Source organism: Lemur catta, chromosome 12 (assembly GCF_020740605.2).
Source record: "Lemur catta isolate mLemCat1 chromosome 12, mLemCat1.pri, whole genome shotgun sequence".
NCBI lineage: Eukaryota > Metazoa > Chordata > Mammalia > Primates > Lemuridae > Lemur > Lemur catta.
The window spans coordinates 66,747,735-66,891,913 of NC_059139.1; the positions used below are offsets into that span (position 1 = coordinate 66,747,735).

A 144,179-nucleotide genomic window follows, 5' to 3' on the forward strand; every position below is an offset into this window, starting at 1 on the left:
GGAAAATTATCAATGACATCAAATATTTTCCAGCCCAACATTTTTTCTTAAACATGGCACACATATAAAAACCCTCCTAGGTTTTGCATGAAATTGTTCAGAAAGAAAGGTACTCTAAATGAACATGCCTTTTTTTTTCTCCTCCACAAAAGGGGGAGAGCCCCAGAGTTCTTCGTAGTTTTATGTAACCAGTGGACAGTTTACCTCCCTGCCTGGACAGAGCAGCTCAGCTCTGGCTAAGATCCATACTTCAGGGTTACCCTGATAAGTAGGGAAGGGTGGAACCAGGCAAGACATTCACGGAAAGGTCCCCCTTCAAAGGCTTCTACTTCCTTTTGGTGCTTCAGAGTGCCCTAGGCTCTGACTTCCAACATTTAGGAAAAAATGACCCTCAAAAGTAAAATTTGGGTGTTTTAGGGATAGAGATGGAGCATGCATATGTTTTCTTCTTTGAAGCTTGTGCTTTTGTTGGAATGGTTTCTTTTTGTTCACTGGGGAAGAAAGTGATTACAGAGGCTGCATGCCACCTACGTGTGTAAGAGTTTTACTGCAGCCATGAGCACGGTGTTCTTATTCTCCCATGCAGTCGGCTGTTTTTCAACCTATCATTATACCCAGAGGATATGAGGTAGACTTGGTCAGCTAACTATATTAAATAAAATTTATTTTAACTTCCTTTGACACAAGTAGAATTTTAACCAGGCACATATCAAAATCGTGTTTCCATGTGTTCCAAGCTAATGTCCGTGACTACTACAGTTTAATTTACTCACCCATCTTAAAACAAGAGACGTGAGTTCTTCAGATCTAAAAGTCCAGCTCTGGTATTTGAGGATTCCAGAAAAGTCCTCTACTTGAAGTACCAAATTGCCTGATTTAACACAGATAAATGTTTCTTCAAAATACAATATGCACAAATAGTTAAGTACACTGCTGCTGGGGAATTCTGTTTGAAAGCCTGTGTGTAGCATTTTGCAAGCTGTTGTGCCTTGGGAAGATAACTCTGTCTCTTGGCGAGGCATTGCCTATGTTTTCCTCTCTGTTGGCCACTTTGTTTTTATTTAATATATTTTCTTTTTTTCCTGATGGGAAGGAGAGGCAGGTGCCTCTTAATTTTGATATTTCACAGCACATCTTAAGCTCTTACTGCCTTTCCTATGTGGTAAGGTTGATTTGCATCTGCTGTCTTTCTCTTCCTAATAGACCTTGTGGGTGGTAAAGATCTCAGGGAGGGAAACATTAAAAATGAATGATGAGAACTAGAGTAGTTTGTCTAAGGTAGAGTTGAGAGGGACTGGGTGGGGGAGGTTTAACAAAAGGCATTGATGTTTTAAATGCACAGAAATGCCATCCATTAATAATAAATGGGGTGGCATAGAACAGATGTGCCAAATTGAGTTATGACCGCGTATGGATCAGTCCATAGAAGGGAAAAGGAAGTAACATACCTGGTGTTTTTAAATTATCTGTGTGAGAGCTTTTGAATACAATTTAGAATATTCTGTGTTTATGCTCTCATCGGTACTAGTTGGAAATATAAAAAGTTTGGAATTTCCAGAGCTTCACATTAAATTTTGAATGTTTTTAAAGTAAGAATTATTAAGAATGAATAAATGTTGCTTTTCTGAAGAGGAAGACAGTTTGAAAATTAATTTCTTGCTTTTCATGGCTGAGTGCTTGCTTTTAAAGAGCTCATGTTGTAATTTTTATGAGGAATGAAATTGCATTACAAAACTTAAGTCAAGTGAAACTATTACCCAGTGTTTTTTACATTTACATTGATTATATCTCTAGATAACCTGTTCAGTACATACTTAAACTACAGGGGACCACTCAGGAAACCCGCTCTGTGATCGAATTCATCATCCTCAGCGTTATGATTCAAGGGATAGTTCTATACATATACTCTGTGTGAGAATTACTTTGCCCAACAGGGAAACAAGAGAAATACCAGCTTAATTATCTCAGAGAAAATCACTACTAGCAAATTGGAAAGACAGACAAATCTATAGGTTAACTGGAATATTTTGTGGTTGTAGCTACTAGAGCAGAAGTAGAGCTTTTACTTGATCTTCTAATTATGTGGGCGTTATTGTTAGTGTCTCAGGCATAGCAGAGGACAATAACCTGTGAGGTGTTGGAAATGACTCCTGAGTTCCTGAGTTGGAATTGGAGCGCTTAATGAAAACAGGCTCGGGAAGACATGTGGAACTATACCACTCATCTTAATATTGACTCTTGCTTGCTTTGTGGAAACTTATTTGGAATTGGATATCTCTGCTTTGTTGTCCCAACAGAAGTAATTCCTCTTTGTTTTTTTCTAAGGTGAACAAAACGTACTTAGTTCTTACAAATAATACCAAGTTGGTTTAAATTTGAGGTTTGTTAGCCTAGAAAGAGAAATTACTTAGCTGTTTTAGAAGAGCTTATTTAATCTTTGAGTTGTGATTGAAAATGAGGATAGTGATTATCTATTAATAAGTCTATTACTAACTCTTATTTTAGCCATCTGTGTTGTTAACTTTCAACATTTTCAGGTGCAGAATGTTGTTGAATTAATCTTTTCACCTCCAAGGGATGCCAGCTTACCTTAAAAAAGCACTTGTCAAACGGATTTTAGAGCCACCAAATAAATCTATTTTATAGTCCTGTTAGATATCTAGCTCAAAACCCCCTTCACTCTGAAAGGTCCTATGGTTGGATGCACAACAAATTTCCTGAAATCATCTCTGGTACACCTCCTTAGGGTTGTTAAGGAGGTGTTGAAATGTGAGAAGGCTGGTAGTGAAATCAAGTTGTGGCTCAGGGTGATTAGGAAGGGAGAAAAGCAGCATTTTCATAGTACATTGTCTGGCTTTTAGTTGCAGCTGCAAACAACGGATATGAATTCAACCAGTTGCTTACAGTGCAGCTGGTTCAGATCGGGCTTTATAACTGGCTGAAGTAAAATGAAATGGCTGGAAAATTCCAGTCAAGCAACACCAGTGGGAACATGTGGAATTAAATAGTGTGAGCAAATGCTGGCTGACTTGGGGAAAAATTTCAGACATAAACTTGAGTGAGGGTGGTGGTGAGGACTTGGGTGGTGGGGGGGGCCGCATTTTCTGGCCTTTTTAAAAAGGGACTGTTGTTTTGATTAGTTCCCTTGCAGGAGGTGGAAGGTTTCCTCCATCCAGAGTAATTCGTAGAGTGTTTGGGTTGTCTACCTTCCTCCTTGACTGAAGTCACCTGATACTTTTTGCTTTCTCCAGAAGGAAAAAAGAAATCTGTTCCCTCAGTTGCTAGCAATGACCCAGATCTCAAAATGCAGTCTTTTTGTCTTTGGAATAGTTCCTGTATCTTGTGTGACACAAGAGCCCCTGTCTCTTCATAGTTATCTTCCTTCCCCCACCTGTGGCAGAGACATTGGGCATGTGGGAGGTGAAGGTGCTTTTCAGGTTTTTTATAACTGTTCTAGTTAAAGGATTCTGCAGGAAAGAAAATGGGTTTGCTAAAGGGATGCCTTTTGTATTATCAGTAGATTTGTTTCTCCATGAATTGTGTGCTTAATTTGGAGACTTGAGAGTTGGCTGGGAAAAGATTTCTGAGAAGTTAAAGGACCATAGTGCTGTTTGGGGAAAACATTTGCTGTAACTAGGTTTAGGGTATTTAGTCTCTGCCAATGCTTGGGAGCTGTATTTGCCAAGTGATTTCCCCGTCACAGGGATTAGCCAGTGAAGTGAAACATTTGATGAAGGGAGTTAGAGAAAGCTTTCCTGAGGCATAGGGCTGGTGGCTACGGTGGGGGTACCCCCTCCTCACAGCTCCCTGCTTGTCTCTCAGTGTTTGTATTGAGTAAGTTTGTAGTGATGAGTCATGGGGCATGGTTCTGTAGTCCAGTGAAGACTCTTTTTAGAAAGCAACATAGACTGTTAATTAAGCTCCTTGACATTTCTGTATAACTTAGGAAACTTTTTTTTTTTCTCTCTCAGAGCTATACCATGGCTTGTCTATTTTTAGAAGGAGACAAGATTTCAATTATCAATAAAATTGCCTAGATCCCAACAGTAACACCGTTCTCTGTCTTAGGAAAGTAAAGAAAGTTTTTCCTTGATGCACATTCCCCAGATTTATGTTAAATTTTAATTCATTAAATACATGGGACTTTTAAAAATTTTTCCTAAAAGTGAGACCATTAATTTGGGAGGCAAGAGCAACTGAGTTGAGTGTGGAGATTCTGTCGTAAGCTGTTCAGCTCCACAGTGGAGGGGAGCGCTTGCTGCAGAGGGTTGCACCATCCCGCTTCCCTCTTCCCATGTTAACCTTTGTGCGTGTGCCTTCCCGCAGATCACTATCATCTTCAAAGCCCACCATGAATGTACAGATCAGAAAGTCTACCAAGCTGTGACAGACGACCTGCCCGCTGCCTTTGTGGATGGCACCACCAGCGGCGGGGACGGCGATGCCAAGAGTCTGCGGATCGTGGAGAGGGAGAGTGGCCGCTACGTGGAGATGCACGCCCGCTACATAGGGACCACCGTGTTCGTGCGGCAGCTGGGTCGCTACCTGACCCTGGCCATCCGCATGCCCGAGGACCTGGCCATGTCCTACGAGGAAAGCCAGGACCTGCAGTTGTGTGTGAACGGCTGCCCCCTGAGTGAACGCATCGATGATGGGCAGGGCCAGGTGTCCGCCATCCTGGGGCACAGCCTGCCTCACACCTCCTTGGCGCAGGCCTGGCCCGGCTACACACTGGAGACTGCCAGCACTCAATGCCACGAGAAGATGCCAGTGAAGGACATCTATTTCCAGTCCTGTGTCTTCGACCTGCTCACCACCGGCGATGCCAACTTTACCGCTGCAGCCCACAGTGCCTTGGAGGATGTGGAGGCGCTGCACCCGAGGAGGGAGCGCTGGCACATTTTCCCCAGCAGCGGCAGCAGCGGGACCCCCTGTGGAGGCAGCACTGTGTCTATCGGTCTCGGACTCACATGCTTGATCCTTATTGTGTTTTTGTAGGGGTTGTCTTTGTGTTTTTTTTTATTTTTTTGTCTATAACAAAATTTTAAAATATATATTGTCATAATATATTGAGTAAAAGAGTATATATGTATATACCATGTATATGACAGGATGTTTGTCCTGGGACACCCACCAGATTGTACATATTGTGTTTGGCTGTTTTCACATATGTTGGATGTAGTGTTCTTTGATTGTATCAATTTTTGTTTTGCAGTTTTGTGAAATGTTTTATAATGTCCCTGCGTGGGGACTTGTTAGAAAGCACTTTATTTTTTATATATTAAATATTTATGTGTGTACCTGGTTAATATGTATAGTACAGATACACAGACACCATACACAGCAGCGTTCCCTTTGAAGGTGACCAGTTGTTCGAGGCTATTCTTGGCTGTTCCCTCCTGCCCTTTCCCATTGCTACTGATGTGAATTGGTGTGCAGATGTCACTCGCCACCCCTGGTGGAGCTGCCTCTTCCTTTGAACTGTGTCATCACCCTTCTGCCCTCACTTGGTTTGAAAGGACAGTTAACTCCCAGCTTTACAGGTGCTTTTGACTCTGTTAAACACTGACCTTGAGAAGCCCTCTTCCTCTCTAACAGCTGTTACTTTTTCAAAAGGGGAGGTATTACTACAATTCTTGTTAACACTCAATTCTAATTATATATTTGAACACATACAGTGTATTAGGTTGAACCCTACGAAATTGCTGTTTTATAGGGTCTAGTGATAGTGGTTTAGCATCTTGCTAGACCCCAGTAGCTCCCAGACTTTTTCTCATCTCGTGAGCCTTTTTACATTGTAGTTTTTTCCTCTTTTAACCTGTGTAAGCAAAACATGAAACTACAAATTTAGTAATTATCATGCCTTGCTCTTTTTTTCTCTGTGTGACTTGTGCAAACCCGTGTTCTTAACCCTTCCTTCCTTAGCTGCTTGGGCCCAGAAACACGGCACTCCCTGTCTCCACCCCCAGTAATCCCTCCTCAACCTCACCTTATGAATCCAAGGCTTGGGGGTAACAGATTCTTTTTCTAATGTAGAAACCCAGATCCCATCACAAAGTTTCCCATTCTTCTTGTCCTCCACACCGTGGTCTTCGTCATAGTCTTTGACGTGTGTGTATGCATAATGGAACAGAGTAGGGTGATGATGACGGAACAGCTTCCTTGGCCTGACTCAGTGTGTGGTCAACTCTGGGTGCTGGTTAATCTGGACATTCTCAATGACTAAGGCATTGTGCTCCCCAGATAGACCAGGTACTCTCTATCTTAACACCTGTAGTTGAATATTATTTAGTCAGTTGCTCATGTAACTTGGTGAAATCTCTATAAAGTAAAATAATAATCTTACCTCTTCCATTCCATTGTGGATACCTCCTTGTAAAGGAAGAGGAGAACAAAAGGCAGAAACAGTAACTGAAAAAGTTAACTCCAAGATAGGTAGGTTTATATCGTTACATCTCAATGTAAATGTTTGGTTCCAGGAAGAAGTGCTACATGTATGTAATTCAAGTTTACATAAATGCAAACAAATGATATGAATTTTAAATACTGCAGTGATTTAGGCCAACCTTATGCTGAGTTTTAGTTGGCCAGGTCATGTCTTTTGCCGTGTCCTGTTGATCAGTGGTACTGCCAGAGGCCCAGACTGGCAGAAAAAGGATGTCGGTTTCTGAAGTTCCGTTCTTAGCTGAAGTGCCATCCAGTCACAGGATGGATTTGTGAGTTCATCTAGAGGGCAAACCTCTCTACCTTCTGGTGTGTGAGAGAATAATCTTGAGCAGTCGGGGAAAATAATGAAGGCACATTCTGCTTCTTACTCTTAAAACCTATCATTCTTTTATAGAAGCTGGACAAGGGACTTACCAATCAGCAGCTCTAAACTGTGGCTGCTTTTCTTCGCTATGGAGATGTGTACCAAATTGAGTAGGATGAGGGAAGAAAAATATTGAGGATACTTTTAACCACTATTTTTGTGCAAATAGTATAAAAGTGAAGTAAAAGCAATAGTACAAATTTCTGTAGTATCTGGGTTTAGAGTATGTATGATTAATATACTTTTGTTCTTTTCAGGGAAAATAAAAATCACCTCTACTAATAGTTGGGAAAATAAAATTGTTATTTTTATGGCGAAAAGTTACTTTGCCATAGCATTTAGTTGAAAGGGATGCTTATCCTGCATCACTGTTAGTTGCAGTGTATTTTTAGCTGTTCTCCCTTTAATCAGTTTCCTTGTAAAACAGTCCCCACAGATAACTTGCAGAAATACAAGTATTTCTCTAGATAAGGGCCAGGTTTATTTTATTCTGTTCTTTTCTAGGATTTCAAGAGAAAATGCTGCTTGCACATGTTGGTTCTTGAAATCCTTTGCCAGAAGAGTTTCGGGTCATACCAACACGTGGATAGGCTGTAGCTGTTCAAAGGTCTCCTGGGGGAGCTTAAAACTTGGGGGAAAACACTGGTTTTCACAGATGCTCCACATGGCTGTCTTTAAAAAACTCAAAACTTTTTTTGTCCTCTTTGTTATGCTTGGAAACCCCACAGTGTGTTAAGTTTTTGCAAAGAACTCTTTAGATGTGGTTCATAGGTATATGAATACGTATCTGTGTAAAACAGTGAGTGTGCAGTGTGTAAATACTTTAAATTATTATGCTAGAAAAATAAAGTTACATACCATGGTGTGGAATGTTTGTTCTTGATTACAGGGACACCTGCTGGAAGAACTGAGAAACAGCTGCGGAGGAAGAGGGGCGGGGTGCATGTACAAAATCCCTAAAAGTTGTCCCACCTGCCCACACATACTTATTTTGTAAACTATACCACCTCTGTAGTTTTTTCTTTTTAAATTTTAAGCAGTTATAAATAAGCTAGTATCTGTGATGCTGGTCTGCTGGTATTGTCCCACAATTCTGACTTTGGTAATAGTTTTGGTCCCTTGAAGACTATTCAGCCTGCACTCTGGTTCTTTTTAAGGCAATGTGGACTGCAACCACTTACTCCTGTTGGGAAGGATCTTGGGAGGAGGATTTTCTGGCTTTCAAAACTTGTAAATCCTCACTTCTTGGATGTTCTAAATAGACGCATCAAGAGATCACATGTTGGTCTTTGTTCAAGAAACATGCCAAACGATAGAAAAGTTTGGAAAAGAATTAAACCAAAAGCATAGGGAAATAAGGAAAGCACTGTTACTAGGTAGAATACCAAATGGATCAAGTTCTGATTGGGGGAAAACATACATGTAAATTTTTCTTAAATAGCTTAACCATTGCACTTAGTGTTTACGTGTAGCAGCTCAGAGTGAAAATAAAAAGAAAATCATGTATATTGGCTGAAGCACACATAATAGGATGATATCACAATGAGGTTTATGCTTAAAAGTAAAAAATAATTCATCATAACTCTATTCATGCCCAGACCCCTAGCTTGTCAGAGACTGAAACTTGAACTCCAAAGACCTAAAGGGGAGACCTTCATATTCTTAAATAGCAAATGGAGACATAAACCCTAAGAATTCTGTTATCTGATTTATTTTGTCTAAATTTTGTAGCCACAGCATTGGCAGCATTCTGTTGTCTGGAATCAGCTAGGATAACACAGTCTTGGATTGCTTCTGTCCTTTCTGAGCAAAGGTACCTTGCTGCAGATTTTCCTCCTATTTGTACGTGAACGAAGGAACATCTCCCTTCCCCTCAGAGAATATAATCAAGACATTCAAGAGGGAGCAATTTGAAGTTCTTTATTATTTCACTACCCAACTCACCCTATTCTTTGTGCTCCCATCCATTTTCTGTGTGTCTTCCAAATGGTCAGGTCACATGTTGCCCCATAGATACGTTGCTCCGTAGATTAATATTTATTGCTATATAGATGTTGCCCCATAGAAATATTGCTCCATAGAGATACTGCTATATAGAGACAGAAATGATCTCAGGAATTTTGCAGGGCTTTGCCCTGAAGGAATATGTGGACGTGTTAGTTCCCATATCAAAAGCTGCCTCGCCTCTGGAGCGCATCTCAAAGGTCAGTGGCAGCTGCTTGCCAAGGTGACGCTGCAGTCTCAAACCTGTGGCTTTGGCCTGCTTTGTATGACAAAGCAGGTGTGCATGGAGCCACAGGATGAGAGCTGATCAAAGAGTGCCCTCCCAACAGACAGACACCTGCGGCTAAAAGCAATTAGCCCAAGGGACAGTTCCTGCTTGACTCCTGACTACCTGTCTCCATCCATGATAACTAGATAAAGAAATATGGAGCCACTATATCTCTGTTTAACCCTTCTGTTAAATGATAGCTTTATCTTAGAGGTATGTCTTTGAAAGATTTTGAAACCGTTTGCTCACATAGAGTTAATTAAGGGATCTATAGAAGCCTTTTGGGAGACTTTTAACCTAAAATGAACTACCTGTTATGTAAATCTGTTACCCTGGCAACCGATCACTGTACCCATAAATACTGATGTGAAACTTCACTCGTGGCCTCACAGCTCACAGGAATGCTGTGGGGTCTCCCAAGATCCCCCCTTTTCATAAATCTATTCTTTATAAAACTGTACTTTCGTCTCTGTATATTCCTTTATTTCTATATTCTATTATTTTCTATTTGCTGTTATTTCCTTATCCTTTTCGACAACCCCTGCCTAAGGGACCCGATTTTTTGCTGGGAGTGTGGCTAACTCCCCAGTCACATTCACACCATTGTTATTATTTAGGTTGTATTTCCCTTTGGATTTGCTGCTCCTCTTCCCCTAAGTACCTCTAAGTAGCATGATGTTTGACACTGTCAGTAATAGAATACGTACTGTTCTTTTCACCTCAGATATGATGTCATGGCTGCCTGCCAGTGAGGTGTGGGCTTGGAGCAGTGATGTCTTTGCATCTCACCTCTCAAGCAGAGTCCACATTACAAGAAGACTGGAGCATCCAGGGCCCAGGAGGTTATGCTAATATTCTGCAGAGCTGGAATGTGTGCCCTCAACCTCGTTAAAATGATGTTCAGGCCAATTGAACAAACCAGGCCTGTCAACAATAGAATAAAGTAGGCCCATCAAACTCCAGCAGGAAGAAAGAAACAGGGCAGTGTTTTCTAATCGACATTTCTTCATGTGTGATATCTCTGTGGCCCGTTTTTTTTACTTCAATAATGAAAACTCCAAATGCAGAAGAAAAAACAAGCATTCTGCTACCAGATTGAAAACAAGACAAACCACAGGTGAATTAACCAAGTAGGAATTGCACCTGCCATAAAAGGACATTTTCAGAAAATAGGATTATCTCAATCAATAAGGTAACACTGCCAGGGGAAAATGGTGCTATTTGACAACTCAAAGGGCTTCCAAAGCCTTCCAACAGGAAGCAGTGAGGTAGGATTCACTGGAGGGGGAGGATGAGGGAGACAATTTATTTTCTAGCAAGACCTTTTGAGCTACTAAATAGCAATGCCATTAATGCACTGTTGGTCACAGTGCAGTAAGGACTACGGGAAAGCTATTGATTGGCTCACTCTTGAGTGCAAAGGCAAGTCGGCCTGAGTCACCTTACAAATGTTCATCTTTCTTCTTGGGAAGGAAAAGGAAACAGTCATGAAACAACTTGGGATGGCATAAAACATAAGATCCTCAGCATCCTGTCAAATAGGCAATTTAAGTGACATTTTCAGGTTAGGAAAGAGGTGAAAATGTATCTGAGGAAGGTGTATGACAAAATCTGGAGGGCATTCTGGTTACATTTCAAGCCACGGGGCCATTATGAAGGGTTCGTTTGTATGTAGATAATTATTTTATGTATTCTACCTTAGGGGAGGCAGCATACTGGAGTGGTCAAGATTATGGTCAAGATTATAGACTGTAGAATAGCACAGTTTTGAGTTTGAGTCCACCTGCTTCACTAGTTGTGCAAGCTTAGACATACCAAGCTGTACAGAAGCTTTGGTTTCCTTATCTTTACAATGAGAATCCTAATAGAACTTCACATACCTCAAACATTAGTTGTGAGGTTTAAATTTGTTATCGCATCTAAAGTTTTTAGCCTAGTGCTTGGTACAGACCTAGTGCTCAACATACATTAATCAAAAATGGACTTGAGATGGATAGTTGATAGTTGTATGTACACCTTTGGGAACTGGCAAAACCCTGAGCTATTCCTGGAACTAAATTTACATTTATGCCCCTGTGAACATTGAAGAATTTAGGGCTGGGTCAAAGTTCTGCAGAGAGTTTAGATACATCCAGGAGGCAGATGAATGCAGCATGGCTCCTAGAAGAGCGTATGAGACCAAATGCAAAAGCTGTGCATATCAGTTGCCTACTGCTCACCTCCTCGCTGCAGCCACCCCCAAAATCTCAGGATAAACCCATTAAAGCCCCTTATACTAAAAGAATAACCCTGATTTGTATGCAACCGTTTGTCCTTCAGGGATTAGGGGTAGCCTTGGGACAGAAAGAATTCTGAGGAAAAGATGCTACTAGAGAAATTATCACTAGAGATTTCTGGCCATGTATTACACACCTTGGCAAATCGAAGTTCCAGTGGTGAGTATCTAACTTTGGGGAAGGACACTCTGAAGTGTTTTCAGAGATGGGGTTACATATAAAAGGTGTGGAAACAGGACTTCCTGTGCTCACATCATCACCTTAACTCTTATCCACAGATCCCTTCTCATCGTTCAGACTAGGCCAAGGACAGCATCCTTATACTCTTAGAATTAGGATAGAAGTAGAAAATGGAGAAAGAAAAAAGAAAAGATCACCTCCAGTGGAGGCTGACAGATTTAGATTGGCCTGATTGAGCAAAGCCTGCCCCTCTCTGAGCTTAAGATTGTTTTCAGATGTGAAGGGTGAGAGATGCGGAGTTGTGACAAACGGAACACACATGCTCAATAAAAAGGCATTGTGGGGCCGGGCGCGGTGGCTCACGCCTGTAATCCTAGCACTCTGGGAGGCCGAGGCAGGAGGATCACTTGAGCTCAGGAGTTTGAGACCGGCCTGAGCAAGAGCGAGACCCGGTCTCTACTAAAAATAGAAAGAAATTAGCTGGACAACTAAAAAAATATATAGAAAAAAATTAGCCAGGCATGGTGGCACATGCCTGTAGTCCCAGCTACTTGGGAGGCTGAGGCAGGAGGATCACTTGAGCCCAGGAGTTGGAGGTTGCTGTGAGCTGGGCTGACGCCACAGCACTCTAGCCCAGGCAACAGAGTGAGACTCTGTCTCAAAAAAAAAAAAAAAAAAAAAAAGCAATGTGGGAAGAAGTTAATGAAAAGATGTTGAAAAAGGCTAAAAAATAACAGAAATAGGAAAGAGAAAGCGAAGCTAGTGACAGAGGAGGGTGAAAGAAGATGACTGACAAAAGTTGTACACAATTAATGAAAACACCAGAGGTACAAAAACTCAGGCAATGCTTGAGATATTCATGGAGAAGAGCAGTGATGTGGAGCAATCAGATATCCTCCTTTTACATGTTCACTTTTGAAATTTACTATATATCCTTAAGGAAGTGAAGAGCATAATAACTGGCCAATACTCTTTGGTTTCCTCAAGAAAATCCAATTTGAACTATCTCCAGTGTAAGAGAGAAAGGGGAGATTTATTGTGAGGTAACAGAAGTACCTTGTGGAACCCAAGGGCAGGAGTGGAGCCAGAGCCCACAAGGCTGTGGAGCCTGGGCAGCTGTTAGGGTCTCATCTCTGCTTCTGATGCACCAGTACGTTCTTCTCTCTCACTCTCCACCTTGCATGTGCTGTTGGTGAAACAGTGTGCAATTAGTGCTGATCTGCCAGTATTTGTTGAGGTCTGAGGATATCATATACATACAGCACCTGCCAAAATACCTAGCACATCAGAGGTGCTTAATAAAGGCAGCTATCCCTAGTATGAGTAGGAAGATTTAGATATTTTGGTTTTCCAGCTTCAATCTCTCACCTGAATTCCAGACTCATATTTCCATCTGCCTATTTATCACCTAAAGGCTGACATCTGATAGCCATGTCAAACGTAACAAATCTAAAGGCCAGCACTGGACTCCTTCCACCCCGCCCCCCCCCCACTCTCCACTCATCCCACGGTCCCCTGTGTCAGGAGACGGCACCTTCCTTCCCACGGGGCTCAGGCTCAAACAGTGGCCTTGAAGAGTCAGCCTGGATTCTCCTTTTCCTTTCATCTCATGCCCTACATCAAATTCATCAGAAAACCCTGTTAGATATTCCAAATCTGACCACCTGTCAGCGTCTCAAGGCTGACCCTGTCTCCTGCCCACGCCTGTGTGTGCTCTGACCTGGACAACAGCGACGTTCTTTACCAGCTTCTCTGCCTCCACGCTTGCTCTTCCAGGAGCTTCTCCGACTCCCATGTGGCAGCCAGATGGAGCCCGAGACATAAGTAAAATCACTCTCTGCTCAAACCTCCCCACTGGTTTCCATCACATTTAGAATAAAATTCAAAGCCCTCAGACAAACAAATTGATAGACATTCCACAAAACTACTGACTTGTACTCTTCAAAAACATCAGTGCCATAAAAGACAAAGAAAAGCTAAGAATCTGTTTCAGACTAAAGGAGACTAAAGAGACAGGGCAGTTAGACACAGTGTAGGACCCTGGATTGGACTCTGATGAAGGAAAAAACCATGCTCCTTAACGGACATTACTGGGACAACTGATAAAATTTGAATATGGACTCTGTATTAGATAATAGTGTTATGCAATATTAAATCTGTATGAGTTGTAAAAGAGACTATCCTTGGTCTTAGGAGAAACACATTGAGATATTTTGGGGTAAAAGGTCATCATGTATACAAATTATTCTCAAATAGTTCAGCAAAAAATAATAATAGTTATGTGTATGTGTGTATATAGATAGGTAGCCTGAATGTGGCAGAAATTTAATAATTAATTTAGATAAAACATACACAAAAGTCCATTGCACTATTTTCAAGTCCAAATTTTTTTTTTCAAAAAAAGTTAAAAATAAATTAAGAGTAATCCTTAGCCCTAACTCTGGCTAACATGGCATAGGCCTGGCAACCCTTCTGCCCATCGTAGGTATGCCTCTGCCTCAGGACTTCTCATCCCCTCTCCTGTATCTCTCTCCCTCAGGAATTTGCAGGCATAAAGCCTTTCACTTTATTCAGGCTCTGAGAGGCCCATCATGACCACCCTATCTAAAATGATACCCACTCCTTCACTCTCTACCCTAAACCCTGTTTTATGGTTTTCTTCACCATCTTACTTCTTTCCTTGTTTATGTGTTTATTGTTTGTCTCCCCCACTATGATGTAAACTCCATAAAAGCAGAGATTTTTTTCCCTAACTTATTGTTTTGTCCCCAGAGAAAACAGCGGTGCCCACTGTGTATAAATAGAGTATTTAGGGAGGGAGAGACGGAGAGAGGGAGGAAGAGAGGACACTTTTTCTGACACTTACCTGTTAGAGATATCGGTGATGGAGGCTGCATGAAAGGGAAGGAGTTGGGTCTAGAACTGGACTGATTCTGCATCCAGGGTAGGGGAAGCAAGGGGATCTGTTTGTTGATCACTTCTTATGTCTAGAGACAATGCAGGCACCTTGCAAACTCTATGAGATTTGAGGAGACTGAGCAGAGAGACTGAGTAGTTAGACCGTGATCACCAATCAGCGAGGGATGGAGCTTCTTACATTAGAATCCAGACTCCTCAGGACTCTACAACCTATGTTCCCCATGTGATGCCATGATCCAGCCCAATAATGTCTTACAGTTTCTATAAGGTCTACACTGAGTCATAGTACCTACCTGAAAGAAAATGCTGACAAAGTCTGGACAAATAGCCCTATTAAACAGACCCTTTTTATGAATAAGTAAATACTACAAGTGACCATTTTAATTATTTGATAATGGCATCTAAAATATTTGAGAATATTGTTATAAAAATGTAAATATTTCTCCCATAATCCTACTTATCAAATGCTTGTTTAGTTATTATCAAAATGAATTTCATTATCTTTGAATCTGTGGGGCCAAAAACTCAGCTTAAAGAATGTTTAGCCTATTTTGTGTATAAACATCTGTGTAAACACATATGTATATGTATAATGCCAACAAAATCTTATGTAATGTTCAGCATTACTAATCACTTCATTAAAATGTGATGAAACTTGTCTACTCATCAGAACCACATTCTTTGGCAATCACAGGATAATATTATGAATTCATTTTATAAAATAACTCTCTACTATTGAATAGGGATTTCAGTGAATAGAAAAATTGGACTGAGTGTAGCATGAAAGGGAAGAGTCATTCATTTAACAAATGTTTGCTGAATACCTACTAAGTGTAAACTACTCTGTTGAAAATTGGAGATTCAATGCTCAATAGCCACATTTTCTTACCTAGAATAAGTTATAGTCTAGCAAAAAGGAATATTATGTTCAACCTTAAGGGTTCAACTTTGAAACAGAATGTTTTAAAATGGGCTAATATGATTTTCTTATATTAAATGTAATTAATTTTTCTGTCTATCCATAATTTCAATAAAGTATAGTACTTTCTCTCATGGTATGTGCATTGGCTGGGCTCAGCTGGGTGGTTCTGCCTTGGAATCTCTCATGAACTGGTAATTAGAGATCACTTGGGGCAGTAGTGATCTAAAGGCTCAATTGGGCTGGACATCCAAGACAGCCCCCTCAAATGCCTGGTGGTTGATGATGGCTGTCCTCTGGGATGTCAGCTGAGGCTGTGAACTAGAGTAACTCTGTATGGGTTTTATGTATGACTATGACTTGGGCTTCTCATAGCATGGCATTCTGAAAGGGAGCATATCAAGAGTGAGCATAGAGCAGAAGCAGGATAATAAACCAAATGCAGCTACACCAAGAACTAGCATAGTGTCACTTCTACTGTATTCTATTGGTCAAAGCACTCACGGGGATTATCCAAATTTAAGGACATGGAGGAATAAACTCTACCTCTTGCTGGGGGAATATCATGGCCATGTTGCAGAAGATAATGTGAGATTAGAGATATCTTTGGATATCTTTGGAAAACACCATCTGCCACAAATAGAAAAGTCATTGTTTTGAACAATGTTTCATTTCAAATTATTTTAACGTAGTATTAAAACTTTTAAATGCAGTAAATCGTCATCTACTTAGGCAAACAAGGTGATTCTATCTGCACTTTCCTATGTGAAAAAAGGAAATGTCTCAGTTAGGGAAGGAATGCCCTCAAATGTTAAGACAAGTACTAGTTTAGTTCTAACATGTACACAACACACACTCACACCCCGCATAATACAGACAAGTCTTTAAATCTGGGACAAGATAACAAATTCCAACACAGTCTTCAGTGATAATAAATCTATCTAATGTTTATCTCAGAGTGTTATATCTTTCAGTTCTTTATCAATTCAAGAAAAACTAATCTATTGAAACCACATATGTAATATTTTTAAGCATTTTTGGCTGTATAAAAACATATAAGCCAGAAATTATGTCTTCCAGGAATTTACAACCTATGCCAAAGGGCAGGAAAATATTGCCTCTTCCTCAGGATTGGTCTCAGTGACAGTTGATGCTTCCCTTAGTATTGAGTGTTTGCCCCGCCCAATTGTTAACCTGAACAAGCTGCACAAAATACAGAATTAACTTCCATTTGGATGCCTTGTAATCTGCATTCACTTAGAAAATGAGTTCAAGCATCTTGTTTGCCCATCAATAGAGACGTGATTACTTTAAAAGTCTCAACGTTTTTCCCTAGAGCTCCATATAAAAGATAGCTATAGGTAATTTTCACAATAACTAACATAAATTAACTTTGAGAAACTGTTATCAACTATTCATATTTTAACAGGTAGGCTTGGAAAACCCCCCCAAATTTTCCCAATGCTTAAAAATATCTAGCTCTTCATGTGTTTTAGTCTTCTTAAAAAGATGACTTACTTAAGTATGAATTTAGAAAATTCTAGATGGCAACAATAGCACTGAGATATATGAAGCAAATATTAGATCTAAAGGGAGAGAAAGACCTCAATGCAATAGTTGGGGACTTCAACACCCCACTCTCAGCATTGGCCAGGTTATCTAGACAGAAAATCAACAGAGAAACATCAGATTTAAACTGCACTATGGACCAAATGTACCTAACAGACATTTACAGAACATTTCACCCAAAGCTACAGAATACACAATATTTTCATCAGCAAATGGAACATTCCTCAGGATTAACCATATTTTAGAACACAAAACAAGTCTCAGAAAATTTTTAAAAATTGAAATTATATCAAATATCTTATCTGACCACAATGGAATAAAATTAGAAATCAATAACAAGAGGAACATTTTAAATTATATAAATAAAATTATGCAAAGAAATTAAACAACATACTCCTGAACAACCAATGGGTGAAGAAAGAAATTAAGAAGGAAATTAAAGATTTCCTTGAAACAAATGAAAATAGAAACACAACATACCAAAACCTATGAGACACAGTAAAAACAATATTAGGAGGCAAGTTTATAGAAATTAATACCTAAATCAAAAACCTAGAATGATTTAAAATAAACAACCTAATGATGCATCTCAAGTAACTAGAAAAGCAAGAGCAAACCAAACTCAAAATTAATAGAAAAGAAATAATAAAGATCAAAGCAGAAATAAACAAAATGGAGACTAAATAAACATTACAAAAGATCAATGAAATGAAAAGTTGGTTTTTCAAAACGAAACAAAATCAAAAATCATTAGCTAGACTAAGAAAAAAAGAGAGAGGACTCAAATAAATAAACTCAGAAACAAAAAAGGAAAGTCTCAATTGATACCACAGAAATACAAAGGATAATAAGAGACTACTGTGAATAACTATATGTCAATAAAATTAAAAAACCATAGAAAATGGATAAAAAGTTCCTGGACACATACAACCTACCAAGACTGAACCAAGAGGAAATAGAAAATCTGAACAGATCCATAACATACAACATGATTGAATCAGAAATAAAAAGTCTCACAGGAGGGGCCAAGATGGCGGACTAGACATGGCCTGCACAGTGCCGCCCTCGTGGAAAGGATTGAAAGTGGCAAATAGATATTCACCTTCAGATTGCTCATCTAAGAGACAGCACTGGGAATCAACAGGGAGGAGGCAGGAGTGAAGTGAAGCCGAGAGAAATGAGACAACCTGCTCAGCTGGATCGGAGGCACATGGAAAGGTGCCTGGGGAAGGCACAGAGGAGAGAACCCAGGGCTCTAAGCTTCCCCTAAGAACATTGCACTGGAGTGGTGAGAGGGCCCCTCTACAGCAGTAGGCTTCCAGACTGATGCAGAGAAATGACGGAAGGCTGTACAGCTGCATTGCTCTGGAGAAAAAGCACAGCTAGTTTGCACAGCTAGAGCCCTAGGCAATGCAACTGGTGCCGTTGTGACATCCCATCCCCAGAGTGCTACATCTACCTAGGGGTCAGATCTGTAACTGCTACCTCCCCCTCACCCCTGCCAAGTGAGAAAGGAGCAGGGAGTCCCAGGGCTCACATGTGCTCCCTGGGAGGGGCCGTGTGCCTCCCGTACTACTGCGAGGTGACCTGGGTGGACCAGAAGACAAAAGACCCAGTGCCCACTGCTGTGGCCTGGGTGACTTACTGAGCCACACTTCTCACATAGCCTTCAGCACCCATAGCCCACTGTCTGGGCAGTTGGACCACCACCACCTCCTGGGAGGCTACAAGCAGGGTGAAAGCCAGTGGAACTGCTGCCTATGGACCTAGGCAGGCAGTCTGCTGCAGGTCCATGCCATCTTGCCCATGCGCTCTGAAAATTGGATGTAAAGGAATAAAACCTAGGTGTTCATTCAAAAACTGGCCCAGAGAAACAACCTATGGATACTACAGTTGGAAAAGACCAATAAAAAATGACAGCTAAACTCCCTACAGCATTATAGTGAAGATCACCCACTGAGTCAATAAGACCCACTCTGCACATGGAGCTTTCAGTGAGCCCCTGAGCACTCTAAACATGAATGGGAGGGCTAGAATCACCAGCAAATCAAGGGACACTCCCACATGAATGGGACAAACCTCCCTGTGAGAGAAAGAGAGAGAATGCAAATGGAGAAAATGCAGGGAAGACCTCCAAGAGATAGAAGATATCACATCCATGGCTGAGGAATTGGATTCTATTTTTTAAATCCTGAGAACAAATAAGGAGCTCTTGGAAATTACAAATACGTGATAGCAGAAATAAACATCTCACTAGAAGAATTTTTGAAAATAAGTCTAGGAAATCTTCAAGAAGATAGAGAAGAAAAACAATATGATGAACAATAGAAAAGATGTGGTTTTTTTTTTTTTTTTAATTTGAAGTATCAAGCTTGAATGTGAATAACAACTCTTAGGAATTCCAGAAAAACTGAACTGAAAATACATCTGGAGGAAGAGATTTGAAGAATTTCAAACAAATGAAAACAAGAGACAATTAATTCCTGGGGCTGGGGAGAGGAGTTCTACAAGAAAAGGCGTAGTGCATTACTTAGTCCATTGGAGAGAAATATTTGAATATACTAATGGCAACACTGTATGAATACAACTAAAAATTGCAATAGTACCACACTGGGAAAAAGAAGTGGAAGAAGGATGTAAGAGGGCAAAAATTGTTTGCTATTACAAAAATTTAATTAAAAATACTTGGTAGAATCATCTTTAAGATGCCCATACCGCCCAAAGTGATTTACAGATTCAATGCAATCCTCATCAAAATACCAGCACTGTATTTCACAGATCTAGCAAAAATTATCTGAAGCTTCATTTAGTACCAAAAAAGAGCGTGAATAGCCAAAGCAATCTTAAATAAAAAGAAAAATCTGTAGGCATCACATTACCTGACTTCAAATTATACTACAAGGCTACAGTAACCAAAACAGCATGGTACTGGTTTAAAAGTAGAGATATAGACCAATAGAACATAATAGAGAACCCAGAAATAAAACCATCTACCTACAACCAACTGATCTTTGACAAAACAGACAATGACACACACTGGGGAAAGGATGCCCTATTCAATAAATAGTTCTGGGAAAATTGGATAACCACATGCAGAAGAATGAAACAGGATCTTTATCTCTCACCATATACAAAAATTTTTAATTCAAGATGGATTAAAGACATAATGTGAGGTATGAAATCATAACGATTCTAGAAGAAAATGTAGGAAAAACCCTTTTAGACATTGGCCTAGGCAAAGAATTTATGACTAAGACCCCAAGGCAAACATAGCAACAACAAAATAAATAAATGGGACCTGATCAAATTAAAAAGCTTCTGCACAGCCAAGGAAATAATCAACAGAGTGAATAGACAACATATAGAATGAGAGAAAATATTCACAAATTATATATCCGACGAGGACTGATATTCAGAATCTACAAAGAACTCAAATCAGCAAGAAAAAAACAAACAACCCCATCAAAAAGTGGCCAAAAGACATGAACAGAAGTTTTTTAAAAAAAGATAGACAAATGGGCAACAAACACATGAAAAAATGCTCAACATCACAGATGATCAGGGAACTGCAAATTAAAACTACAATGAGATACCACCTTACCCCAGAATAGCCATTGTTAAAAATTAAAAAAAAAAATAGATGCTGGCATGGATGCAGATAGAAAAGAATGCTTATACACTGCAAAGTAGTACAACCTCTATGGAAAAGAGCACGGAGATTCCTCAGAGAAGTAAATGTAAACCTACCATTCAATCCAGTAATTCCACTGCTGGATATCTACCCAAAGGAAATGAAGCCATTTTATCAAAAAGACACTTGCATTTGAATGTTTATCACAGCACAATTCACAATTGCAAAGATGTGAAATCAACCTAAGTTGATTCAAAACACTTGTCTATAGTGACATATTGCCCTAGAGGATTTCATGCATAGTGACTGTTCTTGTAAAATCAAGCTGTTTTACAAAACTATGCAAAATTATGCTATTCAATACACTATTGTTTAATTTTTTTCTGAAGGTAGATAAATGACCAAACTGCAAACCGATATTTATTCAAATTTATACACCTGTTACATTTTATTCCTGTGATGATTTTAAAGCTAAAAAATGTCTATGCCATATGTTATATTGGAGAGAAAGCAAAATAATTTTAAAGAAAGTATATCAAAATATGTCTTACCAGGTATCAATAATTTATATAACATCCGAGGAAAAGCAGAGGATTGTTAAAAAAAACTTATATGACAATTAAATCAATGTTATACTGCCTCAGAACTAGAATTATAAGCTAGTGAAACAGAGGCCAGAAGAAACTTGATATATGATGGAATTGACAATTCAAATCAGTGATAAAAGCATAATATATTCAATAAATTGTGCTCAAACCATTGGTTATTCATATGCAAAAATTAACATTGTATCTTTACTTCGCCATACATGAAAATAGACTACATATGGTTTAAAGATGTAAATATGAAAAGAAAAAATTTTTTAAATGTTAAAAGAAAATATTTATTTATGACTAGAGTAAGAATGTCTTAAATAATATATTAAAAACACAAAAAGCAAACTACATGAAGAAAGGGTTGATACATTTGATTATGTCAAAATGTTTAATTTTGATATAAAATTTCAAAATCTAAAAATATGAATCATTGTTAATTTAGTAGAGGAAGGAAGGGGAATAGATTCACAGAAGGTATCCAGGAGATTTCAATTACATGTGTAATTTCTCAAAAATATCTATATGTCCATATATGCATATCTCTAAATAACTATATCTGTATTTCTGAAAAATATGTATAACAAACATATGTGGCAAAATGCTATGGTTTGACAAAGATGGCTTACTGGTGTGGGTTATATCTATAATTTATTTATTTTATTCTTGAAATAGTTTATAGTAAAGAAGTTTTAAGAATATTTAGGAGACATGGAAGATAGAATTTCAGGTTTATCATATAACAATAGGAGTTCCAGAAGGAAATATTAGCATAAATGGAAGCAAAGTATATTCTTAGAGATAGTGGCTGGATATTTTCCAAAACTGACAAATCACATAATCAAGTTTAAAAAAACACACCGCCTGACACACACATACCCTATCATAAGTGCATATCTTTTTTAAAGATCAACTGAGCTTGATCTGGGATCTTTTTGGCTACAATTTTTGCCAAAAGTATAAAAATATCTGAACTGGTATGGATCAAATTTATTATAAAACTTGAATATCAACAATTAAATATTCTTATCTGTCTGCCAATTAACAAATAAAACTTAAGCCATTGGCAAAATTCCTTTTTCAAGTGACACCGTTAGATGTTATATAATATAAGTGGTGTACAATATGGAAAAACAATGACTTTCTTCCATGTGCTAGCAGATAATTCATTTCACTGTTAAACAATCACTGATGGTCAAGGTATGATTTAGATGTGGGCATATATGCAATACATAGAAGGTCTTAGGTTATAGAGAGTATAAGGATGAAATAGACATGATATGTATACTTAAGTATGTTACAGTATAAAAGAAATTAATAAATAATAAATACAGAAATAATTACAATTACACACATAAAAGTATAATAGAAATATTTGATGGTTTTATTTATTTTGTTTTGTTTACCACTGAAAACTAGACTTTTCACTTGATTAATTGGTTTTCTTTTTGAGCCATAATATAGGCCAAGGGTTGACAAACTAGGACACAGATCAAATCTGGCCCATCACATATTAGCCCACGAGCTAAGAATAAATCTATATTTTTAAATGACTGAAAAACTAAAATAAACAGTAATATTCCCTGATATGTGAAAATTATGTGAAATTAACATTTCAGTGTCCATAAATACAGTTTTTTTAAAGACAGGCACATTTGTTTATTTATGTATGGTTCATAGATGCTTTCATGTTATAATAGCCAAATAGTTGCAACAGATACCAATAACTCTCTGGTTGTTCACATAAAAAGTTTACTGACCCCTGACATAGACAACAAATTGGTGACTTGAATGCTGCAGCTAGATATGCAAGAAGAAAAAGAGGTAAATTGCAAATAAAATAGTTTATACGTTAATGCCAATTTAGACACTACCTTATTCACAGAAAATAGTTATGTAGAAAATATGACATCTGAACAGGAATGATTCAGCACTAAATGAAATTGTGAAAATTATTAATGTTATTAAATTGTGGTAATGACTATACTCCTTTCTTCATGTTATGCAAAGAAATAAGGAATAAATAAATGACTGTGCTTTTTCATACCACAGTAACCTAGTTCTTGAAGGGAAAGTTGCTCATATGAGTTTTAGAAAGGAGAAATGAAATTAAAACACTTCATCATGATGTTGAAAAGTCCAGGAAAGATCGTATTTTTAGTTTCATGTTGTGTTACTCTAATGAATAGCCAGAATCTAACACTTCAAGACCTAAATCTCACAAGTTAATTTGTTGAAACTAAGATATAAATTTTCCTAAGAAGACAAATTGCAGCTCAAATTATTGCATTGCTGAATGTTACTCTTTTTAAGCACTTGTATCTTTTCATTTTTCAGAGAATTAAATCAGTGACATATTATTGTGCAAACTTTTAAGTCCCCTTCTAAATGCTGAAACAAAACATGAAGAAATGTTATGGAGCTAAATGAAACTTACAAGTGCAACCTTGTTATGTTGAAGCAATCAACCTTATAGGTTTTATTGTTACTGTTGTTGTTTTAGTGCGATAACTCATTTATACCATGTCCAACAAAGTGATGAAAATCATTTTCAGTGAGCAATCTCTCTTTAACATCCAGGTTCATGTTCAATACAAACATGGAAAACTGATTGTTATCAGACAGTTGCTCCCATGCTCAGTGATGCACAAATGTGATTTTCTAATTCAATTGAAATTAGGTTAGATTAAAAATTGAATTAGATCAGGATTAAAAACTGCCGAGATGTGGAATTTCACTGTGCTATCTTCATGAAAACTGCACATTGATTAGAAAGAAAGGAAAATTATTGCCAACCTAGAAATCCTGCCCATTTATCAATATAGTTGGAGGTTAGAAAAGAGATATTTTTAGAAATAGATTTAAAACCAAAACTTAATTTCTATTCATCATTTTTAAAAATGCTACTGGAGAATATACTCTACCAAAATAAGAGAATAAACCAAGGAGGAAAATATGAGATCCAGGAACCAGAGAATACAACACAGAAGAGAGGTCAAGAGAATCTCTATTATGAAATGAAGAAATGTCCCAAGTTCATAGTTGTATGGAAGGCTAAAGGCACAGCCATCCCAATGAAGAGAGGTCAAAAGACTTTGGAAGAGACTTCTTAAAGAAGATGAAATTGGTATAGTAACTAATGTGTTTGAACATATTAATTGGAAATTGACGCAGCTAGAGGAGAATTTGGGACTAAATTAAGGACATAGAAAACTAAATACGTGAAAAACAAAACATTTACAAATTACAAGGAAGAAAAAATATTGTTCTGGCAAAAAATAGTAATCACAGTATACTACATGGCTCAGCAGCAAATAATGTCTGTATATTCACCATAATGTGAAAACTAAGCATTGTTCTTATTAAATCTTTCTTATTTGAAAGATGGGGCATGGGAACTCTGTTGAGAGGGCACATGGAGATAAAATTGAACTAAATCCTCATCTTTCATAATGGAAAAGTTAATATTATAGTTAATGCCTAAACTAGAACATTGAGAAGTAGCAATAGACACCTTCTATATAGAAATAAGTCAGTTATGGCTGTAAGGATCAAGCAAGAGAGTTAAAAAGGGAGGGAGACAATGCTGGGAGTGAGATAGGGAGGCAAGGGACTGTTCTTTTTCATAAAAGCTTTGTGGAGGTATTTCTGTCTTTATATTTTGTGTGTGATTAATTCCAATAAAAACAAAAAAGTATGCATTAAATAGCTAAAATAGAATACCAAATCCTATCTATGATGATATGAAAAAGAATTAGAAAATATGGACTAATAAACACATTAATTTGAAGAAAGAAATTTCTTCCTTGATCCTTAAAATTATATGCTTATTAGATAAAATTCAAATTTGGGTCTTGCATGCTTCTGCTCAATCTTCATCACATATTCTCAGTTCAATTGATTTCTAAGTTCCAGAGCCTGGTTTTTTGTTTTCTTTTTAATTAGTTAGGACAATGACGTTTCACCTGGCTTACATGAAAACTTTCCAAGGGCCATGTGCACATGATTTTCAGATCCTCATGTTTCATGTGTAGTATTTCTTAAAATTGATCTGTGTGATGCCATCTCTAGCGTTGAGAATTGCTCTGGTTTTCCTTGCCCACTTCTTTTTCTTCTCCCAATTTACAAGTGAAAGGCATATCCTTCACTCATCGTTAATCTTACCATGGAAACAATGCACTGAGTTGGAAAAACCTCTGGAGCATCGAGCCATGAGACAATTCAAAATATTGCTTAAGCAAGTTCATGACTCCAATTAATGAGTAACAATCATCTTATAAATCAAGTAGTCTTCAATTCTTTCTTACCACAAAATAGTAGGAGCTAAGAAATCATTAAAACATTTCTGAGGATCAGTCACAATATGACTTTTGGCATATAACATGGGAGGCGTTAAAGGAATTTTATAATATTGTCTGTATAAAACTCCTTCCATTTCCATCTACTTATTTATGTGGTCAAGTCACAGTAATAGAAATAATATTGGTGCTGAATCATATCTCATTCTAGAAAAAAAACATTCATCTCATCAATATCTGTATTTGAAATACAATTTTACCTTTTAGGTTTAATAACTAAAAAGTTAATATTCATAACACATTTATGCTATTTTGATTATGTATTAGTAATAACTGTAATAATTAGAGCCTTATAGTTACTTGAAATTTTTTAAACTATATTTCCATTTATATACATTTTTGTTGCAGAGAAGTATGAGATGATCAAAACAACTCTACAGGTACATATTTTGTGATAAAAATGCAATTTATGTATAAGTTGACAAAATAGAAAAATGCAAATTTCCTAATTGCCAAAGAAAGCTTCTCTCTCTCTCTCTGTGTGTGTGTATAAATGCATATATATCTTATATATATCTTCTGGTTCTAAAGAGGAGTTTAATTAATTAAATATAAGAATGAGGCCTGGCAGGCCTGGGAGGGGGGCCCTCCCTCTCTCACATCCTGCCATATAATTTTGAAATGGATAGTGATGAGTATAAAATTGCTATGGTATTCAGATTCCTGTGGATGTGTGAAAAATATGCTATTGATTTTATTTTAAAGTGCCAATATTTAAAATATATCAGAAATGATATTCTTTGTTATAACATACAAAAAGTATGTCCTTATCTTGAACAATTTTAGATATCAACTTAAACTATTTGAGGTGATTAATAATTTTTGAAATTATTTTAGGACCTCTGAGACCAACATTTCATGCCTACCAAACACCTGTCAAAAGTAGATTTTTCTGTGGTTCAACTTAATAGGTGGACTCATACTTCCCTCTGGTGGTTAAAATGATCAGGAACACATGAGTTATAAATTTGAACATGTGACATTTTGGAAATTCAGGAATTTCATTTCCTTTTATTGTATTAAACAAATAGCAAGTTTTATGAAATCTGAATGTAGGAAAAGGATTTGGCAAATTAGGATGTGATAACTCAATGGACCATAAGAACAACTTTTCTGCTTTTGTCATTGTGATTTGGTGTGAACCAAGCAAGATTTTTGTTTTCCAGAGACATTTAGGTAGTACTCAAGAGTTCAGAGACATGATGTAGACATTCAATTAGCTGAATACAAAATTGGTTCCACAGGTTCATTGTGTTCTCATTGGAATTGCGGAGATTTACCTTTGTAGAAGTCACCCCGTAGCATCCTCACTCCTTGCTCATCTCTGTCCCCAGGGACTCCATGGCCTGATGCTGTTAGTAACTAGAATGTACATTATGGAGAAAGTGTTGCTTAGTGGTATGATGAAATTTGAAAAAACTATATGTCTGAATCTTATCCCCACCCATAACTAGCTGTGATCTTGGGAGGATTAACTTCTTTTGGTCAGTTTCCACAGTAAAATGGTTACGATTCTTGCCTCACAGATGCTACGCAAAGCTATAAAAGCACATAGATAGGGTGCTCAATAATAGCAACCAATTGTAGTCATTGCTACTTTATACACTTAAAAAATAAGCATATCTGTCTATTTGGAGAACCTAGAATGTAGTCATAGGGAATCATTTGTTTAGAATATCTTGGTCATTTTTATTTATTTGGTCACAGCAGTGCCATCTTCCCAAGTGTTTTCTTTCCCATACTCTGAAGTAAATATTTCACTCTTTTTAATCTTTATCAAACTTCCTGTCCCTTCTCCCTTTCTCAGGTGATGAGCTGGGTTTATACTGAGAAAAGAGATGCAGCCTCCAAAACAACCAGCCTTTGGGCAATCGTACCCATGTCCTATCTTCACTTCTTTTACGATGGAGAGTAACAAAGACCAAATCCTCCCTGAGTGTTCTGAAAGTTGGTCCCTTGAACCGTTATCAAAGGCTTCATACTTGCAATTATCCTCTTTCTCCTCTGCCTCATCATTTTTTTTCTCTCTACTGGATTATTTCCATCAGGAAAAAATATCCTCAAGTGTCTGCTCCTCTTTAAAACAATGCCCATCCCCACCCCACTCCAAAAAACCCTCCTTGAACTCCACTTACTCTTGCAGCTAATGACCATTTCTCCATTCCTCTTCACCATTAAACTTATTTAAAAAGTTGTCTATATTAAATGTCTTGAAAAAGTTGTCTATAGTCACACTTTCTATTTCCTCACTTCACATTCTTCCTTCAATTGAATCCATTTGGAATAATTTCCCTCCATGTGGCTAAGACTTCTCTTGCCAAGGTCCTAAATTAATTCTCTAATACCACATCCACTGCAACTTTCTGGGTTCTTACCTTAACTAACTCTTCAGGAGCTTTTAACAGTTGTCCACTTAAATTAGAAAAAATACGGTATGTGAAAATGGCATCTTGGTGATATCTTGATGACTTGGTGCTAAAAAACACAAACCACTTCTGGGATGGACACCAAAAAAACATGAAAATATAGCTGATATGAGGCATTGCTTTAGGTACTGGAGATACAGCAGTGAACAAAATAAAAGTACCTGTGCTAATGGAACTTATATCCTAGTGGGGCGGCAGTCAATGAAAAATGAACAAAATATGTAAGATCGAGTAGCAGTAATTGCCAGAAGAAAAAGCAAGATAAGGGATTTAAAAATGATGGGGGTAGGGTACTGATTTGGAGACTTAAGATGACATTTGAGCTGAGACTTGAATTAAATGAGGAAATGAGCTTTGTGCAAATCAGACATAAACATTTTTAAGAAAGGAAACAACACAAAAACCAAGAAGTATTCTTTCTCATTTTTTCTCTTACCAAGTTGTGACTTGAAAACAAGTATATAGTTTTATGTATTCTAAGACCATCAGTGGAAGTACTAATAGCATGAATGAAACAAGACAAACACAGAAATAGCTAAAGGTGCCCTAGGCAGAAAGCTGTGAATTTATCAAAGATAAATTGTTTTTAAACTTTTTAATGTTATTGGTATAGAAGGGCTGAGTTTGGTTTTTACATATATTAAGATTAGATATCTATTAGCTATGTACGTATAGATGAGTTCAGGGTAGTGGTTGAAGCTGGAGATATTCACCACAGAAAGAGGAAAGAGGAAAGCTGTTGATAGGACAGAAATCAAAAGTCGTATGATAGCAATACCATAGAAATTCCAGAAAGAATTGAGCAAGAGGCAACACCTGAGCAAAGAAAATAAAGCAAAGATTTGAAAAGTAAACAGAGGAAAAAACAACTCATGGCAGTTCAGTTCCACAGCTCATTCTACAGATTGGAAACCTAATTAATAGTTGTCTATAATAATGAAATTACAACATAACCCACATTTTCAAACTATGTATGTTATCAATATCCTTACCTCATAGAATCGAGACTGTTCATACCTCTTAAGTTTATTATTTAGATCAAGACTCAGTTGTAGAGTAGAATATAGAATTAGAAGTATCTCATTCATTTGGGAGTTTGAGCTACCAATTTGTTCCCCATTAAGGTTGGGGAGATTATATATATACATATATGTGTATATATACATAAGCTAAACAGCAAGGTGGCTAGTGGCCTTTCAGGGTAGAAAATCCTCACATGAAGTCCCACTGGCGAATCTGTATAGGTACTTACAAAAACCTAAAAAAACCATTTTAAATTCTACTTTCCCAAGTAATCCAACCTTTCATTTTTTTTTTTTTTTTTTTGAGACAGAGTCTCACTCTGTTGCCCAGGTTAGAGTGCTGTGGCGTCAGCCTAGCTCACAGCAACCTCAAACTCCTGGGCCCAAAACAATCGTACTGCCTCAGCCTCCCTAGTAGCTGGGACTATAGGCATGCGCCACCTTGCCCGGCTAATTTTTTCTATATATGTTTTTAGTTGTCCAGCTAATTTCCTTTTATTTTTTTAGTAGGGACAAGGTCTCAGCTCTTGCTTAGGCTGGTCTTGAACTTCTGAGCTAAAACAATCTGCCTGCCTCGGCTTCCCAGAGTGGTAGGATTACAGGCGTGAGCCACCGCACCCAGCCTCACCTTCCATTGTTTTACATAGCTAAGATTTCCTATCTCTGAATCTTTTTTTACTAAGGCTTCAAAAAGAAATTGTCATATATGTAATCTACATTATATAAAATTGTAAAGGTTCTCACTTTATTAAGCCACTCATTCTGAAATTAATGAAAAAAACTCCAGTTTTCCAGTCTGAAAACTAATTGATAACATATCCCAAACAAAGGCTATTTCCTTTATAAGCAAACAGGCCATTGCTTTTAGTAAGAATCATTTATTGGATATTATTAAAGTGGAGGGCTAGTTGGTACAGTACTATGCATAATCTCTCATCCTTGAAAAATTAAACATAACTGGATAAAAATAGCAAAGTAGAATGAGCATGTAAAAGACAAAAAATAAGCATATTTTATAGAGAATGTTCCCTGTTGTATCTACGTACTAATGTCCTTCTCCATTGTGTCTTAAAAAATTTGTGGCTTTTTCCTTTTCTACGTAACTGCTGACTTCTTTTTTTTTTTTCTGTTTTGAGACAGAGTCTCACTCTGTTGCCCGGGCTAGAGTGAGCACTGTGGCATCAGCCTGGCTCACAGCAACCTCAAACTCCTGGACTCAAGCAATCCTCCTGCCTCAGCCTCCCGAGTAGCTGGGACTACAGGCATGCGCCACCATGCCCGGCTAATTTTTTCTATATATATATTTTAGTTGGCCAGATAATTTGTCTATTTTTAGTAGAGACGGGGTCTCACTCTTGCTCAGGCTGGTCTCTAACTCCTGACCTTGAGCGATCCACCCGCCTCGACCTCCCAGAGTGCTAGGATTACAGGTGTGAGCCACTGCGCCAAGCCAACTGCTGACTTCTTACAAATAATGAACATACTTTCCATCAATTAATAAATGTTACATAGTTTTAGATTTTTTCATTCAACTCAGCTAATTAGTTGACTGAAATGTTCAACTAAATGTTAAAAATGTTAGAGCCCATTCCCATGTGTCAAAAAATGCAGTATTGTTCTATGAAATGTATACAATAGGATATAATGCAAATGTCCCAGCTACAAAGTGATGACTTTAAAAATGTCAGTTCTGATCCATTTATTGTGTTAATAATATGATTTTATCTCACACACTAGAAAAGAAAGAGATCATAATAATTCTTCAGGGTAACTGTATCTAAAGGAGAAATTACTGCTTTAAAGAAAAAAAGAAAGAAAAGCTTTATTTTGCACACATAGTATATATTTTAGACCTAACTGGATAAAAGGAAAATATTAAAAAAATACATCTACAAATTTCTATAGATTGCTCTCACTGCTAATCAACAGGGACATGTATAGGAATATTATAGCAATATATCTATATACTTATATTTGTCAAAGTTAAGATTCAAATTTGTTATATCACATACTTCCAAGTATGTATGCCACATGATTTAAAAATTCCCACCACATATAACAAAATAAAAATCTGCGCATAAATATAAGGCATCCTAAAAGAATATCTGCAGGAAGGCAAGAGTCCAACAAAAATTTCTATGACCTAAATTTTATTTTATAGAAAGATTCATATAGTCTTCAAAATAGATTTAGTTTCAGTGCTACAAATTACCAATATTCAACTGCTTACCAAAATATCCTTTTTCTGGGAGTGATATGTTACTTAAAAAAAAAGTTAAATGCTTGAGGGAGTAAGAATGCAGCAGAAAATTACAGGAGCCCACGTCCTTTTTCTTAAATTTAATTTGTCATATATAAGGTTTTTATATACAATCAGTGTGCATTGTAACAGTTTATATTAAAAGTCAATCGAGTTTATCTAAAATGTTAACCTGGCTGCATAGCACATTTGACATTATTGCCCATATGAAAAGGGAAAACAAATGGATTTACAATAACTTTTGGCCGTTTTGGATTCTGAAAGTGTTCATACACCTACCCTTTTAAACCAAATGCATCTGAAAAATGTTTCCAGAGCATGCAGTTTAGATTTTACATATTATCTCATCATTTAAAAAAACTACAAACACAATATTGACTAAAATAAGAAAAAAAGGGGAAGAAATAACATGTATCTAATAAAATAGTCAATATAAAAAGAGGACTAATGGAATTAAGTGGCCCCTTTCCCCGTTTTTACATTCTAAACAATGATTCCATCAAGACAAATCATTAAAAAGTGTTATTACACTGATTTTTTTTTTTTAATAAGAATGCCTGAGTTGGTAGGGAAAGGAACAGTCAAAAAAAGCCTGAGAAGGGGAAGGAAGTAAGGAAAGTTCATTTAATCCATTTACAATAATTTACAGCCATTTTTTTTCTTTTGTAAAAAGGCATAATAATAGATCACAATCAGGAAATTCCTGGCTATTTTACAGATATAAGTACAGAATTTAAATATTCAAGCTTGTGATGAAAAGCGGCAAGGTGGTCGCAGTGTACAATGTAAACAAGTAGCTTTGGAAAGTGAACAAAGTCCTTGAGTGTTTTTCTTTATTAAGAAAGAACTCTCTTTCATTCCTTCCTGAAACATGATCACAGGTCAGAGTAAAGTTCATATATAAACATAATTTAAATGGAGGTCAGTCTAAAATTACTGACTTAAAAAACAGTTTTATCCAGCCTATATGGGAGGGCAGTGTTGAGGTCCCTGTAATAGTAAACATTTTCCATTTCTTTAAAAAAGAAAAAAAAAAAAAGTACTACAATATTTGTAGTACAGTGCAGCATAAACCTTAAATATAAAAATATTTTCTCTTCTGTTGGGATAATAGACCTTGCATCCTGGAAAGAAGTAACAATACTGCTACTGATAGAAGATCTGTTTATATCTTTCAAGTCATGTAAGGCAATTACTGTGTTGGTTTATGATATATGGCTAAAAGAAAAGTCCAGAAAGACAAAGTATCAGTTTTTGTTATGTTTTCCGACTACTCCAGGTATGCTCAGGTGTACTTTTGTGTTCAACTGAATGTTCAAATGGAGATCTGGAGCCATAAGGAGACCTCTGATCTAGCGGTGACCTAGGGCCACTACTGGAAGCTCTGTGGTCCATTTGCCAATCTGAGTGATACCTATAATCCCTGGAAGATTTATGGTGTGTATATTCAGAACTTGACCGGTGGTCTGAATGTAACCGATGATCTGAATGAGAACGATGATCAGAATGAGATCTATCTTTTAAACTTCCTTCCAAATTTGACCTGTGGTCTCTACTCCTGTGATCATCCAGTTTTCTGTGTTTTTCTCTGTCACTGTAATATCTAATAAAAGAGAAAATGGGAAAGTTAGTTAAATTAATAATGCAAATTAAAATATTACCAAATAAAATCTTATTAAAAAGTAAAACAAAAAAACTACTACTTGAAAACATACTTTTAATTGCATACAAGTCCAGTGTTTCATTACAAAACTTCCTAAATTAACTTAAAAATCACGGGAAATATCTCTTTGGAAAAACTATTTGATTCATTAAAGTGAACTACACACAGTGCATCTCAGATAAAATCTAATTTCAAATGTCTATTTTAGAGAATAGGTTTTTATTTTATGCATCATTTGTATTAATGCATCTTAACTGTCTGGAAGTTGAAATCAACATAATTATAACAACCCAAAATACTCCTGTAATCAGCCTTTTACAAACTTCTGAACAGGAAAAAATAAAAAATGCTAGAACACAGACTATGAAATAATCTGTAAAGGGAAATTTTCATTGGTGGGTGATGCCTATTAAAAGTTTCCTCAAGTTGGACTAGTTATATATAATAAGGCTTGACACATAAATAAATGTGGCTATTTAATGAGAAGTAATCTCTAAAATGTTTGCCTTTTCCAATACAATACACTGAACATAATGTGTTTTTTGTTGACTAAAGGTCCTTACTACAAACAACATAAATTATACTCTAAGTCTGTGAAATTATAAAAAATACTCCTTTATCAATAAAGGAATAAAAAGTATTCTGCTGTTGTTACTACACTCAGGCTGCCTACTGTTTAAAGGCTTCAAAAAATAACAATAAACAAGAAAACTTTCTGGTTTCAAGACTGTCCTAGACTGCTGAGATTACATGTAAACCTCAGTGAGGTGTGCTCCCGTAAATTACCTTTCCCCCTTGTTCTTTAAAATATGGAATGCAAAATTTCACCAACCAAATTTGAACCATTATTCTATCGAGCTTTTATTTTACTTCATTATAATATTTTGAAGAATATTTGAACTAAACAGTCTCTAAAATCAACTAAAATCAATTCTACAACTTATAATTATAGAACTCCTTCCACCAAATTTCTATCTCTTATTGCATATTTTGATCTTAATTTTATTAATTCAGAAACCATTTTATAGAGAAATTCAGTTCTTAACATTAACAAAGAATACTATATGTTAATATCAAATTTTCTTGATTATACACCAACACCTTTCTTACACAAGCCTTGTTTTGAGTAAAGATTGAATTGGCTGATAGGTCTAATAGAGCAAACATAATCAAGAGGAGAAACATACGTATAAACAAAATTTTTAAAGTGACTATCACGTTTACCTGCTGTCTTGCTTGTGGTGATCCCAATCACGATGATCTTTACCATTACTAAAAGAAGAATAGGGTCGTTTCCTGGAATCACTCTTTTTGTAAGAATCTCCCTGATGTCGGTCTTTATGATGATCATGGTACTGGGATAAGTGTCTATCAGAGGAATAACTATCCCTGCTGCTATCATCATGATTTGTATTCTCTTTTAATCTTTCCACGTCTGTTAAATTAAAAAGAAGTCCAACTTTTGTTAATGACTTTCAAAAAAATGTGTGGCAAAACTAACTTTGCTGCTAGATAACAAAAACTTCTGTTTCAACTGCTAAAACAAAAATCAGCTCCCAAATACAGGCAGTTAAAGCATTTAGAAATCGCCTATAAAATCAGTGCTAAGGTTTAAAAAGGGTCACTTGATTCTGAAATGTGAAAAATCAGAACTGAAAAATATGGAGCCCATTTCCTTCTCAGAAGACTATACTTTTGTGATCCTTATACACAGAAAGAATGATTATTCCAAACAACATAAGAAGAATATATGTTCACTCTAACAATTATTCTATAATTTCTAGAAACTGGCCAAAGGTTGATTAATGAAAAGGAATAATAATAAGCTAAAATGGATTATTGCTTGAGAGAATAGATTTTATAAAATAATGTAGGTTATGTTTTAGAATTACAGTATTTTCTCAACATACAGTACTTTTAAATAAAAACAACTCAAGAATCCTTTTTGTAATTTGGATTATCTACAACAAAACAAAAAACTGGAAAACCATTTTTAAATTTACTTTCTAAAACAATTAGTAAGATTTACTTACCTGCATTTCTAATCACATGGGCATTCAAGTTGCTGTTCTGATCATTGTTTTGCTAGAATAAATGCACACATATAAGAATCTTTTAACGTGACTTCAAATACTCTTAGAAAACAACGGGGTAGAGGAGTCCTTAAAATCCTGATCTGGAATAGTCTTCACATAAGAATGTACATATATATTCAGATTTCACATTTTTCCACTAATGTTCTTTTTCTGCTCCAGAATCCAATTTGGAACTCCACATTACACTTCGTTGTCATGTTGGTTTCTGTGATAGCCCCTTAGTCTTAAACATTTTGTAATTTTGGTACCTTTGAAGAGTACCAGTTATTTTATAGAATATCCCTCAACTGGGTTTTAATATTTTTCTCATATTAGATTGAGGTTATGCATTTTTAGCAACAATTCCACAGAAGTGACGTGCCTTTCTCAGTACACTGTATCAGAGGGTTCATGATGTTGGTAAGTAATGGTAAGTAATTGGTAAGGTTAATGTCACTAGTAGTTAAGACTAGTGACATTAACCTTACCAATTACTTAAGGTGGTGTCAGGCAAGTTTCTCCTCTATAAAGTTATTGTTTACCCTTTGTTAATGAATATCTTAACAAAGATGTTAAACATCTCAGAGGAGATTTTTTTTTAGACTCCACCAATACCTTGTTTTCTTGCCCACTAATTTTAGCTTCTTTCTGTGGATCTTTTCTGCAACAATTATTACTGTGGTAGTCTAATGGTAGATTTCTATTTCCCTCATTCCATCATTTATTAACTGAATTCTTTTGTAAGAAAGATTGTCTCATGATTAAGGGGAAAAAAATATGATGCACTAGTTTACCTGAGACTCCTGCCGTTTTTTAATAGCATGCTTATATAATTTATGTAATTTTCTTGCATCAAACTCAGTAAACTTAGATACAAAAATCCACAGGTTTCTAGAAGAAAAAATACCAAATTAGTCTGGAGAATATTTACCTTTCTCACGAAACCCCTCCCTCCCCTCCAGACAGAAACACACAAACACAGCCCTCTCTGGAACAAAGTCTAAGAAGATCAATTCTCATATGTATTTGTTAAAACTTCACATGTGACTTAAGACGCTAATAAAAAAAACCTTAAATTTTACTTCTCTTCCAAATGCCTTCATTTCATAATCTTTGTAGTGAAAAGTAGTAATCAATCCTAATTTGAAATGCACCAAGGAGATGGGAAGTAACATATCAGCAAGGAACTCAAGAGATTCATATTGTGATACAGACCATGTACATGAGGAACAAGTATGTTAGTCTGAGTAGAAATAGCATCAGATAATATGGATTAAGCTTGTAAAGAATTGTCCTAAATAACACATTAAAAAGTAATTATCATTTTATAATGGTAATATAATGGTCCTAAGAATCACATGACCAGATACTATAAACCAGGTACAGCATGGTACCTTTCTTTATTCCCATCCCAAGATATGAATTAGTAATTGTTCATATTAATAGACTGTGTTGATTATTTCAAAATGTATATCAAATCATCAAATTGTACACCTTAAATATATTCAATTTTTAATTGTCAAATATACCTCAAACAAACAAAAAGAATACTATGTAAGGGTAGTAGTCCCCAGAAGACACAAATATACTGAATACAGGTATGATATTTACCTTGAAATAAATTCTAAAAGTAAACTTAGCAAGAAAAAAAATTGAACGATACCTGACTGAAATCCACAGAATTGAGAAAATTCATCCTGCCTTCATATGAATTTACAGACTATCTCTAACATATCTACATTCTACAATTAACTCACAAGAGCACTAAGGCAGGAAGTTAATAAATGGCCTTTTTGTTTATAGTTAAATTATTTTTAAAAATACAGTTTCCCTTACAAAAATCTAGTCAGGAATTAGATTCTGGTCTTAATTATATAACTTGCACAACTGGCCGGTCTTGAGCAAAGCACCAGAGCTGGGACTAGTGTCAGCACTTACAAAAACATAAGTGTTGAGTGTCTCTTTCAAAAAGTTCAGGTTCTAGGTGCTTCTTTTGTCATATTCCAGAGTCCTAGCCCTACAGAGCTTTTCACCTGAATCCATTTTTTTCTTCTGTGAAATGAAGAAGTAATAACTATTCAAATTTCCTAAAAGTAGTACTGTTAAAAGGATCAGTTAGAATGAGACATACTTGATATACAAATGCAATACATACATTCTAGTACTTTGATCACTTTATTACAGTGATCTTTAAACAAAAACTAGTGTTGCATTTCATTTGTTTTCAAGAAATTTGGTCCAAAAGATACACAGATATATAGAAAGAAACATCTATAAATGATAAATAAAGCAGATAACTATGATTACTGTAAAAACATGCTTGTCGGCTGTTCTATAATTATAGGTCAGGTCTCTATCTAGCTCCTTTCTCTAAATGGGTCCTAGCTGAGTTTAAAGAGAAAGAGAACAGGAAGAGAATTTTTTTTTTTAACTTCACTGTAATCATTATCACTCCTCCAGAAATATTATACTTTTTGTTTTGATGTGTAGATTCACTGCATTGAGCAAAGAAGTCAAGAGGGTAATACACTGATACAAGTGACTGATGTGTGCTTGTTTAATTTTTTTCCTCACTTAGCTAGTAGTTTGGCTTAACAGTTATCTGGATCTGGTACTCATTTAAGTGAAACGATTTGTAAAGTAATATAGCAGCTCAAATTTACCATTTTAAGATCAACCATGTTGCTGCTACTTCTAAAGTAAAGGGGAAAATAGAAGCTTGCATTTTACACTGCTTGAGAATGTTAATTTTATACACATACCCAGAAGATAAACTGCTAAATTTATATAACAGTAAACTTTGGGAGCCCATCAATTTCTAAAGATATTACTGAGAGTAATTTGGTGAACTGCAGACTTTTTAAAATAAAATGCAAACTGAATTTTAATGAAATAGCTTTCACTATTTCTTATTTCACCTGTAGCACATCAAGATACATAATTAAATAAATCACTCATGAGTGAAAAACTTTAAAGTTAAAGGAAAAAAAATAAAAACAATCATCCTCAGGTTACCTTTCGAAACATTATTTTGTAACCCAAACTTCAGAAGTAGAAAAATAAACTGAAATATAAAAGACAGATAATTACATAAATTTTTATAGATTTAACACTTCCCAAAAAGCATTATCACTTACTTTCTCCACTGCTTAATTTGTTCAGGATTTGTGTACTCTTTCAGACACTCTGTGATATGGTCTCCAATTTTTATTAAACATTGTCTAGTATGTTCTAGTTGTTCTCTTTCTGAAAGGCCTTTCTCAGGCCTATCAAGTTGTTTCAAAGCTGCTTTGACAGGCCTCATTCTTTCTTTACACTTAAAAAAAAGGGAAAATAACATATTTATTAAAACACTGAATTCAACAAGATCTACCTACCTCCTTCGATGATATTTACGTGAGTATAGCATCGCCTGATAGCAAAATAAGCAATTAAATCTCATTGACTGCATTCTTCCCCCTTTAGATTTTTTTCAGGAAAGCAAGGCTTTTCATTATCATTTAAAATTAGTCTGTGTGTAAGTAAAAGCTTTGAATTTTAGATAGCATCTACGTAAATGGTTACTGTTTATACTGTAGCACATCATTCCAAGCAGTCTTAACTACAGAATATTAAAAGAATAAAATATTTCAGAGTATGATTTAATATCCTATTATTTACTATAATAGAGTAAAATGTAAAAAATTATATTTTATATAATAAAATATACTAGCAAAGCTATTAAAATCAATATAATTAGATGTATAAACTGTCTATTCTTCCAAACCATTGGGTCAAAACACAATGGCTAATAACAACTTTTGCTACTTGTGTATTTTGGGTGGTTGGGCAGTAGGGGGGTAGCTGATTGAGATAAACCTTTTCCTTGGTCTTTCCATCCCTCGCATGCTAATAAATGGATTACATATCAAAAATTGCACGATTTATTGTAGTAATAAGAACTACAACCTTATACCAAAATCAGGATGGTATTACTAAAAACGCAAGCTTTAGATAAAATTTATCAATATAAATGTAAAACTAAATTAAGACTTAACAGCACATTCACGAGGAGCAAGTTGGTTTAGTTCCAGGAATGTAAAGATGGGGACAACATAAGACAATCCAACATCATTTATTCAAAAAAAAAAAAAAAAATCCTTACACCACCACTCTGAAGGGCCACTCTTAAATTATTAAGTGGTTATATTTGTGTGGATTTATTTCTGAGTACTTTATTCTGTTTTATTGACCTATTTGTCCAAATCAGATGAGAAGTTTTCCAGTTTTTGTCATGAGTAATTTAAATAACTTTGGAATTGTGTCCTCTTTGCAGTTAAAACTAGCATTAAGCCAGATCTGATGCATTTTTTAATAGAGGGAAAATATTTAATTTCCTTTCTAATGTTTTGTGTTATTCATAGCTGTTTTTTATGTTTATTATTTTTTGCTCAACTCTGTAGTTTACATTTCGCTAGAAAATAATTTATTCAACGTATGTAAGTTGAGCACATATTATATTCTGGGCACTGTTCTGGACCCAGGCAATAAAGCAGTATATAAAACAGATCTTGCCTTTATGGAACCTGGACTCTAGTATAAGAAAGCCAATAAATAAACAAGACATAGTGTGTTAGATGGTGACAGCTGTGATAAAGAAAAATAACGCAAGAAAGAACAGGGAGCTTCCTATCTTATGTTAAGACTTCAGGGAAAGGATGTTTGAGCAAACACCTAAAGAAAATGATGGAGTAAAGTCATTCCAATTGGAGGGGAGAAAAAGCATGAATGTCCTAAAACTTGCTTGACATGTTTAAGGAACAATATGAATGCCAGTGTGGCTGGAACCAAGTGAGTTAAGGGAAGTGGCAAGAGATTATGGGGGTTAACCAGATGCTGTACCTTTTAGGCTGTTAAGAATTTTTTCTCCTAAATAAGACGGAAAGACATTTTAGAGTTTTAAGGCAAGTAGTAAGATGCAGTGACTTTATTCCTCCTACAGCAATCATGATCACTGTGATTGCTGTGTGAAGCACAAACTGAGGGATAGGCAGGGTATTGGGTGGGATAGGAAGGGTGGAAGCAGTAAGAACAGCCATTGAGGCTATTGAAGTAACTCAGAAAACAGATGGCTGTGGCTTAGATCAGTGTGGTAGAGCAAATAGAATTTGCTTATTGACTAGATGGGAGTGGGGGAAGGAACTGATGACTAAAAGCTATGTTAAGGCCTGAAGATAATTGGATTAATACTTACAAAGCATTTATTAGGTGCCAGAGGCTAATGTACCTCACCTTGATCCTGACAATGGTCTTTTGCAATAGTGTTTTACTCTATTTCATAGAAGAAACTGACACTTAGAACAAAATGACATCTGTCAAACCCAGTTTTAACCTCAAACCCCATGTGCTTTCTTCTTTTTTTTTTTAATTTCAAAGTATTAGTGGGGTACAATTGCTTTTAGTTACGTGGATCACTTTGTAATGCTTGAGTCATGGCTGTAAGTGTGCCCATCACACAAATAGTGTTCATTGTAGCCACTGTGTTCTTTCTTGACTACTAAGTGATACTGTCATTTAGGAAGACAATCAGTGAAAGAGAAGAATGTTAAGAGGTAATAAATGAGGTAAAGATGTCAAGAACAATGAAAGCTAAGAAAAGGCCATTGAATTTCTTAATATTCAGAGCTATTCCAAAATAAAATGGGACTCCTTATCATAGGGGAATCAATGAAGCTCCAAAAGCCTGGCTCCAGAGTCCATGTTCAAAACTATTTCATTCTTCATCTCTATGATACAAAAAAGATCACTTATGAAGATTGATGGAGAGGACATTCATGCATTTATATTAATTTATATATAATAAACATATAAATTAGGTTTAGGAATTGAAAAGTTTAAAATCTTAAAGATAGAGGAAAAAGGTTCACTCTAAGTATGATTTAAGTCCCTCTCCTGAAAGTCTTTATTAAAAAGTTTTTCCAAGTTGATTGTAAATTTAATAAGACATCTTTCAAAATTTAAATCTATTGCTTTTATCAATCTAAATCGCAGTAATATCAAATTCAAATACCTTTCTAAATTCAAAGCTCTAAATGATAAAATTATAATTTAAACATTATTTTAATTAATACTAATGATCAGAAAGTCTATAGCTTACAATACTGAATGTCTTCTGATCCAACTCTTCAGATTCTTCAGATATGGGAACTGGTTCACTACTTGCAGTGATATGAACCGGAGCATCTGACATTAAAGACTTCTTAGATCTTTCCTTACTATCAGACTTGGATTCGCTCAACTGAGGAAAAAGAAAATAAAACAAAAACCCAACAACAACAAAGGCAAAATGATTAACACTTCAGAAAACAATTACTATCTCAATTTTATTCTATAAGTGCTTGTTCTCATTGAATATTCTTATCTATTTGAATTTGCTTTTTTCTCCCAATTTTATTTGGGAAAACCAAAAATACAAAAATAAAGCTACTCTGTAATGTTACCCTGTAGTTAAGGCACTTAAAAAAGTGTTCAAACCTATTTTTTCTCCTCTACTACATACACGCACAAACTTTTTAAAGAACTTAGTTACTAAAACTAATATGGGCTGATGTGCAATTTAGTCTCCTAAAATGTAAATATGCTGTTTTAGTTTCTAAATTTTACATTAGGATTTGCGTACCTTTTCTTCCTTTATGTCTTTTTCTTTCTGCATAGCTTCTTTTACTTTGTTTTCTCTTTTTTCTTTAAAATCTTTTTCCTTTATATCTTTCTTATCCTCTTTTTCTTTTATCTCCCTTTTAAGTTCTTTTTTATTCTCCTTTTCTTTTGCTTCCCTCTTTTCTTCTGGTTCCTTCTTTATACAAACATCTGGCTCAGGTTTTTCTTCACTGTCTCTTTCTGTTTTAATTTTTTTATTTGGATGTTTCACAGAAGTGATTTCATCCTGGAAAGTGCAAGTATGGCCAATGTATTACTAACCAAATTTTGACATAGACTAATTTTTCTTCACATGTCTATAGATTGCATGTATGTGGATTCTGGAAGTGATAACCCAGAATCTCCCTAATTAATGATACATGCAATATTTACCTTCCTATAAACTAAGCTAAATCAGTCCCTTTCAAATTCATAATAAAATTCAAGGAGACAGAGGCTCATTTAACTGGCAAATGTTTGAAAAGGAAGGACCTTTGATCTATGCCACTAGTGATATATGGTATCTAGTGGATAGGCAGAATTCTATTCTATAAATCAAACTATGTTATCAACCATAAAAAAGTAAAAATAAAAAAACAGTACCTGAAAGTAAAATTTCAGGTCTTAGTTTAAACATAATGTACCTAAAAACATGCTATGTTCCCTTTCCATAGAAAAAGTTGTTGGTCTAAAATACATTTTTACCTTATCATCATCTTCATCGGACTTATCTGAAGGTAGGGAAGAATCACTCTTTATTTCCTCTTTTATTTTTATAGACTTCATTGCTTTATTCTTCTTAGCTCTTGCTTTTCTCCTCTTTGAACCTCCCTTAAAATAATTATTTTTATTTTAATCAAGTCCATGGATTTCACTTTTTAAAACTTCATAAATATTAAATTTAACAAAACACATTTTCTTACCCAATTCTTATTCTGTTGATAAGCTGCACCAATCTTAAAAAGCCAATAAAGGTGATATGACAAACTAGAAATGGATTTTCACCCTCTTAGATTAGTATCACCTTCAACTAAATTCAATGGTATCAGAAATATTAGAATTATTTTTAATGGTACATAGGTGGTTACTGACATTGTGGTCATAGGTAAAGTTTTTTGTTGTTTTGAGACAGGGTCTCACTTTGTCACCAAGGCTGGAGTGCAGTGGCATCATCATAGCTCATTACAGCCTCAAAGTCCAGGGCTCAAGTGATCCTCCTGCCTTAGCCTCCCAAATAGCTGGCACTATAAGCACATGCCACCACATCCAGCTAATTTTTTCTATTTTTTTTTTTTTTTTTAAGCAACAGGTCTCACTCTTGCTCAGGCTGGTCTCAAACTCCTGATCTCAAATAATCCTCCAGCCTCAGCCTCCCAAAGTGTTAGGATTACAGGCATAAGCCACCTTGCCCAACCCCAACCCATAGGTAAACTTTTAAGTTGCTTTAAACTCATCACCAGTAAATGGAGACCAAAAACACAACAACAAAAAAAAGTTGCTTTAAGTTTCCAATCACCTCCCTTTTTATGTTTTTTTCCTACTTTTTTGAAGTCTCCTCATAAATAAGCTCATGACTTTTCAGACAGTTCCTTAAGCTCCAAATAAAATGCCTCTAAATAAAACACTAATGCAGGTTTGACCTATCAACAAGTATTCTAGAAGAGTTTTTACTCTCCTTCTCCAAATACCAGAAAAAACAGGATCCCACTTCTAAAAGATATGATGCACCAGTTTTAGACATTTATGCTGAAATAATTTAAGATAAAATTTGAATATGGTAACATATTCAAATAAAACTAATAAATTATAGAAAAATACACTTATATAAGTTCATATTGACTACAGATGTTTAGCATGGTCAAGTAAAACAGATATATCTTATTAAAAAGTAAACCGCTCTTAAGCATTTAAATTTTAACTTACCGCACCAGAAAGTCTCTGAGCTTCTTTTCTTGCAAGATCTTTACTAAGTAATTTGATGAGGTAGTCTGCACGCGTCTGCAACTGTTTTGCTTGTGGCTTTTTATCAGGATCATCTGGAAGAATCTGAAAAGGCAATTTATTTTTCCAGGTTGTCTTTAATAAATAACATGAGAACTTGGACAAAAAATGCTTAACCATTTTTCAAAATATAATTCACTAACAAGTCATAATTTTTAATATTTGAAGACATAAACAACTCAATACAAAATAAATAAGCCAGAGTTAAAGATTTAATTATCCTGGAAATGAATTCTAAATAAATAGACCTCAAAAATCCCTATTATTTCCTTTCAAAATGGAAACAGAAAATATGAGGTTACAAATTTCTCTGAAATATACAAAACTGCAGCCAGTGTTACTAAACATGACATTATCCTTAAGTTCCTTTCCTCTCTCAATAGTTATAATACATACAAAAATTCCTAGAATACAAAGTATCATTCTTCTAGGAGAGAACTCAAAGCATGCACTGTGAAGAAACTTACAGTGGGAATCTAAACTATTTCAATTTTTTTCTTCACAGTAACAAATGACAAAGCATCAATATCTAGAGGTTCTCATTTGTCAGTGAAAAGGTACAAATACAAAAATACAAACAATAAGGAAATTCTAGTGTTTTCCATTTTAGGCAAAGCAGATAATCGAAAATACTAAACACTGATATTTTTTAAAAAATCATAAAAGATTTTAAGAATTCTTTTTATCCTTACTTGAATAAAATTAATGATGAATAGGAACAAATATATAGTTAGAAGAAATAAGTTCTAGTGTTTGAAAGATCAAGGAGGGTGACTATAGTTAACAATAATCTATCATACATTTCAAAATAGCTGGAAGAGAATAATTCAAATATTCTTAGTGTGAAGAAAAGATAAATATTTAAGGTGAAGAATATCTCAACTACCCTGATTTGATCTTTTCACAGTATATGAATGTATCAAATTATCACATGTACCTAAAAATATGTACATCTATTATGTATCAAAAAATATTTTTAAAAAGTTAATGATGGAATGAAAGATTTACTCGTAACCTAATAATCTGAAGAAAAATACACCTAATGCCTTAAAATTAATAACATGATTTCAGAGGTAAGGCAAAATCTCATGTATAATTTAAATTTAATCCTTTCATGAAAAGTAGCTTGTAAAGAAGCCAAAGTCACATAACTAGCGAGTGCCTTGGTTTCCTGATTACCAGTTAATTTCCAACATAATTTAAAAGTAAAAATTAGAATACATTAAATTTAACATTAATGGTCAACAGAATCAAAAATAGATAAGTACCTTGTGTGTTAGACTGAGGTCAGGATCCATTTTAATCATTTCCCAGCTTCCATACCCATATTCATAGATACCAATTAACAAATTGGAATCATCTTCTTTGCCCCAGTCTATATCAAAATGAGCTGCCTTCGTATGACATGGGATAGTATACCTAGGATCAAAGTTAATAATTGCTGTCAAGTTGTAAGATGTCTTATTAAAAAATTAATTTTGAAAAACATAAGTCATTAGAACTTCAAAATAACATGCTTTTTAAATTTTTGTTCAAAACCAGCCAATAACACCATAAAAATTTTACATTCATATCATAATTAATGAATAACAAAAATTTTACAATGGAAAAAGCAAATAACTCACTGCTTTCTTTCTTCTGGATCTGAAGGAATGGATTTGTGCAAAGGTATTAATTCTTCTTCATGGGCGATGACTAGCTTGGCGTTCACTTGTACTCCTGATATTCGGAATGTTGGACCCTTTACTTTTCCCAGTCTACCACCTTAATTTTTTAAAAAAGAGTACAAATAAAGTATAAAATGTAATTCTACAAAATACAAAGCAACACATGCTATCATTTATATTAATCAGTATCCCTTTATTTATATTATTAAAGAGGGAATTGCTGGCAAATCTTAAATTTCACTACATATATACTAGTGATTATAATCTAGCATATGTGGATTTACAAAAAGTATTTCATATAACTTCTTTATCAATTACATAAGATGGATCAATCTATTAATACTGTCAGTCTCTAAGAGTGCTAGCATGATTTTTTTAGTACATCTGATTATTTTTATTCAGATAGATGAATAAAAAAATAAACAATGAAATAATTATGTTCCAAACCAATTTTAAACATATATGTTTACAGTTTCTTTCCCCAGTCATCTATACTAAAAAAATAGTGCAATCAATAATTCCTGATGTTACATCCCAGACAGAATATACTAGGGGCTTTAAAGGACAGATTCTACTGCCTTCAAAACTGTAATTTTGTTCTCCATTTCCTATTACCCAGAATGGTCTTCCTTTGCTTTGTAAAGCATCTTTTGATGAATAGGTAATTTAAGATACAAAACCTAATAACTCAAATAAAAGCATATTTTGAAACTTTCATTTACTTCTCTTGAAAACACTCTCATTTTAACATTACCTGTTCGTTCTGTTCCTGAAGAAGTATCCTTTAAAGCTTTAATACAACCATTATGTACCAATTCTCCTAGTCGTCTAAGGTCTGTTTCAGACTTATCAACTAATTCAGCATCTCGAGCAATTGCATCTAATCTGTAACAAAATAATACATTTTTCAGGTAAATATGTTAAATAAAGTGGTGCCATTTAAGATAAACTAAGTTTCACTCTATTTCAAGATCTAAATGTCACTCTACTGTATGCCCTATAAATTTTAGTTCATGTAAGTGGCACAGAACTTGTAAAAACTAGGACAATTTGGCAGGGAAACAATTCATTTATATATTCAAGTATAATAATAAATTTAACTAATTCATTATAGAGCAAATGAAGTTTATGTATCAATTCTGTAAAAATTTTTCATAATTGATCAAATTTTAAGACGTTCAAAGGGCAGTTATAAGGCTTTATGATAATTGTAAACAAAAAGGATTAAAGTTCTATAATTTATTACAAAATACCAAATAGATACCATGAATAATGATGAATGTTCAAGACATTTTTCATCATCTAAAATAATTATGCAAGGATTTCATCATATTTTAAGTCACCTCCAAACAAAACTGTTTGGAGGTGACTTAAAAAAAAATGGAGGTGACTTAAAAAAAAATGTCTATATTTTTAGAGAAAACATAGAACTAATGAGTCTTTGCCACTCCATATTTAGGCAGTGGATGGACCGTTATTATTAGTCAAATGACCACCAATTAAGATTAACCAATAATTTCAAAAAATTCTTTGCAATTTGAATTTTAATACAGTTTGTATAATAAGAGGATATAATTAGGAAAAATTAAGAAAATTTCCCTAGTTAAGGAACACACAACTGGTCAGAAAGCTAGGTTAGCAACTCAGCCCCCCCATGGATAAATCTGCTCTAGCTACTTTATAAGCCATTGATGAAAAATTAAATAAAGATGGTGAAAAGTGCCTTATGGTCATAAAATGCAATTTAAACATTTATAGGAAACTTCAATTATAAGTAAGAAAATTTTAGAGACTGAAAAGAATTAAGGATGGTATAAAAACATTTTTAAAAAATCAATCTGATATTTGCTTGCTACAGATTCATTTTGTAAATGCCTGTTAAAAGCAAATTTAACAAAGTAGCTAAAGCTGAATGTTAGTACAAATAAATAAAGCTGACACCATATTACATTCCATAATGCAATGAGAATGACAAATATATTTACCTTTCTAGAGGGCCACCAAATTTCTTATAGCTCTTGATAAACCTACCAGAAAATAATTGTTGGTTTAAATGTGTGCTTCACTACCCATTAAAAAATAAATATACAATATATATAGAAATAAGAAAATACCTGTTAGTGCAAAAATTAATTAAAGGCATTGTTACTAACAAGAATGAATAAACTACACTATAAATAAAAATATTAAAACATCAAGATATACCAAGACAAGATATAATTGAACACCCAGGATGATGTTTAGGTATCAGTATAAATAAAACAATAGAAGCTAAATTTTATTTTAGAAATTACTTTATTATTTTCACAAGGCAAAACGAGGTTCAAAGCTACCTCAAGAAGTGTCTCCAGAACAATAATCAATTACATGACACCTTCTCACATTCTAAGTGCTGATAAAAGTTTACTGAATGGCTTTAATTCAGATGTATGGTATTAATTATACCAACAATGAAAAATAAAAATTTTACTTTAGAAGAAGGCTACTTAAGTGGCTGATGGATGAGGAAAAGTATCCAGGAAAAGCAGAAGTTGAAATGCTTCTTCAACTAAAGACAGAAAGTCCAGTGGTCATAAAAGTACCCTTATAAAAGCTAATAATGTATTTAGTTTTCTGGTATAAAGAATGAGGAAGAACTTTATCACTCAGGTCTATGATTTAAAAGAAAAGAGTTACAATGGATTGAAAGAAACAACAAACATGAAATCCAAAAATGAACAATGTTTTTATAAATTTCACATGCAAAACTATTACACAAACAAAAGTAAGCTGTTATTCCATCCCCCTGGAAGAAATAGTTATATATAAACATATTTTGAACAGAAGCTATAATATATCCTGCATGGTCAACATTATCTCACCTCAATTCCTACTTAGACATACCAGAAATGCCTTTAACGTGGTTACTTTCAAAAAAGAAATCACCTCAGTGTTAAGAAACTAGAAAAACACAGAACTAAATTATTACCACAAAAAAATTGATAATGTTGGGAGTCATAAATGCAGTGAGAATTTTTAATTAAAAAACCTAATATTAGATGCCAAACTTATTTCTTCTCAGAGTTGTAATGAATACACAAAACCAGAACCACCCAATTCCTACTCAAATCATGTATTTATCTTCTCTAAAACTCCATCTTAACTTTTGAAAATTATAGGATTTTTACACTTTAGTTTCACCCTCTAATAAAACCATGCTGAAGCAAAATGGTCTTATATTGTCTTACCGCCTAATTTCTGCATCACTAAATCCTTTAATATTCTCCCGAGGGATGGTCCGTGGTCTTCCCCGTTTCTTTGGCCTTTTCCTTTCTGAGATCGAATCACTATCGGATCCAGAATATCTCCTACTTCTACTGCGCCTCCCTTCACTTCCATTGAAACTAATCTGGAATTTGAAAACAAAAATTTACCCAAGCTTAGTGTAAAAAAAAGCCTTTTCTCTTAAGAGCAAGGAAAAACAGTATAAAAGACTGTCAGAATTTTCAAAATGTTATTCTACATATCAAAAATAATCCATAAACAAAATTAAAAAGCAAACAGAAAAATACAGCATGTTAATGAAAAAGGTTTATTATCAGCCTTAATAATTAAAGCACTCCTATAAAGCAAGAAGAAAATAACCAGTATCCTTTTGCAAAAATATGAAAAAAGTTATTAACAAGCAGTTCATCAAATGACAAATACAAAATTGTACTACTACCTCATTGGTAATTTTTTTAAATGCAAACTAAACTAACAGTGACACACAATGTTTAAAAATCTACTAACTTGCCCAACACAAAGTAAGTAACAGCCAATACTAGTAATGGTACACAAAAATGGACATTCATACACCTGTGGTTGGCATTTTGACTTAAGGGTAATTTGGTAATATTATATCAAAAGCCTTAAAAATTATCATTCTATTGACCCAGCAATGTCACTTCTAGGCATTTTTCCAAAGATTAGAAATGTGAAGGAACACTGATAAAATCATTTACATCATAAAAGAAAAATGTAAATAATCTGAATACTCAACAAAAAGAGACTAGTCAAATAATGTACATAATGGAATAGTGAGAAGCCATTAAAAATATTGTGTTATACAATAATTAACATTCATGATACACTGCAAAGGGAAGAAAACAAGTTCCAAATTAATATGACTCCAATTTAATTTGGCAAATGATATGCATTTGAAAATGTGGAATGACATATATTGCAATAATATTATTACTAGTCTTATTTCTGGGTGAACAGATTGATTACTTGTCCTTTTTTTCTGTTCTCCTTCTTAATATCCACTTATTACTATCCTAACTTAGCTGATTAGATGTTTGAAATAAAAAATACCAGTTGAACCCACATAAAAGCCTATTTGTAACATCCATTAGTTTTAACAGGACACATCAAAACATATGTTCTGTAAGTCTTTGGAGGTTTTCCAAAGCTTTGGTACATATTCTGAAACCCTGATATGCTGAAAGCTAACTGAAGTCAGGGATGGTATTTACAGCTTATTCTTTCTAACCTCTTCTTAGCCTTTCACAAGATGTAATGTCTCTGTGCTCCCTCGCACAATAAAAGGAAATCATTTTGGAGTCTGCAGAAATAAATACAAACAAGAAATGGCATATATAGTCACTTTCAGGCAAAAAACATTATGTGGCTCCACTTCTGTCTGTTATGTAGAAAGCTGGTTGCTGCCCCTAGCCTAACAACAAATCTAATCTACAAAATCATAATTTTTCTAGCATCAGAGAGCTAAAATCACAGTGCAACCTAGCCATCTATAAGCAAAGACAGAAGCTTATAGGAAGAGATGGGACCTGAAGAACAGTGGTTCACCTGAAAGAGCACAGGTGGCAGAAACCAAGTACCATACAAGCAGGTAACAGGAAGTCAGCTAAAATTTGCTTAAAGCACAATGTAGGCTAAGGAGAGACCATAGGACCTGGGAGCTGAAGACATGGGGAGAATGTGCACGCACTCCCAGGTGCTTCTCCATAAACCTCCACCAAGTGTTCATGAAAAAGACTAAAACCATGGCAGGAAACTGGAGAAAATTTTCCTCCACGGGGCAAACCTGGAGAACAGTTAACTTTGTGGGGATAGGCAGGAAGCCTTGCCAGACCCTTCTCACCTGCTGATCTCAGGGCACAGGAGAAGGCCTAGTGTGGTTGTAGGAAAAGAAAAAACAAAAAACTCAACCCTTGGGGGAATAGCAGCAAGACAGGGACTAGAGTGAGGCAAATCCCCTACTTGCCTCAGGCTCAAAATATAAGGAGGCACCAAAAAACTCAGTAATCAAGACAGATAATCTTGTAATGCAACATTCTGAAAAATAAAAGTTAATGGAAAAAGAAATCTAATATTAAGGGTTTTTTACACTTTTGTCAAAGAATAAAATATAACATGGCACGGCACTTTTACTATTATTTTAAAATTTGGTATTTGCTTATTTGGGCTACAAAATAAATCTCAAGTGATTTTTTAAAAATTCAATTTACACAAAGTATGCTCTCTGAAAGAATTAAACTAGCAATCATTAACAAAGATACTTGGAACATCTCTCAAATATTTAGAAATTTTAAAACACTTCTAAAAAAATCTGTGGGTCAAAGAGGAAGTCACAAGGGAATTATAAAATATTTTGAAATGAAGGAAAATAAAAACACAATAGATTTGGAAGATGCAGAAAAAGCAGTGTTTAAAGAAAAATTTGTAGCATTAAATGACAATATTAGAAAAGATCTCAATTCCATATCTAAGCAAAAAAAGAGGAGGATATTAAACCAAAAGCAAGAAAGAAGAAAAAATAAAGAGCAGAATCCCATGAAATTAAAAATGAAAAACTAATGAAACCAAAAGCTGATTCTTTGGGTAGAAGGCTGGTTGTTTGAAAAGATAAATAAAATTGATTACCTCTATCTAGTATGATCCAAAATAATTTTCAATATTAGGAATGAAAGAGGGGCATCATTAAATATCCTATAGACACTAAAAGGCTTAACAAGGGATATTATGAATAAATTCAACAATTTAGATAAAATGGACAAATTCCTCAAAAGAACTATCAAACTCACTCAAGAAGAAATAGATATCCTGAATAGTTCTATATCTGTAAAACAAACTGAAGTTAAAAATCTTCCAACAAAGAAAACTCCAGGCCCAGATGGTTTCCTGACAAACACTCCCATTTAATGAACAAATAATCCGAATTCTACACAAACTATTTTTAAAAATAGAAGAAAGGAAGACACATTTTTCAACTCATTTCATAAGACAAACACTATTAGATCAAAGACATTACAAGAAAAACGAACTATGGACCAATGCTTCACACAAACAAACAAACAAAAATAAGTCCAGGGTGAATGCTCTTACATTATAGAAATATTTTTGAAATCAGTTACCTGCTTTGCACAATTTCTCATTCTTGGGAGCATATATATTTCTTCAAGTTCTTTTTGTCTCTCTTCTTCTTCTAATCGTCTTCTTTGATCTTCTGGAATGATTTCCTCCCAATTCTTTGAATTTCTTTCAGGTTCTAACTCAATGTCATCCTCATCCATATTTGAAAAGTTAGCAACCTGATAAATTCCAGAATTTTGATGGAATTACTATTATAAGAAAAATTTATCCTTTTTTTTCTCTTTTCTAGGGGGAAGGGTGTAGCATGCTACAATGACAATAAAACCTGAATATCCTTAGGATAATGAACAGGACTATGAACAAAAACCAAACATGACTGCTAAACAATGTAGATTCATTTCCTCATTAGACAAGGTAGATCAAACCACATGATTTCTAAGAATCCTCCTCCAGGAATGATTTTCTTTTTCCCTACTGCTCAACAAAATTATTACCACAATAGAAATAGAGGCACAGTTAACCGAACAACAACAAAGAGTAATTTATACTATTAATATGCTAAATAACCTTCTGCAAGAATTCCCAGACCACCCCATCAATAGTCCATCTGGCAAGTGATATAGACCAACTTAATATTTTTACGATCATAAAAACAGTACCTAAAGAGCTGTGACAGAGATATGGAGCTCGCTGAGATCTCTGATAAATGATTTAAGCTCCCTAACCCCTGGTTTCCTCATCTCTAAAGAAAAGGATAGTAACTGCATACTAACTTTTGTGAGGATTAAGTAACATTTAACTCATTTAAGGTACTGTGCAGAGTGTGGTATGTAGAAAGCACTCATTAGAACTAACTACCAATTTTAATGCATTACAACTTGTAGATAACTAAATGAAGACAAGAAAACTATGCTTATCCTACATAAGGAATGCAGTTAAAAATACAGAGTTTAGTCTCTCCTGTTTGTTGTGTAAATATTAATGATAGCCTTAAAGCCACCTGTGTATGAGTAGAGACTCAACGGTGTAAAAATAACCTACACTGACTCAAGTTATCAGTTTTTTCAAATTACCAGTTAGTCAAATTAAAAACAAATAGTATAACTTTATAGGAAAGAAAGAGTTAATATTACACCATGCCCAGAATGAGTTCCAGTTTCAGAAACCTTCACCTCTCACAAGGATTACTGAAGTCTTCTAACCTGTCACCCTGCTACAGTCTATCTTCCACAAAGTAGCCAGAGTGATTCATTAAAATTATAGAAGTTTTATTCATCTCTGTGTCCGTGTGTGGTACACTGCAGATGCTCCATAAATATTTGTTGAATGAAAAATGGCATGAATTGAATTAATCCTTAAAAATCTCAGTCATAGAAAATGAGCTATTTTCATCTATATAGACGAAGCCATTTCTTTAACCTAAATAACTGGCACTCAACTTACACAAGGAGGTCAGTTGACTTATGCTGTCTTATGACTCCTTGCAACCTTCGGTCCTCACCAAACCAGGGATTATTTATAAATATTAATAAATAGTAGCTTATTGCTGATTTTGTCTGATTAATCAGAGTTTGTGATAATTCTTAAGTTAATCTAATGTTAAAACTATTGCAGTAAAAATCAGCTAAAAGCCTTTAGTCACAGAAATCTAAATAAGAGATCACACTTATTACCCAAGTATTTGAAAACATGCTATTTGCCAAGCCATTACTCTAGGTGCTAACTAGGAAATAAATAATGACCCTTCCCACCTAACTAAATGTAACTTCATAAATGATTTGGTCCCTTTTAAATCAGGCTGCTACTAGTTTGTCTGAACAAGGGAGAAAAGACTTTATACAACATAGCAAATTTTAAGACAAAAATTATCTTGCTGATTATACTTAAAGATTAACAAAACACTAAATGATAACTCAAATTCTCAATTTTTGTAATTATAAGGAAAAATTAAAAAGAAAAAGAAATCTACCTTGAACTGGGAAAGCAATTCATCTCCTACAGTTAAAGGACCTGGTTCATTTTCATGAGTTTCAGCCCTCTTCAAGATTTCATCTATATCCATTTCCTATAATTAGAAAAAATTAAATATACTTGAATCCATCCCTCTTATGAAATAGATGACACAGATTATGAAGCAAGGTTTTTATTTTTACCTGGGGCTCTTGTTCTTCTCCTTCAGGTTCCTTAAACAGCTCCTCAGCACCAAACTTTAAAATGGCTGATAACTCTTCTTTATTGAAAGGAGTAGAACTAAAAACAGGAAAAACAAATAAAAATACTTAACATTAACAATTAAAAACATTTACATAGCAATTTTATTACTGACATAGTCACCTTTACAACAGTTATATGAAAAAGTTAGATGAGTGAAATATTAATTTACTTATTTTAAAACTAAGGAACTTGTAGCATAAGAAGTTAAAGAGAATTCCCTTAAAATTACAAATCTATAGTGGTGAAACTAGGTACTGAATGTATGTCTTCTGACTAGAAATCAGACCAATGTCTTCAAAAATATGAAAAGTACAACTCTAAATATAGTATTTCAATGATCTACTTATAGTGATGGAAGATTTCAGAAAAATGAGTTTAGGATGACTCTAAAAATTTTTCATAATAAAGTAACCACCTTGATGGGGCAGAACCTGTATGTAGCACTGTCTTCCCAGTAGTATCCATTCTTTGAATCACAAGATGATCTAAAACCATCTTCTTTTTGGCCCTTTCAAGAATATCTTCTTCAACTGAACCCTTTGTAACTAGACGATAAATATTCACCTGTAAAAATATGCATGAGGAAACAAATTGCAGTAAAAAGGATTTGTTTTGCTAACCTGATGTGCCCAAACATTGGTACACAGACTGAAGCTCATCCTACATGAAGTTTTCACTAGTCAAAAACAAAATAAAAATATATATAACAATATGTTTAAAGCTAAAGTTCTTCAATTTAAGAATATTCTGAGACTATGTCCTTCCTTCTTACATTTTGGTTAGGAGATTTTATTTGCTTATTTTTGTTTTTGCCAGATCCCTCAATTATGATAATGTTTCATCACTCCATACAATGCAAAATTCTATGAACCACTGCCCAAGTTAAGGAAGAAGCCCTGCCATAAAACAAAGCTTTCCAAAATTAAAAAGAATTGATGTGCCGTCTATCTTCCCTATTTCTCTAAGTTAGAGGTTCTATATGGAACAGTACCACCACTTAGGGGTATTCTGTTACAACTGTGCCAGACAGTTGTACAGAAACTATAAAATGGGACTGGCTTTTTTTTTTAGATATAGAGAGAATCTGTAAGCACATGTGGATAAAATGTAGGCTAACATAAAGGTAGCACTGTGTTATTGAAACTCTCTTTCAAAAGTTGAAATAAGCAAAAAAGACATTTTAAAGTTTACACTGAATGAAAAATATTGCATTCTATACTTACAAAGAGAATATAATATCAAAACAGAGTACATGGCCCTAATTAGGCATAGTTATCTCAATTCAATTCTGTCAGACTCTCCAGGTGATTTTGGTGAAATGAGTTCCTTAGCACCCTAAGTGTTAAACAGCAATGACTATATTCCAGCAATCTTCTAATGATATCGGTTTATACTCTAAAGGATTTTTAAATCACTTCTGAACACTAATCATGAAAAAATAAAAAGATTCCAAAACAGAAAAACAACAGAAATTAAAAATACCTGCTTTTTTTGCCCAATTCTATGAGCTCTAGCCTGTGCCTGAAGATCATTCTGTGGATTCCAATCAGAATCAAATATAACAACAGTGTCGGCAGAGGCTAAATTAATCCCTAGACCTCCAGCTCTTGTGGAAAGCAAAAAGCAGAAATCCTGTAAGGAATTGTAAATATGCAAAATTTTAATTCTTTTAACTGTGAATAATCAAATAAAAATAATTTTACAATTGATTTTCTGAATTTAAAGAGTATTTTAGTAGTTAAACTGAAAGGCAATTTTTAAGCCTATCATATAAACCTCTAGGCAAGACCACTCAATAAGACTCCAAAATATAAATATACGTGGTAATAACACCAAATTTAATCTAGTGTTTACTTCTAGCGAAACAGAAAAGGAATGAAATAGGAAAGAAATGAGTGTATCTGTAAATTTTACTTCTTTCAGAAATAAAAGGCACACATAAAAAGAATTCTAAATGAAAGTGGACTAATTTATTTTGAAGCAAATTAACTGTTTCATGCTGAAACAGTATTGATAAGAGTAAAATTCTTCAATTTTAACATCAAATACTGAGTTAAAAACCTCATTTGCTGATCAAAATTGGCTAGCATAAATAAGACTCTTTTTAAAAATTAAACCACAGATATGATTACTAAAAATATAATGTCTAAATAATATAATAATGTAATATAAGGAATAAAATTATTTAGAATTTTAAAAGCATTCATACCTCTGATCCCTCAGCATTAAAATGATCTAGAGCTTGTTTCCTCAGTTCCCCTTTTATTGATCCATCTAATCTCTAGAAGAGAACACATTAAAATACTGCATATAATGGAATCAAAATGTTAAAAAAGCAATTTAGATCAATTACAAAACTAAGTATGAAAGCACGGCATGTCCTTTGCTAAGACTATATGAGTGGGAAGGTCCTTATTAGGCAAGAAAACAATGCCCAGGTAATCTGTCTCCAGTCTGTGCTCCTAATCACTAAGACTGCTTTCTAGAAGAGTAAGCACATCATAGGCTGTCATACTATTCTGCCTGAGACCAAATGTAAGAGATATGTTTAACAAGTACACATCTGTTTACAAACATCTGAAACAAGTTTCATGACATGATGTACTGTGTTATACTCCCATATTTTATAATCTATTTCACTTTTATAATGTTGGTGCAACCCATTAAACTGATTCTCAGATCCATTAAGAGGTTATAACCCATAGTTAAAAAAAAAAAAAAGTACAATGTGGTTACTGGAACAGCATTATTGTTACTTAAAAATGTAGATATGTAAATTACTGAGCCCCTCCTCAGACCTACTGAATAAGAAACATTGGGGGAGGGGTTCAGCAAAAGCCCTCCAGTTAATTCCAATGTATGCTAAAGTTTGAAAATTACTGATGTGAAGCACCATGGGCGCTAGTCAAAACGGCCTGCATACGAATGTCTTATTCATTGATTTGATTCTTCTCCATGAACTTTTTCTCCATGTCAGTTTACCTCTCAGTAAAATGAACATAATAGTAGTTCCTCCTTCATAGACTGCAGAAGACTCAGTGAGAGAACATAGGAAAACACTTAGCACAGCACCTGACATATATTAAGTGCTTATTAAACATTAGCTATTTTCATTTTAATTATAAATAGCAATTATTTTATAATTAACAGGTTATAGACTAGAAATAACATGCCTACTATGATCCATGCATTTAACTGATGGATTAAACTAATATTTTGGGAAGCTGTCAACCTTTGCTTTGTTACTATATAAAGTTTAAATCTAAAAATGAAAATGTGAGAAAACATTTTAAATACTTAAAATTCTAAGTGATTTTATCTTAAGTGAAATGGTCTAAATTACCATACAAAGTAGAGACAGATGTCTGAAGTTAAAAAAAATTAAAATGGTGTTATTTCTTTTCCACTAAAATAAAAATTATACTTAGTAAAAATTTTAAGAATAGTGGTGTATCATTTATTGTGGCATGCCCCAAACCAAAATAAAATTTTAAATGATGCTGTCTGGGAAGTGATCTAGGAACAAGAAGGGATTAAGGGGCAGAGAACTGGTGATTATAAACACTTCTGCACTATTCTCTTGTTTGACCATATACACCAAATAATTCGTTTTTTAAAAAAAACAGCACAAGGCTGGGGGAGGATGAGGAACGGAAGGATGCAGGGGATAGCTAATGGGCATAAGTTTCTTTCTGAGGTTATGAAAATTTACTGTGCTATGACTACACATATCTGTGAACATAATAAAAACCAATGAACTGTACACTTTAAAGTGGGTGAATTGTATGGTGTGGGAATTATAACTCAACAAAGGTATTTATAAAATCCTCAACTAATGGCAGTCTTCTATTTTTCCCCCTAAATAACTACATATTTCTCAACCATGTTCATATATCATCAAACACCAGTCCTTCATATCACTTAACAGAATTGTGATGTTATATTTATTTATAATTATCTGCTTAATGTCTACCTCCCACAGCAGATTGTAAGCTCCAACAAATCAGTGATTATGTGTGTTGAGTCTCATTGTTACTCTTATTTTACTACCTGCATTAAATATACACCATCTACTAGCTGTATATACTGAATCTCTGCTATGTTCCTGGCACTGTTCATAAAACTGCTGTAAGGATTAAATAAAGTAATATATGTAAAATACTGAAGATAGCACCTGACTCTAAACAGTCAATGTTAGCTTCAGTTATATTGAACACACTTCAACATAAATTTTGAACAAATGGAAGGAATACAAACCTATTTTGGTCTTTGCTTTCTTCCCTAAAGTATCTAGCTTTATTCAGCAAACTATTCATCAGATAAACTATGAGCACACCAATCATCAGAACCCTGGCAGTATTTACAAGGACTGCTTAATGTTTTCCTTCTTCAGACTAATTCTTAATACATAAGGCTCCCCTTTTACATATATCCAATCATGAAACTCTGCCTTAGTCCAGTTTTTAAAATATAAAGAGAAAAAATTAAAATAAAGCAATTAGAGAAAAGAAAAATTGCTTTGTTGCTAAATGTAAAGTCAAGAAGAACAAAGAGAAAGACAAATATAATTTTTTAAAGCACATGTATCTCCTTCAACGAAAAGTACTATAAAAATCTACATTTACAAAATAATTTCAAAGGTAATTCTGTAAAATGTGCTCAGGAATTAGATGAAATTTAAAACAACAACAAATACAATGAAATGCTTACTTGAAAGGGAAACTGACGATATTTCAAATATTCTGCAAGTATATCTAACATCCGCACCATTTGAGAAAAAATAAGCACTCGATTGCCTCGTTCTCTTAGGCGAATTAACAGCTTGTCGAGAAGAATCAATTTTCCGCTACTACGGATTAAGTGCTAAGAAAATAAATTAAAACTGTTATGTCAAAAGAAGCAAATGATACAAATTTTTCTTAACTCTTCAGTTGTTTTAATTATTTTAAATTGAGATTTTAAACTTTCCTAATGTTAGAAAACTATTTCAGTTTTCAAAATTTTCTAGTTTCTTTACCATTTTGCTCTATGATTTTAGCTAAAACTTTCCTTGCCATTTAATACCTACATTTTTATCATATTTTCAAGGGGAAAAATGTACTGTTTCACTTTGCTAATTATAGTTACTACAGTACAGTATTTCTCCGTAAATCTTAGCCAAAAAACAAATACACTGGAAGAACCAACAACTAGGCAATCAAGAGGTTTAAAATGAGTAATAAGCAAATATATTCTAATGTATTACATATTAGTCACTGATTCTAGCCCCTCAATGCACTACTATAGCTGGATTGCAGCTGTAAATTCACACTTCTGAACTGTCCTTCAAGATTACTGGGAAGGGGAAGATCTGAGGCCAAGACCTCCTTCTTTAGACTACCATTTGCCAAATCACAAATTTAGCATAATCATAATCAATGAATTCTAATTATGAACATATTATGGGATTTTCGCTGGATAAATTACTATGGCCCATGGTTTGAGAGATCTAGTTTTAGAAAATTCATCAAAATAATTAGATAAATTAGAATTTTAGAAGCTTTTTTACAAAGACTAAAAAATAACTAGGACCATTATTTAAAAGCCCCATTAACTAAGAGAACTTCTAACCAATATATAAAAGCACTGTACCATTTTCACTTATAACTGAAATAAACTTTTCTAGAATTTTACTTTACCACAAAGTAATAACAATTTAAAATTTCTTACTTGTAAGGCCTCCTGTTTATTATAGAATTCATTATTATCTGGTGGTTTAATGAGGTAGCAATGGTTACAACATTTCTTTAGCTCCATCATAATGTTCAAAAAGCCTGAGGTACTGCCCTTGGAACCTTTGCTGAGGGCTTTGTAATTCCTAGTTAAAATCCATCTTTAAAATAAGAAATCATAAAAATGATGTTTAGTAGAACAAACAATTACCAGGATGAATTCTAAAACCATTTTTAAAAACCCTAGTACCAAAGCAAAACTGTACCACTATGAAATTCACAATTGGAGATACAATGGACTCAACCTCTTTCATAAGACTTATGAGAACACATAAATTGTTACCTGAACCATTAACAATACACAGTAAAGGCTTAATGTAACGTAGTGAGGATAGTGTACTATTTTCTCCCCAAATTTGCTAAAAAGATGGTCAGTTGCATTATCTACCTTAATGTTACAAATTTCACTGCATTAGACAGCTAACGAAATTAGATCTTTTGCACAGATCTCAAAGAAATCTCACAAGGATACATGGTTGCAGCCACACTTCCTTCTCTAAATTGCAATTACACAAGACATATATAACTTACACAAAAAATTTTGGTGTTATTTTACTACTCCAAACTACCTATAACATTTCCTCTCACCATGACCTACTTTCTCTTCTGCCACCTTTTATTTTTATTTTCTTCCTTTTTATAAAGTTAGTCTTCAAAAGCACTTGAAAATTCTGATAATCTAGTTGTCCAGCTAATTTCTTTTTATTTTTTTAGTAGAGATGGGGTCTCGCTCTTGCTCAGGCTGGTCTCGAACTCCTGAGCTCAAACGATCCGCCCGCCTCGGCCTCCCGGAGTGCTAGAATTACAGGCGTGAGCCACCGGGCCTGGCCAGTTTTGATAATCTAGTATACACGTTCTTTCATTTCCACATTCATTACCACTTGTTATTCAATGTCTCACTGGAATAAAAAGCAAAATGGAACCCATGGATAATGCTCAATGTCATGAGAGGTAATTTATTTTTCCTTATCCAGAAAGAAATTTCTTTTGAATCACCCTGAAGGTGATATTCTAAAACCTTTTATATAAATTTACGGCAATATTTTATTACCTTACTTACCAAAAAGTACCTTGAAGACTAAGTTCAACATCCATGATACATGACTAGCATTAAGAGAATTATAGGTGGCTATGTCTTTCCACTTTTCTCAACTTTTCCCAATTTCAACAGAGTATTACTATTTTTCAAAGGAATCCCATACCAGAATTAGAATATGATTTTGCACTACAAAGTATATTCTTGCCATAAATTAAAACCTGAATCTAAACAAACATCTAGATCTACATACCAATACGTAGGAAATACAGGGGATATTGTTAAACTATTCCAGAGAGATGTACTATGCAAAAAATAGATTGTAGAAAAGTTCTACAGAATAATTTTCCTCATCAAATACATTGTAAGAAAAAAGACAAAAAGAGGAACCTATAAAGACTTAAAGAGGCAAATCAATTGCCACATGTACCTTAGTTCAATCCTGATTCAAGCAAACTTTAAATAAAAGTCTTGAGACAACAGAGAAAATTTCAACACTTATACTGAACACTGGTATCAAGAAAGCACTGTTAAACTTTTAAAGTGGTATTCCTAGGTTTGGAATGTGAAAAAAACACAAAATTTTAAAATAGGATAATAGTATAAAATCAGTTATTAGAGATAACACAGAAAAATATGTATGGGTGGAACAATTATATCTCTGATTTGTCTCAAAAGGATAGGCAGTGGGAGAAATGGGGATGGCTAGAGATGAAACAAAACTGGCTATGACTTAAAAATGAAGATGAGTGATGGATACATGGGAATTCATTATATTATCCTATTTTTGTGCATGTCAGAAATTTTCCATAATTAAAAACCTAAAAGTTATGCAATAAATATATTTTTATATGTATGGTGCTTAAAGATTTTGCCATAAAATATAAATGTTCCTGAGACTCCAAGTCCATGTAGCAATATATCTCATTTTATGCAATTAAATATTTAAACATTAGATATTAGAACAGATTTGCCTTTTTGAAAAACGTTACTGTACAGATCTTGACATAGAAAATTTACACAAGCTATGATTTATTAGTATTTTTCCAAAAGCAGAGGACCCAAAACTTTGTTCTAAGTTTCCTTCTCTGGCCTCTACCCTCCATCTGTCAATTATCATAGTTACATAATACCTTAGTATGATGGAAATCCTAACACTTAAAGAAACTCTCTATAAGGTAACAGTATAATATCTAAAACAGCAATTAATGATGTGTTAGAAGATGAATTATGATTTTGGATATGCCATTAAATCTCTCTTTGCTCCATTATGTCACAGAATAAAACTATTCTAAAATTCAAGAGTTGCTACTGCTCTAAGACACTATTTGTGGAGAAAGTAGAGGTGCTATGATGAGGACAAGGACAGGGAGGGTATTCAGAATTAAATGTTCAGAACATGTGCTCTGTATACAGCTTACTTGTAATATTGTTTCTGTAAAGCACTCATTTCCATTCTTAAAATCTGCTCAACCTTGGCAGGAAGAGATTTTTCCACATCTTTCTTAACTCGGCGTAACAAAAAAGGCTCAAGCTCCTTGTGGAGGCTCGCATAACCATATTCTCTCCCTTTGCCATGTTCTTCTTCAAAATCTTCCCAGGAAGAAAACCTTTAAAATTTAAGAAAGTGGAACAATCACTGAAAAAGTCAAACTGCATATGAGATTCTTCAGGGTAGCCATATGTAAACAAAATGCTATTAAAAAAAATACTATAGATTTTAAGTGAGAGAAAATTAGCTTAAATTAATCACTTCTAAAAATGTCCCTCCCAAGAAGTCCACTGTGCATGTGTGTGCAGAAATAGAGTTAAATATAAGTAGTTGTTTTATAAATTTTGATTCTCCTTGAGTTAAATGTATATGAAGTATTTTCAAGGCATGACAGTAATTATCATTAAAACATTTCTCAAAAAATGTACTTTTAAAGTTCTGGATCTATTGAAAAATAACACATATGTGGCTTTGGGCAAGTTATTTAACCTTGTCTGGGCTAGTTTTCCTATTTAGAAAATTAGATTACCAGTATCCCACTGTTATTGCTAGTATAAAGAACTGGCATTGTTTTAGTTTTTCAAACAGGTATATTTTGAACATGTGCAAAACCAACTGCTGTAATTTATTACACATGACTTAAGTTTATGTACAAAATTGATGCCGGGCACGGTGGGTAGTGCCTGTAATCCTAGCTACTCGGCAAAGTGAGGCAGGAGGATCGCTTAAGCCCAGGAGTTTGAGGTGACAGTGAGCTATGACTGTACCACTGCACTCCAGTTGGACAACAGAGTAAGACCTCATCTCAATATTGAAGGAGAAAAAAAAAAAATCACAAAATTAAAAAATTCAAATACTATTACAAACACCACCTGACCCCATGTCCTTTTTTCCTTCTTAATAATTTATGATCCAAGGTTTAGGGCAATAAAGCTTATTACTGACCTTATTATCTGCATTGATTACTTTCTCACTATTATCATACAAAACTATGATTAAAATTGTACATTAAAATTGTCTTACTTTTCTGGCATAATGAAATGCAGCAAAGACCAGAGTTCTTTGAGGGAGTTTTGTAGAGGAGTTCCAGTGATAAGGAGACGGTGATTGGATTTAAAATCTATTAGGGTCTTATACAGAAGAGAGTCATCATTCTTTAATCGGTGTGCTTCATCAACACCTATAAATGCCCAATTTAGACCTCCAAGGAATGCCTTAAAATGAAGAGAAAAGCAGTTAATATTTTGCGAGAAAAATGGAATTCACATTTAGCCTTCCCATTTAATTTAAACTCTAATTATTAAAATGAGGCAAATTAAAATTAAAAATAAACTTTTATCTAATTTGCAAATAAATTATTTAACGATTTTTTGGAATCTTTAAATCAAGTTAACTATGCATTCCTTCTATGATTAATTTAACCATTAGGGTGTAATACCAAGCCAAAGTTTTTACCAGCTTATAAATTAATAATAAAGGAGAAAAACCAACAGAACCATTTAAAAATTTTACAAAAGGTTTTTAGCCTAAACCCAGCAGAGGTCTCTATTAATGTCAATGTGGAGAAACTATGATACAAATTTGGAACAGTGTGTTACTCCAAGAGTAGGTATAATTCATTGCATGACTTTTATGAACTGTAGATCTCTAATACATAAACTTAGGTCTCTTCCTTAAAATAGGCCTCATTCTGCTACTTAATAGCTGTGTGACCTTAGGCAAGTTCATTAAACTCTTTGAGACTGACTGACTTTCTTTTCAATAAAGTACAAAAAGTAAACATCTTATAAAATGATGGGAGAATTAAATGAGGCAGTGGCTATAAAACATTTAAAACAGTACTTCACTGCTTCACTAAGTGGTAGCTTAATCCTATTCGGTATCTTCCGCCTCTTCACAAATCAATAGATACAATACAAATTGGTTCATTTAAGTCAAGAGTTGGCAAGCTTTTTCTGTAAAGCTGTGGTCCCCAACCCCAACACCCCCACCCCATGCCCACCCCACCTCAGACCAGTGGCCTGTTAGGAACCAGGCTGCAAAGCAGGAGGTGAGCAGCAGCAGGTGAGATGGCTTCATCTGTATTTACAGCTGCTCCCCGTCGTTCGCATCACCACATAAGCTCCACCTTCTGTCAGATCAGTGGTGGCTCTCATAAGAGTGCCAACCCTACTGTAAACTGCACATGCTGAAGGATCCAGGTTGTGTGCTCCTTATGAGAATCTAATGCCTGATGATCGTGGAGGTGAGGTGGTGATGCTAGTTCTGGGGAGTGGCTGCAAATACAGATTATCATTAGCAAAGGTTTGACTGCACAATAAATGTAATGTGCTTGAATCATCACGAAACCATTCCCTGGTCCATGGAAAAACTGTCTTCCATGAAACTAACTGGTCCCTGCTGTCAAAAAGGTTGGGGACCACTGCTGTAAAAGGCCAGGTGGCAAATATTTTAGACTTTGCAAACCAACACAATTTTAAACAATTTTATTTAATTTTAAATAAAATTAAAATCCATTCAAAATACATAATATGGTCTCTGTTACATACACTTTGTAACACACCTTTAAATGTCACCCTTTAAACCCTTTCAAAATGTAAAAGCCATCCTTAGCTCAAGGGCCTTAAAAAAAATAAGGCTGTAGTTTTTTGATCCATAATTTAAGTTGTCCCTCTCATCCTGTTCACAACATATGATAAAGGAAAAACTGATAAATGAACAAAAAGACATAGGTAATACATACCTTATCCTTCAATAAAATTTCATAAGTTGTTAATAATATATTAAATTTTAATCGTTTGGTCTGGGGATGCATCCATTCATGAGTTCTTATCTATTAAGAAATTTCAAGGACAATTTTAAGACAAATATTAGGCAAAGCATACTTTTTCTTAAATATCTAAAATTAAAATCCATTCAAAATATACAATTACTATGCATATATTTATGTAATAAAATAATTATTCATTATATAGTCCAACACACTATGTTGATCTTATAAATAGAATGTAAATACCAAGCACATCAAAACCTTCTATGAAAAATGAAATAAATACAATTTTAACACGCATCTTTCACTAAAAATTCTCATTTAACAAAACACAAGTGATTAATTCATTTAATAATATAACATTTATGGATGAAATATGATGTCTTGGGTTTACTTCACAATGACTAGGAGGATAGAGTAGTGTGTATAGGAGAAAAAAAATGAAACTAGCAGTAAGTTAAAATTGTAAAACTGGAGATGGGAACATGATGGTTTTTGAAATTTCCCATTAAAAAGTTAGAAAAAAAATATATGAAATAATACTAAACAAAAATTGATTTTTATTATACCCAATTAAACATATATTTAGTATTTATTTGTGGCAAGTTCTATGCCAGAAACTAAGACTATAAAGACAGAAGAAAAATACTTACCCTCAAAGACAAGTATGTCTTGATTTCTAAATTTGTTGACAAACAACTTACCATGTTTCTGCTGTTAATGTCACCTAAATAAACCACAGCATTCATTTGAGAAGCCCATGTTTGAATCTCCCTTTGCCAGGAAGTGAGAGTAGAGAGTGGTACTACTAATAGAAAAGGTCCGTATAATTGATGTTCATGAAACAAATAGTTCAGAAATGAGATCGTCTGTATTGTTTTTCCAAGGCCCATTTCATCAGCAAGTATGCAACTATTTCCCCTACAAAGTTAAAAAAAAAAAAAATGCATGCAATAAAAGATTCAAATGTACAAAGAAACCTTTTTTATATCACACACACGTTTAAATGAAGTTAAAATTAATCTGATAGGTATTATATACAATATCATTTTTATTAGCTACAAATAATAAATGTAAAGGCATCTGGCTAAAGACTTAATCACTGATAGCGTAAGAAAAGTAAAAGGAGTTTACCATTTTAGGCCAGAAGAGGCTTGAATATTAACAGTATTATATTCAATTATGAAGCTGAAAATGCGGTTCATCTACATATATTAAATAAGTAAAAGGTATATAGGAAGAACATGGGTAAAAACCATAGCTAAAATGCAACCTAGAGAGTCACATATACTCTCAAGAGCAGAGTGGGGCCATAGGAGAGAGGGAAAAAAAATGTAGAGGACTAAATGGATATTAGAAATAACTAGGAAATGTAAGAAATATTTCAGGAACAGTGGGGATGGGAATGTATACACATTCTGATGTTGAATAGAAACATATTTAAGAACTCCAACAATCAAACAAGTTCAACTCAAACTCCGCTGAATTTTCTTCCTAGTATGTAGTAAGTACTGTTTATATAAACTAGGAAATACAAAGATCAGCATATAAAATGCCTTTATGTCATCCTTTATGTCAACGAAAATCTTTTCTGAATCCTGTATTTGTAAAATTTACTGTCTCAAATTAAACAGATGATTGAAAATATACTTACTTGCACCAAGAATGAGCAAGCCAATTTAAACCATTTAGTTGATAATCTCTTAATTCTAAAGCCTCATGTCCTCCAATATAGGATGGTTGCTTCTTCAAAGCTACAAATCTTGGTCTTTGTTTTAATACCTTTAGCAGAAATAAATGTTAATATGTAGAATTATTAAATGTAAGAAATTATACTAAAAGATGAAAATCTCAGTGTTCACTATAAATTTTGAAATTTCACCTAAAATCATCAAGCTCAGAGATTCCATGACTTAAAATACTTCTGAGTATTCAAATATTGTTTTCTACTACTCTAACAAGAATGCACAGTGAAATATTGTGCTTTATTTTTTTAAACAAAAAATGACAGTGAAAATTAAGTTCCTACCAAAGTACATGGGTCTCACTAATTTCACAAGCAAAGGATATGTTTGTTAAAATTGTTCATAACCATTGCTCCATCCCCAAGCTAGAAATAAACCATAAAACTGGCTTAGCTTCCCATTCAATTTCTGATTTCTAAATTACCATTATGAAGAATTTAATTCAATCTTGTAATAAGGAAAGAAATCCTAGTAGTACACAGATCCTAAAACTATCATAATAATTTTAGATAAATATGAAGATTTTGAAAGTATTGTGCACAGTAGTCATGGATACTTTCTTATAGGTATGTCCCCTCTTCTCCTTCCCTGCCTTCAAAGAAAAGTATCTGCTACCTTTTAAACCAAGCAAGTCTCTGGTTCCAAGGAATTTTCCCTACTTGGTTTCCCCAACCCACTCCTTACAACTACCACCATCACCACCACTTTCTGACATCTTTATCACCTTTCTGACATAGTCCCACTCACCAAGGATAAAAGACAATGCCACCTTTAAGATCAAATAGCAATTACAGGAACCTCACTTCCTGCGAAGACCTATCAACCAAGTATTCTGCCTTAGTCTATTTAAAATCAGGATCTAATTATCTTATTAAGGCTTATAATATTTATTATGCATAGATACACTTTTAATTAAAAATGTCAAACAATACTCACTTTGCAATCTTTAAAAGGAGTGGTTTTTGATTGGTTCCTGCTAAAATACTCATCAATACACGCTTGAAACTTTTTGGAAATGAGAGCTCCATCTTCCCAGCTACATTCTGAGTATGGAAGGCCCTGCCATTTGCAATAATAATCAGGATAACCAGCTGCTGACTTTTGATTGGAATGAGCTGTGAGATAAACCAGGCATTTATTTATCTTTATGTTTAATCTCAGAGACATAATTCTTAGTAAAAACTACACAAGTAAAAATTATCATCTAGCTTACCATACTCTAGTAAGAGGAAGCAATGGAATTTGATGTGTAAGCAGTAAATTTATGACTTTTTTCAGATTATTTCAAGCATAAAAAGATAAAAGTTTAATAAGAATCAATTATTACTAACCAATTATACGTTCCACTATTTGATATTGCTTATGTAGATCATCTGTAAGTTCTTGCTGGCAATTATAATACTCCACATCTTCTGGAGAAGCATTTTTCAACCTGAAAAATTATTAATCCAGGATTAGACTTCAGATTATCCCATAAATAACCCATCCCCCCCAAACACTGTCTACAGCACAAAATTTCTCATTTTGCCCTTTTCATGTGGGGCAAGTTTGAACAATGAAAAAATTGAAACAGAAATAAAGCATCATTAATTTTTAACTTTAAAACGTGTAACATAATGTATGAGACACAATGTGACTGTTATCAAGAAGAGTTTTACCTTGAGATGGAAAACATTCATCCCTCAGTATCTGCTGGGGATTGGTTCCAGGATCCCTTGCAGATGCCAAAACCCATGCAGGCCAAGTCCATTATATAAAATGGCATAGTATTTGCATTTAACCTACCCTCGGATATGCTTTAAATCATTTCCAGATATACTTATAATATCTAATATGATATAAATGCTATTAAGTAGTTAATATACCGTATTGCTTTTTAATTTGTATTATTTTTTATTGTTTTTTCCCCCCTAATTATTTTCAATTAGTAGTTGGCTGAATCCAAGGATGTAGAACCAGTGGATATAGAAGACCAACTATACTATAAAGTCTACAAATGGTTATTTTAGGCTATCATTTAATTCTTGATTATGTATTCCTTATTAACAAAAAAGCTCACTCATCTTTGAACTATAAAGTATGGTTTAGAGCATATTTACCATCTTTTTGTTTCCTGATCTTTTTTCTTATAATTATCCAATTTTTTCATTCCTCTAACATTCTGCTGCTTAAGCGTTTCTTCAGTTTCCCAAGTGTTGTGAATATGTGACCATCCTTTCCATTTAATTAAATACTGGACCTCTCCTGGTTCCTTATTTTTTTCAAATCCTGCATTTGGGTCACCATCTGCTTCAACTGCATAGATGGTTGTAGTAGCACCAGTAGCTGAAAACAAAAGTGTAAGACCTTCCATGTAATTCTGTTGGAGGATCATTTCCTTTTAACCCCAAATTTTAAGAATAAAAATACAAAAACATATACTCTCTTAAATAAGTAAAGTACCTGGGGTTACAGAGACTTATGGGAAATTATATTACACACAGATAAAAGAAACTCAGAATTTTAAAACTAAAGAATTCTCTCATTTAATCGCCTTAGTTTTAAAATTAGAAACGAAAAAAAGGTCAAAAGACAGGTACACCTGAGATCGCTGTTAAAGGTGAAAACCTGTAACTGGGAAACTGATAACTGGAAAATAAAATAATTAAAAATTACCTTGAAAAACTACATGCCAAGATAACTAAAAATAATGTACATATTGAAGATGAAAGGAAAAAAAAATTCAAAAACCCAGTTTGTGAAATTGATGGTACCTAAATAGCAACTATTAGGTCATTAAATATGAAATGTCCGATTTCTAATCAAAAGTGTAGTTTATTATATCTCAAACAAGAAGCAGTACAATTATGCAAAGTATATGCCTAAACTATCAACAGTTTTGCCATCTTAATGGAAGCTTGTTTATGCCAGCAGTGAAGAAGCCTGGAGAGTGAGCAGCGATGAAATTACAAAAGGCATTTTCTGCAGCTTGTTGAGAATTGAATAGTTTTCCTTGCAAGAAGTGACCCAAAGCCTGGAAGAAGTGGTAGTTAGTTAGTACAAAGTCTGGTGAATAAGGTGGATGACAAAGTTTCTAAGTCCAGCCTCTGCAGTTTGAGCAGGGTTGTTTGTGCTACGTAGTCAAGCGTTGTCTTGCAAGGAAATTGGCCTGTCTCTATTGACCAGTCTCCCCGGCTGCCTAATCTTAGCAAGCATCCTCATCATTTCGTCCAATTGGTTGCAGTACATGCTGTAATCAACTGACCAGATTTCATGAAGCTGTAGTGGATAATACCAGCACTGGACCACCAAACACACATCATTAGCTATTTTTCAGTTTTGTACTATGTTTCAGCACTTCATCTTTATCCAACCATTGTGCTGAATGCTCGTGATTGTCAAAAAGAATTCATTTTTCATCACACGCAACAATATGGTATAGAAATGGTTCGCCTTCATGTCGTGACAGCAAAGAAAGGCAAGCTTCGAGATGATTTCTCTTCTGATGCTTGTTTAATTCATGCGGAACCCATCTATCCAGCTTCTTTATTTTGCCCCTTTGTTTCAAATGGTCCAATATTGTTAGAACAGTAACGTCAAAACCTTGCTGCTAATTTACGTGTAGGCTGAGATAAGTTCACTTCCATTAGAGCTTTGAGCTCATGATTATCCACTTTGGTCTCGGGTTTGCCACGTGGCTCATTTTCAAGATTAAGATCACCAGAACAGAACTTCTCAAATCATGGAGATATTATGCATTCATTAGCCACATCCTCCCCACTTTGTTGATATATCGAGCTATCTCTGCTGCACTGGTTCCACAAGGGAACTCATATTGGAAAAGAACATGAATTTCTGATTTATCTACAGTTTCACAAAAATTGCTCTAAAAAAATTTTTGAAAGATAATCACAGGCCAAAATGTGCATTTGAAAGACAGAGGATGTACCTTCACAATAAAAATAAAATACAAAGTGGCAAAGTGAAATGTCAGAGATATCAATTGTCAAACTTAGTACTTAAGGAAATCAGACATTTCATATTTAACACATTAACTGCCATTAAATTGTATTTAATTCAGGCTAGTTTTGAGCCCCAGGCCTCATAAAGCATATGCAACTTACACATCTCTTTACCTTGAGCTGAGTGAACTATTTTTCAAATTGCATATAACTCATAAACAGAAAACAATAAAAAATAATAAATTTTACATTAAATTAGAAAAGATCATTTTGTTTTTCAAGTTTTTATTCTATTTTCATAATAAAACACTGTGGCCCCAAGGAAAAAAAAAATTTGTTTCTAGCATGGAAGTCAATGTGTTAATAACCTAATATTTAGGTATAACAGCAAAACCCAATATACAAGTCAGAAATTTTCTAACTATCCACAACATATGACTTGGAGTCAGGTGGATATCTTCTGGAAAGAACATACTCAAGCTAAGCAAAGTGTATTTTTATAAGAGATAAGTAAAATAGAATAAAATCCACCTTCTTAGTTTTCAAAACCGAAAAATCTTCAAGAAATACTTTATTTACTCTCGTAAATATTATTTAAAAAACCAAACAATGTTTTTTTTTAAATACCTCCTTTTCTCCCAATCCTACAATCCATAAACCTTTCTATTGTTTCAAATTCCTCTTCCTCGGGTTGAGGAACGTCCTCTCCACAGACTTCCAGTAGGTCATCAGAATCTGTTTTCATTTCTTCATCTTCCTTATAGCTAATATTGACAGTTGCTTGGCGACGAGAACTTCTTTTATCATTATCATAATCCTCTTCATCATCATCATCCTCAGATGAATCAATCTGTCTCTTTTTTTGTCCAAGAATCTTCTTTCCATTTTTTGACTTAGATCTAGGGAAGGACAGGGAGAAAAAAGACAAGCATTTTACAGAAACACTAGCATAAAACAAGATTTCACAAACTATATACAAAATAATTAATACCTTCCATAATCAACAATTTTCACCATCAAACTGATACCATACTATACTCACCTATTTTGAGGTTTTCTGCTTTTGACTTTGTTTTTTGGCTCATAATCAGATTCCGTTTCATCACAACTGCTTTTATCTCGTTCTTCTTCAGATTCTGAATCTGAACCAGACTGAGATGGTGATCCTGACCCAGACATTTGCCAATCTTCACTGTAGATAAAATTTATAAAGTACTTTTATTTATACTTATACAGCAAATTTTATCCCTAATAAAATACAAAGATGATCAAATCTATATACTGTTGCTTTCCCTCATGCTAAAAAATATTTAGTACCTGTAGAGTAAAAGAAACACTGGAAAATATAATTCATAGATTTTTCTCATAACTCAGAGTTTAGCTATACCTCAGTGAACAGCAAATAAATATTTTATTATCATTATGGATGAAAATGTACTATGCAAATTTAATGAGTCACAGGGTTTAATTTTGAAAATTATATATAATTATTATACTTGCCCTCTCAAAGAAAAAGATTCTAATCGCTTCCATTTTCATTTTCTAAGGGCTTTTTTAAAAAGCATGTCTTTTAAAACTGATTTTTAAAATAGTACATGTTCTTTAAAATACAGTATAGAAAATGTAAAAAAAAAAAAAGTATCAATAGTACCATCGCAACCAACATTCAATGATTACTTTAGTTAGCCTATTTCACTCCAATCAATACATAAAGAAAAAATACTGGATATATATGTTAATATTTTTCATATAAAGCTCAAATGAAAGATACACACTGAATTCTTATATATGTTACATCCTGTTTCAGCTACTGCTTCTGCTCCATTGCTCTGAATCACTTACATCAATTATGACTATGTTGAAGGTTATATAAGCAAACACATATGATAATATCTGTTCATGATAAAAACAGTATTAAACAGAAACAAATTTCTCTATATTTTGAGATCTTTTTAGGGCTTGCACATTGGAAGCAGCAATAGGCAGGACGTATGAAAAAGGTCTCCATTTTATATTTTTATAGGATAAGTTAAAATTTTTACATTCATTTTTTTTTGGCCATGTAAAGGACTTTACAAAATTTTCATATTGAAGCAAGTCTATGTCATTCTCAATAATTCTTATCATTTTAAAAAATATTATTTGCTTGCACCCATACTAAGTTTAGAAATTATCAACTCAGTGGAAGAGTTAAACAGCTATGGGGACACAGTAGTTTATAACATAATGAGTTTGCATTTAAAAATTAGAGGACAGATCTACGGAAATTGATTAGAATGCATCATAACAATAGAAGATTAAAAACATGGTACAGTAAAATTCATGGAGGATAAACTAGATGACCCAATATACATCTATTAATAGGAATACTAGAGAGATTTACAGAATAAGAAAGAGAAAATGGCCAGGAGCAGTGGCTCACGCCTTTAATCCTAGAGCTCTGGGAGGCCAAGGCAGGAGGACGGCTTGAGGGTCAGGAGTTTGAGACTAGCCTAAGCAAGAGCAAGATAAGCCAGAAACAGAAAAAATTAGCCCGGCATGGTGGTACATGCCTGTAGTCCCAGCTACTCAGGAGGCTGAGGCAGGATTGCTGGAGACCGGGAGTTTGAGGTTGTAGTGAGCTATATGATGATGTCACTGCACTCTAGTCTAGGCAATAGAATGAGATTCTGTCTCAAAAAAGAAGAAGAGGGGAGAGGGGAGATAGGAGAGGAGAGGGGGGAGGGGGCAGGGAGGATGGGAGGGGAGGAAAAGAGAGGAAGAAAATCTGAAGATAAAACGACTAAATTTTCAGAATAAAAGACTAATAAAGATATGAACCTTCACATTAAAGCTGAATTAATCTTATCGGAAAAATACGTAACAAATCCAAACCTAGGCACAAAGTGAATGTGCAGAATACCAATGACAAATAGAAAAATAAGAGATAAGTCAATGAAATGATGTTTCTAAAGAATGAAAGAGAAAAAATATAAACCATTTAAATGTATATGAATTGAGAATCTGAAATAATCTTAATACTGAGTCAAAATCTTTAGGAAACTATAGTGGTTTCTAATTGAATGCTATAGATGAAGTAAATTTCATATACAGATAAATAGTAGAAATAGCTATTAACACAAACAAGCAGAATCACTCTAAAATCAGTCCCCTATACTCCTGTTTCCCAAGTTACTAAGATCTTCTGATATTATGACTAAGTATACCTTTAAAGTTTAAAAATATAAAGGAGAGAGGGGTTATAGGAAATAAAGAAGTGGCATAATAACCTCAGGTGGTCACAGAAAAATAAATGTCAAAGATTAAAGGCTTAGCCTGGCACAGTGGCTCATGTCTATAATCCCAGCACTTTGGGAGGCTGAGGCAGGAGGACTGCTTGAGCCCAGGAGTTCAAGACCAGCCTAGGCAACAGAGCAAGACCCCGCCTCCACAAAAAATCTTTTAAAAATTAGCTAGCCATGGTGGTGTGTGCCTGTAGTTCTAGCTACTCAGGAGGCTGAGGCAGGATGGGGGGGAGTGAAGGGTGGGAATCACTCGAGTCCAGGAGTTCAAGGTTACAGTGAGATATGATTACACCACTGCACTCTAGCCTGGGTGACAGAGAGAGACCCTGGCCTTAAAAAAAAAAAACAGAAAGAAAGAAAAAGAGAAAAAAAAATTAAAGGTTTATATCAATTTATAAAATGCCATGAACCAGGAATTTACAAGGCTACTTTTGGGAACAATTTTCATAAAGCAAGAAATCCAAAATCATTAGGATTATCCTGATAAGAAGTCAGTTGAACAAAATGACGTACTCTTTATGCTTTTTCCTTTTGACCTCACTTGACGTATCATCAGAATCTTCACTGCTAGAGGAATCCTGCAGGAAAATATAAAGTCAGTATCATCCATAAATGGTTAGAATTTAACCATATTATCGAACTTTTACTTGCTATACAATTTAACATTTGCCTTGTAACAGTCCCTATAGAGTCTTTTATGTAGTTTTATTTATATCTTTAATTAGCTTAAAGTAATTAATATTTTTATTGCAAATTAAGATAGTGAAAATAGGTAAATATCACAATGTCAGCACTTTGTATAAAACCTCAAAATCTACCATCTCTAGAGACTATTATTATTGCCTAATATGGCCACAACAAGAACTCCTAGTTGATAGTGTGCCAAATTTTGAATTGGTTTTCTTCTTCATCATTAGTTTTTGATAATAACTTTTCCTGAATGTTTTTCTGCAAACACATACGTGTGCTTACACACAGAGAGGAACTATTAATAAATTATTAGTCACAGTCCTAATCTATCCTTTTTAAAATATTATGTTGAAAATTCTGTTTTAATATTCTATACAAATATATGTATGATTTAATGGTATAATATTCATTCAAATATGTGTGTGTACATATATATACTCGGTATATATCATATTTAACTACTTCCTTGGATCTCATATTTTGTTTATTTCCAGTTTTGCCATGATGAGCAAATGTGCCTAAATTTCCTACTACTTATTTTGGATTAATCCCTAGAAGTGGAATTAGATAATGAAATACCTAGATTTCAAGATTTTTGATACGTATATTTAAACATAAGTATTTCCTATTTATTCTTTCAAAACACTTGTTTTCACACTTTGAATAATTTCATAAGAACTAGTTAAATGATTAGTCATCATGTTTACTTTTAAAATCATAGCACATAATGGAAGCTCACCTCTTCTGATCCACTATTAGATGAAGCTTGCTGTTGCTGCTGTTGCTGCTTCTTGAGCATTGCAGATCTCTGTACAGCCAGAATACTAGGACTAGATTTCCAAAACTATAATAGAAATACGAACCAGTGAATGATGAAGTGTTGAAAAAACTGGAGGAAAAAGATTAATTTATTGAAAAATTGGGCTAGCACTTTCACTACCTCAAAATAATAAATTATTTTCCCTACTCACATTATGTAAGACAATATCATTGTAATCTAATTAAAATAAAATGCTGAGCTTTAGTTACATATAAAAAATGTATCATGTGTTAAGTTTCACAGACAGATGATATCAATCAATACCCTCTTGGTGTTCAGTGCATTATTTTCAAAAAGAAAATGATAATATGCTAAACTAATGCTACTCATAGTATGGTTACAACTATTAGTGTGAGGTAAAGAGGCAGAGTCAGAATATAAATCAACTATGTCACTAGCACATTGTTTTAGCTTAGCTGACTTTTTTTATGGCAAGATTTTCTCCATGAAAGAATATGTATTGATTTATGTTCTGGTCTTCAACCAGTATCTTATCTCATTATGGACTGGTAGTCTGAATAACACTGTATACTACCATGAAACATAATACAGAAGTTTTAGTATATATTGTAGTAGCTCTTTTCAAACAGAATAACCCTTAACCTATTCTACCAATTCATCTTTGAGGAATCTGAGTTCTACTAAATCCTCTTACTTTTGGCAATAAAGTATCTCCTTTGAAGATCTTTAATGCAGAAATCATGTACTATATAAGGTTAACAAGTAGACCTCATGAAGACTTTAATTTTTATCTGAGACAATGAATACTTATCAATTTCTGCCTAAGACACCAAAAAGGTTTTACTTGTGTATTTTACACTTGCAGTTTTATACTTACAGACTACATCTCTTCCAAGTCTATTAGTCCACAGACATACAGCCACAGATTTGAGAATGACCAAAAGTAAATTTTAATGTCTAAAATGTTTTTTGTTTTTTTCTAAAAGCTAGATTGAGAATGGTATAAAATCAATCCTTTAAATTTTCCCAAAGTAATGCAAAAAAATCTACTTTTCATTGGCTATTTATTACCTCAGCTCCATCAACTTTCGGTGGTTTTGCTTGAACTTTGTTTTCTCGGGAAGTGTCTGACTCAGACTCTGACTGACTGCCTGATTCAGATCCAGAGTCAGAGTCACTGCTACCTGACTGGCTACTGCTTCCATCACTACTGCTCCCAGAACTTGAACCAGATCCAGAGCCTGAAGGTGACCCAGAATCGTCATCCGACTGGCTACAATGTAAAAATAAACAGATTTCAAACAAAATTCATTAGGAATTTAATCTTTCATTAATGTCATCAAAAAGCCCCAAATCATTAAAGTTTATTTCATATTTCAACTCTCTGTGGCCAAACAGAAAAAGTAAATTAATTTAGTTAATCTATACTAATAAGACATATTTGATAGATTTAGTACATTTTTAGCTAAAATATAAGCACTAATAAGCAAAATCTACCCATGTGCAGCACCCTGGGCTAGAAATTTGGGAAAACAAGAAGTTTAAGCCATGGTACCTACCTTTAAAAGGCTACTTAGCTCTAATAATTATAAAGCAGGAACTGTGTCAAGATTAAATGTGTTAAAAATTCTTACAGTAACAGGCAGAAATTTACTTGTAGTTTCTGCTTGTTTTCAAGATTATATCTCTGTTCTCTCATACTAGGAGAATATAATTTATTATAATTGGGATATGATAAAATGTAATTTACTTTTAAGAAGTCAGTAATACTGTTTCTGTGAGAAAAATCACTTAAATTCCTTAAGGTTCTATAGTAATAAATCTTAAAATAGCAACAAATTCTCATATTTCCTAACAGCTATTTATTTATATGTGAAAGCAATTAACAGCTCATTGAGGAACTATGCTTTTTTTCCATTTCTAATTCTTAGTCCAAAGTAGCCTAGAAATGGTCTGGACTAAACAGTTGCTTTTGTAAATTATTATTCACCAAGGTCATTTGTTTACATGGTGCTTACATTAGAATTGTTGAAAACCATGGCATTAAATTTCTGGTACATATAGTAGAGTCAGCTTTTGATGTAATTTCATCTGGCTTTATGAGAAACCACAGGTAATACAGTTTATGCATGTACAAGAAAACACAAGGTTCCTGTCCTCTCTGTAATTTTCAAAAATGCCACCAGATGGAGGTATTACTCTTAGAAAATAGACCAAATTTACAGTAATTCTTTTTCCAAAGCAAGGACTTAAAATTTCTGCATGGAAACAGAGAAATAAAAGTTTGCAGAAAGACTTTTGATTCCACAAGTTAGAAACATAGATGCTTAAAGCATGAACAAAGGCCAGGTATGGTGGGTCACGCCCGTAATACTAGCAATCTGGGAGGTGAAGGCAGGACAGCCTGAGGTTGGGAGTTGGAGACCAGCCTGAGCAAGAGTGAAGACCCCATCCCTACAAAAAACACAAATATTAGCCAGGCATGGTGGTGAGTGCCTGTGGTCCCAGCTACTCAGAAGGCTGAGGCAAGAGAATTGCTTGAACCCAGGAGTTTGAGAGTGCAGTAAGCTATGATGATGCCAGATGCACTCTAGCCAGGGCAACTGAGTGAGACTCTGTCCTAAAAAAATTATGATAATATAGTATGAACAAGTATACCCATGTTTTTAAAATCTAATGGAAACGTGGAAGAAACTGGAGAACATTATGTTAAGTGAAATAAACCAACCACAGAAAGTCAAATCTCACATGTTCTCCCTTATATGTAGGAGCTAAATATTAAAAACAACTGAGCTCATGGAGGCAGACAGGAGGAGGTAGAATGATGGCTACCAGAGGCTGGGAAGTGTAATGGGGAGGTTGGGGGAGATACAGTGGGGATGGCTAATAGGTGCAAAAATATAGTTACATAGAATGAACAATATTTGACAGCACAACAAAGTGACTATGATCAATAAGTTAGGGTATACTTGAAAATAACCTAAAGAATAGAATTGGAAATGTCCCTAATACAAAAAATGTTAAATGCCTGAAGTGGTGGATATTTCAATTCCCTGATTTCATTAATTTACATTATATACCTGTATGAAAACATCACATGTACCCTGAAAATATAACTATTATGGATTCATAACTAAAAAAAAAAAATTACAAAGTAAAACAAAAAAGTCTCCTGAAATGTTTTTCTTCATAGATATAGTAAGCAAAAATTTGCTTCTTAAAGGGTTACACTATCAAGATCACTTTTGCCACTATTTCTACCCTCTCATCACATGGTTCTGAGATCCAAAAACAGCAGTGTACTTTTTTTTTTTTTTTAACTTGAATCCTTTGAGAGAAATTTTAGCAAGGATTATTAGAGAAGATGTTTTTCCTGACACACAATTTTATTTTAACTCACTAGCGTAAAAGAAATGTTCCATTTCAATAAACTTTACTGAAAACTATCATGTGTTAGGCACTGGGGAGACTGAGATGAGATAAGGTCCTCACCATTAAAAGAACTTATAACCTTGAGACAGTCAATGTAGACTGATAACTATCATTCCGTACTATATTTAAAACAATGGATCAAGTTGTGTGAGGAGCATTGAAGATACACTTAAGTTTGATACAGTAGTCAGGGAACATTTAGAAGAAAGTGCTGTGAAATTAATTCTGTAGAAAAGAAGAGTTAAGCAGAAGGAGTATCTCTTCGACTGCTTATAAGCTTCTTAAGGGTACTGTTTATTTTTTCCAGCATAATACCTTACATAAATGGGTGTTCAATAAATACTTGAAAAGTAGATGGATGAATAATTAAATTTGGGACCTGTCATGGGCCTATATTCTTAATTATATCTTCATTAGTCACTTCAGATGCGTGGCTAGCAAGAATTGCTTTTCAACAAAACAAAATTCTTTTTTTTTTTTTTGAGACAGAGTCTCACTCTGTTGCCCAGACTAGAGTGAGTGCCATGGCGTCAGCCTAGCTCACAGCAACCTCAAACTCCTGGGCTTAAGCGATCCTACTGCCTCAGCCTCCCAAGTAGCTGGGACTACAGGCATGCACCACCATGCCCGGCTAACTTTTTCTATATATTTTTAGTTGTCCAGCTAATTTCTTTCTATTTTTAGTAGAGATAGGGTCTCGCTCTTGCTCAGGGTGGTCTCAAACTCCTGAGCTCAAATGATCCACCCGCCTCGGCCTCCCAGAGTGCTAAGATTACAGGTGTGAGCCACCACACAGGCCAACAAAATTCTTAAGTGATTACAGAAATCTTTTCTTAAGTTCTTTAGGCAGAAGTAGTTCTACCTGGAGATAAAAGCAACAGCCTGAGGCTAGGCTACTCTAATGGTATAGGTTTATAATTAGAATGTCATTACCTTAGGTATTAGAAGCATTTATTTTATTGAGTTGCTCTTTAGAAGAATATGCAAAGAGTAAGGAATATCATAAGCTGCTATAGAATGATCTCCAGAATATAGTTAAGTGGAAAAAAAAAAAAAGATATAAAACAATGTTTACAGTATGTTTCCTTTGGATAAGAAAGAAATATTTATACATACTTGCTTATACTTCTAAAAAGCAACAATGGCTACTGCTATATAACAAACTTAGCAAAAAAAAAAAAAAAACAGAAAAAGGAAAGGAAGAAAAAAAAAAGCAACAATGGCAGCACAAACTAACAACTAATTTAAAAATGGTTGTCTACCAATGGAGGGAAGAGAGTACAAGCAACAGGGACTGGAATAGAGTCTTCAGTTTGGAATTATACAAATGTTTTGCAAAATTTTCTTACAAAGAAAATTCAAAAAATTGAAAGAAAAATAAATACAGAGCCAGGAAAAAAAACATATTTAGACATAAAACTCTGAGCTGAAGTAGGTAAAATGCCTCTCCCTAATAAAGTAATTTTACTTCAGCCAACTGCCGGGAATGTCCTTTCTAAAATAAAAAGCTGATCATGGCGTAACTTTATTTTGTAAGTCTTCAGTTTTTCTAAAACAAAGTTCAAACACCTATGAGGCTTTCAGAAATTTGTCTCTGCCTAATTCTCTAGCCTCCTGGCAGCCAGTTTCCCACTTAAACATCTAGTTTAAGCTATGGTAAACTACATGTAATTCTCTGAAAGGCAATTCTTTTCACTTCCTGCTTTTATATCATTCCTTCTCTTCTCTTTCCACTGTAACTTGACTATACTTCATGGCTACTCCTCCAAATCTCTTCTGGCTCCATCTCAACCCAACATTAAATTAAGTATCCTTCTTCAACACTCCCAAAACTTCCTGTACACACTGCTATCTAGGCTGTGAGCATATGATGTAATGATCACTGTAGTATTTTGTTTTGGTTTTTGGTACCCTAAGACCACATATTCCTTGAGTGCTGGGATTTTGACCTATTGCTCTTTTGCATGCTAAGCACTAAATGAAACTAAATGAAGAACTCAGTATGTTTCATGGGTAGATGGATAACTAAATAAATCAAAAAGACATACAGGCATATATTCTTATATAAAACTCACAAATTACCATTTGGTTATAAAAAAATTTCTGAGCCCCAACTAACATTTCAGGTAATAACCCATACTACTTATATTTTATATAACATAATATCTGTACAGTACTTAAAAATTTTCCTTATTAAGTATATTATTAGGTCATTAAGTATGAAATGTCTGGTTTCCTCAAGTACTAAGTTTGACTCTTGATATCTTGACATTTTCACTCTGACATTTTTTGTTTTATTTTTTATTGTGACAGCATGTCCTCAGTCTTTTGAATGTATGGTTTTTGGCTTGTGATTACCTTTTGAATTATTTTTAGAGCAATTTTTGTGAAACCACAGATAAGTAAAAAATTCTTGTAATTTTTGAATACAAGCTCCCTTGTGGAACCAATGCTGTACAGACAGCTCGAAATATCAGTGAAGTGCCTGTGAAGGATGTGCTAATGAACGCACAGTACATCAATGGTTGGAGAAGTTCTGTTCTTGTGATTTTAATCTTGAAAATGAGCCACGTTGGCGACCTGAGACCAAGGTGGACAACGATAAGCTGAAAGCTATAATGGAAGTGAATCCATCTCAACCCATGCGTGAATTAGCAGCAAGGTTGGACGTTAGTATTCCAACAATATTGGACTATTTGAAACGTACAGGCAAGGTAAAGAAGCTGGATAGATGGGTACCGCAGGAATTAAATAAGCATCAGAAGGGAAATCGTCTCAAAGCTGCCTTTCTTTGCTGTCACGATGTGAAGGCAAACCATTTCTATACCATATTGTTACGTGTGATGAAAAATGGATTCTTTTTGACAAGCACAAGCATTCAGCACAATGGCCGGATAAAGATGAAGTGCCAAAACACAGTCCAAAACCAAATATTCATCCACAAAAGCTAATGGTGTCTGTCTGGTGGTCCAGCACTGGTATTATCCACTACAGCTTCATGAAACTTGATCAATCGATTACAGTGAATGTCTACTGCCAGCAATTGGACAAAAGGATGAGGATGTTTGCGATTAAGCAGCCGAGACTGGTCAACAGAGACAGGCCAATCCTCTTCCTAAAGAACGCTCGACCACGTGTTGAACAAACAATGTTGCTCAAACCACAGAGGTCGGACTTGGAAACTCTCTGTCAGCCACCATATTCACCAGGCCTTGTATCAACTGACTACCACTTCATCCAGGCTTTGGACCACTTCTTGCAAGGAAAAATATTCAATTATCAACGAGCTGCAGAAAACGGCTTTCGTAATTTTCTCACCACTTGCTCTCCAGGCTTCTTCGCTGCCGTCAAAACACGCTACCATTAAGACGGCAAAACTGTGTTAACAGTTTAGGCACATACTTTGATGAATTAATTGTACTGCTTCTTGTTTGAGATATAATAAACTGATTCAAAATCGGACATTTCACATTTAATGACGTAACAAACCTCACTAGCAAAATACTAATAAAGTGGTAGGTAGATTATTAAAAACACTAAATTCTTTTCCTCACTTAGTTTACAAAAGAAAAACCACCATGATGTTTATCAGTACTATGACAAAATTATATTGTTTTCTTGGGGTAAATTAAGTAGAAATACTACATTTAAAATGTAAAACAGCAATTCAAATTAAAGTTTCTTTTCAAGCTTATATTTATATACAATTTCAAATACAAACTATAGAGCAATATAATGAATTACCATGTATCTATTATCTAATTCCACTATTATCAACTCATACCAATGGTATTTCAAATAAAACACATTATTTGTACACATCCACAATATAAGTATACCTTAAAAGATCACTTATTTCCTTAACATTAAAATATTATTATAATATTAAACATTAAATTAAGTATATTAAATAATATTAAATATCCACTCCAGGCTACTCCTTTAGTCTCACGATTCTGTTTTTTTCCCAACAATTGAATAGAAATCCAAACAAGAGTCACACGTTATATTTGATTTCATGTATTTTTTATATATTTTAATAATTACCCTGAAAGTTCCCCTTCCTTTTTTCCTTGCAACCTATTCTGCAGAAGACATTAGGTAGTTTTTCCTGCAGTCTTTCTTGCCTTCTAGAATTTGCTAACTGCACCCTTGTGGTATCTTTTAACATACTTTTCTGTCCCTTGTAATTCTTATAAACTGGCTGCTATATATAGAGGCTCAACTGGATTCAAGTTCAGTTATTCTTGGCAAGAAAACTTTGTAAGTGGTATCGTGGACTTCTACCAGAAGGCACTTGATGTTTGGTTGTCTTTTTTTGTGTGAGGTTAAGTATGCTCTGTGGATTAAGGTACTGTCAAAAGCCTTGTCTATCCACCATGAAGCTCCCCAACAGCTCATACTTAATAGTGTTAGTAGCCATTGATGAACACATGGCTTTATCCATTATCTAACTACAGGCAGTAAAATGGTGATATTTTATCATTCATTTACCCAATATATCATTTCCTCATTATTCGGTGATTAGGTGGAATACTTCTATAAAAAGAAACTTTCCCTCATCATATTTAACTTGGAGGTACAGTTCATAAAGAAAAGGCATTTTCATTTCTTTTTCTTATTTACTGGTTTTCAAAATGAGTTCAATTACTAGCCTCCATCAAAGGAGACCAATAATTTTTTTAAGTCTCATGATAAACTCATGGATTTGAATTTATTTGATGAATTTTAATCTATTGTCAGCATCCTTGTCAATTTCCAAATTTTAGCCAACAGGAAACCCTTTATCAGTTCCTAAATCCCTTTGACAAGATCTCAAGTAGTCTTTGATAACTACTTGTCTTTCTGGTATGACAAGATGCACCAAGCCAGGGCCGGGCGCAATGGCTCAGGCCTATAATCCTAGCACTCTGGGAGGCCCGAGGCGAGAGGATCCCTTGAGCTCACGAGTTCAAGACCAGCTTGAACAAGAGCAAGACTCTGTCTCTACTAAAAGTAGAAAAAATTAGCCGGACGTGGTGGCATGCACCTGTAGTCCCAGCTACTCGGGAGGTTGAGGCAGGAGGATCGCTTGAGCCCAGGAGTTTGAGGTTGCTGTGAGCTAGGCTGACATTATGGCACTCACTGTAGCCTGACATAAAGGGAGACTTTATCTCAACAACAACAACAAAAAAAGATGCATCAGGCTTATCTTGTATATTTCTTGCCTCAGGCTATAACTCAGCCATTTCATCAAAAAGCCCTACTTCTATTTATGTTGGAAATTAAATTTCTGTCTGTGTACTAGGTAAACCTATCACTAGTGGACTGGTCACTGTTTTTATAAATTTTTAATGGAATGCGCTAGGATATGTGTAGTTTTAGAGAAAATATATTAAGAACTTACACTAGTATTTGAAATTCAAATTCAAAATTGCTAGTTTTTTTACTTCTTTGATTTTATTTTTGTAGTGTCACTTAGGTTGAGTTTTTTGGGTCCAAATGACACTAATAAAATTATCTGCTTTATCTTACAATATATACTAGTTTCAAAAATAATACCATTATTAGTAATAATATGGTTACTAAAAGTTAAGATTTTTTTTTTTTTTTTTTTATGACAGGGTCTTATTCTATTGCAGTGGTGTCATCATAGGTCACTACAACCTCAAACTCAGGGCTCGAGCTAGTCTCCCGAATAGCTGGAACTACAGGTGCACGCCACCATGCCTGGCTAATTTTTTTATTTTTTGTAGAGACAGGGGTCTTGCTATGTTGCTCAGACTGGTCTTAAACTCCTGGCGTCCAGTGATCCTTCCACCCGGGCCTCCCAAAGTGCTAGGAATACAGGCATGAGCCATCAAGCTTGGCCTCTTTGTAATTCTTTTTGTCCTCAGGAATACTCACTCCCACAGTCAAACTAGTGCTTTAAAGTCAGCTGAACTAATTTATTTCCAAGTGACTACCAATTTGGTATAATTAGGATCATTTGCTTTTTACTTATTTTTAGGGACTACTTTTTCATTGATTTTGATTTACTGTTGCTTTATTTACTTAGATCCAACTTCAGAGCTACAAAACAAGTTACAGGCATTAGTTCAATGTCCACCCCTGTATCCCCTATACTAAGTCCTCTTTTCCCAAATAATAACCACTTTCAAGGGTTTAATTTATTTTCCCTCCTTTTAATATAAGCAAATTATGAACAAGAATGTTTATATTCCTCCTTTCATAAGTAATCATTAACATATTTTATACTTTTAAATAAACTGTAGCATATTATACACACATTATACCCTGGAGATCATTCCATAGCAGATATATTATCCACCCACTCCTTTGTGCAACTGCATACACTCTATTTTCTAGATGCACTACAGTTTCTTGATCCTCAAGAACGAACTTGTTTGGCTTCCAATTCTTCAATGCTACAAATAATGATACAAAAAAATGGCCCCTTGTATACATCTTTTTGTATCTATGACAGTGTATCTTTTCATTTGCTATTTATCAACCAATGTAAACACATCGTCTTTGAAGATTTAAATTTAGAATCATTCAGCACTCAGATCCTGATTTCTAAATACGATCCCACACTTAAAAAAAACTACAGTTCCACTGAGAAATGGTAGATTCTAGGGCTGGGACAGGGAAGGTACAAGAGCCTGAACAATCTTGCTGTACTAAAAAGTAAATAAAAAAAAAGATGAGGGCATATCAAAAAGAACATAGGAGAAACAAAAAGATATGGAAGCCAACTTGAAGGAGCTTCCATTGGCCAAATTGGATTCAAGCATTAAAATAAAAAGTTAAAGATTACCCAGCAAATAAAACAGGAACCATTAAGTCTGTGCTGATGAGAGAGAGAAAAACTGACAGAGGAGGGCTCTGATAGAGCTCTGAATGCCAAGTGGTAAAAGTGGACAGGCTGGTAGTGCTGGAAAAATACCATTTCACAATCATCATAGAAAATGTTGGTTCAGGCAAGAATCATCCATGAATGTTAAATCTAGGGTGAGAGTTTGCTGAGTAAGATATTTAATAGCCTCAAAGTGTTTTCTTATAAGGTGCTTATTAGCTATAAGAGATAAATTAGAAAATACAATGGAGAAACCAGACACCCTGTCCTGGTGATCAAACGTAGCATCACCAAAAGGCGCAGGCACACAATATAAACCTTCAAATGTGAGGCTCTTGGAAGGTACGAGGGTACCTGGTGTGCAGTACTCCAGCCAGGTCTGGACAGTGTAAGAAGCATGCTTTTTGCAACCTACGATTAAATGATTCAGAAAAAATAAACACGTATTATACATATATCATGTATATAAATTATATATAAGTAAAAAGACAGAGAATAAGGAAATGTAGCAAAAAGTTAAAAATTAGTGCCTATCAGCAAGGATACGCAATGAAGTTCCTGATACAACTCTTGCAAGTTTCTGTAATTTGAAATTAATTCAAAATTTTAAAAATATTAACAAACAAAAATATTTTTCCAATATCACAAGTTTTCTTCATTATCATCCAAAATTGTGAAATCTTATTTGCAGGTAGTAAAATGTACAAAGATGAGGAAATTTAAAAACCACAGAAGTCAAACGACTATAATAGGCAAGTAAGTAACATTCAATGGCAAGAAAAACAAAAATAAAATTATCTAATATATAATCAGTCAATAAATTGGCCATTTTTACTAGGCAGGTAGAAATGTAAGAACTGCATAAAACTTTTAAGAATCTAAAAAGCCAGTGTATAGATGGGTGGAGGGGGAAAAAAGGAACAGAAACCCAAAAAGGTAAAAATGAATGTTAAGGAAAAGAGACTAAATGCCAATTGTATATAATAGCTGCCTCAGAAACTGCTATTTGACTAATTCAGCGTGTTGTCATCTTTTCCTTGGTAACACAAATCCTGATGTCATGGTCAACATACGTAAAAGAATGCATAGCACAAACTCTCTGCAGCTAAGGATGGCCATGAGCTTAAGTTCTGACAAACGAGAAATAAGTAGAAGTGTTGGGTTGTACTTCTAGAGGTTATTCATTGGAAGCTGACTCTGCTAGAATGTGCTCCCTTTTTTGGCCCCTCAAAGTTTGCAGTTCACAAGAATTGAGGGAAAAGTGCTCAAAATTCATATCTGCACAGGTTCTTTTAGTATAAAGGCCAATATTCTTTTCCCATATCCCCAAAGTCATTCTAAGTCAATATTCTTAATAACTTGAATGACCAGAAAAAAATTAATATTCTGTGAAATAAAAATGACATGAAATCAAATTTAAATTTATTTAAATTTAAAGTTAAATTTTTAAGAATTTTAAAGAGCTATCCTCAATGGTTCTCCCCTCATGAATTCCATGTAACTATTACAATTCTGTCTATGGATTAACTGAGAGAAATGCTTCTCAAACTCTGGCCCATATCAACATTACCGCCACTCCCCAATTTTTTTGTTTGCTTTTTGTTTTTTAGAGATAGGGTCTCACTCAGTTGCTCAAGCTGGTCTTGAACTCCTGGCCTCAAGCGCTCTTCTGGCCTCGGCCTCCCAAAGTGCTAGGACTCGGCCAGAACCATCCCCAATTTTTTAATTGCATATACCTGGACACCATCCCACACCTACTTAACCCCGTTACAAAGCCAATACTATGACTGATTTGAGGGTTTTAATGGCTTTCCTCTATTTGTGGGATAAAATGACTACCACCCGAACTCTGCCTACCTTTCCAACTTTATTCTGCACTCGAACCAGAATGACTTTCTTCAGCCCCTGAATTTGCCATGCTCCTTCCCGCTTCATAGCCTTGGTATATAAGCAATACTCCCTACCTAGAAAACTTAATCCCCACCCTCTTCCCTAGTACCCCTACTCTACTCATCCTTCACGTCTCAAAGTTTCCCTGACCACCTCTGTCAGACTATGTAAGGCACCTGGCACATAAAACACGCCCACAGGGTGTTTTACTTAACATGTGTAGCCCTACTTTACAGCACTCTACCTGTCTCTAAAGATATATTTGTGAATTAATAAATGTTTAGTATTATCTCCTCTTTGCTTTCTATTTGAAAGCACCATAAGCCTAAACCTTCCACACAAAATTTTATCATTCTTTCCTCCTGGCATCTCTGCCTCTAGATTTCTTCTTTTTTTCTTCTTCCTCAAAGTCTTCTAATTTAAAACTGTTTCAGAGAAAATTTTAAGCAGAAGCTGCTTCTGATGAATCAGAAAATCTGGAAACATTGGGTCTACTTTCTACACCGTCACAATTGCCTAAAACTAAGTAACACTTTCCTTTGGACAATGCATTTACAAGTACTTTCCAATTCACCAATCACCTTCCACAAACAAATGTCTTATACCTAGATAGCTTCATTCATTTATGTTATCTGCTTGGCCCTTATGGCCCTTTCATTTATATGCCAACTACGACAAAATTTTAAATCATTTAGTTCTATACCTTACAAAATATTTTCCATTTTATCTTTACAAATGTTCTTGAAGGCACACATAAGGAGTTTTCCTAAATCCTTTTCAGAGAAGGCAACCCTTCCAAGGTCCCAGTTTTTTAAGGAGAGAATTATTAAATTCCAGCTACAGCCAAATTCTTAGTTCCAATCCCAGCCAAGATCTTACCCTAAAGACCTTGTGCACCTCCAAATATCCCCTCCTTTGCTGTCATGCAGACCTTACTGCTCAGGCTTTGGGTTCCCTTTTGTTTTTGGCATGTGTAAATTTTCTTTCAAGTTCAGCCAAGAAACTACTTTTTTCCTTTTTGCTCTATTTTATCTAGCATTCTCACGTGTTTGAGGGAAGAGAGTGTTTCGGGAGTGAGAGTCCATGTTAGCTCAGCCCAACATATGACAGAATGCTAACGCCTCCTTTCTCCACCCTATTCTCCACTCAAATCAGTCTTTTGAACTAAAGAAAATTCCTATCCTAGGTACATGAGAACAATGTATTCTCAAGAAAATAAAGATTCTTCTATATTATAGAGGAAAAAAAGTCTTGAACTAGTCTGAAATAGTACATAAAGGAAGAATGAATAAAACAATGAATGATATTCTAAGAAAATGGTAGCAATGAATAAGCAGCTGCTTTCCTTACCACCGGATCACTAACAGAAGAAACCAGCAATGATAAATCTTGGAGTAGATTTAAAATGTCAAGAAAGTAATATTGTAGTGGGTGTGGGAGTAGCGAAGGGAAATGAACTCAAAACAGTAACACTAGAGAAAACTGTTAATGTGCATTTAAGCATTATATATAAATTAGACTGTACCAAAGCCTTAGATCTATGATTGTTTTATTTTAATTCTATTAAATAATTAATGTATCCATTTATTTACTTCTTTTGACCCTAGCACAGTAAGATTTTCTTTTTATGTATCCCATTTCCCTACTTTTCCTTTACTTTTTTCTTTTAAAGTGTTAGTAGTATTTATATGGTTTAGATTCGAGGTGGGGGTATGGGGGGGAGCATGCCATAGGATACACTGATAGAAGGTAAATCAATTTTCCACAGAAATATTCTAATAGAAGATTGTGTGCCTGACAAAAAGCTATACATACACAAATCTAAGAATTGTATTTATTAATCAAAAGAACAGAGCATATTGCACTAAATTCTCCTTCTACAGCTCTTGTTTCCTTCCCCCTTAACTACTGCTTAAGGGGCAATGCCATGCAAAAGAGCTTTTGGGGAATTTTTGAAAGAATTTCTTGGCAGATACTTGTGGAGCAAATTGAGGGCTAACTTGGTGCTTTTGAAGTTCAACCATGAATTATTTTCTCCCAGCTCTCTGGTTCTTTCTTTTCATTGCAATTGTATTCACATCTGTAAATACAAATACAGTGTGTATTGACACTGGTTAGATGAGCCTCGGATTTCTGCCACACAGAATAAACATACTTGAAGATACTATGAATTCTTCAAAAGTGGAGAACGATTAAAAACAAGAACTTAAAAAAAAGTTTAAAAGATTACTGTGAAGAGAAAAAGAGATGTAAAGCATAACTGCCTGATACATAGGAGTTCAATACTGATAGTTATTAGAGATAAAAAAACATAGATCTTTCTCCTGAATTCAAGAACAGAATCTTCACCTCAAAATTGGCTGTAGGTATTCTTTGGACTGTTATAATTGTAAGTATAAATACAGGAATGTCTATGAATAAAATCTATACATATACTAACATTTTCAAAATAAATTATTTCATAACAAAAGGAAAATATGATTGCTAGTTGGTGCTACGTACAAAAAATATCATGTACTTTAGCCATTCCCTGGTTTCCCCAGGCACAGGTCACTGTTCCAGCTCATGTTCCCACAGTATTTTGCTTATATGTTATTGATAATTCCTTTACAATATTACAAATATTTTTATACATGTATCTCTCTCCAAACTGAATCCTGAAAGTCATAGAGTCAGGACCTTTCTTTATTTTATAGACCACTATCCACTTCAGCAGTGACTGGAGAAACAATCTGGAAAGTAGTAAATAATGAGTAAATGCTACTCATTAACAAAAAAAATGAATTAGTAGCCAAAAGCAAGCAATGGCTTTCAAACTTTTTGGACCATGACCCATGTAACACATTTTATATCATGCAGTACACACAAACAAGTAAATAAAACACATTTTTGATGAAATAATACAATAGCTACAAAAAGTTTCAGAAAATCTTTCCTTCTGTATGACTCTGAAAAGCAGGTAGTTCCATTGTTTTGTCACGCATTGACCAGCAAGGAGTTCCTTTCAGCATTCTAAACTATCAATCTAAGACAAAACTGTATTATAAAGCAAACTCTTCTTAAAATACAGTATGATTCTATCCCCTTAAAGTCTCCAACTGAAGAAATGAGAATAAAACTGCTAGACATAGATGTTAGGAAGGATAGCTCCTAATGTAATTTTAAAGATGATTATTGAGTCATGTTGAATCTAAAGTAAATTCAAAAGTAAATATTCTCTAGTAAGCATTCAGGGAATAATTAGATGAGAATAAAGGGCTATGTATACATACATTTAAGAGTCACTAAATAATAGTTTTATAAACCACATATGAAATTTATTACAATATTAATGACATGATAAAAATCTCTAATTCTATAATTTATAGTTACAACAACTAGGCAAAGCTTAATGACTTCTTCCCCCATTAGTATTTAGTATTACCTATCAGGCACAAGTCTAACACATAGAAATTATGTTTCAAAATAATTGAGTGGGGCATCGGGGAAGGGGAAGGTAGTATAGTAGGTAGGAGTTAAGTTAAACTAGATTGGCCATGAGATGAAATACACTGAAGCTATATGATATACATGCGGTTCACTTTACTACTGTCATTACTTTCGCATATACAGCTAATTATCCATAGTTTTTTGAGACAGCTCTGTCACCCAGGCTGGAGTTCAGTGGCATGATCATATCCCTCTACAGCCTTAACAAGCCATCCTCTTGCATCAGCCTCTAGAGTAGCTAGGGCTACAGGTATGCACCACCATACCAGTCATAATTTTTTAAAATTTTTTGTAGAGACAGGGTCTCACTGCGTTGCCCGGGCTGGTAAAGAACTCCTAGCCCCAAGTGATCCTTCCACCTCAAACTTCCAAAGTGCTAGATTACAGGCATTTGCCACTGAGCCCAGCCTCATAATTATAATTTAGCACAAATAATGTCTACCCTTGAAAGTTCAATTTTAAAGATATTATACACTATTAATTTGCTACTTAAAATACTATATGCTTTTAAATTACTTTAATGAACTCTGCCACAAAAAAATAAGTTACCAGCACTATGAAATTTTAAATAAAATTTATAATTTGATATTTCATCACAGTTTGCATATACCTATGGAAATGTGCTGCACATAAGAACAAACTCCCCCTACTGTGAGTCACTTAGTAAAAAAAGTGAAATAACCAATGTAGTACATGACTGAGACACTAGGCTGCTAGACACTAACTCAACCTTTTGGTATAAAATACATGCTACTGTCAGGGTGCATTGGCAGTGGTTCACACCTGTAATCCTAGCAATTTGGGAGGCTGAGGCAAAAGCATCACTTGAAGTGAATAGCTTCATATATATGCATAAGAATTTAACATGAATACAATTCTCCTGGGAATCTTGTTAAAATAGAAATTCTGATTCGGTATATCTGGGACACAGCGGAACTTTTAAGGTAAAGGAATTGTTCTATATAGTACTGGGTGGAGAATAAATGATTCTAGGCATTTGTCAAAACCGACAGAACTGTTTATCACATAATAAATGTAATATATACACATTTTGAAAATTAACCCTTGTGATGGGGATTCCAGAATAGAACGCAAACAGTGACAAATAAATCTAACTTTATTACAAATTTATAACATAATCACACTGAAGGGCCTGGGGGAAAAATTAGTTAACTTGACTAACTTTGGAAAATAGTGTTTTGACCAGAAACTCCAAGGCTAAATACACAAGTATACTGTACTCAAACACTGTATTCTAGCTGGTAAATTAGTTTCTCCTGAGAGTGTGGCCTAAAAATTCTGAAATTGCTTTCCATGTATACTGAGGTTTAAATGCATAAATGATGGATGATGAGAGCCAGGTTTCTCACTGTTGGATACAGAGCTTATCCACTTTGTTTGCTGTGAAGGCCTAGAAGCAGTGACACTTTAATAGCAAAAAGCACATCCATTACCCAGATCTTGGTTTCTAATACCACTCTCCAATAAAAGGAATCAGGGCTCTTTGGAGAGTAGCTGATTCTAGGACAAAAGGATGAGAGAGTGTATAAAAGAAACATAGAAGTCAACCTGGAAAAGCTCCTAAGGGCCAAGGCTAGAGCAACAAAATAACTTACTGAATTACAACTGAAAAGTATAAAATATATATATACATAAATCCATGCATCTATAAATCACTGAATAAATGGAGAAAAGAATTCTTCACACAAATTCCACTTAATATATTTAGATATTCTCCTCACCAGGAGATGGAGCTTAATTCTCACCACACCCCTGGAGAGTAGGCTAGACACAGTGACTTGTTTCCAAAGAGTACAGTATGAAAAGGGGAATAATAGTACCTTTATAGTGCAAAAACCTGGAAAATATTACCTTGACCAAGTGATGGACGTTAACATCACCAGTAATGTCATGTGGGTATCACGTTCCCCATATTATGTGACTAAAGAACTTTATCTCTGTGGTATTCTTTCTAAAAAACCAATAACCCTAGTTTATCCTAAGATAAACATCAGACAAATTCTCATTTCAGGACATTCTACAGGACATCTGGCCAGTATTTCTCAAGACTGTTAAGGTCATGAAAAATAAGAAAAGACTTAAAAACTCCCACAAACCAAAGAAGACTGGGGAGATTTCACTACTAAATGTAGTATGGTACTCTAGATTAAATCTTGGAACAGAGAGAAGGGCATTAATGGAAAAACCAATACAATCCAGGTAATGTCTGGAGTTTAGTTAGTAGTTTAAAAGCACAATTTTTTTTAAATGGCTACAAATCCAGTTTCCCCATTTGGAGAGTGGGAATCATAACACTGTATATCACAGGTGTTCTGTGAGAATAAACTGTGATAATTCAAGTAATACACAATGCCCCACATGCACCATGCCTGGTTCAGTCAGAGTAAGAGCTCAACAATCACTGGTTGCCACTGTTGTTTCTAGAGAAATGAAGTTTACTTAGCCTCTTGCTGGCATGGCTCATGACACCTTCATTTGGGGATTCCCAGAAAATAAAAACCATGTGTAACAACATCAAAAACAAAAAATGTGGCAAGATGCTGAATGACTCCTGGTGAACAGCTTCATATATATGCATATGAATTTAATACATACAAGAATCACTTGGGAATCTTGTTAAAATGAAGGTTATGACCTCAGTGGCTCTGGGGTAGGGCAGAAGGTACTACATTTCTAATACGCTCCCAAGTGATGCCAATGCTGCTGGTCCAAGAATGACAACTAGAGCTGCAACTTTTCTATTTCTGTGGTTTTGATTTTTTCCACAAAAAACATTTTTTAGTCTTCTCCATGTCTTCATCACAACTATTTTTAAATACAGAACTGTGCCACATGGAACCCAAAAGCCATCTAGATCTTAAGCAAGCACCTACTTAACCAGAATAGAAAAGCGGCAGCTTCACATTGTTTGTCCACACATTATCTTATGCCTATATACACAAAAGTCGTGTCTTTAATAGTTAAGTCATATTCAATTCTCTTACGTTTAATAGTTAAAAGTTGGTCTAAATACATTACAGTAATGTAGGTTAACCATAGTCCTAGGCTGGGCGCAGTGGCTCATGCTTGTAATCCTAACACTCTGTGAGGCCAAGGCAGGAGGACTGCTTGAGCTCAGGAGTTCGAGACCAACCTGAGCAAGAGTGAGACCCCGCCGCTACAAAAATTAGGCGGGGGTCATGGCACATGCCTGTAGTCTCAACTATTCCAGAGACTGAGGCCTGAGGATCACTTGAGCCCAGGAGTCTGAGGTTGCAGTGAGCCATGATGACGCCACTGCACTCTACGAGGGGCAACAGAGCAAGACCCTGTCTCAAAAAACAAAACACAACACAACACAACACAACACAGTCCCAGGAAATTGTGTGAAAATCTTAGTATGGTAAATTCTATCTGGAGACAGAGTAGTAAAGCTCTATTACTAAAGCTCTTGCTAAATAGTATGATCGTAGATTCAGTAACACAGGCTATTTGGGAAAATAAAAAACTAACAGGGAAAAATAAAGAAAATACATATTGAAGTAAGGAATAGGGATTAACAAAAAATGAGATGTAAATTAATCATACTTTCCTGCAATTAATGACATTGCAGGAAATTTTTATAGCCAGTTTTTTTAATTCAATAATTTCTAGCCATTCTAGCTTTGTGATTGCACATTTTCCTGTCTTCCTAAAAGTGTTTCTTAGCATAAACTTTTGAAACTTAGAAATGAATTGACTTAAAGAGAATCAAAACTCTGAGGTAACTGTAAAGCAAGTTAGGAAACACCACTTTAACTGGCATTGCCTTTAAAAATTTTATTTAGTGAAAGAAAATAACTGATTTTGATGGCAAGAAATCCTTCTGCTATGTGTATACATAAATGCAATGATTCAAAACAAACAAAAAAAACAAGAAAAAAAATGGCAATGATTCCCAAAATGGTGTACCATAAGAGGGTTCAACGGGACACTTACAGACATACAGTGAAAAATGTGACCTGTATTCAAATTACCTTTCACTTAGCGTTCCTTAAATTTAACAAGTCATTTAGACTACAGGGCTTCTCAAAGCCTTTAATAACATTTAATAATTTTTCTGAGGGAAAATTTAATTTGGTAAATCCTATCTGTGAATTTCTGAAAAAGATATTTTCATTTAGAACATATCCATTAATCATATTTCCTACTCATTCCCTACCTCCACTGCCTCCCCAAAACATTTTAAAAGTTGAGATCTGGCCAGGTTCATGCCTGTAATCCCAGCACTTTGGGAGGCCGAGGTGGGAGGAATGTTTGAGGGTAGGAGCTCAAGAGCAGCCTGGACAAACTTAAAAATTAGCTGGGTGTGGCGGCACATGCCTACAGTCCTAGCTACTTGTGAGGTTGAGGCAGGGGGACTGCTTCAGCCCAGGAGTTGGAGGCTGCAGTGAGCTGTGATGGTGCCACTGTACTCTAGCCAGGGCAACAGAGAGAGACCCTATCTCAAAAAAAAAAAAAAAAAAACGAAAAACAAAAGTTGAATTCCAAAGAAGAATCTTCAAGTCTTCAAGCATAAAACATTAATAGTTTCCATAAGCCAGGGAAAGTTAGGTGCAACACAAAGTTCCTCTAAGTAAACATAAAATGTACACACATATATTTAAGACATATGTTAATATATTAAAGCAAGTATTGTTACTCCTATAAAAAGCTACAGTGAGATAAAAAAAAAAAACTCTAAAAATCAGGTCAACAAAGCTCTACTGCCACCTATAGATTAATTCTAAATGGATAAGACCAGCATTTTCCCCTACTTTATAGGAATTATTCAAAAGCATAATATATATAGGAACTAAAGTGATTCAAATAAATTATCAAATGTACAAACTTACATTATTGCAAATTTTATCTACATGCAAGCATCTATCAACTGAAAATGAGCAAAGTATAAAATGTGATCATATATCCCTGATCTTTCTTTACCCATCAATCTATTCCTGGAGTAAATCATCATTCAAGAAAACTTCAAAATAAAAAAGTCGAACCCAGATTTGAAAAAACTCAGTTGTAAATAACAAGACAAATCCACACAGCTGGAAATCGATGCTTTGAAATCTTCTAGCATTATCTTTAGAAAACTTAAATTCAGTTATATAAAACTTTGTGTGGAGCTGTAACTGTTGTACAGGTGCATCCTGGCCCACATTTCTTAGTAAGTTTGTTTCAAGACTGTCAGTTACAGCATAGCCAAAGAGACCTATTTTCCTGTGTCTTCTTCTTCCTTTCAGTCAACAGAGAGAGCTCTCCACACAGAATTTTTTTTTATTAGAAGAAAGCCAACTGTACCATCCAAAAATGCCAAATGACATCTTGCTTAATTCTATTTCATTTCATAAACTTTCACAAAGGAAAAAAGGGAATTCTGAAGCAAAGATATATTTTAGAATTCTAGCCAATAAAAATCAAATTTTTCTTAAATTATTTGCAAAACACACCAACTTCAAAAGCAGAGCATATTTCTCATCTCAGTCTATATTAATATCCATAGCTATGGTAATTTTTGCTTTTTGGGGTTGTTTTTTTTTTTTTGACAAGAAAATCCCTCTAGCTCTAAAGTTCAAAGTCTTTTAACTAGCCACAATGCCCCCTTCTTTATACTGCCTTATGATGAAAGCTTTTGGGGAAGTGGGTGGGAACTTAGTGTTAACAACGACAGTAGAGCAAAAGAAAAAGACAGCACAACACAGAAAATGAAGGCTAAATAGAAGCAGGTCTCTCTCTACCTGATAAACTCCAAGACAGTTGCAAAAATTAGGTAACTCAACAACCACACTTCTCAGAAGCACACAAAACCTGTATAGTAAAATTAATCACTCAGAATAATTAAAAAATATATGTTTTGCAATTATTTAAAATCAATATGCACTGTAAAAGAATCCTTTAAGTGAATTTGATTTCACAGTGCTTAATTTCTTTTAGCTACCAAATTGGACTTATTATTTCTCCTTGTTTCAGATATGGCAGAAAAATATATAAAAGATTATTGGAACAGTTGAATGACCAAAAGATACCAGCATGTGATCTCTCTCCATATGCAACTAGAAGATTCACTCTCAAGAGTCTTATTTCCTAGTTTGTGGGCAGTTTGGCTCCTGTGTTTCTTTGGGATATTTCTACCTATTAACCACTTCATCGCACCCTAATGAATAAGAAAGTGCGTACAATATATCTACAGAGCTTTGAATCAAAGCTAAGATTCAAAAGTCTTCTAATTTAACTTCAACTCTGGTGATTCCAAACACTATCATCTGAAACATTACTATATATACTTTGTAATTAAGTGGTAGGATGAAACTTCAAAATCAGTTCAATCCTTCTTCATTTCACAGTTGAGAAAATCATAAGAAAACTAGTTAGCGCAGACATGGTGTCAACTAAAGTTTTGTAACTCACAGACCAGTATTTTTTCAACTAAATAATGCTGCTCTCCATAACTGCTCCTTGTTTTATTTTCTATGATGTTCTTGCTTAACCAAACAGTGCCTGTGAAAGATGATAAGCTGAAGTATATCTAGCATGGCCAGAAAATTCCAAGTCTCAGATCAAATACAAACACACTATTTAATTTTCTATCCAACATTTTTTAACAGGATGCTACCGTTAATCCTCCTAGCTGCCAACACTTTCCTATTTATTGTTCATTCCATTTCTCTATCACCATAATTGTTTTAGTTATATAGTATCCTATGTTACATAAAACCTGATGCTAACTATAACAAGCAAATATTCAGTGCTCATTGTGTTAGAAACTATCTAAAGTCCTTTACATGTAGCATCTCACTTAATCCTCATTTTTAAATAAGAAAAATAGTGCCAATACCCACTTTACAGGGGCAAAAATCAGAGCCTCAGAGGTTAACTGATTTATCCCAATTCACAACCAATAAGAAGTAGAACTGGGAAAAGTAACCAGCCTTACTACAATGTTTATGTTCCTAATTTCTACATATAACAAGTGCATATAACTACATGGATTGTATTATTACTGTGAAGATAACTCAAAATTTGGGGGCTACGTAAGAATTTAAAGAGACTTTGTATTTGAAGATGTTTCCTAAAACAGAAAAATGCTTAATATCTTCTTTGCATAGACATGACCCAAGTAAGAACTCTTAACTTCTTTATAGATAATTAAAACTCCAATCTGAAAATCAAATGGAAAAGAACTGCAGCAATACTTCAACGAATGTCCAGATGAGCATTCTAACACTTTCTGCAGTAATAGGAATGTTTTCTATCTGTACTGTCCAATATAGTAGACACTAGCCACATGTGATTATTCAGCCCTTGAAAGGTATTTAGTGTGAGTGAATAACTGAATTTTAAACAATCTGTAATTTAAATTTAAGCTTAAATAGCCACATGTGGCTAGCAGCTACCATACTGGACAGCACAGATATAAAAGACAGTGTCAGAAAAAGACGAGCGACATAATTTTTATTGCCTTTATTTGAAGATTTCACTAACAGTAAAATCAATTTAAATGTCTTTTTCATTTGCTCCAGCTTCAATTATTAAACATATACCTCCAAACAGATTTAAATAAACCAAAACTTTTCATATTTAAGATTTTCTCTGTGTATCTGAATGGAAAAAATAATTAAAACCTGTATTAGAACAAAGCTTCATAAATTAGAAACTTTTAAATATTTAGATAGCTAAGATGAATCTGAAAACTCTGCCACCTATGGGAAAAACTAAAAAAAAAAAAAAAAAAGTCAAACATGTTTTCAATTCTCTTCATACATAGTAAACACTTAATAATAAAGTGGTTACTTACCTTGATTCTCTGCTACTATTTCTAACACTTTCTTCATCACTGTGTCCATTCATTGTAAATATCAAGAAGTTTTAAAATAAAATATAAATCTTCCCAGTTTAAAAGATGAATATAAATACTGACTCCTCCTTGAATATAAAAAAAAATTCACAGACGAATTTTCTTCCACATTCACAGGTTTCCTGGTACCCTCTTTGATTCACCTAAAGAAAACAGATTAACAAAGTAAGAAAATTTGCTGTAGAAAAAAACATAAATAAGCCATGTTTAGAATTTGTATAAATTTACATAGGCCAACTAGATGAGAAGTGATAAGGAAGAAGTGGGGCCTTTTACTTAAAATATCTATGATTCTATTAACTACATTTCTGATTACTTACTAGAATTTAGTATGCTACTGTTAATATATTTCTGCCAGAAGAAATTAAAATATTTACGGAGTGCAAACACTTTTAGAGATTCACTGCAACTGTGCAGCCACATTTATATACATTACTAAAGCAAAACAGTCCTGTGTAACATATATCCCCAAAATAGAAAATGGAGTCTTATTAGATAACTTGGTCCATTGAATGGGGGGGGGTACCTTTAATCAAGCCCTAATTCCTATCACCAAGAACTCTTCATACACTCAAGTGACAGAAAGTTGTGAAATGCTCACATGGGAGGAACGGGAGAATAAAAGGTATCACATCATCTTAACAAAAAAGCATAGGTCAAAATAAACGTGTTCTTTCACAGGTAAACTGAAAATGGAGTGATAAAATTTAAATACTATTTATCCAGTTTGCACTTGCAAAGATTCCGTGAAAAAATAAAAAAGATAATACCATATACACTACATCTGATTTTTTAAGTAAGGGGTTTGGGGCAAAAATAATGAACCAAGACAGCATTTCCACCTTTCAAGATTTCAGCACAACACTGGAGAGTCACCTACAAGCCATCCACGAATAAACAAAGGAGATCTCTGGCAGGGGAGGGAGAGGAAGAAGCGGGGGAAGGAGACGTCAGATCCTTCCCCAGCCAGAAAGTACCGAGACAGCCAACTGAGAGCAGAGCTGTCCTCCGACCTCAGCAAAGAGAATTCACTCCTACGACTATTTCCATTCCACAAAAAAGGGGGGTGGGGTGGAAATAGGCTGTTACCAACTCAATCATAGCAAACTGTGTGTCTGGCCCAGGATTTTAATTCTCCGGACTACGGTCTGATAGACTCTTTGCAAGAACAGGTTGTCTAAAAAGTAACCATTCCACTCAACATTTATTCCTAACGTTAAATATTAATTTAAACTTTAGCCAGAGAGCTTTGCTATTAAACAATTAAGTCTTAAAAATCTAAGCAGTCTAACAAACCGCCTCTTTACCAAAAGCCTCCGTTAAGGAAGTTCACTCTTCGTTCTTTCCTTCTCACCTTCCTTTCGCCCCTCAAAATGGCTTTCTCTGTACGTTTTAACTTCCTTTCCCCTTTTCATCTCCCTTATCCGAGTAAGTCCTCCGTCTGAGATCCTTTTTACAACCCTAAGTTCTGAAGTTCGAGCGCACGCAGCGCTCTCCTGTCTCTCTAGCGTCTCAACAATGACTGTTCCCTAAGTTGTTAAACCCCTTCAATCCTCTTCCTCTGTCCTCTTTTAGCAGTTGCTCTGCTCCTGCTAAGTTTCTGAAGCTGCACTCGAAAAGGGTTTGGGAACCATCCTCCTCGCTCATCCACCCAATGCAGCTCCGCTCCAATCGGCCTCCCTCCTGGAACTCCCCCCTCTCCCAGGGCCTCCATCCCGGTCCCGGAGTCTCTCTTCCCGCCTCAAACTTCCCGCAGACCCGCCCCGCGCCCTCCCAGGCTCGCCCGAGCCGCCGCCCCCTCCCCCTCCCCGCCGCTCCCCACGTGCTGAGAGCCCGGGTCCCCGCAGGACCGCCGCGCCGGCCGAGCACTCGCCGCTCGCGGCTCTTCCCTCGCGGCCCGGCCGGCCCCAAGCCGCAGAGGCCCGGGCCGGGCAACCCGGTGGGCGCGAGGATGCGCCGTGCGGCCGTCGGCCTGTGCTCGCCGCTCACACGCCCCCTGCGCGCCGGGCCGGCCGCCGCCACCGGCCCCCACAGACCCGCCCCGGCCTTCGCCCGGCCACCGGGCCGACGCCTGGGCACCGCGTCGCGCCCGCCCCGCTCCCGGCCGGCTCCCGTCCTCCCCTCCACATCCTGACCCGCCCGCCGCCCCCTTTCTTACCGGCGGACGTGCGGGCTTAGCGGGGCGGAGGGAGCCGGCTTGGGTCGGCGGCCTCCCCCGCGCCGGGGCCCGCGATCTCAGCCGCCGAGTCCTCGGGCTCCTGGCGTCTCCGGGGTAAGCGAGAGTCCGCGAGGGGGAGGGGGAGATGGGAGAGACGCGGAGGGGAAGGGGAAGCCCCGGCCCGCGGCAGCAACGCGCGATCCCCGGCGGAGCGGATCCGACGATCAATTCATTATTGAAGCACCAAACGCGAGGGCAGCAAAAGCTGGAAGTAACCAGTCGTCGTCGCCGCCGCCGTCGCGCGCGCGCTCCCGCTCCCGCCGCTTATCGGCCCCCGGCAGCCGCCATGACGCCAAGAGAGCGAGCGAGCGCAACCGTCTCCGTCGTAGCCGCCGCCGCCACCGAGGTCGCCGTCGCCGCCTCCTCCCGCGCGACGTAAGCGCCTCTAGCTCACTCCCCTTCCCTACAGGACGTGGGGCGGGCGGGCCAGCAGGCGCGCGCACGCCCAGCCCTGTCTGCCGGCGCTCGGGCAGCGGGAGGGGCCACGTTGGGGGAGTTGCGGGCGTAGGAAAAAGCGATTGGTGCCGGGCCGGGCGGAGAGCGGGCGCGCGCACGCCGGCTGCGCCGAGGCCGCCGGACTCTGGCCGTGGCCGCGGCCGCGGCCCGCTGGTCGTCGCCCGGGTGCCTGCCCTTCGCGGCCCGGCGCTGAATTCCGGGAAGTAGGTGCTGCAGGCTCGCTCCGTGCGGATATGGGCGCTGCTGTCGTTCGGGACGGTTGCGTAAGAACGTCGCGGCAGAGACCGAAGGAACCGGGGTGGAACCGGGGTGGTGAGAGAGTGGAGACTGCTATGAGACTCGGGAAGCCACGAAGGGGCCGGGTTGCGCGTGGGGTCGGGGGCGCGCAGGCCTCGGCCCGCACTTCCTGGGGCTCCTGCCGCTCTGAGCGCGGGTCTGGGGGGCCGGGCGGGGACGGCTGCGTCACACCGGGCAGCCTGGGAACCCAACTGTTGGGCAACTGTGGTCGCTTCTCGCTGCTCCTGCGCTTGGGCGAGCTGTGACCGAGGCTCCCTCGGGGGCCGATGTCCCGCACGGGCAGGGCACGTGAGGAAAAGGAAAGAACATTGAGATCGGGTTGTTGACATCCTGTGTTACTGTTTGATTCATTTATGGCTGGCCTGGCTCAGAAAAGAACTTTTACAACCTTTCCTTTCTAGGGCCCTCCCTGAAGGGTGCGGCGCTGAATCGCAACAACAACAACAAAAAAGCTGCTCGAGGGATGTTGGTAACTGTCTCAGTTTAACGTACCGCAATTTAGTTGACGGTTTCTTTCGTAACTGTAACTGTGGGCCTCAGTTACAACCTTTTCAATGTGTTGGAAACACTGTCTTTTTAAACATGATGGTGTCCCTCTTTATTTTTGAAAGCATTGTTTTTTTAATCCAAATTCTTTTGCACTTCATTTATTTTTCCAGTCTGCAGATCGGCCTTGAATCACTCGAGGTTAATGATAATTTTTAAAGCATCTAATCCCATTCTTCAGTAATTTGATTTAGTATAAAGGCCCACCTTCCAAGTCAAGTGAGCTTGATTGCAGTAACATGCATTCCCCAAATAATTATTTTCTCGTGTGGGAAATTTTCTGGGAAATTTTTTTTTGTTTATTTTTTATTTTCTTAGATTGCTGTAGTAAAAGCTCCAGAGAAACTAACCATTAGCAGATAAAGAATTTTGTAATCAAACGTGTAACTCAGATAATAAAGTTCTCAATTACAACAACACTACGTTTTGTCATTGTCTTACAGAAAGAATTACTCTAAAGACAGTCTATTTTACATTTTTTCTGAAAGCACATGTCAAACCTTTTTTAACTAATTGTGCCATCAAATGTGCTATTCTACATAAAAGCTCTAGGAACTTTTTCTGCAGAAAAATAATCTTGCTAAATTTGTAGTAAAATATTGAAACTTGAAGATTTATATTTTGAGTAAACTGTTTATGGCTTTACAGAATTACCTAGTTAAGTGGAAAATTGCAACAATCTTGCCAATTCAGTTTCTTAAAAGTTGATAAATAATCAAAGTTTTGGGATTTTTTTTAATGTCTTGTTATGTGCATAGTTAAATTTGCAGTTTTACTTTGTTTGAATAAACTCTCTTTGTCTCTACTTACTGATACTAAAACAATAGCCAAATGGTTGATAATCACAACACATGACTAGTGAAAATCCCAGGTAATTAACATCAACCAGGAGATTTTTATTATTATTTAATTTCCCATTTGGAAAATTTCATATTCCCATATTCCTTGGAAAGAGTATTACTTTTACAGAATCTAATATAGCACTTTGTAGGTCCTTAATTCTGATATTTTCTACTAGGACTAGTTAGCAACTGATACCCATAAGTGGGAATAAACTGAGAACCACTTATCCAGAATTGTGAAATATATAACAAAAAGAGGATAATAACTCTTGGTCTTCTGTTAGTCTTTTGGATGCCAGAATAAGATTTTAATTCCTTAATTACATTCTTGTTGGGGTGCCTGTAATCCTAGCACTCTGGGAGGCCGAGGTGGGAGAATCGCTTGAGGTCAGGAGTTCGATACCAGCCAGAGCAAGAGTGAGACCCCGGTCTCTACAAAAGAAAAAAAAAAGAAAACTTAGCTGGGCCTGATGACTCTCGCCTGTAGTCTCAGGTACTCAGGAGGCTGAGGCAGGAGGATCAATTGAGCCCAGGAGTTTGAGGTTGCAGTGAGGTATGATGATGCCACTGTACTTTAGCTAGGGTGACAGAGCTAGCCTCTGTCTCAAAAAAAGGAAGAAAGAAAAATTCCTGTTGCCTGGAGGATTTCAATATGAGAAGCCACTAAAACAATCAGGACAGTATATTAAAATATCCTATGATCTCAACCTGTGACATCATCCCCCAAATCCTTGCCAAACCAGAGGAAAATCTTTCCAAATGTACGTCTTAAATTTAGAAAGTCCTCTGAATAGAACCCATGAAATCCTAAGATGTCTTGTAGTAAAGATTTACTATACATTTTATATTTTTCTAATCATAAAAAATTAGAGAATCCCTGGTTCCCAGCGTTGGGCAGGGGGCAGGGGACAGAAGTCAGTTGTATGAAGTTCTTTTGTAACTACACATGCTTGATATGCAGAGTTTCTAGGTTCTAGGTAGTGTTTGGAAAAATTTGCCAGAGTGTTCTCATACTCAGGCAGCTCATCCACATTGTAGCTCATCCACCTTGTTTATGGCCAGTGTGTTTGGGGATTTTGACTGTTAAATTCTTGAATCACAATAAGTTAAATTTCACATGAAGAGTTCTTAGAGATCATACTTAGAAGAAATTATGTATAAAATGTAATAGCTTTGAGGTGAATACAAAGATTCCACTTCCTCTGCTTAAAAAATTGTGTGCACACAAAGAACAACAGTTAAGAAGCTAACCTCAAAATGCCAAATAGGTATATTGATGCTACATCACTCCTTCCTCTCGCCCTCAGTCCTTTATTCACTGCTGTCCAAATACAATAGTCCCTCAACCCAAGAATGTGAAGAGCTACCTGTAAGGGACTATCTCCTCTAGTTTGGCAAGGACTTGGGAGATGATATCATAGGTTGAGATTCTAGGATATTTTAATATTGTCCTGATTGGTTTAGTGGCTTCCCATGTGAAAATCCTTTAGGCAACAAGAACATAATTATGGAATTAAAATCTAATCCTGCATCCAAAAAAATTAATCCCCAGATTTTGGTAAGTAGGGTTCCTGGAACCAATTCTCCACAAATACTGAGGGATGACTGTACCATCCATTTTACCTCAGAAATTTTGTATTTGTTCTTTCTTTTTAAATCCTACTACTGTGTTTAGTTTAGGCTTCTGTTATCTTTACATCTTTCCTTTCAGCTTACCCTTTTGGTTTTCTTCAAACTTGAAATTTATGAAGTCACTCTCCTGCTTATATTAATGTATCACATACATTTGTATGCATAAATATAAATGAGTGTGGATATCATATTCCTAATATTTTAATTAGCTTTTTCACAGGCTGATCTCAGCACTGCCTCTTGTCATTCCTAGTAGACACTTGACACTCTAGACACATTTCTTCAGGTCATTGGAAAGATACCTCTCATTGTAAATGGATATAGCCCATCTATCTTATGGATCAATCTCATACAGGTTTGTTTGAGTAAATGGTCAAGAAATGTTGAATTCCCTGACAAAATTGTACTGACACCCTGTGAGACTTGTCAGGCAGTTCTCTGACCTCCCCTATAGAACATGGAATTGAGCATTCTGTAAGTACGGCATGTCAGTGTTTTGTAATACAGCATTTGTTGCCATACTACGTTGTGAGATCCTTGAGCAAAGAGACTCACTCTGTCCCCAGTGCATTATATTGACATTCATTCAATAAAAATGTAAAAATTTATTGCATACCAGACATTCTGTTGGAGGGCAGGGGGATTATAATAGAGCAAAAACAGACACTTTCAGAGTTAAAGTCTAGTGCAGGAAACAATCACACTGTAAAATCACAACTGAGAAAAATATTAATAGTGTTAAGAGACATACAATGCTGTGAGAATCCAAAATACAGAACCCTAGTGAGGAAAGTCTCCCCTAAGAAAATGACACTATCTAGAACTGAAAAATTAGTATGAAGTAAATAGGCAAAAGAGGGACGTGGAAAGATTCTTTCCAGATAAAAGAAATGACATGGGCCGGAGAGATCATGTCAACACACTTCCCAGTTCGCCAAAAATAGGCCTTACTTACTTTCAGAAGTGTCTGATTTGGATGGTAAGGTCCATGGTCACCCTAGCTCTATGGGAGTATAACAAATGTGTTACTGCTGGAGCAAACAGTCACTGAGCAAAATAAGGCTACATAGAGGCTAGGCCATTCAGGGCTGAAAGTCTAAAGTATATTCTTTAAGACAGTGGGAAACCACTAAGGGATTTTAAACCAGGTGGTACCTTAATGGGATTGGCAAATTGAAAAATTTACTGTAGCTGTAAGTCCCAAAAAAGGATTAGAGATGGGCCAACTGTAAATCCAAAAAAAGTTTTAGAGATGAGTCAAAGTAGAATATTCCTAGCTGAGTTAGGAGGCTTTGGCAGATAAATGAAATGGCATGATGTGCTAAGGTAGTATAATGGAAGTGTAGAGGAGTACATTTGTGGGGGAGAAAGTAGACAAGGCTTGATAGTATTGTCTTGAAGTGTATTGTCTTCAATAGTACAACACCCATATGGCGTCTGCAACACCTCCTTATCCAGCTCATCTTCCTCTACCTAATCAAAATGAATTAAAGTTCTTTACTGCACACTGTTAGTCTCTCTTCCAAGTGTATTTCATGTGTACTCAACACTAATTTTTCCCTGTACACTTAACAGCTTTAATTTTCAGTCTAGGATGGATATGGTGGTTCAAGCCTGTAATCCCAGCTACTCAGGCTGAAGCCAGGAGGATCCCTTGAGTCCAAGAGTTCAAGACCAGCCTGGGCAACATAGCAAGACTCTGTCTCTAAAAATAAATAAATAAAATAAAGTAAAATAAATAATTTTCAGTCTAGATCTCACTTCTTAGCTCTATACTTCTTTCCAAAAGCCTCTTGGATGACTCAAAGGCATCAGAAATTCAGTAAGTTCTAAACCAAACATATATATGATCTCTCCACCTGTGTCTCTAAATACATTACTATTCAGGTGGATGTCACTACCATTCAGCTACAAATGTTCAACTTCCCCTCCTCCTCCTAAGCCTGCATCCCATGCCATCAAGCCTCAGTGGTTTCCCACTGACTTGAAGAATATACTTTAGACTTTCAGCCCTGAATGGCCTAGCCTCTGTGTAGCCTCATTTTGCTCAGTGACTGTTTGCTCCAGCAGTACAATGTTTCTTATACTCCCATAGAGCTAGGGTGACCAATACAAGGAAGGAGTGGTGAATAGTAGCCAGTGCTGTTAAGGAATCACATGAAATAAGGCCTGAAAAATATCCATTTTATTTAGTGCCGTGATGGTCATCAGTTATCTTAACAAGAACTATTTTGTTGTAGGAATAGGGCCAGATGCCAAATTGGAGTAGAATGTAGTAAGTGACGAAGAAGTGGAATCGGTAAGTCTAAATTTGTCTTTCAGAAGATTTGACTTTGACTTGGCAGGGAATGTGATTTGTTTGTTTTTGGGGGGGGGTGTTGTGGGTTTTATTTGTTTGCTTAGGTGAAAGACTTAAGGTGTTTCAAAGACAATGGGAAATATTCTTTTAAGAGAGCTGTTGACTATATGAGAGAACAGGTATAAGAATTAGCTGGGGCCGGGCGCGGTGGCTCACGCCTGTAATCCTAGCCCTCTGGGAGGCCGAGGCGGGTGGATCACTTGAGGTCAGGAGTTTGAGACCAGCCTGAGCGAGACCCCGTCTCTACTAAAAATAGAAATAAATTATCTGGCCAACTAAAAATATATATAGAAAAAATTAGCCAGGCATGGTGGCGCATGCCTATAGTCCCAGCTACTGGGGAGGCTGAGGCAGGAGGATCGCTTAAGCCCAGGAGTCTGAGGTTGCTGTGAGCTAGGCTGATGCCACGGCACTCACTCTAGCCCAGGCAACAGAGTGAGACTCTGTCTCAAAAAAAAAAAAAAAAAAGAATTAGCTGGAAGGATTAGCACGTATTCAACAAAGAAAATACATGAATATTTTAAAATTCTGATTTGGGAAAAATATCTTATCTCTTCTGGCTCCCCAAACAGGAACTGAACAATATATACTACCGTTTATAGTTACTGGCAATGGGTGGTCACTTCATTAATGTGATTTGAGAGTTTCTGAGAGCCTCCTATTCCACAAATGTATGCCTCATCCTCTCCTAATGCTTGAAAAGTCACTGGTGAAAATCTATTTTAAAGCATATATTCCTGGGAAGAGTAATATGTTTAGAAGGTACATAGTTCTCAACCATGCCAAAATTTAGAATTACCTGAGGAGCTTCACAGTAAAAATGTTCAAGCTCTACTTCAGAAGATTCTGTTCCATTGTTCTGAGGTGGGGCCTTGGCATATGCATTCTTTAAAAGCTCCCAAAGGTGATTCTAATGTGCCATTAGTGTGAAGAAAACCATTGATGTAATCCTATTAACACAGTATTGACTAACTACATTTTGTTTAGATGATGTGTGGAAAGGCTAGGACATTTACTTATAAATCAGTGGTTCTTAATGACCTTTGGTGGGGATGGAAGTATATCTTGCCCCACAGGGATCATTTGGCAAAATCTGGAAACATTTGTGGTTGTCACAATGGGTGGGTTTTGAGGAGTTGGTGCTACTGATATATAGTAAATATTAATAGTTAGAGGCCAAGGATACTGCTAAAAATCTTATAATACACTGGATAGCCCCCTCTTCCTCTTAGGCATTATCTTGCTCAAAATGACAACAGTGCTTCTATTGAGAATAGCTACTATGAGGGATAGCAAGCTAGGGTAGTATTTTTCAGTGAAATCTTAACAGGGGTTGAGGTTTGATAAGGGTGCTGATAAAATGAGGATCTACTCTACCACACAATTTAGCCTACATTTACCCTTCCTTATAACCAGTAATAAGAGCATGAAATAAAATACATTTCGTAGAGCTAAGAAATGTGACTGGCATAATAAACTGATTACAATGTTATTTACCTTGTTAAAAAAATTTATAGTGCAACTGAAACTCTTACTGCTGATGGGAGTGTAAACTGGTTCCAACCACTTTGGAAAATTGATGGGCAGTATCCGTAATAGTTGAACTTACGCCTACCCTATAATTCAAGAATTTCACTTCTGAGTGTATACCCAAGAGAAATGAATGCATGTGCCTACTAGAAGTTTTACACAAGAATGTTCATTGCAGTTCGATTCTTTATACCCTGAAATTGGAACAAAGAGAAGTATATTCATACAATGGAATACTAACAAATAATAAAAAAGAAAATGCAACACACAATAACATGAATGAATCTCACAGGCATTGTGTTGAGCGAAATAGACACAGAAGAATTCATATTGTATAATTCCACTTCTATGAAATTCAAGAATAAGCAAAACTAATGATGATAGAATTTAGAGTTGTAATGACCTCTCTGGAGTTGGTATTGACTTGGAAGGGGCTCAGTGAGCCTTCTGAAGTGATGGAAATGTCCTATATCTTTATCTGGGTGATTGTTACTTTGGTAAATCTGTATGAAAAAGTTCATCAAGCTGGACATTTAAATTTTATGAACTTTACTGTGTATATATTAATATTATACCTCAATTTTTAAAAATTAAAAATAGCAAAGCCAGTTTTCAAGTACTTTACATCTTGTATCACAAGTGCTTGTTTAAATAACATTAGGATTATCTACCTAATTATTTGTGATAAATATAAATAACTCTAATGCATTGTTTAGTGAAAAGGAATAGTGTATTTGGAGTCAGACATAGTTTTGAACCACAGCTTCATCTATCATTAGCTATATAACATTGAATAAGTCACTTACTTGGGGACTTCTGTGACTATGGAAGAACAAAAGATAAACAAATTGAGAGAAGTAGAGAAAACATCTTTTTTGGACTTTATGCTTGATTCATGATCCGCCACCACTGAGAAATGTCCACACACATTCAGGAGTGGGTCTCAGCATCTATGTATTAGATGACCTAACACCTCTGGCTTTAGCTAGGTGAACAACTAAACCCTATCTGGATCAATCAGATTGTCCTGAGAATTTAAAATTAGGATTGAGAGAAGCTTATCAGAGTGCTGATCTCTTGAACTGAAAAAATATTCAGTTAGGCCAGTACTACCTTGTTTGGTAGCAAACAGCATGTAGAGAATCTGAGAGCTGGGATGCAGAACAAGAAGAATCTCAGGTTACTTACTGTGTTACTCAGTGTTCCAAGTGGTATAACTCTATGATGTTGGTACAGGTTGAGTATTCCTTATCTAAATTGCTTAGGTCCAGAAGTGTTTCAGATTTTGGACTCCTTTTCGATTTTGAAATATTTGCATATACATAAGGAAATATCTTGGGATGGTAGCCAAGTCTAAATAAGAAACTTATTTATGTTTCATATATACCTCATACACATAGCCTGAAGGTAATTTTACTTAATATTTTTTAATAACTGTGTGCATGAAACACATGACCCATCACAATGAAATCAGATGTGGAATTTTCCACTTGTGATGTCATATCAGTGCTCAAAAAGTGTCAGATTTTGGAGCATGTCGGACTTTAAATTTTTGGATTGGAGACACTCAACCTGTACTATTATCCCTGCTGTACAGGTAAGGAAACGGAGAAGCTTGCTTGAAATAAGTGCTGAAGCTGAATAAAACCCAGGCAATTTGACTCCAAAGTCTTTTGCACGAAGTATTGCTGACATATCAGACACAGATATAATAGCTATCTGGTTGCTGATCTCAGTCCCTTAAGAAGATTGAGTCTGCTCCCTATTTATGAATTACTTACCATAATTTATCCTTATAATAAAATTTTGTGTATTAAGCTAGCTCAAGTAGATTTTGGCCGATTACAACTAAAAGAGCTCTGTCTCAGTTTGACTATGAGTGGGATTGCAAATAACAAACCTAAGAGAAAGTAAAACTGGCTAAATCAAGGTGAAATGGGGGTACTATGGACTTCCCACTGTATGATGGGAACTTGGTTTATATTGTGCAATAGTGTATCTTGTACCCAGGCTTTCTCCAATAATGTTTTAGAACTCAGACTATATAGTTACTGAATAGTGCATTATAGAACTTGGTAGCCAAATATAAAAAATGTCCAGTGTAATAAAAAGTGGTGTATGTATACCTACCATCGAGTTCTACTGAGCCACAAAAAACAATAGTGATCTAGCACCTCTTGTATTATCCTAGATAAAGCTGGAGCCCATTCTACTAAGTGAAGTATCACAAGAATGGAAAAACAAGCACCACATGTACTCACCGTCAATTGGTATTAACTGATCAACACATATGTGCACATAGAGTAGTAACATTCATCAGGTATTGGGCAGGTGGGTGTGGGGAAGAGGGGAAGGATATATTCAGACCTACTGGGTGCTATGTGCACCATCTGGGGGATGAATACGCTTGAAGCTCTGACTTGGGTGGGGCAAAGGCAATATATGTAACCTAAACATTTGTACACCATAATATGCTAAAATTTAAAAAATTAAATATTAAAAAAATGTCAAGTGTATTGGTTACTATATGTGGAGTTTTGAAAAGTACATTGGAAAAGAGAGGAATTCTAAACAAGATTCCCAGATGAAAGTAGATTGAAGCAAATTAGTTAACAAATTTGTTGACAATTATAGCCATTTCTGTCTATAGCCTATGGTCTTAGAATGTAAGACCAGATCCAGAAGTTATTCAGTGGACATATTTAATTGCAACATAATTTTTTCCTACTTTTTTTCTAATGCTAAAGTTTTTACGCTGAATACCAGAAAGTGAAATCTTAGCATTAAGAATGATACTCTCAAGGGGGAGCAAATGATATTAAGCATCTCTAATTCTTCAGCCCCATCAAACATTTTACACTGCCTATCCCATTTCATGCCTTACAGAAATACGATGATACTTCACACTGTCTATCAACAGCCACTAGGATTGGAATGCACCATGTGTGTAGGGATATTGCTAAAGGGCAAGCTGCCATGCCTGCTTATTCTCCTTTGCTTTGAGGCTAAAACAGAGAACAATGTGAGTGGATAGAGTCCCAGCTGTTGCTAAGAAACAGAGGTCCAGAAGAATTGACAACTTAAGGAGAAACCTGACCCACTAAAGTCTTTAGCATTAACTAAGTACAAAAGGAATCTCCCTAAAAGAAAATCAGCAGGCTATCCTCCACAGTAGAGCAGTTGCTTGCCGTAAAACCCCAAAGTCTGCAGTAGACCCAGACCACAGATTATCTCAACCCCTCATGCACCTCCCATTCTGCAATACAAAGGACTTTGCACCAGCCAGAAGTGAATACCCTCAGTGCCCCTACTCAGGAGTAGCCCCAAAGGACTCTATAAAAGGGAACCCAAATTGGGTGTAGCCAGATTTTCTAATAACTGACTAGGAAGTGGATCAATTAACTCATGCGCTGTAAGATTTCAAGGGCCAATTATGTACTATTCCACTCCTGCTGGATACAGTATATGCTCTACTTGAGCTAGTTAAATTTATAATGAGTCCACAGAATACAGAATTAATTCAAGTATGTCTTGAATGCTCTCTATATGCCTATCCTCAGGCTAGGTCGGATAACAAGGAAAACAATGTTAGGATGAACAAGGGTTTTCTCTCCTGGAGTTGACATTCTGGTTTGAAGGAGAGCAAGAAGAGAGATGAATAAGGAAGTAAGATTACAAATTGGGTTGGATTCCATAAAGGAAAGACAGAATACTGTCAGAAAGAGTAAAGAGAGATATATTTTAAATGGGAAGAGCAGTAGGGTGGTCAGAGAAGGCTTCTTTGAACTGGATCTGGAAGGATGAGATGGAGCCACTGTAGAAAGAACTATGAAAAGTTCAGGAAGGAGAGCAAGTGAGAGGACCCTAAGTTAGGAAAAGGTTTGTCATACATAAATTGCTGAAGGAGGCAGATACGGCTGAAGTGTAAGTGAAAAGTTGAGGTGGTAATAGGTTGAGTGAGCACTCACATACTGTTATTTTTTAATTTTGATTTATTCTTACTAATTTTTTTTTTTGTATTAACACTAATTCGAGGAAGTAAGAATCCTCATTTGGCTAGAATCTTCTCTTTCTTTTCATATTTTAAGTTCTCCATGGATCTTTCTTTTTCAACCACCTGAAATTTGAAGTAGTGTGGAGACTTGGTATAACAGTTATGATGAGGCATACGTGCTTTATTTTTTTTTTTTTTAGCTACTCTTGAAACACTTATGCTCTTTTTTTTATTTTAATCAATTTGGTTTTATGGTTTCTTAATATTATTATCGTAGACCACTTGTTTCTATTTTTTTCCAATGACGAGAAGATATCAGTTAAACTAGAGAAAAGTAAGTAAAAATTTTGTGAAATTATTGTGTCATATATATCACTAACAAAACTTCCAGAGGAGATGGTAAATGATCCTACATAATTCATCCCAAATAATTAGCCAAGACAAATAGACATATTTGATGGGGAGGGAAAATACGTGCAATTACTTTTCCAAGTTTGATATCCTATAGGTCTTCATAGTTAAATCAATATGTAATTTTAAATGACAATACATGAATAAAATAAGCTAATTAGACATTTTGAAAACTGTTCTAACTTCTTTTTTTAAAAAAAAAAACTGTAGGACAAAATGTACAGACCAATAGAACTGCTATGAGGAAGAGAATGGCAACAGGATTCCTGCCTATTTTTCATGCTTCCATTTCTGCTCTGTTCCCTCTCCCCAACCCACTCGCAACACAGAAACCAGAGGTGGGGGTTGGGGGGATCAGTCTTTAAAAACAAAACAAATCATATTGCTTCACTGCTTAACACCCTTTCAAAAAAATCCATCCTGCTTTCCATTCAGTCTTAAAAGAGCCTGCATGATCTCACTTCAGTCTAACTTTCCAAAGTCCTGTCCCCCATCATTTTGCCCCCTAATCATTATATCCCTGCCAATTGGCTTCCTTTCTGTCCTGAAGCCTGCCAAATTCGTTTTCACTTGTAGGCTTTTGCTCTGGTTGGTTCTGTGCCTGGAATGCTGCTCTCAGCTCTTCCTATGTGGGGCTACTTGTCATATGTTAGGTCTCAGGCCAGATGTCACTTCCTTGGAGAGGTCTTCTCCACAACATTATCTAAAGAGGGCTTCCTCTGTTATTTTTTCTAGTTGCCCTGTGTAGTTCCTTCATAGTAATGATCATGATTTACAATTACCTTATTTTACTTATGTTACTTCTCTGTTGTCTTCTCCCTTGATTATAGCTAAGCTCCCTGAGGAACTGATACGATGAGACATTTGGAAAAGTCAAGGATGTGTTAAAAGCCAATTTTTCAGGATTTTTAAAAAGCACTTAAAAATTACTATGAAGCATAAATATTACACAGAAAAGAAATAAAATCATAGTACTCTTTTACCATCTATTGTCATAATGAAGTAAACACTTACTGATTTTAATAGATATGGTGATATACAGTGATTCTATTGGAGTGGTAGGGTTGGAAGTAGTGTGTGAGTGCTAAATGCCCACAGTGGAAGTTGGCATTGTTGATCCAACATCCATTCTGTCTTGTCCCCATAAGATAGTGGCCACATGGTCCAGCTTTAGAGTTCAACCTGATTAACCCAAATTGATTAATGTAATCTCACTCCCCTTGCCACTCTAATAAATTTATGTAGGGGTAAGTCTAAGCCAGAAATTTGTTTCTCACAGTATGAAGGCTGGAAGTTTGAGTTCAGGGTACCAACATGGTCGGGTTCTGGTGAGGGACTGCTGATTTCTTACTGTATTCTCACCTGGCAGAGAACAGAAAGAAGCAAGCTCTCTTGGATTCTTAGAAGGGTACTAATCCCACGAGGGCTCTGCCCTCATGACCACACCTAATCCTAATTACCTCCCAAAGGCCCCACCTTCTAATACAATTACACTGGGGGGTAGGGTTTCACCATATGAATTTTGGGAGGACACATTTAGTCCATAGCAGCAAACTGTAAAGATATTCAGTAAATAAGATGTGCATGAAACAACTGTAAAAATAGATGAATAAATCAAAGGAGTAGGTAGCATAAATATCAAGAAGGTTCAGTTTGCTTTACCACATACTGTGTACCTGTGCCCATGATAACGTGCTCTAGTAAACATATAAGTTGACTGTCAGCTGAAATCAGGGCTGCTACCTGGTTAGATTTGCAGTAATCTGTGGTTACCCTCCAGGATTTACCCAGTTTTGTAGGGGCAGACAGGGGAATTAAATGGAGATATGATAGAGACCTTTACCCAGGCATCCTCCAGGTCCTTAGGGGTGGCACATTAGTCCTCCATCCCCACCCAAAATGTGAGATATTGCTTTTGGTTTACTCTTTTGTTTGAAGTGGGCTGGGGATCAGTATCCAAGACTTATACTTAGCCTTACCTAGTATAATATCTCACTTCAGGAGCTAAAACCCAGTGTGGGAATTACTCCAACTGTCGAGCATGTCACTTCCAAATATAACATTCAGGGACTGGGGAAATGACTACCAGCTGTTTCCATGGACCCAGGGTATCCGTTATGATCCAGGATTTGGCCAGGACTAAAATTATTACCTGTCTCCCATATGCTCCTACTCTAATGAGGAAGCCAAAATGATACTTTGGGTCTGCAAAGTATCAATGTCAACTGAGACCCTGTGTCTAATTTTCCCTGAAGTGTCTAAAATTCTTCTTTTCCCATGTGCAGTCACCTGAGAAAATGGCGTAGGTCCCTTTAGGGAATGACTAGAGTAATTATTACAATATGTACTTGTAATAGTGTCATGGGATCCTTCCCTCCAGGGACCTGACCACCTGTATAGTCAACAGGTTCTGGATCTGAAAATTGGCTCAGATCTGGCAACTGAGTGAGAGACCATCATGCTTTTTATTGCAGTAATCACTCTCAGTCTCTTCATCCACTCTTGCTTTCTTTGATTATATGTATTAGGCAGTACCCTTGTTGCCTGCCAATGTATTTTATCCCTAGGAACACTGAGTTCTATTAACCATCACCACCACTCATTTATGTTTGAGCCCCCTTGGATATCACTCTGAATTTGCCAGTCATTGTTATAATTGTGACTCCCCCTGACTTCTGGCAATAAACCCTGCCTCTTGGCATTTAATGTGCTTCTGGGCCTCATCATTGCCATTGATATCAATAAGCCAAGCTCTGTGTTAATATCTTCTACTGCTAGTTCTGACCATCAGAGGTGAATTATCACTCAACTTCTCAGTGAAGCTGGTGCCTCTTTTACCAGTGCATTCCTGAGGGCCTTGGCGAATAGTGTGTTCTCCTGGCACTTCCATGGGACATAATCCTCTGTGTGGGCTTCTGGGGTCACGTAATATATACACTCCAGCCTCTCCCTTCCCTAAACCTTCTCATCCCATTCTCCACCATCTGCCATTGGAGGTTAGTCATTTCAGTTTCTCTCAGCATGGGCTGTTGCTCCTAGAAACCATACCAACAGGGAGTTTACATTATCCCTTCAGATCCCGCTAGGATGTTAAATCTCATATCCTGAAAATGCCTCCAAGTAAATAAGTTCACCCTTTTCCAGTCTTATGTTTCAGCCTTCTTGATCAAGCACCCTTAAAATCCAGTTACATACTCCTCTGTTTCCTACCAATATATCCTGGCTAATTCCTGCAGCTTCTTGGGGGTATAGATTAGGCGTAGCACTTTCCCATCTGGGTTATGCTGTGACTTAATCCCACTTATTGGTTTGGCAGCCATGAGAGGAGATGGGACAGGTTTCTGAGAGAGCCTTCTGTTACCTTAAGGAAAGCTCTCCATGATGTCTTTCTGCTCTGAGGGAGTACTAGCCCTGAGTGTTCAGAGGAGTCTTGGGAGCCAAAATCTTTGTGGGCATCCACCTCTGTTAGGATCCCAAGTTTTCCACCAAGGGACTTAATGTTGGCTTCAGTTGACTTTTAATTTTCTTGACTATTAAGTCCTGAGTTTGGTGTTCAAGCTTTTTCTGTTTTCCCAGAACAGGAGATAAGGATCTATTTGTAAGCTACTAAAGAAGCTGTGTAGCCCCACAATACGTTTTCACTTGTTTGGTTAGAGCTCTCAGGTTTTCATTGACCTTTTGTAGGCCTGAATGCAATTTTATAATAGCCAATTCCATTGTCCTTTTATATATTGCACACACACACTTTTGAACTGCCTGGATTTTTCTCCAGCCAGGGCATTCTTCTGGGCATTAGAACATTGTCTCAAGTCACTACTGTGAAGTTTTAATAACTGGGCCACCACATTCTTCCAGGGACTATAGATGCCCCAAATACCACATATGATGAGGTCTTTATTGACAGTGGAACAGTTCTGATCTAAACCCCTCTGAGGCAGGAGGATCACTAAACCCAGGAATTAAAGGTTATAGTGAGCTATGATCACTCAAGCCTGGGCAACAGAGTAAGACCCTGTCTCAAAAACAAAAACAAAAACAAAACTCGTGGACAAGAAGATTTGAAGAGCTTCTGGGTGGCTGACCATGTGGAAGGGCTGGAAGAGCATGGAAGCTCTGTGCTCCCTTCTCCCTCATACCTGACCCCATCTGTCTCCATCTGGCTGTTCATCTGTATTCTTTATATAATATCCTGTATAATAAACCAACAAACAAAAAGAGTTCTGTAAGCCATCCTAGCAAATTAGTTGAACCCTAGGAGGGGGTTGTGGGAACCCCAGTTTGTAGCAGGTCAGGATAGGTAACAACCTACTACTTGCAACTGACATTTGATGTGGGAACAGTTTTGTTGGACTGAGCCCTCAACCTGTGGGATCTGACACTGTCTCCAGGTCACAATTGAATTGTAGAATACTCAATTGTTGTCTGATGGAGAATTGTTTGGAGTAGGGAAAAATCCCCATACATCTGGTCGCAGAAGTGTTCCATATGTAGTGTGACAGTGGAGGAGAGACAATTATTTTTCCTTTTTTTGCAGGGCTGTTGTAAGAAAAATACTGGGTAGTTTATGAACAACAGAAATTTGTTTCTCATAGTTCTGGAGGCTGGGAAGCCCAAGATCGAGGCTCTAGCAAGTTTCAGTGTTTGGTGAGGGCCCACTTCCTAATAGATGGTGTCATTTCATTGTGTCCTCACGTGTTTTAAGGGACAAGCTAACTTTCTGGGGTCTCTTATTTTATAAAGGCACTAATCCCAATCCTGAGGGCTCATCACTTCCCAAAGGTCCCACCTCCTTGGAGTTTAGTATTAATATTTCAACATATGAATTTTAGAGGGACACGAACACTCAGACCATAGGACCATCTTACTATCTTCTTCTCAGACTTACTCCTCCTCATACCAACTGTGTCACTTTGGGTGTTCCAGGAAGCAGAAGATGACATTAAGTTAGGAGTAGAAGAAATCTATTGGAAAAATGATAAAGGGGGATAAAGCATTACTGGGAAGCAAAAGCATCAGATTGTGGTGCAGATCTGATAAAATCTCAGCCAACCCAATGTGGAGCTCTGGAGAAAATATTGCCTTTTAGGGAACTCTTACATTGGGCAGAAATGACTAAGCCCTAGTACCATTCATTCATTGGCTGGTGGCTACCAGGGAATAGGTTGCCTCCCCTGGAACACTGTGGTAGATCTTCACAATGCTTACTTGACAGTTAGCTTACTGACACTCATTGCAGCTGAATGGTGAGTTCTACCGAGAAGGGAGATATAAGTGTTGTACCTCCATGGCTGCCCCACTGATCTAGCCTGAGAAGGTTCATGGGGTGCCTGCAACTCGTAGCGTAAGAACTTGATGGGGAACAGGTGTACGGCTGAAACAAGGCAAGTTGGTTGAAAGGTGTTCAAGGAGCAATTAGAGCTTTGCATCTCTCCATGTCCTATCATATCACTAGGCAAAGGCCAGCTGAAAGCTCAGGTTTTATTGGTACACAGTCACACCCATTCATTACATATTGTCTATGGCTCTTTTTTTACTACAATGCAAGTTGAGCAAATTCAAAAATACTTAATCCTGTTTCTTTTTTTTTTTTTTTTTCTGGAAAGGTTGCTGACTCCTGATCTATGCTCTTGAGGTTATTTGCATTGATGTATTGAGTTTATTTATATTTACTGTATCTCCATGATATAAAACTATATACTGGTGTGCTGTTACTTATCTCTTCCCAACTCTGCCTTTAGAGGAACATGCTGGTAGCTTGAAATTGGCCATGACAGGAGAATTTTTACCACAGAAATTAGCAAATGCTACAATTCAGACCTTTTTCATTTTGGACAGCTGATTGTTAAACATTTACTAGCAGCATTTTTCACTGCATGGTAAGTATCAGGGACTGAACTATTTCCTTTCCCAAATGCTTGTGTTGAAGTCCTAACCCCCAGTACCTAAGAATGTGAATGTATTTGGAGCTGGTCTTTGGGGAGGCATTTACATTAAAATGAGGTCATTGGAGTGGGCCCTAATCCAGTATGACTGGTGTCCTTATAAGAAGAGGAAATTTGGACAGATAGGTACAGAAGGAAGACCATGTGATGACACAAGAAAGCCCCCTACAAGCCCAGGACAGAGGCCTCAGAAGAAACCAACCCTACCAACACCTTGATCTCAGGCGTCTAGCCTCCAGAACTGTGAGAAAGTAATTTTCTGTCATCTAAGCCACTCAGTCTGTGGCACTTTGCTATGGGAGCCCTAGTAGACTGATAGAGTAAGTGACCTGAGAAAGTGTCAAAGTTCCTGCAGCAGTAAGTTTATTGAAACGATTTTCAAAAAGCTTTGATTTAGTGAGTGCCTACGCCTCACTCTTTTTACCCCAAATGCATTTTGGTGACACTTAGTAAACCTGTTGGGCAATCTAGGTGCCAAGCAAGACTTCCGGACTCCTTGAAGACCAGTTCCCCTAGGAAATAATATGCAAAGTTCTACAATCAGGGATATATAAAGGCAATACAGTTTTGCTCCCTCTTACTTTCTGTACTCTGCCTTTCACTGGCCTCGTTCCTAAGGCAAGGTAATAGCTAGATAACAAGCAGAAGATACAGCTAATGGCAATCTAAAGGAACATTTCAGGAAGGATACAATAAGCCAGCAGATTTACGCCCTGATCTCCGTTTTTTTAGGATATACTTTTTATTTAGGAAGCCCTTGAGAGAAAGGGCAAATAATATGAATGTCGCATTTCCTGGTTAGTATAATCTTTGGTCTTAAAAGTTCTCTGTGGCTTGACTTAGGGTGTTTTCAAGAGAAAAAAGACCAAACTGATTGGGAAAAGAAATAGTCTAAGACCTCAGGAGAATAAAATAATCCTACAGAATATGTAACCAATGAACTTTTATGCTGCTGTTGTGCAAATGTGTCTCCCAAAATTCTTATGTTGAAACTTAGCCTATGTGATAGTATCAAAACATGGGGCCTTTCAGAGGTGATTAAGGCCCTTATAAAAGGGATTGAGGGAGTCAGTTCACTCTTTTCCACACTTTCTCCATGTAAGAGACAGCATTTATCCCTTTTTGCCCTTCTGTCTTCTACCATGAGGGAAGGCCCTCACCAGACATCATATGCTGACACTTTGATCTTGAACTTCCCAGCCTTCAGAACTGTGAGAAATAAATTTCTATTGTTTATCAATTACCCAGTATGTTGTATTTTGTTATAGCACCACAAACAGACTAAGACATATGACATCACCACTTTTGGAACAAGATTTACCATTACCACTTTTGGAACAAGATTTACCGTACATGTTTTACAAATAAATTAGCTTACTTTTATTATTTTGAAAACCAATAAATATGTATTGAATGCCAATATATGTGTATGTAAATTACACAAGCTATAATAGGAGAGCTCTAAGGTATTTAAACATTACTCTTACATCATTAATTACCTGATAGAAAGACTTGAAATGGTGGAGCACAGTGGCACAATCATAGCTCACTGCAACCTCAAACTCCTGGGCTCAAGCAATCCTCCTGTCTTGGCCTCCCAAAGTGCCTGAGCCCAGCGATTTGAGACTAGCCTGAGTAACACAGCAAGACCTCAGCTCTACAGGAAAAAAAAACAAAAAAACACAAAAACCTAACCTTCATGGTGGCATGGCCTGTAGTCCTAGCTACTGAGGAGGCTGAGGCAGGAGGCTGTCTTGAACCCAGGAGTTTGAGGGTTGCAGTGAGCTATGATTGCACCACTGCACTCCAGTCTGGGTGACAGAGCAAGACCCTTTCTCCAAGAAAAAAAAGAAGGGAGGGAGAGAGGGAGAGAGGAAGAGAGAGAGAGAAAGAAAAAAGAAAAGAGAAAGAAAAGAAAAAGAAAATATTTTTCAATTAAAAACAAAATTAACAGTGTTACAGCTCTTTAGAATTTGTCTAGTAGGTTTTCTGGTTCTCACCAGAAGAACGCCATGCAAAAAAAATTAAGAAACTAGGTACGTGTAATTCTATGTTTAAGTTCAGCTTGCATGTAACTTTTCTGGAGCAAATATATTTACTAATGTAAAATACATAAAAGTATATACTTTCATTTATCACTACTCACATATGAAGTTCCACATTTATAAAGTATACGAATTGAGATGGTTCATTTGGCTTTCCAAATGGTTATGCCATGAGATTAATCATTTATTTCACAAATTGAACACCAATAATATTCAAAACTATTTTGCAATCAAACACAATACATCTTACAACATCAATCAATGACATTTCATGAAGACAAAGCAAATTCTGTACCCCCCAAATAAAAATTATTTATACATCTAATAAAGCATAATGTAAACAATGTATCATATAATGATGTGAAATATAATTTTTACTATTAATACTAGTATAGACTATGTTGTATAGTGAGTATTACAATATGTATTTGAATAAAACAATTAACAAAGCATCTCTATTGTCTTTTTGGCATACTTTGACTTTAAAAATCTTATGTATACTTTATTTTTTAAAAAATGAATTATTCTAGCCATTTTCTCAGTTCCTGGGTCCTACACTTGGGTGAGGCACAGACAATCAAGCAAAGCCAACATGCCAGTGGCCTAGAGCTGGGTTTGTAACAAAACCTATGTGATCCTGCGGAGACCCTTCAAGAAATCCCACCTTGACCAACAGCTGAAGCAGATGGGCAAGTATGGCCTCCAGAATACATGTCCCATCCGTCCTTCATTGTCTGCCTAGACTCCCAGAAGCACATCAACTTCTCCCTCCACTCTCAGTATCAGTGTGGGCGCCCTGGGTGGGTGAAGAGGAAGAACTCCAGGAAAGGACAGGGTGAGACTGGAGGTGGAGAAGACAAGGAGGAGGATTAAGCCCACCTATCCCCTCCTGGACTGGAGGATTGTCTAGTTTTCCAGTCAGGTAATACAACAGGATCAACAATTTGGAAAAAAATAAGTATTTTAGGGATGATGCTTCTCTATTTTCCATTCAGAATGATATGACAGAAACTTTTTTTTGGAAAAAAAAATGTTTTTGAATGTATTAATAGAAGCATTTGTGTTTCATTAATAAGTACAATCACTTTCCCAAATCAGTTTTTTTTTTCCTATAATTTCAGTGCCTGAATTTGAGGTCAGTAAGTGAAAAATGCTTTCTTTTTTTTCAAACATGCACGATATATTTTTAAAAATTCTGCACACGTGAAAGGAGTAATTCTTAAAACACATACCATTTACTAAGAAACCTCTTAAGTGTACAGGTGGTGTTGAGCAGTTTTCTCGGGAGAATGATTAAACCATAGTGCCGTGATAAGCACATACATTCTTTAAACAATATGGAATAGTTTTCCATAAACTACTATTTTCAAAAAACTTCCATGTATTTTTTTAGCAGTGAAACTATTTTTAAACAAAAGCTTACTTAGAAAATTGTGAAGTGAAAGAGGTAAAAATAGAGCTGCTAGCCTTGAAGCTAGGTTGGGATGCAGAGTCTCTTGCATTCAGCCATCCATCCATCATCGTAGAAGCCCTGTAGGCCCCTTTAAGATCCTGATTCCCTGAGGAATGCAATTTGAGAACTGGTATAAGGAAGGTAAAAATCTGAAAGCTTTGCTCCAAGTTTGTGACTTTGAGCTGGTCATTAACTCTCTTTGGTCTTTGATTCCCTTATCTGTGAACGAATTCTATGATTTCAAGTTCTGCCTGATGACAAATCATTCCATATCTGTCCAACCAATGCCAGAGATTTAATCTAATTTCGCAAGCAAGCCAGGCTATGCCAAAGAGGAAACAATTCTTGACTCTGCATTCTGCATTTTCTTTAATCCTGGAAGCGTATTTCATTTTTCACCCTGGCTACATTCATCACTGGTCAGGAACCAAGAATTATTCCAACATTGCCTAGTTTATGTAACAGAGGTAAGGAGTGTTTGTGTTGCTATGTATTTGAAAACTCTGACTCCTAGTACATAAATATCAGATTGAACAGAAACCTGGCACATAGTAGGCATTCAATAAATAGTTGTTGTCCCTTGTGACTAGACTAAAAACCACTGAATTGTACACTTTAAGAGAGTGAATTTTATGATATGTGAATTATATCTCAATATTTAAAAGTTATTGAGTAAAGCAATGAGTGATTCACATAGTTTTATTTTTGGATGTAGAAGTAAGGGAATTTGTTGTGATTTTAAAATACTGATTTGATGCTCAGAATAAAACAGCAATAGCAATGGAAAAAGCCAAATAAATAAAATTTTTTAAAAGGAAATTTAAATCAAATACCTAATAGTACCACTCGTTGTCAGGAGACGTTAACGATTTTAGGGATACATTCTTAAACTTTAAGATTTTGGCAAGTATTTTATGTGATAGAATTTTCCTTGCTACTTTTTCAGATGCAAAAGAGTGACTAGATCAACTCTACTCATAAATCTTTATGGCATTTTTAAATGTGGTTATGCCTTGTATTACACTTATATTTAATGCCATCAATTCATGATGGCTAATATATTGCATATTGTTTCCTTGGGTCAATTTCTTAATGCGATGAAAGCCATGGGCTTTTTCTTTAACTGTAAAAATTTACAACGTTTAATCAGACTCACATGAATGTAGTATGTTTTTGTACTTCCTCCTTTCTGAGTAAATAAATATTTGTTGAGGGGGAAATTTTACAAATAATTTTAAATTAAAACCTTTTTGTATTTTGTCAATTTCTTATCTTCACTATATAATTAACAGACTACTTTTAAGAATTGTATAGCTTACATATAATTTAGAGGCAAAAATAATTTAATTCTGCTTTAAAAACACTTCCTCCAGTAATGTATGCTACATGCTATTTAAACTCATTGCTAACACACCATTTATAACCACTGATATAACCCTTAGAACATGGAGGGTCTTTAGTAACCCTTAACCCTCTCATTATATAGGTAAGAAAATTAATGTCTGAAGAGCTTAGATGATGTGTCCAAGACTACCTAGCCACTTGATGGCAGAGTTTGTTTAGCTTTGTCCTTAGCAACCTACCCCCCAACATTTCTTAAATATGAATGCATGACATAGAAACTAGCCATGTAGTTTATAGTTTACTCAGGAGAGATGTGAAGAAATTTAGGCTTAAATAAGATCAGGTTTACACCTCAGAATTGCTTGATAATTAAAAAAATAATTCTAAAACAATTAGTTTACATTATCTAAGTTCACAAACAAACCTGATGCCTTTTCCTGATCCTATTACCTACTTTTCATTAACTGTTTTTCTCCTATCGATATGTTAATATTTATATACATCTTAATTCTTTATGGAATTTTGAGACAACCCAGCAACATATTTTTTTAGAAGCACAAAACTCTAAGGTTTGCTTTGTACTATACTGATAAGTTTGGATAATGTCTAAATAGCCAGGTGCAATGGCATGTACCTATAGTCCCAGATACTTGGGAGGCTGAAGTGGGAGGATCACTTGAGCCCAGGAGTTCAAGACCAGCCTGGCTAACATAGCAAGGCCCTTCTGTAAAACATAAAAGTAAAAAAGAATCATTCCTTACAGCACATTATAGTGACATCTATATATTTGTTCAAAATTACTCTTGGCAAAAACTTTACAGGCTTTGAACATTTTTGGCAAAACTTGTATTTATTATTATTTAGCTGTTCTAAATAATAAAACATAATTCCCACTCTAATGCTGTGATATGAAGAAACTAACAATCAGAGGCATGGGGACAGACATTTTTATTGACCTGTTCCTCTTGGGTAAGGGATGAGTTCCCTCAACCTTGGTTTTCCCACCCAGGTTTATTTATCTCTGCCTCTGGGATATGAGTTGAATAATTGTTCTCACCCGTAGCTTTGGTAACAGCAGCAGGTGTAGTCAGTTTACCAACATATGTCTTGTTTCACCAGAATACTTCTGTCACCAGTAATCATTTATGATAATACTGTACTTACTGACAAACCAGAGATTCACTAGACGCACACACACATACATGCATACCTATAAAAATATAAATCAAGATCTGTAGTGGATGTGACACCCCAGTTCCAGCCCCTGAAGGATTGAGACACTCATGCTCCCATTTGTGTAGAATGTTGGCTGCTGACTGCTCATAGCTACATTCTTCTCTGGAAATTGACCTTGACTTAAAGAAGTTGCCTCACCCAAGTTTATATCCCTTTAGTTGATGTGGGGATGCAAAGGCTTGGCCCCCTGGCCTTAGTTCAGAACCTCTCTGATGGGGCTTCAAAGCTCCTATGGGTCGAGACCTCTGTTGCAACTGTATCAGTTCAACTTCTCCATCTGTCTAGCCCTACTTCTCTTACCTCTCACAGATTTTGTTCCTGAGAGAACCCTCCTCCCACAACAAGCCTCTTACATGCAGATCTCAGAATCTGGATCTGTCTCCTGGGATCCCAGCCTACAACAGCTTACAAATATGTATATGTGGAAATGGGGGAAGAGAAAGGAAGAAATTTAAATGAGTTGATTAATTTTGCCTGTCACATGTGGCATAATCATGGGGGAAACGACAAGGAAAAAAGGCTTGGATATCAATTTCATGTTCTTAGATAATACTGCTGGTCCTATTTTACTATATTCCTTTCATTGGATTATCTTATTTCATTTACTTCTAAATTTTAGGCTACCTCACCCTTCCATTCTTCACTTTCTTTTCTCTGTAAGAGTCCATAAGAAATCTTTTCCATTCAGGTTAGTCCTATGAAATTAGCACCTGTAAATAAATGGATTCCTAAATCTTTGGCTAAAACTCAAGATCTAGATAAGAATTTCCAAAGCCTATTTGACCTCTGAACTTGAAATTTTTGCAGACACTTCAAATTAATTTTGTCCAAAACTAAATTCATTACCACCTCTCAAAACCCTCCCTTATAGAGTCTCTCTTTTTAAATACATATCACTACTTATCCAGTTTCCCAAAGTAAATTTCCCTAATCATTATTATTCTTCCCTCATATCATGCTAATGATTGATCATCAAGTCTTGAAAATTCTAATCAGAAATTTATCTAAAGTCTTTTTTCTGCTTTATTCATGTCCTCTCTTTTTTTCTTTTTTGGTCTGGAATTCTACCTACAGATCCAATTTTATTTCTTTAATCATCCTCCCATTTTGTTTTTCAACCTGTACCTTTTAATTGGTCTAACTCACCACGTGCCACTTACTTATAAAAGAAACTATGTCCAACGGTGTTTGCAAAAACCATTTTGGGCTCCACTTTCCTATTTCTAGGCCATTTCTTATACATATCCTGAGTCCATGTCTTTTATTTTCGGGAATTGGCATTTATGTGTGAGTTCAGGCTCTTGAATTTTGTTTAGACTCTAGGATTTTGACTTCGCTTTCTCTATTCCAGACCATTGCAGATGAGATCATCATAGTCATTCTCATACCCAATGGTCTGCAGCCCAGCAGGCCTAACATCTAACCCCTGTGTGGGAACAGTGGGCATTTTGCTGCTAACTGTTGATTCTAGGAGCATAGTATTCTTAAAGGTAAGTGCATAAATACATTACATATCAGCAAATGTTTTCAACAAATATTTTTTGAGCACCTGTTATGTGCTAGATGCTGTTCTGGGTACTAAGGATATAACAGTCAACAAAAATCCCTATCCTTATGGAGCTTATATTCTAGTGGGATAAGTACATATGTTGAAGCCCAGAGATGAGGGAGGGGAATGCTGACCACAATGTTTATACCTACTCACCTGGCTGACCCAGTTTGTTAGAGGGAGAGATACTCTTTGTCCTGCAGATACCAGAATTTCCTCGCATAGTTGTCCAGGGGATCTACAAGCCATCCTTACTTTATCCTCCTCAAACATGTCTTGGGGTCAATAAGAAAAGCTACCTTACTTGCTTAAGCAACTGCAAATCCATATGAAACTCCAAGACTCATAATTGGCATGTTTAGTAGGGTGATATTTTATAACAGTACTGATAAAACATAAGCATTGCAGCCTTTCTCCTCCTTGGTTTTAGACTAATTTCACAAAAGAAGTTAGAGAATTGTTATGCAAAAGAAGCTACATCAAAAAGGACATTCATTGTCTTTGAGAGTCAAAGCTGACTTTTCTGACCTCTCTAAGAGGAGAATTGTCTTGAAAACTTGGAGAGTGAAGTTTTCCCAAACTTCTCTAACTTGCATTTAACATATCAAAAGCTAGACCTGATAGCTATTGGGCTTTCAAACCACCACTAACCAAAATAGGAAACACATTGTATTATGACCCAGTTTGCATGTATGTATAATATTCATATATATATATTAAATGTTATATTAATATATATGTTATAGCTGAAACAAAAGTTTCACGCAAGAAAGTACTCATTAATTGCTATGCATCTTGATATATTCTATCCACTATAATTTTATTTCTTTTTAAAACACTATTCACAACACACTAAACTGTGATATGAGTTTTTTAAAAAGAGTACTACCTAGGGTTTTTCAAACAAGAGCATTTAGTGAGACGGAAAAAAGAAAGAGGTTAATTCTGTTCTGCCCAAGAGGATGGGCAGTTGTGGAGGCAGTTTAGGGAGAGGATCAGTGGGATCAGAGTGTTCAAATTCTTGATGTTGAGTAGAATTGATCTACGGGAAGATATCTTATGGTGAAGAATAGAATTGTGTTAATGTTGGTTATAAAAAGGAGAAAGTTTGGAAGTCATGGGGAAGTGTAAGGTCACCAAGACATTGTAAAAAATAGATAAAGATGGGGCAACTGCAGAATGTTTACATTCTCTGATAAGCATAGGATAAGCTAAAACCACAGTTGGTTTTTGACCAAGGCAGGATAGACAGGCTGTAACTGACATTACATTGCATGGGTCCCACTCCTGATGGTTTGGGCAAGGAAAACGCTCCTTATGATAATGATATTGTAGTAAGAAAAAAAAATGAAGTAATTGGTAATCAGTGGTAGAGCAACCTGCTGTCTAGTTAGGGTCACCTTGAGGAAAAGACTGCGGAGCAATTGTTGGGGGTGTAGGGAGGAAAAGTTGTGCAAGAAAGATGAAAGCATGAAAATGATAAATGTAAGGTAGGCATAAAAATGTACAGACTTGCATACTCAGAAAATTCTTGGGTGCCTTAGACATGTTATAATTAATGGACAAGGTTGTGTTCATTACAGATAATAGAAGTTTGTGTGTTCACATTGCCTCATCAGTTTGTCCCATCCCACACCTTTGAGGCAATGACTAGATTAGGCTGAGGTTGCCTGGGCTGGATTAAGTTTATATTTTTCCTTCCTTGCTTCTCAAAAGAGTAGGGGATAACAAGGAAGATCAGATAAGTTACAGAAATGAAAACATCTCATTGTCATAGTACATTTGAGTATAGTGAATAATTATGTGACCCCATCCTTAGGGTCTTTGCTCACATGTCACCTTTCAGCAAGCTTTCCCTAGTTACCCTGTAATTTATCCCAAGCAATCTTACTCTCCTATTCTGCTTTACTTTTCTACATAGCATTTGTCACAAATGAACACTAGTGTGTGTGTATGAATAGTATAATGAACATCTTATATTCCCATCATGAAGCTCCAATAATTATTAATCCTTTACCAATTTTACTTAATCTATATCCCCATCACTTTGTTTTGGTTTGGTTTGGGTTTTTTGGGGGGGGAATATTTTAAAATAAATCTCACACATGGCGTTTCCCTCTATGCTGTATGTTTTACTTATTCTGTTTAGTGTCTATCTTCTCTTACTACAATGCGAGCCCAATAAGGGCAGGAACTTTTATCTCCTGTTTTCAAAAAAACACTCCCAGCAACTTAGAAAGGTTTCTGGCACAAAATAAGTGCTCAATAAATATTTTTTGAGTGAGTGAATATGGAATCCAAAAAGTGACATTTTTCAGTCTCTTGCTAGTTAGGCATTATCTTAGTTGGTTTGGGCTGCTACAACAGAATGCTATAGATTGAGTGACTTAAACAGCAGAAGAGTTTGGTCTTAGTGTATAGAAATGCAAATTATATTTGTATGTTGGTTTTGTATTCTACAACTTCACTGAATTTGTTTATTAGTACTCACAGGTTTTGGTGTTTTGTTTTTAATGTAATCTTTTAAAGTTTTCTCTAGATAAGATCATGTTGTCTGCAATCTGGGACAGTTTTACATCTTCATCTTCTTGCCAAATTGTTCTGGTTAAAGACATACAGTATACTACGTTGAACTGAAGTGGCAAGTATAGGCATTCTTGCCTTGTTCCTGATCTTAGAGTTTTCCACTGGTGAGTATGATGTTAGCTGTGGTATTTTCCTATTTGGACTTTATTATGTTGAAGTACTTGCCTTCTCTTCCTAGTTGGGTGAGAGTTTTTATAATGAAAGGTATTGAATTTTGTTAAAATGCTTTTTTGGGCATCTATTGAGGTGATCATGTGATTTTTATCCTTTTTTTTTTTGATGTGGTGTATCACGCTGATTAACTCTTTTGTATCTGGAAATGAAATTAGGAAAACAATCCCATTACACCAGCACCAAAAAAGAATAAACTTAGGAATAGACTTAATTAATGAGGTAAAAAATTTACATGCTAAAAACTACAAAACATTAAGGAAAGAAATTAAGAAAACACAGAGAAATGGAAAGACATTGTGTTCATGGATTAGAAGATTTAATAATGTTAAAATATCTATACCACTCAAAGCAATCTATAGATTTAATGCAATCCCTATCAAAACCCCAATGGCAATTTTTATGGAGATAGAAAAAACAATTCTAAAATTCATAGAGAACCACAAAAGACCATGAATAGCCAAATCAACCTTTAAAAAGAAGAATAAAGCTGGAGGCATCACACTTCCTGACTTCAAAATATATTACAAAGCTACAGTAATCAAAACAGAATGATACCAGCATAAAAACAGATGCATAGACCAATGAAACAGAACAGAGAGCCCAGAAATACATCCACATATAGTCTGTCAACTGATCTTCAACAAGAATGCCAAGAATATACAATAGGGAAAGGATAATCTTGTCAACAAATGATGTTGGGAAAACTGAATATCCATATGCAGAAGAATGAAATTGAACCTTTATTTTACACCATACACAAAAATCAACTCAAAATGAATTAAGGATGGAAATGTAAGGCTTGAAACATTTATAGTAGTAGTTTGTAGTAGAAATCATAGGGGAAAAGCTTCATGGCATTGGTCTTGGCAATGATTTCATAGATATAATGCCAAAAGCATAAAAACAAATAAACAAACAAACAAACACAAGTGAGACTACATCAAGCTACATAAAGCTTCTGCACAGCAAAGGAAACAATCAACAGAGTGAAAAGGCAACCTATACCATGGGAGAAGATATTTTCAAACCATATACAGATAAGGGGTTAATCTCCAAAATATGTAAAGAACTCCTACAACTCAATAGTAAGAAAACAGATTAACAGTATTAAAAAATGGTCTAGGGGGTTAAATAGATTTTTTTTGACATACAAATGGCCAACAGCTATATGAAAAATGCTCAACATCACTAATATCTGGGAATTGCAAATTAAAACCACAATGAGATATCCCTGTCTTGACACATCTGTCAAGATGGTTATTATCAAAGGAAACAAAAGACAACAAATGTTGGCAAAAATGTGGAGAAATTGGAACACTTGTACACTGTTGGTGAGAATACAAAATTGTGCAGCTTCCGTGGAAAATAGTATGGAACTTTCTCAAAAAATAAAAAAAATAGAACTACCAAATGATCCAGCAATCCCACTTTTGGGTATATATCCAAAATAATTGAAATCAAGCTCTGAAAGAGATATTACCACTCCTATATTCATTGCAGCACTATTCACAATGGCCAAGATTTGGAAACAACCTAAATGTCCATGGATTGATGAATGAATTAAAAAATGTGAAATATACACACAAAAAATATTATTCAGATCTAAAAAAGAAAGAAATTTTGCAAAATGTAACAACATGAATGAACATTGAGGAAATTATACTAAGTGAAGCAAGCGAGTCACAGAAGAACCAATACTGCATGACTCCAATTATATGAGGTATCTAAAATAGTCAAATTCATAAAATCAAAGAGGGAATGGTGGTTCTCAGGGGTAGGAGGGAGAAATGGGGTGTTCCTAATCAATGGGCATAAAGTTTCATTTAAGCAAGATAAATAAGTTCTGTAGATCTGCTGTACAATGTTGTACCTCTAGTCAGCAATCCTGTACTGTATACTTAAACATTTATTAAGGCAGCAGATCTCATGGTAAGTGTTCTTACTGCAATAAAATATAATTTTTTAAAAAAATGAAAAAGAAAAACTTCCTAGTCTAGTACTGATACCTTACTATTAAGCCCTTTTCTCCTCAAGTTTATACCAGCCACTGCTCAAAGTTCTCCATCTCAGTATGCATTTGTCAGCAACCCACCATCATAGACCAATTAAAGCACCAACAGTGTCCTGGAGAATCATTTACAATTCTACAGGCCCAAAGCATAATTCACTAGAATAGAATTTGCAGACTGATAACTGCACAATAGAAAGCAGACAAATCAAAGCCATAAAACTTATTTCTGAACTAGATGTTGGAATTGCTGGAGCAGAAAAGCTCTCCTTACAACAGATTTAAACCTAAAAAATCTTGAGTAATTTTTCTGTCATATCCAATTTTGCTATCATATGTGGAGAGCCTGTCTGAGGAGAGCCTGCCTGAGACGGAAGATAATGCATAGGAAAGTAGAACTAAGATATGGCTAGATAACATCAACTGAGCAATTACTATGTGTTCATTAATCACACAATCACTTAGTTCCGCAATAACCCTTAGAAGCAGGGTCCACATTTATCATCCACAATCTAGAGATGAGCAAAATGAGGCTAAATTATCTTGCCCAAAGTTTTACAGCTAATGGCAAAGCAGAGATTTGAACCTAAGCACTCTGGATCTAGAACCTATGTTCAGTACCGTTATGCTACACTGTCTCAATATATGCTTAACTAATAAATACATTAATTTCAGAGAGAGAGAGAGAGAGAGAGAGAGAGTATTAGCTAGCCCAGTAGGATATGACAATAAAAAGGGTGGGGGGAAATATAATACATGAGACATTAAGAAGGAAGAAGCTTTAGAATATGTTTCTAAGATATATTGTATAAAGAATAATACAATGTGCCACTATTTTGAAGTCATACAGGAATTGTATTTGTTTATTCTGAAAACAAAAACCTACCAATGTTTTACCAATCTGACTGCATATGCTTCCAATGGAGTTGGCTGAAAACAATTTCAAACATTCAAACAAAACATAACACACTATTATAAAATAAATTCATCATGTGGATTTCTAAATAATAACATTAAACATAAGTTTTATGAAACATCTTGATTGTAATTTTTAAAAGATGATGAGAATCTGACACTTTTGTCAGAAGATCTATCTTGGGAAAAAGAAAATATATTCTGGAAAATATAAAGTGCCAACTGTTGGCACATAGCAAGAAGGCTACATATGTTTTGATTATTAGAGAACCATTTTGATTCCATGGCTGTTTAAAAGATTACTGGCTCCATAATGGGACATAAATCTTGAAAATACACAACAACTGGACAACTTAAAAATTATTGGTATTTTTATGAGCTGCTTTAAAAAACAATATTTTATTTTTATTTGTTTGTTTGTTTTTTGAGGCAAGGTCTTGGTTTGTTGTCTGGGCTAGAGTGCAGTGGTATCATCATAGCTCACTGCAGCCTCCAACTTCTAGGCTCAAGCAATCCTCCCACCTTAGCCTCCCGAGTAGCTGGGACTACAGGTGTGCCCCACCACACCCGGCTAATTTTTTATTTTTTGTAGAGATGGGGTCTCACTATTGAGACCCTCGACTATTTTGTAGAGACGGGGTCTCCCAGAAGTCCAAGACCAGCCCAGGCTCAAACAATCCTCCCACCTCAACCTTCCAAAGTGCTAGGATTATAGGCATGAGCCACCGCGCCCAGCCCAACTGACAGTTTTACTCCGACATTTGAATAAAACATCTAATGTGCAATTTGCTTAATATACTTTTTGTTGCAAATCAACTGCTATAATATAAACATTTACTGTAGCAATAAGAATATAAGGTATAAAGACATTTTTACACAGTAGCAATGAATCCTTTAAGGTAAAATGTGAACTCCTTGGGAAAAAAAAAAGAAAAATAGAATAGAACATATTATTAATAGCAGAATACCCTAAGGTGGCCTGGGAAGATTTACCCCAAAACAATATTTCGTCAAGCAAATCACAAAACAAAGGTACTGATGTTATTAAGCACTAAACTGAGACACCTTAATACAGACTAAATATTTGTGACATACAAAATTAATTATATATTTAAATTGTGGCTATATAAAAAGCCAATGTTGGAAGAATGCTTCTGGAAGAATCATGGCTTGTCAATGATCAAAATTGATTCTAGAATGTTTCAGCAATGGAACATGTGGGTATTTGTTTTAAGGTGATAGGCACACATTAATGGGGAAGATATACTCAGGAGAAAGAATGAAAAAACAAAGTCCTAAGGCAAAATCATAGAACATAACAATAACTATTTAATAGAAACAAATGTTCTAACTGTTAAACTCCTAGATATTACTTATCTGGAAGGAGACTATTGAAACTTATTTTTATGCTTATACGAATGTTTGGAATTTAACTTCATCTGGAATATTATCACCTTGAACTTCTGTTATTTATAATCTCATATAATTTGCCTTATGAGTTTCCACTACTACTTGGAAAGCTACATTCAGTCGTTGCCTTCTAAAATATACTGCTACCCTATGTGGTACAGGAGTCCTCATTGCACATGGTGCCATATTAGGTGCCCTGGATTTCTTTCAGTTCTACTAGGTATAAAAGTTAGCTGCTTATGGGCAGTGAGTAATTTTCATGAACATGATGGAGCCTATAGAATTGCTTAGCTCTTCAGTTGGAGCTTGCACCAGGGTAAGGCTATTTCCTAGATACCTTGTTACTTAATCTTTTCAGACATACCATCAACTTCCGAAGACATGAAACTTAATATACGAATGTTGGAAGAACAGAGTTCATGAAATGTTTATACCTAAGCATGGACTCTGCTGAGGGCTGTGACTTGTTTATGTGACCATGTCTTTAGTTAGGTACCCTATCTCCAACCCTAGGGTATGCTCTGATCCACAAATAAAGGATGTGGAAACTGACAGACATAATACCTATTCCCTTATTGCATGTACATATCTGGGAGTAGTTGGGCTCCCCAGAGCATTTATAGATCCAAGTCATGGAGGATCCCTAAGCATTAGAAGTCACCTCTGTTTTAGGATATAGGATAAGAAGCCCAGACTGTGGCATGCTGAGTGCCACTCCAATCACAGTAGAAGCCATTGAGAACATGTCACTAGAGGTTTTATAGATCACAGGCAGCTCTGTAGTTTCTTTTTTTTTTTATAAACTTTTTTTTATTTCAGCACATTATGGGGGTACAAAAGTTTAGGTTACCTATATTGCCCTTACCCACCCTCCCCCTTGAATCAGAGCTTTAAGCGCGTCCATCCTGTAGACAGTGTGCATCGCACTTATTATGTATGTATACACCCATCCCACCCACATCTGCCTGACACCTGATTAATGTTATTCCTAAATGTGCTCTTAGGTGATGATCAGTGAAACCAATTTGATGGTGAGTACATGTGGTGCTTATTTTTCCATTCTTGGGATACTTCACTTAGTAGAATGGGTTCCAACTCTATCCAAGAAAATACAAGAGGTGCTATATCACCATTATTTCTTATAGCTGAGTAGTACTCCATGGTATACATATACAACATTTTATTAATCCACTCATGTATTTATGGACACTTGGGTTGTTTCCACATCTTTGCAATTGTGAATTGTGCTGCTATAAACATTCGAGTGCAGATGTCTGTATTATAGAATTTCTTTTGTTCTTTTGGGTAAATGCCCAACAATGGGATTGCTGGATCAAATGGTAGGTCTACTTGTATCTCTTTAAGGTATCTCCATATTGCTTTCCACAGAGGTTGCACTAGTTTGCAGTCCCATCAGCAGTTTATGAGTATTCCTCTCTCTCCACATCCATGCCAACATTCATTGTTTTGGGACTTTTTGATAAAAGCCATTCTCACTGGAGTTAAGTGATACCTCATTTTGGTTTTGATTTGCATTTCCCTGATGATTAGAGATGTTGAGCATTTTTTTATGTTTGTTGGCCATTCTTCTGTCTTCTTTTGAAAAATTTCTATTCATGTCCTTTGCTCACTTTTTGATAGGGTTGTTGGATTTTTTTCTTGCTGATTTTCCTGAGTTCTAAATAGATTCTAGTTGTCAGTCCTTTATTGAATATGTAGCATGGGAAAATTTTTTGCCATTCTGTAGGTTGTCTGTTTACTCTCATGACAGTTTCTTTGGCTGTGCAGAAGCTTTTTAATTTAATCAGGTCCCATTTATTTATTTTTGTTGTTGCTGTGATTGCCTTTGGGGTCTTCTTCATAAATTCTTTGCCTAGGCTAATGTCTATAAGAGTTTTTCCTCATTTTCTTCTAGAATTCTAATAGTTTCACACCTTAGGTTTAAGTTTGTTATCCACCATGATTTGATATTTGTGAGAGGTGAAAGATGTGGGTCCTGTTTCAGTCTTCTACATGTGGCTATCCAGTTTTCCCAGCACCATTTTTTGAATGAGGATTCTTTTCTCCAGTGTATATTTTTGTCTGCTCTGTCAAAGATTAGATGGCTATATGAGGATGGTTTTATATCTGGATTCTCAGTTCTTTTCCACTGGTCTGTGTCCATGTTCTTGTGCCAATACCAAGCTGATTTAATAACCACAGCCTTGTAGTATAGTTTGAAGTCTGGTAAATTAATACCTCCCATTTTGTTCTTGTTGCCTAAAATTGCTTTGGCTAAATGGGGTCTTCTCTGGTTCCATACAAAGCATAAAATTATTTTTTCTATATCTGTGAAAAATGATGTTGGTAATTTAATAGGGATTGCACTGAATCTGTAGATCACTTTCGGTAGTACAGACATTTTAACAATGTTGATTCTTCCAATCCACAAGCATTGCATGGTTTTCCACCTGTTTACGTGCTCTGCAATTTCCTTCTTCAGTGTTTCATAGTTCTCCCTATAGAGGTCTTTTACCTCCTTAGTTAAATATATTCCTAGGTACTTTACTTTCTTTGTTGCTATTGTGAAGGGTATTGAGTCTTTGATTTGGTTCTCAGTTTGACTGTTATTGGCATATATGAATGCCTCTGATTTGTGTGTATTGATTTTGTGTCCTGAGACTTTACTGAATTCATCTATCAATTACAGGAGTCTCTTGGTTGAATCTTTGGGGTTTTCTAGATATAATATCATATCATCAGCAAAGAGTGAGAGTTAGATCTCTTCTGTCCCCATTTGGACACCTTTGATTCTGCTCTCTTACCTGATTGCTCTCGCAAGGACTTCCAGCACTACGCTGAATAGCAGTGAGGACAGTGGACAACCTCATCTGGTTCCAGTTCTGAGTGGGAATGCTTTCAATTTTTCCCCATTCAGTATGATGTTGGCGGTGGGTTTGTCATATGTGGCTTGTATCATTTTTAGGTAGGCTCCGTCTATGCCTATTTTGTTAAGCATTCTTATCATAAAAGGGTGTTGAATTTTGTCAAGTGCTTTTTCTGCATCTATTGAGAGGATCATATGGTCTTTTTTTTTTTGCTTCTATTTATGTGGTGAATGACATTTATAGATTTGCATATCTTGAACCATCCCTACATCTCTATGATGAAGCCCACTTGGTCATGATGGATTATTTTCTTGATAAGCACCTGGATTCGATTTGCTAGGATTTTATTGAAAGTTTTTGCATCTATATTCATAAGGAATATTGGTCTGTAGTTTTCTTTTTTTGTTGCATCCTTGCCTGCTTTTGGTATCAGAGTTATGTTGGCTTCATAAAATGTGTTGGGGAAAATTCCATCCTTCTCAATGTTGCGGAATAACTTTTGTAAGATAGGCACCAGTTCTTTTTTGTAGGTGTGGTAAAATTTGGGTGTGAAACCATCTGGTTCGGGGCTTTTCTTTTTGGGAAGGCTTTTTATTGCTGTTTCGATTTCAGTTCTTGATATTGGTCTGTTCAGGAATTCTATTTCTTCCTGGTTGAGCCTAGGGAGGCTGTGTGTTTCTAAAAATTTGTCCATTTCCTCCACATTTTCCAGTTTGTGTGCATAAAGGTTTTTGTAGAATTCATAGATAATATCTTGTATCTCTGTGGCATCAGTTGTAATTTCTCCTTTCATGTTCCTGATGGAGCTTATTAGAGATTTTTCTTTTCTGCTTTTAGTCTAGCCAAAGACATGTCGATTTTGTTTATCTTTTCAAAGAACCAACTTTTTATTTTATTAATCTCCTGTATTGTTTTCCTGTTGTCCATTTCATTTAGTTCTGATTTGATCTTATTAATTTCACTCCTTCTGCTGGGTTTGGGGTCAGTCTGTTCTTTCTCCAGCTCTTTGAGTCTATTCATTAGGTTGTCTATTTGTAAATTTTCTGTCTTTTGGATATAGGCATTTATGGAAATAAACTTTCCTCTCAGGACTGCTTTAGCTGTGTCCCACAGATTTTGATAACTTGTGTCTCCTTTGTCATTTAGTTCAAAGAATCTTTTGATTTCCATCTTGATTTCCTTGTTTAGAAAATAATCATTCAGGAGAAGGTTGCTTAGCTTCCACGACTTTGAGTAGAAATGAGAATTTCTGTTAGGGTTGATTTCTACTTTTATTCCACTGTGATCTGAGAAGATGCATGGTATAATTTCTATTTTTAAAAATTTTTTAAGACATTGTTTGTGTCCTAGGATATAGTCAATCTTAGAGAATGTCCCATGAGCTGATGAGAAGAACATATATTCAGTGGATTTGAGATAGAATGTCCTGTAAATGTCAGTCAGGCCCATTTGTTCTAGAGTTCTATTTAAGTCCAGTATTTCTTTGTTTATTGTCTGTTTGGAGGATCTGTCCTGTGCTGTCAGTACAGTGTTGAAGTCTCTGGCTATTATGGTGTTGCTGTTTATCATTTGGTTTAGATTATGTAGGGTTTGCTTTATGAATCTGGGTGCACCTTAGTTGAGTGCATACATATTAAGTATAGTTATGTCTTCTTGTTGAACTGTACCCTTCACTATTAAATAGTGACCATCTTTGTCTTTCATTACTTTTGTTGATTTAAAAACTAAGTTATCTGAAATTAAAACTGCCACACCAGCCTTCTTTTGGCTTTCATTTGCTTGAAATATCAATTTGCCCCCCTTTATTTTCAGTCTAAATGCATCCTTGCAGGTTAGATGAGTTTCCTGGAGACAGCAGATACTTGGCTTGTATTTTTTTATCCATTGGGTCAGCCTATGTCTCTTGAGTGGGGAGTTCAAGCCATTCACATTTATTGAGAGAACTGATAGGTGGGGCAGATTTCTGTTCATCCTGTTGGGTAGAACTTCATTGCTATGTTTTCTCTCTTGAGCCATTGTGGTATCTGGCCTTTGATGTTTAGCTTTTGAGTAGTTTTACATTCGTGAGTGTTTCATGTGCTGGTCCATGTGCAACTCTGTTTTGAGTATTTCTTGGAGGGCTAGTCTTGTCTTGGTGAATTCCCTCAGTCTTTGTTCATCTGAGAATGTCTTAATTTCTCCTTCATATTCAAAACTTAGCTTTGCTAGGTACAAGATTCTAGGCTGGGCATTTCTGTTTCAGAAGAGTGAGAATGGGGCCTCAGTCTCTTCTTGCTTGTAAGGTTTCAGTTGAGAAATCTGGTGTTATTTTGATGGGCTTTCCTTTGTATGTTACTTGTTTCTTTCACCTTACAGCTTGACGAAGGGCCTCTTTAGTGGATATTTTGGTCAGTCTAATGACTGTATGACATGGTGTCTTCCTATTTGCAATGAATCTCCCAGAGGTCCTTTGGGCTTCTTGTACCTGTATAGTCAGATTTTTAGCAAGGCCTGGGAGATTTTCCTCAATTATATCTTCAAGTAGCTTATCCAACCCTTGCGTATTATCTTCTTCACCCTCAGGAATGCCCATAACTCTCATGTTAGGCTTCTTCACATAATCCCACATTTCCTGCAGACTCTGGTCTTTTCTCTTATTTCTTTGCTCTATCTCTGTGACTGACTTATTCAATTGGAAGGTGTTATCTTCAATCTCTGAGATTCTCTCTTCTGTTGGATCTACCCTGCTCTTGAGGCTTTCCACTGTGTTTTGTAATTCCCTGAATAAATTCTTCATTTCCAGGAGTTCAGTTTGATTTTTCTGTAATATTTCGATTTCTTTAGTGAAGTTTTCTTCCAAGTCCTGGGTTTTTTGTGTGTTTTTCTTGTGTTGATTATCCATTTTTTCTTGCATAGCATTGAGTTTTCTTACAATCCATGTTTGAAATTCTTCTTTTGTCATTTTAGTGTTCTGAATTTGGTTAATGCCTGTTACTGGAGAGCTGGTGTTCCTCTTTGGGGGTGTGCTTTCCATTTGATTCTTTATACTTCCAGAGTTCTTGCTGATACCTTCCCATCTGGATCAGCTGTTGCTTCTTACCTTTAGATTTTTGTTTGGATAATGACACACCCTGTTTAGTCTCTGAGCCAGTAGGTGGTGTTTCTGGGTGAGAGTTGACCACAACCTTTATGATGAGTCAGTAGATGAAGTAAAAGGATGTGCAGAATGACCTCCCTGTCAGTACGTGGCGCTTGCTGGGAGGAGCACGCTGCAGTGTTTTTGGGTCCTGTAACCAGCTCTCGTTCCTCTAGAGAGGCACTCTAGTGCCTCACGTGGTGGGTGGGGCTCTGGGACTTCCAGGTGTGTCCTTATTCTCCACCTCAGTGGGGGCAGGTCAGGGAGTGAGTCTGGGCAGAGCTGGGTTGGGTGAGCCTGCCCTCAAGCTCCATAAATGTTGTTAGCAGGGGTCAAAGGTGCCAGGGAGGGGCTGGAATGGCCCCACTCAGCAGGAAAGTCTGCGTGTGGGGGTGGGGCTGTCTGAGACCTACAGTCTAGAGCAGGCCTTGCTCCTTTCCACCGTCCCCTATTCTGCAGTTTCTCCCAGGCCTCTGCCAGCAGGCAGGACCTCAAGCCAGTGGATCTACCCTGGCTGTCATGCAGGCCAGGAGGTTGGTTCCCTGCCCAGGATAGCAGGCTGGGCTGGCCGCATGGCCTTCCTGTGAGAGGAGGGTTGCCCCTCAAGCACGCTGGTCTCTGCCCCTGAAGGCACACACACTGAGTAGGGTTGTTCACAAATATCCCCTCTGTGCCCCAGAGCAATGCGATGGAGACCTGGGTGTATGGGATCTGGTCTGCAGGCCTGTCCCCTGGACCCTGGAGATCAATCTCTGACTCTTCCAGGGAGAAGAATGCTGGTCTCAAGTCACCCATGGGGTGCCCAAACTGGATCCATGTCTCTCCACCTCTGGATTTGCCCTGCTCTGCTGGAGTCACCAGGCAAGCAGCACCTGGGAGAGCGGGCAGGTAGGGTGCTTACAATCTGAGTACCCCTCAGTCTGCTGTAGGTCCCCAAAAGGAGAGGTCCCGTTCCCTGCAGATGCCTCTGGGTGGTGGCTAAATCATCTCTCTCGGCAGCCACTGGTAGGGAACAGGGAAGGAAGAATGAAGCAATATGGCTCCTGCCGATCGGCTCGGGTCTGCAGACTGGGAGGTGCCTGAGGGAGCTGGGGGCCTGGTGCCCTGTCTGCAAGAGGCTCACGGCTCACTGGCGGTGGCCGTCTCTGGGCTGGAGTGGGCAGGTCTCTCCGCTCAGGAGCCCACCCGCAGTCCAAAACGCAAGGGAGGGGAAATGTAGCTGCTCCGCCTACCCTTGTCGCTGGTCTCCAAGCCTCTCGGGGGCCTTTCTCCTTCCAGTTCTCCTCGCAGCTTCTTCGCGTGGAGTCTCCTGTAGTTTCAGGCACCCTTCCTTCCGACCCTCATCTGATCTATGTTTGTCTGCCTATTATTTTTTTCCCTTTCTTCTAAAATCTGTCTTTCTTGCAGAGACACTCTGGCTGGTGGTTTTTCTCATCTGCCATCTTGCCCCTCACTCCTGCATATTCTGCAGTTTCTTTCTTTCCCAACCTTCTCACTTTCAACAGCAGTAATCAAAACCTACTAACTGCCTCTGTTCATGGACTGCTAAGTGTCATCACTCTCCTGGTTCCTGCAAAAGAGCTATAATTCTTCTCAGGAGAGGGGGTGTGTACTTTAAAGGAGTATGTTGATAGAAACCTGTGATAGGAATTCATTTGCCCCTTGAGCCACTTCACTGAAGCACCAATGCAATTTCTAAATGTAGCGAGACCATAACTCAGGGATGCACTGGAATTAGACTTCACACTGAGTCAACAGAGGTCACTGGAAGACTTGAGGTGGTTGGGGGAAGAAAGTGATCTTATGAACAAGGAGAAAAAAGTGACAGATGAAAGGGGTGAAATAGGATGATGACTGTCAGAGGAAGGAATGAAGTTTCACTCCCTGTAGCAATATCCCTTCTTTTACAGCCTGGGTGAAGAGGTGCCGCTGCTGTCATGGGGTTTCCCAGAAGGCAATGAAGAGAGAATAGCCTAATCAAGTAGGGAATTGGAGCTAGCAAAAATAAAGTCAAGAAATAATGAGGGCCGGGCATGGTGGCCTGTGCCTGCAATCCTAGCACTCTGGGAGGCTGAGGTAGGAGGATCGCTTTAGGTCAGGAGTTTGAGACTAATATGAGCAAGAACAAGAGCAAGACCTCATCTAAGTAAAAACAGATGAATTAGCTAGGCAATGGTATGTGCCTGTAGTCCCAGCTACTGAGGAGGCTGAGACAGGAGGATTGCTTGAGCCCAGGAGTCTGAGGTTTTATGTGAGCTATGATGATGCCAGGGCACTCTAGCTGGGGTGTGGGGTGACAGAGTGAGACAATGTCAAAAAAAAAAAAAAAAAGAAAAGAAAAGAAAAGAAAGAAAGAAAGAAAAAAGAAAAAGAAATAATGAGTCTATTGTCATATAAGTAATTTCTAGCTGCTTCCAAGATTTAACATATGGAGTGAAATCCTAAATGCTAGATGAAAGAATGCAAAAGTTGAACATGGTGTAAGTTTTCCTAGGATCTCTCAAGAAAAGGAATTAAGTGCCATCGACTTAGGTACTTTATGGATTGACTTTTCCCAGGAATTTTCAGTGTTGAGACTAAAGCAGCTATTATTGTTATTGTTATCATCATTATTATTTTTTTTAGACAGGGTCTCACTCTGTCACCATGGGTAGATTGCAGTGGCATCATCATAGCTCACTGCAGCCTCAAACTCCTGGGCTCAAGCGATCCTCCTGCCTCAGCCTCCCAAGTAGCTGGGACTACAGGTACAGGCCACCGCACCTGGCTAATTTTTCTATTTTTGGTAGATATGTGGTCTCACTCTTGCTCAAGGTGGTCTTGAACTCCTGGCCTCAAGCAATCCTCCTGCCTTGGCCTTCCTGAGTGCTAGGATTATAGGTGTGAGCCACCACGCCTGGCCCTATTGTTGTTATTGTTACTATTACTTCCAAAGATGATCTTGTTTAAATGTGACTGAAGTTCTTTTTTTTTGGAATGCTGTTTGTAAAATCAGGAATGTATTAGGGTAAACACTTATGAGAGAAAAATGGAAAGGGAGGTGGGAGAGGCTGGAAAAGCAACCAGAATTTAATGCAAGTCTGATTCTGGCTGAAGAAGAGAGGAAAAGAAGGAAAGAAGGTATAGGCAGGCAGGAAGGAAGAATGAAATACCAGTGGAAGCATCTTTGACCACTATAAAGTCTCACAAAGAAAATAAGGAATTTATAATTTGGAGTAATTGTTGATTTTTCTTTTTTCATACCCTCATTCAGTCCATTACTATTTCTTTTAGAAGCCACCTTCAAAAAATATCCCAAATCCAAAAACTTTTCACCATTTTTAAACTCTCTTAATCTCTTATCTGAGTTATTACAATAACCTCTTAAACCATCCCCTGCATTCTTCCTTTCCGTGCCTCTAGTCTATGCTCAATACAGAAGCGAGGGATCATTTTAAAGGGTAAGTCAGATCATGTCATTTCTCCTCCCCAAATGTCTAAAGGCTTCCCTTTTTGCTTGCCAAAATCTTTATAAATGCCTACAAATTCTACCACTTATCTTTTTAGGGAGGCCTGTCTTCACCATCCTATTTAAAATTGTCTTCTATGTTCCCCATAACCTCCCCACTCCCTAGCTACCTTCCCTCCTTTATTTTTCATAGCTTTTGTCATTAGTTGAAAAGTTTACTTATTAATGACATTAATTTTATTATTATTTGCCCTTCTTTGCTATAATATGGGCTTCATAAGGATTATTTTGTTTACTGCTATATTTCTGGTATCTAGAATATTGTCAGGCATAATTAGCATTCAATAAATATTTTTAAATGAAGAAATGAAGATTTCTAACCAGTTAAGGCAAAGTAGTTCATTCCCATATTCATTATAAATGAAGACGTATATGTAATAATTTAAAAAATGTATGTCTTTGGTTGTTAAAAAAAAGAGGACAACTTAAAAACATGTGCCCTTAAGAGAGCAGATTAAGTGTTGTAATTAATTATCATTGCACAGCCTCATAATATGTTTTATATCTTTTGGGGGTCTCTAAGTGTAAAGAGGAGTTTTATCATAATTTTTTGAGGCACAATTTGTCACATAAAACTGCTCTAATGAGAAGAGTTATAGAATTTTATTTAAAGCTTTAATCATTCATTCTGCTGAAATGTTAAATATATCTCTGTTACTGGCAATATAAATTAAAATAGATAAGGAAGATGCTTTTTAATGGGACATAGGTAAGTTATGACAGCACTTTACTTATACTTCTTTTTTTTCCTGTTCATATTTAACTAAATAAAAATAGAATTCAATTTTTTCTTAGGCATAAATTTTTCTCTTT

General features: G+C 36.0%; 2 protein-coding genes and 1 non-coding gene across 5 annotated transcripts in view; 2 read left to right on the forward strand and 1 right to left on the reverse strand.

Moving 5' to 3' along the window:
- RGMB (repulsive guidance molecule BMP co-receptor b) overlaps positions 1-7,673 on the forward strand; it is a 22,612-nt gene extending 14,939 nt beyond the window's left edge. Inside the window, exon 3 of the mRNA XM_045565958.1 lies at positions 4,327-7,673. Within this exon, the coding sequence (XP_045421914.1) occupies positions 4,327-4,998 (672 nt within the window). The 3' untranslated portion in view covers positions 4,999-7,673. The remainder of the gene's footprint in view (positions 1-4,326) is intronic.
- Positions 7,674-31,301: 23,628 nt separating this feature from the next.
- CHD1 (chromodomain helicase DNA binding protein 1) lies at positions 31,302-101,467 on the reverse strand. Of its 3 annotated transcripts, XM_045566614.1 has the most exons (37): positions 101,088-101,467; positions 98,870-99,072; positions 76,470-76,671; positions 75,357-75,461; positions 74,441-74,505; positions 71,686-71,835; positions 71,271-71,542; positions 68,802-69,027; positions 68,034-68,134; positions 67,639-67,817; positions 66,612-66,739; positions 65,662-65,878; positions 64,931-65,020; positions 63,211-63,401; positions 62,117-62,305; positions 59,598-59,760; positions 58,599-58,751; positions 56,098-56,169; positions 55,371-55,520; positions 54,304-54,452; positions 53,828-53,924; positions 53,644-53,739; positions 51,716-51,892; positions 48,545-48,705; positions 47,303-47,344; positions 46,072-46,202; positions 45,276-45,414; positions 44,919-45,069; positions 43,573-43,695; positions 42,355-42,480; positions 41,633-41,896; positions 41,111-41,251; positions 38,112-38,290; positions 35,769-35,865; positions 34,933-34,984; positions 34,124-34,334; positions 31,302-32,839 (listed from the first exon to the last, which is right to left on the reverse strand). In XM_045566614.1, exons 2-37 carry the CDS (start codon positions 98,920-98,922, stop codon positions 32,494-32,496), a joined length of 5,388 nt encoding a protein of 1,795 aa, XP_045422570.1. In that variant the 5' UTR covers positions 98,923-99,072; positions 101,088-101,467; the 3' UTR covers positions 31,302-32,493. The 3 variants fall into 3 exon arrangements, with proteins under 3 accessions (XP_045422570.1, XP_045422572.1, XP_045422571.1); XM_045566616.1 differs by lacking the exon at positions 41,633-41,896 and having other exon boundaries at positions 101,088-101,466; XM_045566615.1 differs by lacking the exon at positions 101,088-101,467 and having other exon boundaries at positions 98,870-99,106.
- A 19,640-nt stretch (positions 101,468-121,107) lies between these two features.
- LOC123648725 lies at positions 121,108-121,171 on the forward strand. Its single transcript, XR_006738746.1, has one exon. It is a non-coding gene; the product is annotated as a U7 small nuclear RNA (small nuclear RNA).
- The last annotated feature ends 23,008 nt before the right edge of the window (positions 121,172-144,179 follow it).

Excerpts from the sequence above, each read along its gene's own strand:
- CHD1 (XM_045566614.1), bottom strand. The coding sequence starts at position 98,922 with ATGAATGGACACAGTGATGAAGAAAGTGTTAGAAATAGTAGCAGAGAA. Across the intron at positions 69,028-71,270 it reads TAGGATTGGGAGAAAAGGAG|CTACTGGTGCTACTACAACC; the intron begins GTATTTAAAAAA and ends TTTTGTTTTCAG. Across the intron at positions 35,866-38,111 it reads CAAATTAAGCAGTGGAGAAA|AAACCTGTGGATTTTTGTAT; the intron begins GTAAGTGATAAT and ends TTTTTCTTCTAG.